The 121,896-nt window shown below is 39.3% G+C and overlaps 2 long non-coding RNA genes across 2 annotated transcripts; both read right to left on the minus strand.

Annotated features, from left to right (window-relative positions):
- Window positions 1-3,853: 3,853 nt before the first annotated feature.
- LOC131537629 (uncharacterized) lies at window positions 3,854-11,070 on the minus strand. The gene is made up of 3 exons (XR_009270352.1): window positions 10,424-11,070; window positions 7,663-7,837; window positions 3,854-4,220 (listed from the first exon to the last, which is right to left on the minus strand). It is a non-coding gene; the product is annotated as an uncharacterized LOC131537629 (long non-coding RNA).
- A 40,971-nt stretch (window positions 11,071-52,041) lies between these two features.
- On the minus strand, window positions 52,042-112,053 carry LOC131537612 (uncharacterized). Its single transcript, XR_009270324.1, has 4 exons — window positions 111,589-112,053; window positions 88,181-88,753; window positions 71,208-71,262; window positions 52,042-52,633 (listed from the first exon to the last, which is right to left on the minus strand). It is a non-coding gene; the product is annotated as an uncharacterized LOC131537612 (long non-coding RNA).
- Window positions 112,054-121,896: the final 9,843 nt, after the last annotated feature.

A 121,896-nucleotide genomic window follows, 5' to 3' on the forward strand; every position in this document is an offset into this window, starting at 1 on the left:
GGGAGAACATGTTTTAAATAACATAAAAAAATCATGATGTGAAACAATAACCCAAAATAGACTATAATTCTTAATAACATTTCTTGCATTTTTCTTCTTATTTTGGGATGAAATATGACCCCGACATTGCTTTAGTCAGATTCACTTTAAAAACCACAAGACTTATTAAACTGAACATATCTAAATGGCTCTAAACAGGACTTGTAGTGATAACAACTGAGTGAGAGGCGAGAAGCATAGTTAACATGATGATATTGTTGGTGGTTTGGTTCAAAGCATACGCTGCTGTACCTCCAGAGTGTTTCTGACTCTGGGAAAAATCAGGCCTGCTCCTGATTGATGACCGGTGCGAAAACACTGAAATTCTCTCCTCAACGTGTCAACAAACATAAACCGCGCTGCTCTGGCTACAGACGCGCTCATGCGCAGAGATATCCACTTTCTGAAGCCCAGACCTACTGTTCAGGACGGCTCCAAGGTTCACCGCTGGAACCGCCAACATTTGGCTGCCAGATTTCTGCCCCCAACCCTCGCAGATGTCTTTAAAACCATCTTTTATTTGTTGTACTACAAATCGGCATGCTAAACCCTGGTTTTGGGTTATCGAGGCTTGCCTCGCAACACCATCAGGACTGTGACATCGAGGGCAAGCTAAACAAACAAGCTGTCACTTCCCTTTTCAGCCACTGTCAGCGAGGGAACGGCCAATAAGCAAAAACAGAGGCAAGGCAGCTCAGAAATCCACTTGTTATGCACTGGTTTCTTGTCAAACATTAGAACACTCCAAACGTTTCCTCATTGTGTCATACGTGCAACGTCTGCGATAGTAAAACTCGTATTTCAAAGCACTCCGAAACATTACCTGAATGTTTACTAGAGTTCTGGACCCGTGAGTCAGCGCCAAGCTGTTTTAAAGGCCAGCCATGAAAACAGAGTCTACAGCCTGCTCCAGGAACACACTGCTGCATATCAATGACGCTGACTGAGAAATAAAAAGAGAGAGGGGGAGCCATGAAAGAAGGGGAAAAAACAAAAACCCACGAATGGCTGTGAAATATGACAGCCCAACAGAAAGGGAGGCAGGGGCGAGGGAGGCCATATTGTAACAATCTTATTCTGCAGTCATTAATCGTATCCTGCTGTTGCTGCCTCCCCGGCAGTGTGTGCGGAGCGTATGTCAAACACATTTCCCCTCTCTCCCCAGGCGTGCGCCGCTGCCGCACAAAGACCACGGCCCCGAGAGCTCGGCTCTCAGACGACGCGCGCTCAATGCCTTTTCCCCTCATTCTCTTCGTCCACAAAGACTTTCGACCATTTTGAAAAGCTCAGGCATGCCATTCTCAGCAGTGTTGGGGAAAGTTACTTTTAAAAGTTATGCATTGCAATATTGCGTTACTCCATAAAAAGTAACTAATTGAGTTACTTTGTTACTTTTTATGGAAAGTAAAGGACTTTGCATCCGAAATTCTCGTCCGAAATTTTCGCACGTTGAAAAATAAATACGACTTCAGGTTGTGTCAATCACGTTTACACACTGCCTCTGAAATGTTCGTCCGTCATAAAAAAAAAATCAGATCAGGTTTTCGCATCCATAGCAAGCATTTTGATAGGAAAGGATGACGAATCCGAAAAAACGAAACAACGCATATGAAAATTTCGGACTCGGTGTGCAAGGACCTTAATGCATTACATTACTTTTGCATTACTTTCTGTTACTTTGTTATGCTTAATAACAAAAAACCCAGTGAATTCAGTGAATAAATGGGATAAAAGTTAAAAGTAAAAAGTAACTGGCGCTACATATTTGAAAAAGTAACTCAAATATTTTGTTCTAAATTTAAAAGTAATGCACTACTTTACTAGGTACTTGAAAAAAGGGTAACAATTTAGTATAGGGAACAATTCTCACTAGTTGTTTATTAGCAGGCCTATTGTTAACATATTGGCTGTTTATCGGTGCTTATAAAGCAAATATTCTGCATGAACACATTTTACATCCCTAATCCTAAACTTAACAACTACCTTACTAACTATTAATAAGCAGCAAATTAGGAGTTTATTTTAACTACTAAAAATAGTAGTTAATAGTGAGAATTGTACCTTAAAATAAAGTGTAACTGAAAAAAGTAATCTGATTACATAATTTACACTACTTATAGTAATGCATTACCCCCAACACTGGTTCCCAGACAGCGTGCTGATCTAGAACCAGCTTACCCTGCCCAAAACATTAACCTTTAAAAGTCACATAACAATGGATTAGGTCAGTGCTAAAGGGAAAGTCTGCTCTGCTTCCAGTGTAAGCAGCCCATGGGAAATACTCAGACCCAATTCCAATGCACATGACATTTGAAAAGTACAGATATGAAGCTTTCCTCCTGGGAATGCAAGGGAAAATACAGGCTCCAGACCAGGTTATAAAATGCTGATTCATTCCAACAAGAGTAGCAGTTCAAAACCTCGAGTAAGTAGAGGGATCTTGAGTTTCAGTTCTGCGCAGCCTTGACATTCCCCCCCTCATGCTTTGAGAAAGCCCTTTCAGTTTTACACTTCTCACAAGATAAAAATCATACCATTTAGAGTTAGTTTGTAGATCCTCAATTCATGAAACACAAGCACATTGTCACAACACAAACCTACAGAAATTGTCACCGTATGAAAGATGGGCAGAGCAAATTTCTATAACACTTTAATTTAGGAACCAATTCTCACTATTAGCTAGTTGCTTATTAGCATGCATATTAGAATATTGGCTGTTTATTAGTACTTATAGATCACATATTAATGCAATACCATATTCTAGATCCTTTAACCCTAAACATAACTACTACAACTACCATACTTACTATTAATAAGCAGCACATTAGGAGTTTACAGAGGGAAAAATATATTAGTTAACAGCGATTATGTGTTCCCTAATCTAATTTCTGTAGAAATCTTAGGCAAATTATTTGTTAAACCGTTCTTAAGTATGATTATTACGTAACCATTATTGCATAAATTGCTGGTTTTACGAATGATTCACTCATAAATCTGTTCTGCTTTTGTTTCACGAATGGGGCCCAGTGAAAATTTGACTGGTAGATCTGACGTTGGGTATAATAATGCACTGTAAAGCTGGCTGAAGTGACTCTCTGAGGGTTTCCTGCGTTTGAGGCAGTGGTCACCTACTGTGGAACTGAAACAATTGCCTTTGCCCTTCGCACGTGATCCAAACTGCCCTGGACGAGCTTAGCTGAGCTGCTCGTGTCGACACATGAGGCCTCTTGTTTATCCACCGCAGCCTTCGCTAGCGATTCCAGGACGCCGCCGCTGGGTTCCTGGACTCGTCATTTGTCATGGTGATTGACGGCTGATGCCTCACGCCGTTGACTGACGAGTAAACACTTTCTCTGGCAGCACACGGAGCGTACATCTTGACTCAATTTGACACAAGTGTTTTCTGAGCTGCTGTTCAGTTTTACTGCGCTCATCTCCAGGAACACGGGCATGGATTCAAGAGTAGGTCAGAAAGAGGAACATTCTTCTTCCTACTGGAACCTTCCACCCATCTGCTCCCAAACGTTTTAATACCTCGCAAATTACACCAAATTTCACTGCCGTGAAACCGAACCCTAACACTTTTAGTTTAGGAGACAGGCCACTTATTGAAAAACGAGAGGGAGAAATCCCAGCGCACATCATGAATGCTGTATGAATGGAAGAGGCGACTTTTCGTTAAAAGAGATACTTAGATTTATTGCCTGGTTGCTACAACAGTCCTTACCCCAGACTATGCATGAGTGTTAGCTTGGCCAACCAGAAAAATGCAGTTTTTTTACTCGGATTTGTATTAAGAAGCAAATCTGTTTTGGTAGATTTTATTGCTCACTTTTGGAGAGTTTGACGCATTCAAGTAGACTGACGTTCACCTCTTGAACCACTCATTTGAAATCAATGCAACAGAAACAAACATGCATAATCTGTAGAACAAACACTTGTTTTTCTAAAGCAGCACTAAATGTAATGTGATTTTCAGCGTGCAGCAGGATCACTGGCCGTAGGAGGCTCCTGACACATCTCTTGACCTGTAGCTCCGTGGAAAGGCTTGGCGGTTGACAGGCTCTGATGGATTGGGTTTCACTGACCAGCACTGAGCTGGACTCATCCATCAGACAGTCATCAGATGGGTGCTATTGTGTGGAGGACACCCGCCGTGCCCGCACTAGGGCCAGACGCTGCTGTAATATCATGGGAAACAAATTCACATCACACATTACACGTCAGATGCGGATGTGATGCATGAATCACATTAGATCAAGGTGTTAGAGCAATGAAATAATGAAATGAGTATGACTGACTATGAGGCACATGAGCTTCATCTCAAACTAGTCATCCATAAGTATTACAGATACAGCAACCCAGATGAGTTTTGGATTATAATAAAAATGTATTGTGTGCATTCAATACATTCATTTTCACATTATTTTTAATGTTAAGTTTGTAACACTTTAGATTAAGGAACACATATTCACTATTAACAAAGAGTTTTCCCTCAATAAACTTCTAATTTGCTGCTTATTAATAAGTTAGTTAAGTTTAGGTATTGGATCGGATTAAGGGATCTGAAATATGGTCATGCACAATAAGGCATTAATAAGCGCTTTATAAGTACTAATAAACAGTCAATATGCTAGTAATATGCATGGTAATAAACATGGCTGTTTATAGTTTAATAGTTAATAGAGAATAGCGTTCCTTAATCCAAAGTTTTATAACATTTGTTCTGTTTTCATGGTTTGTGTCAAACTTTACAGAGTTATACACAATTCATTATCTTTAATATATTGCTATTGCTATGTTCTTTACATAAATACATTTCAGAACTTTGTGTTATTGTTGTACTGTGTTTCTTAGATTTATGTACTGAATAAGAATAAGATATACCTGTATGAAAACAGGCAGAGCTGTATAGTAACTGATTCCAAAAATTAAGTACTTGAAATTAGATTAAATTACATTTTAAAATACTCATAATCAGACTGCGGTTACTTTTTAAAAAAAAATTGATTACATGGTTACATATTACTCACAAAATAGCATTAAATTATTCAGAATTTATTGACTCTTTTTTTTAATTTACCTTTCTAAAATTGATTATATATACATGTATTTATAAAGTCTTCCAGTTTTGTGGACATTCACACAAAATTTGGACTTACAAAAATCATTTAAATTTTAAGAAGTGTTTTCTCAGCATTTCAACATTGGGTTATTTAACTGTGTATTACTATGTCTTTGAAAGACACATTAAAATGCACAAATTCACGTTATTTCTTATTCACATGTAATGCAGGTATTCCCAAACCTTCACCTAATCACTTACTTGAAGTCCCCCTGAGATTTTAAGAAAATAAGTTAATAATTAAGTTAAACATTTGCATGTTCAAGGTTCTCTGACATTGTTAATGATCGCATGGCATGCAGGTAAACAAATAAACCCCAGTTTGAGAAACCTTGCGATAATGTAATGCTTAATTCACTACATGTTATTAATAACAACAAATGGAATATATTTTCTTACTCTTTGTATTTATTTTTTTTTATCAATATGGTACAAGATTATCCTATTTAAATCAATGTGATAAACGAGTTAGGTCAAAAGTAATCTAAAAGTAGTCTGATTATATTACCTAAAATGTGTAATGTAATGGATTACTTTACTAACTACAATTTTTGTCACGTAATTTGGAATCAGTAACGGATTACAAATCGCAAGAAATCTACCCAGCACTGAATACAGGTATTACATCTTTATCCTACAGCTTCGCCAGGATGAGATCAATATCGTGTAAGTTGAGAGACACCTATCAAAGACCTGGGTTAGCGATAAATATGAGAATGGGGGGGGGGTGCTATGCAGATTAATTGACTGCTGCAATAACCACACTTCTGCTTGTGAACTCTTCAAAAAATTGCTATAAACAATCTGATTCTCGTCTCTGGTTATTATTCGCTATCGTCGATGTGGTCGCTATGTCGATTTAACGGTTTGACCTAGTGTGTTGTTCTCTATGAATTCACATTCATTTAGCTGTATATTTCCTGTCAGTCAAACAGCATTACAGTATGTGCATCGTGTTTTTTGCTAGTCAAGCTACTATCAGTCCTCCATTGCCTTAGGTGTTAAAGAGGGCTTGTAGCAGACTAAAGTTTTTAGAGACATGTTAACAATGCTAACATCAGGGTCTGCCACAGTATTTTCAGACTTCAGCCAAAGCTTATTCTGCAGACGGCCAGTATGATGGAGATCTCTGGATATATAATCGTCACTCAGAGTGGCGCATTAGCCCAGCGGCCTGAGCCTGACAGGTGGCGCTGCTTATCACCCGTCCAACACACGCCGTTATAGATCACACCAGTCGTATTTCCATATTAGCTGAAGGCACCTGGACTCATGAGCAAGTCAACACTCCCGCCTGGCAGCAGCTGAAGGCCTGCATTTGTTTCGGACCCCTTTCGCGTCACTTCACTGCCAAACAAGAGTGGAGCATTTCACTCAACTGATCGTCTTTTACTGACACAGTCACACGAATCAGGTTACACTTTATTTTGACGGTCCACTTTAGACATTCTGTTGACTACAAACTACATGTCGACTTCATTGACGAATAATTTTCGTCAATTACATTTTTTTCACTGACGAAAACGAGACGATAACGAACTAAAATTAGTTTTGATTGACAAAAATCTATTGACATTTTCTTCAACGAATAAAAACGAGACGAAAATGTTACGAAGGGACGATTTGGGACGAGATTCGTTCAGAACGAATATGCTGTGTGGTTAAGAGGTCAGTTGCGTACATTCGAACTGTATCATAGCCTATTGATCTATCCTGCGGGACATAAGCTAACTCAATTCACTTCGGTTTTCTGAGTGCAGACACCGAAGCATACACACACAGAAAGCGCGTCTCACGAGTACTCTTTTGCATCGCATGAACGGAGAATTGCACACAAAATTATGTTGAATTGTCCGTTTTGACCAGTATTCACATAAACACAGTCGATTACATCTTAAGTGAACATAAACAGTAGGGAGAACGTGTTTATCAGTACATTGCATCTGTGCATTCGGTTTTAAAGTGATAGCAGCCTAATTTAGTTGCTATTGTCCAAGTCATTAATCAAGTGTGGGAAAATATGCATTTTCAAAACCTTGAAAATTTTCACAATCTTGAAAACCTATTGTGTTTTAGTGGTGTTTGCCAAGGCCAGCATCACTATCAGTCATATTTATGGTTTGGGATTTGAACAAACTTTGGCACGTAACTCATCCCAAGTGAGTGATAAACGGATGAAAAAAGTATGTTTATTTTTTTTTTTTGCCTTAATCATTTTCTTGCTTATAAAACATGTATTCATTCATTTACTAATTTTTGTTTTGTTTTTTTACTCATTGCTTATTGGTTTATTATATACAAGTCATGCCAATAAAGCTCATTTGAATTTGAAAAAAGTAGACTCGCCTTAAAAAAGGGAACTGAGCAAAATCTAGAGGTCAGAATGTCATAGAAATATCAGGCGGGTTATTTTGACTTGGGTCAGTCACAAAGCTCTAGAAACCACCCTAAAAACACCAGAAACAAACAGAAAAACAGGCCAGGGCAGTGAGGTTTACCTGTGCAGGTATTAATAGACAGCTTCAGAAGATTACCGACCATTAAAAACATTTGGAGGAATTCTGCTGGAGGAATGTGGACGGCAGCGTTGGACCGAGCTCTTCTCCAGGGTTTGGGTCTGTGCTGAGATCAGTGAGGGATTCAGATGGGCCATCAAAACCTCCCGAAGAGCATCTGTTTACACACAAAATAACACACACTGGAGGCCAAGTAGCGCAGAGAGCATGGCAATGATTTCATAGCAGCTCTGGAAATAGATATTCTCTTATAATGATAAGTAATCCATTACAGATGCTGAGAGAACAATCGCCGCTAAACACTGCCAGCCTCACAGTACGTCCACAAACAGCACTACTGCACTGCATGATCTGCTGACTATCTAGGGAACATTTAAGGCATTATGAGTGAGCTCCTAAAACGAGCAAACGTGCTTCCAAACAATCTATGAAAAGGATAACTCTTCCGGTTTGATCAGACAAATCATGTGTTTGAGTGTTAATAAAGAGATCAGGCAATCCCAGAATGCATTTCAACAAGCTCAATGGAAAACAAATGCAGTGCTGAAACATACAGATGCAGACCATTCAGTCTAATTAATGTTAAAGTATTAATTGTGTTAGCTCTGTGTTGTTGATGTGCCTTGCTGTGACTCCCTTGTGAAAAAGTACACCTTAAAAAGAGTACTTATTATGGAAATAATATACTTTAATATACTTAAACTGAATGTAATATTTGTCAAGTGCATTTAAATGAAAATGACCCACTTGAGTAGGACATACTTACTATTGTCTTTGAAATTTAAATTTAAGCATTTACGGTAAACTACGTCAAACTTTATTTTAAGGTCCATCTCTCACTATTAAATAACTATTAACTACGACTTTTGCCTCAATAAACTCCTAATTTGCTGCTTATTAAGGTAGTTGTTTAGGGATGTAGAATATGGTTATGCAGAATATGTGCTTTATTAGTGCTAATAAACAGCCGATATGTTAATAATAGGCATGCTAATAAGCAACTAGTTAATAGTGAGAATTGGTCCCTATACTAAAGTGTTACCGGAAAACTAAAATATACTTTAATTTCATTTCCACTGAAAACTTGTATGTCACATATTTAAAATACATTTTGTAATTACATTAATTGTAATAATGGAGCTGCAATTTAGGACACTCAAAATATATTAATTTTAAAAGTAATAACTCACAAATAACACACTTTAGCATGTTATTCAGAATATTTAGATTTTGACATTATTACAAACTTCGCATTTCACATTTGTACTTAGGAAACAGTGATGGAAGTGTGCTCTTTATAAGTATACTAAAGCAGCCGTTTAGTATATTATATTATATATATTAAGTAGTTAATTTCTAAATACATGCTTTTAAATCTGCAAGTACAGTTATTTTAAAAATGTGACCCTGGACCACAAAACCAGTCAATAAGGTTCAATTTTCTGAAATTTAGATTTATAAGTAATCTGAAAGCTGAATAAATAAACTTTCCATTGATGTGTGGTTTGTTATGATTGGACAATGTTTGGCCGAGATACAACTATTTGAAAATCTGGAATCTAAGGGTGCAAAAAAATCAAAATATTGAAAAAATCGCATTTAAAGTTGTCCAAATGAAGTTCTTAGCAATGCATATAACTAACCAAAAATGAAGTTTTGATATATTTATGTTAAGAAAATTACAAAATATCTTCATGGAACATGATCTTTATTTAATATCCTAATGATTTTTAGCATAAAAGAAAAATCAATACATTTGACCCATACAATGTATTTTTGGCTATTGCTACAAATATACCCCAGCGACTTAAGACTGGTTTTGTGATCCAGGGTCACATATTATATATATATTAAGTAGTTCATTTCTAAATACATGCTTTTAAATCTGCAAGTACAGTTATTTTAAAAATGTGACCCTGGACCACAAAACCAGTCAATAAGGGTCAATTTTCTGAAATTGAGATTTATAAGTAATCTGAAAGCTGAATAAATAAACTTTCCATTGGTGTGTGGTTTGTTAGGATCGGACAATATTTGGCTGAGATACAACTATTTGAAAATCTGGAATCTGAGGGTGCAAAAAAATCTAAATATTGAGAAAATCGCATTTAAAGTTGTCCAAATGAAGTTCTTAGCAATGCATATTACTAATCAAAAATGAAGTTTTTATATATTTACAGTAGGAAATTTACAAAATATCTTCATTGAACATGATCTTTATTTAATATCCTAATGATTTTTGGCATGAAAGAAAAATTGATAATTTTAATGTATTTTTGGCTATTGCTACAAATATAGCTGTGCTACTTATGACTGCTTTTGTGCTCCAGGGTCACATATAAACATGTTGGCTTCCTTTACAGGTAAGTTAACTGCTCCAAAGTAACTCTTTTAAGAGAACGTCTCTGACAACATTTGAGTGGTGTCTGTCTGTGTAAAACTTGAGCCACAATGCCAGGTGACTTAATTCTGATGACTTAAAGTAAAGCAGACCTTTTGTCAACAAGCCACATTATTTGAGCAATCATTCATATCTGTCAGGGATTTGTTCAAATCCCTAACCGTAAGTATGAACAAAAGTAATAATTTGAGGTTTGGAGATTACATCTAAAACCACTACGGTGCTTCAGTATGGATAGGAAATGGAGGGAAAGTTTAGAGCTCCACAGAAAGTGAATTCATAATTAAATCAGCTGGTCTGCTACTCACACACACACACACACACACACTAGCAGCCACTGACCCGCTGGACTCTCCACACAAGTGTTGTGCCTCTTCTGCCAGCTCTCTGCTTCTCATCTTCATGCCTTCATCTCTCAGAAGTCGGATGGTGGGATTGAGCAACCCTCAAAAACCATTTCTGAAACATTCATGAAGATCTAAAACTGCCCAGAGCAAACTCATCTTGCTCGGGGTTACATACAACTTAATGCATTTCTCAACATTGTTTATTTCTCAAGAAATAAAACTAAACACAAATGTGACAATTGTTGACATGAGCACAGAGCTAAAACCTTACGTGGACAGCATAGATCATTTGGTCTTTGAAGACCTCCAAAGTCTTAATTTGCTTTCCATTTCATTCCTGAAACAAATGATATATCAAAGAGCTCTCAGCTGTGATGCCGTTCGATTCTGGACATGTGATCATTTCTACATTTAACATTTTAATAGAGCAGATGACATTACATGAGGAAGTGAGATGACAAAAGTCAAGCCCCGCTGATCATCGGTATTAAACATTTCCAGCTGAAGGTTAAACTTCAATTTGACACCAATAATGTCGTTTCAAAATGCGTTCAGTTCCTGATATGGGGGAAATAAGAGCGAGCGATGAGGTAGTGTTGAATATTCATTTCTCCATTAGCATTTCCCTCTGTGTTTCTCACAGTGTTTGGGGTTTGGTGAATTCCCATAACCCCCGTCCCGATGAACCCTCCCACATATGACACTACAAATTAATCAAGACCCCAAAAACCCCTCCAGCCACTCCATCACAATGAGCCTCACCCCCACCGGCCCCGCGCCTGTCTCTACTGGCAATTAAAACTCACAGCAACTATGTGCCAACTCTCTCTCTCTCTCTCTGTGTGTGTGTGTGCATATTTTGTGATATTTTATGAACAAAACTGTCTTCAGAAGTAAGCCATATATCTGACTAAAACAGTCACGACCACTCAAAACTACTCATTCAGTATCACTATTTACATGCTTTTGATTTTAGAATGATAATAAAGTCATTAAAAACTATGAAATAACACAAACGCATGTATGCAAATGATGAGTCTAGACTCCAGCACTCTCCACACTCCCATCAAGAAATGTTTGACTGCAAGTGTGTGTATACATTATTTCTCGCTTATACTACCATTCAAAGGTTTGGGATCAGTAAGATTCCAATGTTAACTTCATTTAATTTGACAGTACATACATTTCTAATGTTACTAATTAAAAATGGCTCTTCACAACATTACTGTTTATAGTGATAAATAAAAGCTAAAAACTAGCGCTGTCAAACGATTAATCGTGATTAATCGCATCCAAAATAAAAGTTTTGTTTACTTAATATATGTGTGTGTGCTGTGTATATTTATTATGCATATATAAATATAAACATATACAAGTATATATTTCAGAAAAATATGTTGTGTTAATATATTCAATATATTTATATAAAATATAATAATGCAAATATATATATATACATGTAAATATTTTCAAAATATATACTGTGTTTGTATTTATATATACATAATAAATAAACACAGTACACACACACATATTATGTAAACAAAAACTTTTATTTTGGATGTGATTAATCGCGATTAATCGTTTGACAGCACTAGTTTTTAGCTTTTATTTATCACTCTAAACAGTAGAGTTGTGAAGAACCATTTTTAATTGAAATACGTTTAGTAATATTAGAAATGTATGTACTGTCACTTTTGACGAATTAAATTAAATTAAAATTGCAATCTTGCTAATCCCAAACTTTTGAATGGTAGTATAAGTGAGAAATAATGTGAGATAATGTATACACACACTTCCAGTCAAACATATATATATGTATATAGTATATACATATATTATGTAAACAAAAACTTTTATTTTGGATTCAATTAATCGCGATGAATCATTTGACAGCACTACTAAAAACATAAAAGACTTCTTTCAAAAAAATATACGGCTCAAAATCTGCATCTTTTTTTGGGAACTTTATTCAAACTTTAATAATAGCCTTAATCTTTTAAACGAGTGAGAAGAAACTACATGTTATAAAAGTCACCTGTCAAGTTAGCGAGAGTGTAATATGCACATTATTTTTTGACAGACATCCATGTCTTGATATTCAAATGACGTGGATTGTATGATAATAACTAATTATTTCTTGGCTGGAAAGTACTCAGTGAAGTGATTAATGTCCATGAGCATGTGTCAGAGTTTATAGTTCTAATAGTTTTTGAAAGACGTGATAACATGCATAAGGGGCAAAAATATGTTTGATTGGAGACATGCTTTTTGCATAGTTCATTATACTTATTTTATGGAATGTAGTTTATTTCATAGCTTAAACAAATGACATGTTACTCAGAGACTGACTTGGCTTGGCTTCGCAAATTCATTGACTTTTGAAAATCAAGTTCATATTTTACCAGGAAAGGAGTTGTTTTGTTTTCTCTTATAGCATAAATCTTTTATTTAAACCCATGAAAATGCAGATCCTCTTGTAAATAATTTTTTTTACTTTTTACATTTTTAAAACGGTTGCCCCATTATTACCTCTTATATATAATTATATCTATATAAATAATTAATATGAATCACTTGTTGTATTCCTTATTTGTAAGCTACTTTTAATAATATAAGTTACTTTTGTATAATAATGTATGTTTGTGTACAGGTTGAGTGAACATGTCCGTGTGTGTTTTTCTGTGTGTGTGTGTGTGTGTGTTATTGTTGGCAGTGAGGGGGGTTGGATCAGCTGTGTGCTGTCGAGTGTGTGCGTGTGTGTGTGTGTGTGGTCATGTGGAGGCTGTGTGTGGGAACCCCGTGCTCCTCTCTTCTCATACATTGTTCCGCTGCTCCTACAAACCGTTAATTCTACAAAAGATGCTCAGGCTATTGTAGAGCGGGACAGCTGAGGAGAGGACGAGGGGGGTGTGAGGGGTCCCCTCCTGCCCCTCTGCACCGGCCTGCACTCAGGCCCTCTCCAGCGGATTTGCTCCGGCTGGATTTTCTCCTACAAATGATGCAAGAGGCTCCCGCCGCTGCAGCTCATCCCAGAGATGTTACATTTTCATTGCAGTCCGGACGGCAAAGAGCTCACTAATGGAGCCCATTGTGATGCAAATGACAATTATTTTTTTAATTAAGACCGGGGAGTGCAGAACTAGAGAGCGAGACGGGTGAAGAGGTGGAGCCGAGAGATATCCACACCATTCCTCTCTTCTCAGAGACTTTAAACTGCAGCTCGTCCAGCTACATTCTACTCAGAATTTGAAGTTAAAAGCTCTAGGAAAAAGTACTGAAACGGTTTCTACCAATGCACAGATGTAGAACAAACACTAATAGAACTTAAATTATAGAACTGAATCAAAAACAAACAAAACAAAAAAGGTAATTTCTATAAGAAATAAGTGATGGCTGAAATGAATCAAAGTGTTTTTTTGAACCAGTTCATTAAAACGAAGCAGGTGAGCGAATTGATTCAGTAAAATGAGCCAGACTTCCAAATGCTGAACTAGTGTGGAAAAAAGAGAAATGTTACCCTAACCCTAAACAGCCACGGATTATTATTTTATTTTATTTTACCTATTGCACAACAATAAAGAGTTGTGATGTACAACTCTTTATTTGAATGTAGCATTATCTCCTACACTAACAAAATGAAATAATAAAATACAGAAATATCATTAAGTTACTAAATAAAGCAGAAATGATTTAGCCTAGCTAGCCTATCCTACATGACAAAAAAAAAAAAGAAGAAAAAGAAAGAAATATAATTTCAGGAAATTAAAGTGGGATTATTATTAAGCTTACTACCAAAATGTATGCTCATTAGGCCAATAGAAACAACATTACCTGTACTTTTATTTCATTCTATTGTTTGCATTATTATTACTCTTATTTTATTCATTTTCGATTCCACAAGAAAAATGTTGTGATCACAAAAAAACAACTGTTGTGTTATATCGAGTATGAGAAAATTAAGATGTGATCATGAGAAAACATGAAAGAAAGAAAAATAATAATCCATGGTCACTTAGGGCTTCCGAAGCATCGCTATTTTTAGTTAGTCACTCCCCCTTCACTACTTTGCTGAATATATATATAAACCTGGTCAGAAGGCTGGTAATGTTTCTCAAACCTGACTGGCTGAAGTATGCAAATGCATTTATTTTTGCCTCTGGTTGTATTTGTGAGCAAACTTTCTATCTATATGCATTTGTTTATTTTTTGAATAACCTCATGCACCTCCCATGAAGAACATTTCAACAACATGCTACTAGCCAGCCATGGTAAACTCTGTAAACACTGGGCAGTTTTTGAAGGGAGGTTGAGCCTGGGTCTGTCGGAATCTAAGGTACCGTGATGATAACGACAGGTTAAACCCTGAGAACTTTCTCTCCCCCAGCACTGCTGTTCGTGGTGTTGCCACCCCTGCCGATTAAGCCTCTGTCTGTTTTTGTCCCCAGCACAAGAGCCTGTGGCATTCCATGGCAGCAAAGCCCTGCGCGCCGTCACATGGTGGAGATTAGCCAAACTAAGACCTCAATAGAATGCTCACTTTACCCCCACCCACACACAAGCGGCAGGAAAAATAATACGTCTGCCTGCGTCCAATGTAGGAGTCTAGACACCAATATGAAGCGATTGCGCAAGATTTGGGTTAATTGTGCCAAATCGTTCATTGTGGCATTGGTGGTGGCACACATGAATATACATCGAGAGCAAACGAGAGGCATGTTTCTCACAGGCGGGAGGGAGGAGACGACATCAATCGTCGATCCTAAATCTGCTGTAACCGAAGATTCAGAAACTGCTGGTGCCGTGACCCGACCCCTCCTCAGTGCCCCATTTGCTAGAGGTTTGGAAAACCATGCTGCATCATGCATCCACAGAAACTGAGAGTTCATGCTAATTGGTTCTCTATAGGGCAGCGCCTCCTGCCCACTTCTGACTTTGGCAGATGAAAGTCCTGAGTCTGAGTTTGACCCAGACATGTAACAGTAGATGATGCATTCATTGCTAAAGATGATAAATGGGGCCATCGAGGTGTATCATTTATTCAAGAAATGACAGACTTTACCTTTAATTCCTGGCAATGTTCCCTTTAAAAAAAAAAAAATTCTTGCTGAACAAAGCTTTTCTCTATTGGGCAAACATTTCGGCCACCTGAGCAAAAACACAAAAAAGTGAGTAACTTTTAACTTTAATGTGCTATTTATATTTGATTTGACCATTGATGTAACTAAATGATGCGCATTTTAGGTTCCCTGAGAAAACTTTTTAAAAATATATATAATTAATATAATATGAAAAAATTGAAACATTCATAAATTCCCTTATTGAGATTATTTATGAGGTTTATAATATAATATAATAATTTATATATAGTATAATAATAATAATATAAATATTTTAAAAAAAGCGTATGTTAATGTTGTTCTTATATAGTTATCTAAACATGCCCATGTAGGAGAGTTTGCACACTACCTGTACTTGAGAATGTAAACGTCTCAGAGTTTTGTTACCGTTCTGTGCCCATCAACTGCTATTTCCAACACTTAATCAAGCCACTCTTCTTTAAAACATGATGACCTTTTGATTCATATGTCATTGCGTTTGCGTTGGCTCTCGTGCTATTTCGTCCGCAACCATTAATGTATTCAATTTCTACAGCGACTGATTTGGCGCACATCATTCCCTTTCTATGAAACCTGTAAACTTCATTCACCGGTTGTAACTCTATAGCGACACCAACTCTATAGTGGTTTATCCGAGAATTGCAATTATTTTGCATTTACTAAAATTCAATCAAATGGCTTTCCCAACTCATTTTTGCTTGTGCATGGCACATTATTTCTTCTGCGCGGTCGCAACCTGTATGTGCACAGCTTAGAGGGAACATTAATTTTGTTTTGTTTCATCTTTGTTTTCCACTAATTTGCCAGCACTACTTGAGTTCCTCTGGTGCCTAACATTAACCCTGTTTATTTTCAACAGCTCTATCTTTCTTGTTTTTTCTTTCCTTCAGTCCCTCCCTCTCCAGCCGCTGGCCGCTCTGTGCGACTGTACCGGCCAAGGCTGCAGCGTCTGGCGCTCTCCAGCACACTGCGTTATGCGTTAAGGTTCAAAAGACACCATGAGAGCCTGCACTGCTCCACCAGCACCAGCTCTGCTGAGCTCACGGGCCAAGCGAGGGCAGCTCTGTGACATCCATAAATCACAGCACTCACATCCACTCCGAGAAAAACAAGCCTTCTCATGGGCACTACTCGCTGTCACCGCAGAAGGTCCCGCTCTCTGCTTTGGCAGCGGTGCACAGTTCTTAAAACCCCTTCATAAGTCATATTTGTGATGTGTGCTTTTGCAATGAGAGCCTATAAAGTCAGGCAGGGCTAATAAAGGTAGATGGATGGCAGCGATTGGCTTGGATCAGGGAGACTGTGGGCGTGTGAAAGGCAGTATTGGGAGTGGACGCGAAGGCTTTGCTCTTTTCTCACATTGAGTGTACGTCTCTTCTCGGCTGTGGCTTTGAACAGACAAGCCTTAATGATCGCTTCTTTGGCAGTTGACCCATTTCTCCCCATCTAAAGGTTGGCTTATCCAGACGAGTCACATATATTGTTTCTGCTTACCATATGGTAATCCTAATTTATTATGTCCTCGGGGAACGAGATTACAAAGCCTGAGCAATTGGCGATTGAATTTACTGGTATTTGAACAACTTCAACTTGCAACCTTGCGGCTGACCTTAAATTACACTATACACGCATGCCTGAAACCTTGGCAGAAACGCAAATGTTTTGCCAGCTCAATTGCACACACATACAGTAGCATAGGAGAGTGTGGTCATGGTACAAACACAAATGGTTGGCCGCTCACACATAACATGGGGTGAAGCCAGGTACCTGACCATAGGAAGTCAGCAACTGATCCAATACACCAATCTGCCCAGTTAACACTGAACAACTAGCATTAACAACTAACTTTGTATTACCTCACCAACTACAGCTACAATGCTGAATTGTTTCCTTAATGAAATGAATTCACCTAACTGTGATTTACCCCACTGGCAAAGCCAAGGGTACAGGCACCATCAGGAGCCGCTGGTGTCTGAGGCCCCTCCCTATGTTTGGGGCTCCTGGATGCAGGACACTGGAGCTCACGATGCATTAGTATGCTTCACACATACCACGCTTTCCTGCCTGTTTGTTATGGGTTGGGTTCTCACCGTAAATCTGCCTTGGGAACCCCCAAACAATCAGAACATTTTAATGTGTCTAAAAACAAGTAAAACAAAACAAAAAAAACCCGACACGCATGCGTTTACTCATGCATATGTATGGACTAAACAAACACAAACAATCTCACAACTGTCAAGTTTGATTATGGCCTAAAAACGGGAAACCCCACCAACCCCCCCACATACACACACACTGGTAGGCACGCTCTAGAGAAATATGGCAAAAACGCACAATTAGTTCTCAAGAACAATTCATTTCCCTTTCTAGGAACTAATAGGAAGATGATATAACCTCTTCTGCTGTCTGTTTTGATAACGCTAGAATCTCTGTCTACTTTGACCTTTAAACCAAGAGGCCGATACGTTCGAATTCTTGGGAAACTTCTCTTTTGATGTGGGAAAATGTCTGTGAAAGACTTTGAGGGGAAAAGCATACAGACACAGATAAAGGGCTCAGACATCCAGACTGGCTGAAGGAATATCCGATACCACATACTAGGCAACTCAAAAACTACGTAGAACAGAAAAGTGAACTTCCAAACCCTCTTCACCTTACGTGACTGACAGATGCATGTGGCAACCAATGGGCTTTCTGCTCTCTAGTGCTTGCCTGGAGGAAAGAAATGCAAGGGACAGGTCTGTTGGGGAAGTGAAAGCTGTCGACACATGCAACACTGCGCTCGCAGGAGCGTGGCGATGATGTCAGAGGCTGCTGATTTGTGAGTGACAGTGGTGAAAGGGATAGTCCTCACGTTGATGCTGCACTGATCTATTGCTTCATTCTTCTAACCCTCTTAGGCAGGATGATATGCTGATATGATATAGACTTATTGGAGTTTATGTGCATTTATGTGTTTTTTGATTCGAATCGATATGAAACAGTCTTTGCATATTTCATGAGACAGTTAATCTCTTGATTTGCATTTGAATTATATTGTTCAGAGAATTTGCTGGAGAGGCTTTGTGCTCTTATTAAAAGCAGATCATTTCATCCAATTACAGATCCAATCACTAATTCCCAGTTCGTTATGGAAGCAGAAAGTAAACAGACAAGAAACAGATGGATGAGGGTTTTTCCTGAAGTACGTTTTCAAAATGGAACTAATTGGTATTCTTGGAAAAGAGCCGCAGAATGCACTTGTGTGAGCATTTAAGCAGACTGTGTGGGTGTATTTATGATTGTCAACATCAATCGCTGATCTCTGCCCAGTCTTGGCTCCCTGAGGCCAGCGTTTCTGGGGCGGGGCTCGAGCTGCTGTCTTCTCAGGCTAAAAACAGCCTTGTCCATTCGCACATTGCGCAATGATCTACATACAGTGTATAGCCCATCCAAACCACTTTCCTATTCAACTGGAAACAACAGAACATACCCAAGAAAACTGAAGCTGGGGTTGGCTTCCAGCTCTCACAGTCGGACAAATTGCGAAGAATGGGATTTGGGAGGTTTGGACTCTGGTTTGGACTGTGTCTTGGGCCCAGGCGGCAGGCTGATTATGGGATCAGGCCTGAGCCCCAATCGAAAAGAAAAACAGAATCACAGGGCTGATGCTGTCAGGTCCGAGTTCCTGTTAAACTTGTTCTCTCCCACGCAGTAGAGCGCTGGATATGGTGATTAGGTACTGTTACCTGACTGTACAAGGAAATATTTAATAACAATACTAAACTATACTGATTACAACTCTGTGCACATTAGAGGTTTGACTAACACTTCACAGAATGCCTTGAGAATGTACATAGGCACACTTGAGATGCACCGTGATATGGACTGGTCTCTGGGCTTTCGTTCACACGTCTCACACAGATACGCCCCCTTGCACCTGGATGGTGCAGCTCAAACCACAGTGCACCAGAACACCCAATATACACAAGTTCCTCTGTGCTTTTATGAGGATGATTTGAAGGCCAGTGGGCAGATTTGGTCAGGATGTTGCAGCCAATGATCTATATACAACATTACCTCACCATAGTTGATTGTTGGGCAAAGGCTTTTCCATTTTTGTGTTGTGATTGCATGCCACAGTAAAAAGAAAAAAAAAAAAAAAAAAAAATATATATATATATATATATATATATATATATATATATATATATATATATATATATATATATATTCACAGGATTGTACACCCTGAAATCGCACACCGATATATAGGGGAATTCATGGCCTGCTGGCGTTACATGTTACATGGGAAATACATGGTTCATAGGGTTACTCCAGCCCAAAATGAAAATTTTGTCACTTACCCCCATATCGTTCCAAACCTGTAAAAGCTTCGTTCGACTTCGGAACACAAGTTAAGATATTTTGGATGAAAACCAGGAGGCTTGTGACTGTCCCATTGACTGCCAAGTAAATACCACACTGTCAAAGCCCAGAAAAGTAGACATTGTCAAAATAGTCCATCTGCCATCAGTGGTTCACCCGTAATTTTACAAAGCTACGAGAATACTTTTGTACGCAAAGAAAAAAACAATAACGACTTTATTCAACGATTTGTCTCCTCTGCGTCAGCATAGCACCATTTTGGAGAATATCCACTGAACGCAAACAGCGTATGCTACTCTGTGTCAGCCGCACCTCACGGATATGTCTTCAACATTTGTTTACACTTTGATTTGAATGAAAACAGCATATGTATGCGGCTGACAGAACAGCGTACGCAGTTTGCGTCCAGCGGATATTCTCCAAAATGGCGCTACGCTGACGCAGAGGAGACGAATAAGCCTATTGTCCTATCAAATAGCTCTGAATGTTGGCGCCAGAAGGCTTGTGGGCAGTGTGCCAATGTATAGTGCCGTTGCGCATCGGGCGTCCCGAGTTCAAACCCCGGCTCACTGACCCTTCCTGATCCCCCCCCCCCATCTTCTCTCTCCCACTTCACTTTCTGTCTACATACTGTCCTATCCTTATAAAAGCAAAATAATAAAAATAAAAAAACACCATTAAATAATTAAAAAAATAGCTCTGAATGTTTTCAGACGAAGCATGACAGCTAATGCAGTTATGTTCAGACTGGTCGTACCTGATGCACACCTGCAATGCCCCATACACCTGCAGGAAATGGAAGTGATTTCCAGATTTGGAAAAGAAACCAGCATTGCATAGAATCATGTATCCTTTGTTTTATGCTTTGAAAACAAAAGCTTGTCAGCTACACTGAGCTAGTGGTGTTATGCAGAGCAGTGCTCTTGACTTCAATTGTAACATCTCCATTCCCATGGTGCCGTTTCACCTGCAGACCACACCTGACAGATGAGGTAGAGCCCTGTCAGACTGTGAGAGAAACCCTCTAGACTCCTTTGGGACAAAGACACAGTTCAGCAGGGCAGAGTGGACTCTGGGATATGGTGTCTTTCCCATAGCGAACAAAAGCATGGAGGAACTGGAGCTAAAGGCACACGGATCGGTTACAGCTTTAATGAGCACCTTAATATGCAGAATTACCCAGCAGTGGCCAATTGACAACACGGAAAAAGGGTTAGATAATGCAGAGATTGTTTGCATCTGAGACAAACATCCGTTTTCTCAGAGAGCAATAAGAGTCCAGATATCTGCATCTGTATATCGAGCACAACAAAGACACAACTTCATGATCTCAGCTCAGAGAAAAAGCCTCAAGAACGCTGGCTCTTTTGTTCTCTGGGCTCTCTGAGGGCCCAGCATGGTCTCAATGCAGAACAATACGGCCCGTCCCGGGCTCTCCGGCCCTCTGTAATATCGGAGAGAGTGATCTAAACCCCTCCTCCTTCGGCTCGCAGATATGCTGAAGAGATAACGCCTTGCCATCTCTTCTGTTAACATTCAACCCAAACATGCAGCTCATCTGTTCTTCCTGTGAGTTCCACTCAGAGGATGTGGAATATGTTGTCAGAAAGACAATGTATTGTGCTCTCAGATGCTCTTGTGTTGTACCCTAAGGGCTTTTTGCGGGACGGTGGTGTATTTGACGGTCACATGTCTCCTCTTAGTAAGACATGGAATGGCGCAGGTATGTGTTTGTGGTACATGTTTCTGTAAGGACGGCTATGCGAAGATGAACTTCACATTCAGCTTTACATATTATTAAAGAAAACATTCCAGTCACCATGGAGATTTGTGCTGCAGGTGATGATGGATCTTTGTCGAGGCAGAATTCCTCTCGACCGAGAACCTGTCTCTCACTCTGTTCATACTTGGCATGCGTTCAATCACTCTCTCTCTCTCTCTTTGCAAATACAGGAAAAAGCAGGTAGTGCAGCCTTGGGTTTCAGGACCCACCCTCACCTCTCACTTCCTGTTGCACGTACGCTTGCTGGCACTGCAGAAAATTCCTCACACTGAACGCAACACGTCCACTGCATTGAAAATCACACAATACTAATGTAACTGCATGTCTGCAAATGGTCTGCAAAAAAATCAAGTTTACCCCATTCTGTGTATCAGTGCAAAAACAAATGAAAGAATATTTTAGTTACCCCGCTGGCAGATAATTTTACTTGTTTTAAGCAAAATGCACTTAATTTAGTTTTTTCCCCTGGAAACAAGACTAAGTATCTTATGTAATTTTGCTTGTAAATCTAGTAAATGCATCTTAATGTAAGAATTTTTAGATATTTAGACTAGAAACAAGACAAAAATACTAAGCAAGATAAGCCTTTTTTTTGCGTGTGTGTGTAGATAGATAAGGCAAAAATCAAACATTCATTTTACATTTTTGTAATCCTGAGAATTATTTACGCTTTAATTATTCATTGTTCATGTTTTAGACTTGTTAAATCAAGAGCATATTTGCAACAAGACTCAACTGGACCAACCTGAAATATACACTTCTTTATTGCTATTAGAGCGTAAGAAACAACATTTATGGGACAGATTTTATTGCTGATATGAAATGTGAAATGTGAGTTTGGTCAGCTGCTTTGAGATTTCGATATTTCCTCATATAAGTATATGAATTTGGTCTTGGTGTTGCCAATATGGCCGCAACTGAACTGACTCTCATGTAGTTCAAGTTCACATAATTTTGTGCTTCAGTTTATCGCTACATTATTGACTATGATTTGATTTTTTAAGAAACGCATATTTTTGCCAATAGTATGTAATACAAATTGTTCAATGATCATTGCTGGTGTACGTTTCTGATCTTGAAAAAAAAAAAAAAAACCTTCGTTAATAAGTGATTTAGTTGACAAATTTAACACTGATTTTGACATTTTGCCAAGAATTCATTCTGGTGAAGCTACTGTATGTGCATGAGAAAAATGATTTTGTAATTGACCAGCATGCGATTAGTTATGTAGAGTATGTACGATAACATCACAAACGCAAGAAATTGTTAGTCCTCACACGCGCAAAGGGCAACAACCCAGTCAGCAAACAAATTTGGCCCAGATTTGGCATGCATCCGGCACAACTGGCATTCATCCGGCAGTGGCATACAGCATGTGGGCCAAACATGGCCCGGGTTTGGCAGAGGTGGTACCGGGTTTAAGACGGCACACAAGACATGGACCAGATGTCAAATGCAGTATTTGGCCCAGATGTCAAATATAGATATGTGGGCCACATAAGTATTGCCGATCTTGATCCACATTTAAAATCCATTTCAAATATTTTTGACTAAAATCCCAATGTTTTCCCATACAGAAAGGTAATATATTCACATATATGTGAAACACTGTTAAATATATTGAAATACATTTTTAAAATATATTTTTAAAATGCATAACATAAAGCTCATATTGTGTGTTTAATTGTTTTTACATGTGAAATTATATTCATGCCTCATATGATATTATATGATATGATATTATATGTTATAGAATAGTATATCCTGTTGTTTTATTTATAACTGACTTCAAACAATGTTTTGCATTCACTGCTTTCATATTCTCATTCAATTTACAGTTTGATGTAGACCTACTAAACAATACATGATGAAATTTCAGGACATTTTATTTGAGCCTGAAAAATACTTAAAGCTTAAAATATTATTTGCACTCTTGAAGACTGTTTACCAAGGACTAAATTTCAGTCCAGCAGAATTTTCTGCACACTTCACCACCGAGGCCAAAATGAGCATTGTGAATGTAAGAGCCTCACACTACATTGTTTGTTTGAATTGTATTTCAGGGCAGTTCGTGAAGACGGATAACCTGGACAGAAGTCGGTTCCAGATCCAGACTTCTCACTCACAAGGATTGCTGTCTACTAGATATTATGTGTACTCTTCAGACTTAGTTTCATGCAGATATTATTCAGGGACATGAACACTTGAATATTACAAAAATAGAGAAACTACCTTATTTAAGAATTTTGTGTTAATTGCGTGAACATTAAACAAATATATATTTATTTTACTGTTTTTTGTTTTGTATTCCAAAGCACCTAAAAGCCAATTCACACTGCCATACTCCAACAGGGTGAACACACTGACCAAGCAAAACAAATAAGCATGTTTTTTTTAATAGTTTTTTATAGTTTTTGTGAAAGTGTGAACTGACAATGCTGTATGTTAGGTGTGAGATTCATTCAACTTGGTTTGCTGATTAAACATGATTAAATATTTGTTCAGAATATTGTCGTTGTTGTGACTATTCATCTGGGAGGGGTGCGTATCAAGTGGCTTGATTATGGTTTTGTTGAGGCTGACATGTGGAACCCATCTGGTCCAGCGTATAGGACCAGAACAGGGCCAGCTATGGTCATACAGAACCTCAGATCCCACATAGCAATTTTTCTCTGGCCCAGCTCTGGCCCACACAATCAGCTTTTGCTTGGCCCACATACCGCAATGACTTACGGTCCTAGTGTGGACCAGGTCTGGATTCCAGACAAGGGCCACACATGGGCCAGAACTGGCCCAATTCAGGGCCAGTTATGGGTAATTAACTTGGCCGAGACTTGGGCCAGTTATGGCCCATGTGTGGCCCTTATCTGGAATCCAGACCTGGTCCACTAGGATCGTAAGTCATTGTCACACCTGAAAATGCTCTTGAATCTGACACTTCAGAGGACACGAGAGCATCTGCACATCCTTGCACTGAGAATGCAGCGCCTGTCAACTAACCAGAGTTGCATGACTCAGAATTTCTGATTAATGTCATGTTTGCATAGATACATCAACACTAGAAACAAACTAGAGCTCATGATGTTATTGAGTTAAATAAAGAGGTCTAAAGCTGCTTCCAGGGGCTGCAGGGTAACACCACGGCACACGTATGCAGGCGTATGCACGTTTGTTTAGAGAAGTGAACGGTGCTGCCGTTGTGCCAGCCAGCACCAGAGAGAAGCCTGTCTCCTCTCCTCTCCCAGAGCCCGACTCACTTCAGTGGAAAAGATTACGTGCGTGGCATAACATGTGGTTACACTTAAGCATGCAAAAAGAGCAGGACTTGAGAAATGAATGTTCGCAGGACGCGATATTAAAAGGCCTGGATTTGGGGCGGCTCCAGGGCTGTTTGTGGCACTCTGTGGACTCTTGTAAAGAGCACTGCTAGGTGTGTGTGAGGTAGAGATCTGCCCTGCCAGCGTCGCAGTGCCAAGCAAAAGAGAACAGGATGTGCTGCGGAATCAGAACAGACTGTTCAGTGTAACAGATAGTGTTCAGCGGCCCAGTTCAGCATTAACACACACTAACGCTTCAGTCATTATCTGTCACGACAGGAATGATGCTTCAAATCACGCAGCCTATCGAGGAGAGGTGTACTGTCAATCCTGATAAATGAGGAAAAACCCATTACTTCAAGAACAACTGAAGGCTGAAATACACTACAGATTTTTGCCACAATTTACAGTCTGAACAACTTGATGTTAGTCATGGAAAGTCAGAGCCAGTAAGTGTGTGATGTCTACTGTTTTAAAATTTCAGCATTGAAGCAAGGGTGACCTGTGTTACACATACCCAAGAGTACAACCCGATCTCATGAAAGTGCGTATAAATAGTACGCCAAATAAAAATTAAAACTTGTGGTATTGATAAATGGACTTTGGCGTGTGTATGCTACGCGATGGGTAGGATTAGGGTTGTGGGGTAGATGCGTATCATATGTACACGAAAACTGCATATCATATGCACGCCAACAAATTTGTTATCATATACACTCGAAAACTGCATTTTATATGCACGCCAAACACGTTCGTATCAGATATACGCCAAAGTCCATTTTTGCGTATCAATACCACGAGTTTTCGTTTTTATTTGGAGTACTATTTATATGCATTTTCATGAGACCGGGCTCAAGAGTAACAGAGTCACCTCGATTGACTTGGGCCAGAAAGCAACCGTGCTCGCGGTGACCCGAGTTCGAATCCTGTCTCGTGGTCCCCTCTCTCCACCCAGTGTTTACCTGTCTGCTCTCTACTGTCCTATGCATTAAAGGCATAAAAGTGCATAGGCATTAAAAAAAAAAAACATTCTTGAATCAAGATGCATTTACTCAAGAAGCAAAGGGTAAGAAAAATAATCTTAAGGTAAAACAAGGTTTTTTTTCTTGTCCAACGATATCAGGTTTTTTGTTTTAAACAAAAACTTAATTAAAAGCAGTTTTTCTTGTTTTAAAGAAACAAAAAAAAAAGAAAATTTTGATGCATCTTGATTCAAGACTGTTTAGATATTTGTACTCACTGCAAAAAATGCTTTTCTTACTTAGATTTTTTGTTTTGTTTCCAGCCAAAATGGGGTAAGAAAAAGAATCTTGTTTTCTGTTTGACACAAGATTATTTTTCTTACCCCATTGGCAGATTATTTTGCTTGTTTTAAGCAAAAACTCACTTAATTTTGACTTTTTTTTTTTTATTCGAGACGATAATTTTTATTTGTCTAGAAAATCCTTTTTGATTTAAGAATTTTTAGATATTTTGGCTGGAAACAAGACAAAATCTAAGTAAGAAAAGCATTTTTTGCAGTGCTGGAAAACAGAATAAAAGCATTAAGTAAGAAAATCCTTTTTTTGCAGTCGATAGCCTTGTTGGCAGCGCGCCGACATACAGTGCTGTTGCGCTATGGGTGTCCCGAGTTCGAATCCCGACTCGAGGACCTTTCCTGATCCAGCCCTCTATCTCTCTCCCACTTCACTTCCTCTCAGCTCTGCCCTATCCTAATAAAGGCAGAACTACAAAAAAATAAATAAACCTTGAAAAATAAAAAAAAAATAAAAAATTGCAGTGCTAGTGCAAAGCCATATTGTTTTGTGTTCTTGTGATATGCATGTCAAGAAATTAATTTTTATTTTAGTTCTTTTTGTCCTAAACTCTCAACAGAGACATGAAATAGATCGGTCACACAAAATGAACAAACAGCCAAAAAAAGATTTGCAAGGCCGCCTCATCGCTACTAAAAATGTCTCTTCGGTCTGGATTTATCTCTGGCTGGCGCTGTAGTGGTGGAACAGGAGCAGCCAAAAACTCTCTCAGGAGCGGCTTGGAGCAGCGGCCTGCGCTCTCTCCGCCGCGATCCTATCTGACATGGCAGCGTCCCAGCGCTCATTGCCGCCCGCCGCAGTGCAGATCAGTGTGGATGCCGAGGGATTTGCTGCCACCGAGAACGTAAGCTGGATTTATGAATCATTTTTCCACCGACGTGAAATCATCAGTTGAAGAGGAGGAAGCCAGCTGATCCAAGCCAACGGCGCTCATCTAAATCTCTCCTTAGCCCTTCATTTGAGACTTCTGCTGTGAGGCAGCGCTGGAAAGACTGAAATCCGAGGACAGATTTATAGAGATTTTAGGAAGAGGCCTTTTATGAAGCCCACAATAAAATTGTTACATTCTCTCGTCTGCAGTGTGGAAATGCATCAGTTAACGACTGTCAATCTCACTGAGATGAGCAGCGTTAATGACGCAAACTGAGCATGCATGCAGACTTCATGATACGATCATGTCGCACACAAACCGAGCTTTATGTTTGGTGGCAGAACTAACTCTCACAAACGAGTCTCGGCAGCACGTCTGAAAACCCTCTTATTAACACATGGCCTCCGGCGGCAGGCGGGACAGGTAGGAGCTCGCTAGAAGAAACCAGCCTGGTGGCACCAAGTCTAAACGCATCTCTGCGTATATATAAAGACGTCCAGATTGAAGATATTCTGGAAACATCTTCCTGAATTAGACACTCCATGCACACATTACAGGAAATGATGAGTTGAGCTGCCAGAAACCATCTGACAAACATTGGCCGTAACATGCCACGCATTTATGCTTTCCATTTCTAGAAGCACAAATGGTAGTCTGCTACAGTTTCACCTTAAATAAGAAACATATTAGGGCTTTAATGAAGTTTGCAGAGATGGAATAGAAAATGCAGGAGGCTTGTTTCACACCACACGCAAAAGCAAGGCCGGTTTTTACGTATTTAGCTCGCTAAACGCCTTGAAAGTACATTATGAATCTTTTGAAATAATGACGTAATGAGAAAGCATTGTTTAAAAATGGCATCTGTAAAGCATGATACAAACACGGCATTTCTGTTCAGTAAGCATGACTGAATCTACATGACTTAAAGTGCCCCTATTATGGATTTTTGAAAAGTACCTTTCATGCAGTGTTTAACACAGCTCTAAGTGAATGAAAACATACTGCAAAGTTTTAAATCTGAAAGTGCACCGTGTATAAAGTTATTGTCTCTCAAAAGAAAGAGTCGACTCTGAATCATTGAAACGAGTCGTTTTTAAAACGAATCCCAAGCCGTTTCATGTTCACGTCAACATGAAACATTAGCATATTGCCTGCCCACTTGTTGGTCTTTTTGCGTTGGTCTGAATGAAAATGCAAATTCATTCTTTGCCACTAGGTGCCGCTTTTGAAGCAGTAAAAATAGCTGTTTCCCCGATAAGGCTGTACACAAAGCAGCACTGCGCTCACAAACGCTGCATTATAAGGCATTACAGGCGAGATGAAATGAAAATGAGACCAATCGACCAATCACCGCAGATTAGCGTCACGTAAAGGAGGGGTTTGGAAAAATGAATTGTTGAGCGAATCGTTTGGGAGTCGTTGAGCAAATAAGGTAAAATTAAATGCATATTATAAGACAATGAAAGTGTTTTTTGACCTTGCATGCATGTCATCCTGTTATTGGGGACTCCCAAAAACAAAATATGAACCTTTCATTACCCCTAATAGGGGCACTTTAAGCAGTTTATAGCTACACTTTGGGCTTTTAGTTCTATTCAGGCGCAGACCTGTAAATTAGATACTGTAATGCTAAGGTTTGCGATAATTCTCAGTGGCCGAATCCTTATAACCATTTTGTAATTTATGTCAGTTATGAAATATTCATCATAGTAACTCTGAGCTACATGTGCCGAATAAAACAGGCCTTTACGACGTTTATCATGGCAAAAAATATCCCAGCAGGCTTTGCTCAGCTGCACGAATTCCCTGAACTGCTGCCTTGACTGCACAGGTATGAAACTCAAGATGGCATGAACATGCTTATCTCTTTCAGAAGCTGATGTGGTGACACTCCGCAATACCGGGCTGCTTCACTGGCAAGCGCTCAGATATCGCCAGGACAGCATCTATATAAACGTGTCCTCCATTTGAACCGCGATCTTCAAATCAGAGCGAGGGGAAAACAGCCCTCATGGCACCAGGACAGTTCAACACATCCACAGACAAGAGACTGTTTGTTCCAGACTGAAACATGACACTTCATATGCAGAAAGAATGTCTTACTGTCTGTCTGTCTCTCTGTCTGTCCTTTCCTGAAAAGATTTGCAAACACAAAGGAAGCAAACACAGGCTCCTTCGTGTCTGAGAGGTGTTGTGAGTGCTGTGAGGTGATTGACAGCTACAGTTTGAAGCGAGTGTACAGTACGGTACAGTATATGTGATTTAATTCCTTCCTTTGTGCTCATCGGAGCACCGTTTGTTTGTCCAGCAAATAGGAGCCAGTGTTTTATACAAGTACAAAGCATTTTATGGAAACTTGGAATCTCTGTAGTGCAACTGGAAGATCACCATCAATATTCCCTCTTCTGACAGAAATAATGAAAAAAAAGTATGACAAAAGACAAATGAAGTAGGTTTAGGCTTATATATATATCTAGTTATATATGCATATATAGTTACAGGCTCAATTCAAACAAGCCTACAAGTCTCTATGCTACTCTGGTCTCTAGATATGTATGGAGTCCCTTTTCAATGTAAGTCTAAGGGATTTTTTGCCTTTAAGTCTGACCGCTTAGAAAAGCAATAGTAAACCTCTCCACAATGAGGCACATGATTTGAGCGATAATTCATGTGTACTGCTGGGGACTGTTCCAGTCGCTAACCCTAAATATGGCTAATAATAACACCGATGTTTGCTTTAGCAAGCACCACAAATAATGTTTATCAGATTGCTTGGAAACCTGGATTGGGAAAAAGAGCAAAAAAAAAAAAGCATGTGTCTGCGATCTGAATTAAATTACTGTCTCATGACCCCCGTATGGGAGAAACATCCGTACAGGTGAATAATGATGTAAAGAGTGATGGTACAGCAGCTAATGGTCCGTCGTTATACTGCATGGATCCCATATGTGAGGCCCGTCCCATGCTGAGAGGATGAGAGACGTTGAGGTGTTGTAAGCTGGCGGTGTCTTACAGTAGGGAAAGATGGTTCCCATACATCACTGTCCCGGACAAGGAGGTCAGCTGAGGCGATACGAGAGTGTGCTCTCACACTCATTTGAGACGCCTCAAGACTATGTCTTCTGAAACTCTGAAATAAGACAAACAGGCTGAACGATGGCAGCAAAGGTCAGATTCAGCATTTGGGTTGGATGAGTAGATTGTCAGCCAAGCTCAAGTGCTATAGACACATGTTTGACACATCAGCTTAAAATCTTGGTTATGTTTGGGCCATAACTGTGTCTTTGTATGGAAGCCCATTTCCGCCACTGAATAAAAAATTAAAAAGGTAATTGCGACTTTTTAACTCACAATTCTGACTTTTTTTCTCAGAATTTGCGTGATATAAACTCGCAATTGCGAGTTAAAAAGTCTTATTTGTGAGAAATAAAGTCAGAATTGCGTGATATAAACTCGCAATTGCGAGACAAAGTCGCAATTCTGAGAAACAAAGTCAGAACTGCGAGATATAAATTCACAATTCTGACTTTTTTTCTCGCAATTCTGACTTTTTTTCTCACAATTCTGACTTTATTTCTCACAATCGTGAGATATAAACACGCAATTCTGAGAACATTTTTCTTGCAAAGTCACATTTATAAAGTCACAATTGCGTGACACAAACTCGCAATTCTGACTTTTTATCGCAATTGCAAGTTTATATCTCACAATTTTGAGAGAATTGCGAGAAACAAGGTCAGATTTGCGAGATATAAACTCGCAATTGCGAGAAAAAGTCAGAATTGTGAGGTTTTTATCACGCAATTGTGAGTTTATAAATCATAATTCTGACTTTATAACTCGCAATTGTGAGTTTATATCACGCAATTCTGAGAAAAAAAGTCCGAATTGTGAGTTTTTATCTTGCAATTCTGACTTTATAACTCGCAATTAAAAGTCGCAATAACCTTTTTTTTTATTATTCAGTGGCAGAAACGGGCTTCCATATCTTTGTGAAAACTTACCTTCAGCAGATTCTTTACAGTATTTAGCAGCACACTTGTTTCAATGCAGCCAAAACATATACCAGCGGCTCCAAGTGAAGTTATTAATGTCATTTCGGGAGGAGTACACCCATCTAATCTTCCAATTAATATCCAAGTATAATTACAGCCTCTTACCACTTCCGTTGTTAGTTCTTTCGGCATCCCTCCTCCTCCCCATCTCCTCCTTTTATGCATATTTATTTGTTTATCTTTCTGTCTATAGGGGGCTATCGGAGCTCGAGTAGAATAGTCTCTCTGAGCCCTCCATTTCAGAGATCAAGCCAAATCTGTTTACCACTAATGCTAAGATTATATGGGCACACAAACTCGTGAATGTGCTCTTCTTCCAGCCAGTGCTGCAAAATATTTAATAACTTTTGGATTCTTCAGAACCTGTCAGATTTTTCCCCTTTTGGCCTGTTTGGTTCTGCAAAACCAGTACTAATTGAGTTCATCTTGATAGCTCATGTAACATTAACCGCAGAAGGAGAGCAAGTGTGTGGGGTGATGGGGTGAGAGATCTTTCTGTTTGCACTCCTTAAAACTTCACACAAAGGGAATTGCACAACGTTCTTTGCCAACCGGTTGGACAGTCAATAATGGATTAGAGGAGAGAAGACATGAAAACAAACAGGCTTATTCAGAGTTATTAATCTCTTGAAATCCATTCAGTCAGCATTAGATGAGATTCGCTGCTATTGTAATCTGGTGGAGATCAAACGAACAAGTACACACTGGGCTACAGAGGCATAATTTGTAGCTCTTTGCTATCATGAAAAAACTAAGTTAAAATCCACCGTGTACGCAATGGAAACATGTTGTCATGCGTTATCACTCTGTCAGAGTCTTTCAGCTCGTTCTCAGAGACGTCGTGAATGCATCAGGTGACATGCATGTTGAGCATGTGCCAGTGGATGGACGAGGGGAATATAATGAGGGTGGCTGCACACGTGGGCAGGTGAGGGAGGGACGGGGTGGCTACGTGCTCCTGGAGAAATAGCAGAGGGGCCTAGAATGGGGCTGATGGAGAGGAGCACAGGGCTATGAAGACCTCACAAGGGTCTGTTTACATAGTAAACGCACTACCGTAGCCCAGCACTTCATGCCTCAGGGAAGCAGGATTTTAAAAAAAAAACAAATCCACACAAGAATTGGGGCGAATCCCCTCAGTGCATAGGGAAGAAAACTGACAAGGGAATATCTCAAAATATCTCTTACTTCTCAGATGTTCCTCTGAGACAAACTGTCAAAACCTGCAGTCAAAAGTCAGAGATCTCAATATGAAATTAATGAATTCTTCACTTATTCCAACTTAATGTCTGAGCCATGGCAGCCACATTAGTTTTGTAGCTGTTACTGCATGTCAACAATCGTCTCATTTGTGTCTACCACTATGTCTCCAAAGATGTTTTAGAAGAAACATGAAATCGATGAATATATGGTAACTATAATAGTTTGTTTCCGAACTATTTATCTCACAATTGTCAGAGGTTCTTTCTCGCAATTTGAGTTATAAACTTGCAATGTTGAGTTAACATCTTGCAGTTCTATTTTTTTTTTCCTCAGAATTATGACTTTGTATTTTGCAATTATGACTTGCAAACTCACAATTGCATGTTTATATCTCGCGACAGCAAGAATTGCGAGAAAGACTATTAACTCGCAACTGCAATAAATAGTCGCAATTCTGATAAAAGAAGAAGTCAGAATTGCAAGATATAAACTTACAATTCTGAGAAGAATAGTCTGAATTTTGAGATATAAACTTGCAATCCTGACTTTGTCACAGTTCTGACTTTATTTCATAATTCTGACTTTTTGTCTCATAGTTCTGATTTATCTCACAATTCTATTATTATCTCACAATTCTAACTTTCTATCACACAGTTCCGACTTTTTTAATTTCACAATTCTGACTATCTCATAATTCTGAATATTGATCTCATAATTCTGACTTTTTTAAATCTCAAAATTCTGACTTTTATCTCACAATTCTATTTTTATTTCACAATTCTGACTTTATCTCATAATTTGGAATTTTATCTCAAAATTCTGAATTTTTATCTCAGTTTAATCACACAGAGCACGTCTTAGAGCGCTGACTGTTTCTATAGCAACCGGCACTTCTAACGCCAGCTGCAGTGACGCACTGAATTTACCAAGTAGGCTCTAATCAAATTACAATTCTGCATCCTGTTTTCTACCTCAATTCCTTGTACCTCAATTTCATTGTGAATGGTGCACAATGCTGAAAATATTCAGATATATAGAAAAACCCCACAAAACTGCAAATTTGAGAGTGTGGGAAGTCATTTCCATAGTAACAGCAACTTTTCTGATTGGATGATCCCTCTTTAGGACGATGTGTAGGTGTAGTATTTCACTAGGAATCTGACAATTAAAACGGATTTACTGACCCATTCCCTTTTCATCTTTGCATATTTTAATTTCTGAATAGGTACCTATTCAGCACTCAGCACACAGTCTCAGTATTTTGACGTAATGAAGCCATGCCCACACGCTTTCCAAACTGGTAAGTTTGGCTCTTTTACTCAGAACGGCGGGGCTTCCTGCAATAGAGTGGCCATATTGAGCGTTGCATTTTTCTCCATTCAAAACTACACAAGAGACACGTCTTGGGTATTCTATAGTCTTTGGTCTACTTTACACACTGCGGGAAGACACATCAGAGCCCTTGCCCTTAATCACCCCACCAGCACCAGACTGCCTTCTGCACCCCTCAATGACATCACTCTTTCCACAGCCACTATCACTATCATTACCCACAACCCTTTGCGGCAGCATGATTATCTAGGCAGGAATAATGCCTATGATTACCTGCGAGCAATTTGCTCGCTCACAAGTTTATACAGCATACAGGAAGCTGGAGAAGGCCCTGTACGGACATGCCCGTGTGCAGGGCTGCCATCATAGCCCACTTGGCAAGAACGGTCCCGTCACATCTACACCCAGAGTGCTGAGGCAGAAAACACCTCTGGGTCCCGTCACTGCGAAAAAAGACCAAATCAAACTGGCACAACACAGGCAATCTCACGTATCGGCCAAACACACACACACACACACACACACACTTAATGCCACAGTCATGCTGTAATGTCAAATGCACAGCCATGAGTCATTTTCCGCCCCAGACAGACCCTTATCAGCACATCTTACAGTCCGATCAAACGCTGATTTATCTAGACCTCCGTCCTTTCCCGTTCTGTTATTATTGTTTAGCATGATGTGTGAAGTCTTCCTGACTGGGTTCTTTGGTTACTGAAGCAGCAACCAGTTTATTTAGTTGAGTGTTGCCACATAGAAAGCAGATTCTTGTCTGCACAGGTGGATGACATCATGACAGCCGAGCGCCCGGGGCAGACGAGTGAGGAAACGAGAGGATCGCAGCTGGAGGCCTTTGCTGACAAACTCAAGTGTGAGATTTGAACTATTAAAACACTAAAGCGACTGCAAACACATAGACTCATCAGACTAACCTTTGTGAATGAAAGTACACTTTAGCACACTTTTATCCCGGAAATAATATACCGAAGTGTGAACTGAATGTATGTACTGTATGTTTTCAGATGCATTCTATTTGCTAATAAATGAAAAATATAACATAGTTCACATTTATATTAAAATGCAGTTAGATGAACTTCACAGTGCTTTTTTTTTTTGACGCACTTAAGTAGGGTTTCAGTACATAGTCTAAATATGTTTAAATGTAATATCACATAACGCACTACAGTTAATATTTAGTATGTTAGTCAACACGCATCAAAATAAGTGTACTTCTTTAAAGTGCAACAAAATATTAAAACATGATTTGTAATGAACATTAAAGTTGAACTTTTACAACTTGTATTATTACAAACTGCACATTTCAAAAGTGTACTTAACTGTGTTAAAGGGACAGTTCATCTAAAAATGAATATGCTGTCATCATTTACTCACGCTCATGTTGTTTCAAACCTGTATGAGTTTCTTTCAGCTGTTGAGCAAGATGTTTTGAAGAATGTTGGTAGCCAAATAGTTGACAGTAGTCATTGACTTCCATACTGTGGAAAAAATACTGTGGAAGTCAATGGCTACCAGTAAATGATAACATTTTACTATCCCTTTAAGAAACATGGCAATGAAAGCATTTTAAGTACACAAGGTGTGTCCCAATTTGCATATTTCATTATGCTATGCCTTTTTTTTTAATAAGTAGTGTGATTAGTGTGTTCACACAGAAAAATCCCCAAAAGAAAAGTGCACCTCAAATACCTGGATGATGCACTTGATAGTTCCAGAAGTAAAACCTTTTTATTTTAAGGATTAACTTCTAAACCTTTAAAGACTTGAAAACTGCATTACCCATGATTTTGCACAGAAAATTCAACCAGTCAGATAGTTGCATCAAGCAAATTACACCAAAAGAGCTAGTAGGTAATGCCCACTATTATGAACCACTGCAAATAATGTAACTGACATTACTGACTTCATCCAAAATCGCATACTTCCCTACTATATAGTAGGCGAAAAACAGTATGTGACAAAAGTAGTATTTCTGAATTCACAGTACTCATAAAACTAGACAAAAAGTACCGGATGACCTACTACTTCTGAAGTATGCATACGGTGAACACTTTACTATCCCATGAGGCCATGGGAGAGGGTTGATGAATGGCAGTGATGTGACGCAACTGACACTGGTAGTAGGTCACGTGATGGATGTAGTACATCCAGATTACATTCATACTATGTAGAACATACTCTTTTTGCAGTCGTGAAGTAATTACTTTTTCCAAAAAGTATATACTCAAGAGAGCATGTGACTATGCTGACAAAATACGTTATATTTGTATATGTACGCATGTTTTGCAAAAAGCTTAAAATGCATTGTTTCTCTAAATATAGTCTACATCCTAAATTGAATTATATTTCTACGTTATTTTTAGTTTGAATGTCATTTGCAATGCTTCATGGGATTGTAGGTCTTTTCTTCATTAAAGCCATTGAGTACATCGTCTCATACCTTTGTCTTCTTGTCTGTTTTCTCCTTTTTTTAAGTTGATCAGCCTGACTTATTTTGCTACCCTAAAGACTGCATGGTAATTTGCTCTTTTCTCTCATATTGTGATCCGCTGTAGCACAGTATCATGTCATTAGCTTAGCAACATGCTAATGTTACAGGAATCAAAAATGTACTGTCATTGAATGGTTTGATACCATGGGAGTAAAGATGGTTACTATGTTCATGTTGTACTTTAAGACACTTCAAATAATAAACCTAGCTTATCCAAAAAATCTTTTGGCTCCTTTCTATTAGACAGACATGAATGAACATTTATTGTGTTGAAGTGATAACGAAGAATCAGATTTGGAGATCAGCGTCAGAACGATGAACTGAGTAATATCGGAGGCTTTGTTTGTGAGTCTTCAGAGCTCGAGTGTGTTTGCAGACAGGGCTGAGATGCACAAGAATGAAACAAAACATGAAAAACGAGAAACCTCACCTCTTTAACCTTAAAAAAAACATCCATGCAAACTTCCTCTCGTACCTTTAGCAAACACATTGATCTTGGGCGTAGAGACTTCTGCTCAGTTCAAAGGGTGCATGTGTGTGTTTAAGTCTTAGCATGTGTGCGCGCGCATGAGTTAGCATGCTCATAAATTACTGATCCAATGCCACCATGTGTGTGGCTCTAGAAGTCTGCATTATACATCTAACCCCAAAAGAGTAACTGTGTGTGGGTTTAGTAAAATAGTAAATACTTGTTTTTGTGAGATATAAAAATAGCAATATTGTGAAAGCTCCCAATGGTCCATCATAAAATTGCTGTGTAAGGGCTCTGTAAGGGTTAGGGTACAGCAAATATATGATAACTGGTCCATAAAATGTGTGTGTGTGTGTGAGCAGGGTCCAGGTGCAGGGCTGCTGGGAGGTGGAAGTGCAGGCAGATTATCTGGGGCTTTAGCTGTAAGCTGGTGGCGTGGCGGGCGGCTCAGCAGCGGTGGGTGGGTGCTGGTGTTAGCCTGTGACAGCCTCCAGACCGCAGCACACACCACCTGACCTGTTTGGCAGTGGCCTTCATCCACGTCAGGCCACACAAGGAAACCTGTGCTCTTCTGCAGGCTAAATTAAACAATACTGCTCCACGGTGCAAACTGGGGCAGAATCATAATCTATACAAGCTCACAAATACAGGCGAGAATCTGGCCGATGGTGCTGCATGCGTGAGGCCCTGTGGAAATACTTAAAGGGACAGTTCACACAAAAATAATTTATTTTAAGGTCTAATTCTCGCTATTAACAAACAATTAACTACGACTTTTGCCTCAAACTCCTAAATTGCTGCTTATTAATAGTTAGTGCGGTAGTTTAGGATTAGGGATGTAGAATATGATCATGCAGAATATTTGCTTTATAAGTACTAATAAACAGCCAATATGTTAATGCTTTTAAGCAAGAACTGGTCCGTATACTAAAGTGTTACCGCCATGTCAAATGGACGGAGCACAACAGAGAAAGGTGGTGCAATTTTCACTAAAATATACATACTGAATACATATTTTTTTTTGTCAGTCAACAACAAACAGATTTGTTGAATTTGTTGCGGAGGAGAAAATTGACCTTTGGGATAATTCCATTTAAACAATCCAGATTGTGTCATTTATTTTGATTCATGCAGAATTATATTATATATAGCCAGAGGAGAACTGGCCTCCTGGTGTAACCTGGTTTCTTTCCAGGTTTTTTCTCTTCTCCATTATCCAACATCAAATAGAGTTTTTCATTCCTTGCCACAGTTGCCTTTGGCTTGCACACTACGGGACAAAAAATATGTTCTATTATGTACAAGCATTATGGGACTGCTTTCAATTAACTTAACAGTTGGTGATTAACCACAGTCTTAATATGCATCATTTTAATCATGGCACTGATGGCACGGTTATCAGGATTATAGGTCATACTTCATTTTAAGGTCCAATTCTCGCTATTAATTAACTAGTAACTATGAATTTTACATCAAACTCCTAATTACTGCTTAGTAAGGTAGTTGTTAAGTTTAGGTATTGGGTGGGATTAGGGATGGAGAATATGGTCATGCAGAATATGTGCTTTATAAGCACTAATAAACAGCCAATATGCTAGTAATAGGCATGCTAATAAGCAACTAGTTAATAGTGAGAATTGGTCCCTAAACTAAAGTGTTACTGGGTTATAATCCTCAATATCACTGCAAAACGAACTAGTAACTTCAAATAAAACTATTATATCTATACCCAACTTTACTCAGATACTTATAGGGGTCATCGGATGCCCAAGTTGATATGATTCTTTAGGGTCTTAATTAAAAGTCTATAACATACTTTGGTTAAAATTTCTCAATGGTAGTGTAAAAAACACCTTTTTAAACCTGTCAAAATCAGCTCTGTTTTTAGCAAGCCATTATAGTCCGTGTTGCTTTAAATGCTAATGAGCTCTGCTGACCCCGCCCCTCTCTTCCGTGGGGTGATGAGCAGACTGTAAACTTCAGCCCAAAACTGGCTAACTAGCACATTATTAGGAAAGGCGATTTGCAAAGATTCATAAAAAATACTTTTTTTTTACGAGGCGCATTCCCTTCAAAACAAAAGTAACATTAATCCTCTGCGTCTTCAGCGGCTCAGATGTCGGGAGTAAATGATGACTGCTATATTCATTATAACATCCAACAACAAAACACCTCAATCGCTTACTCGGAGACATCTTGTCTTCCCCTGCACCGGAGTTGACACAATGGCGGACAGCTCTCAGCTCACTCAAGGTGGGTCTAAGGTAAGACGGGCTTGTCAATCAACTCTTGTGGGAGCGGTCTGTACAGAACTACGTCATTCTGACAGGAATCTCAGAACAGCCTGATTTGAGAAAGGGATTTTTAAAACCACTGGGTGGATTTTTATCATTATAGGATGGATCTGTACACACACTTCTAACACACATTTATGTTCAAACAACTTGAAAAGTGAATTTTGCATCCGATGACCCCTTTAAAAATATATACTCACATACTAATCTCATTTGGTTGATTGTTTATATCATCTCCAAATGTAAACTATACTATTGCCCAGCTCTAAACATCATACTAATAAACAGCCAATATTACTAGTAATATGCATGCTAATAAACAACTAGTTAACAGTGACAATTGGTCCCTAAACTAAAGCTACCAAAATCAATTATTTGACTTATTTGGGAATTACTACGGAGATCAACACTTAACAGTGAACAAGCTCAAAGATGAGTTTGAAATGGGTGGTTCTTGGCTTGAATTCAAAAGTGGATTTGAAAATTGAAGTTCAAAGTGGACCAGACGGTTGTAATGCAAAAGTCTGGCTCTGTGAGACTAGCCTCAGTTAGTGTCCTAAGAACTATTTTGTACATTCAAACTACACTCAGAGAAAACACAGACAGGTGTCTGTCAGCCTGCGCTCATCTGTACCAGACGGTTTGGAGAGCACATGCAGCAGGTTCCAGCAAACAAGCGAGATGTTTAAACCTAGCAGATACTGGAATGTCAAACGTTATTAAAGACTCTGGACTGAGACCATTTGGCAAGTGCAGCTTGACTGCTGCGCATTTCTCATAAAAATGATCATTGCCTCTCTATAACTCCCAAAGCGTCATTATGGCTGTTGCTGGTTTGCTAATGATCTGATATGCAGAGCGCTGGAGCTCTCTCAAACCCCATGATTTCACACTCATGGTCAGAGCAACCGCTGCTGCAGATCAAGTCAGCGACAGTGCTGATGTAAACACAAACAAGCCCCGACACCGCTAGCACTGCTGTCACATCTCAGATGATGCATGGATCGCTTCCCGGTTTTACTGGTCCAGTGTGTCCCGGTACACAACCCCTCATCTCTCTGAACCTCTGATCTGTGGGTGAGAGCTGAGGAAATACTCATGAAACATTCCTCATTGGAGGAGCCTCAGAGTGTGATGAAGAGACTTTTAGAGGGATATTCCAACTTATCAAAGTGCAGCTGAGGCCACTTCATGGGACTATACTGTAGCGGTTTTCACACTTGGTTTGATTGCTCGGTCCAAACATTTCGCATATCGTCCGCACACCTGATTCCCTCATGAGCTCGTTAGTAGAGGGCTCCATGCACTAAATGAGCCGTGTCAGATTAGTGAGATACTCAAAATGTGCAGCGTAGGAATAGATTGAGAAACCCTGGTCTAGCGTAACAAAGGAGTTGTGTAAGAGGGGTTTATAAAAAGGATCTCCATAAATGGAGAAAATCCTCAGTGCAGACATTAAAAACAGCCAGTTGGTGTTTTTACACGGTGACACGTTCTAATGACGCTCATCCCGTTCCCATATCTCATTCTGCGCCCATATCACAATAGAAAAGAGCTTGACCCCAAAAAGCCAATGAACTCTCACCAAGATGTGGTCATAAGTGTACTCCTTTGCACCACATGAATTGACAGAATTACCAATATTCCAAAACAATGTTTACATGCAGGGTGGTCAGTGGCTCAGTCTAGTCTGGGGTGTTCAATCCTGCTCCTGGAGGGCCAGTGTCCAGTTTAGCTCCAATCAGCTCCAACACACTTCCCTGGAAGTTTCTAGTGAGTCTGATTACCTTGATTAGTTGGTTTTTGTGTGAATAATTAGGATTGGAGCTAAACCTGCAGGACAGTGGCCCTCCAGGAAAGAGTTTGGACTCCCCTGGTCTAGTACTTTTTCAAGAGACCCGTGTGCAGTCCCATTCTGGTCTGATCCATCTTATAGGTCAGGGGCGTCCAAACCTGCTCCGGGTTACCTGGAATTTCCTAGTAATGCTGAAGAGCCTGATTAGCTGGTTCAGGTGTGTTTAACTTTGGTTGGAGCTGAACTCAGGACAGTTGCCCTCCAGGAGCAAGAGTGGACACCCCTGGTTTAGGTGATTGGACCCAATGTGCCTCTTCCAACACAAGGACCCAGGAAGTGAGCATAGTATTTTGACACAACTAAACCGTCCCATTAAATTGAGCAAGCAGGGCCAATCTAGTTTTTGCTCATTTTCATATGAGGGGTTTCAATGAGCACAGGCTTTAACATTTAACACTCAAAACACACCTTTCAATTGTGACATTAAGCAAAAGATGACAGAAAGATAACTAAAAAGAAAGCACACACTCATCACATGTTAGAAGTGCTATTGATGTTTTTATGTTCTGGGAATTTTTCACCGATGGGGCTTATTTTCATTATATTGCTGAAGGTCCCACAAACCCACAAGCTGGGCCTGGTCCTGCTCTATGGAAAATCACGCAGGCTGTCAAACTCAGTCATTGCAAGCCACCCACTCTCCTCCACCATTTAACGTCCCAATTTAACATGTCCCTATAGCCCTCTCTGATCGGAACATGTTTCTGCATACAGACAGCTAAAAAAACACATTCATATTCATAGCAGCAGTCTTCTGGGTGAATGAAATCTTTATTACGGAGAGCCATTTTGTCAATCCCAACTGGCATGCCACACCATGGGCTAGTGGACTTCCTGGCTACTTAGTTTGCGTCATGTACGGCACATCTGTGAGGATACACCTCTGCCATTCAACGCCACACGTCTCCCCAGCGTCTGGACAATATCCACAGCAATGCATCTCCCCCTCCAAATCAAACCGCCTATATTAAGCGAATATTTGTGTCTGCGCAGAGGAAATCATCCCTGGAGAGCAGGTTAGCGCAATTATACTGTTATTTTAGCAAATGGATTTGCTGAGTCGTGTCCAGCGAGGCTCAGAGACTCACGTTATGTTAATGGACTCTAATGGAGTGGGTTAAAAAATGATTCATAATGTCGAGTTTAGCTAAATTAGTCTGCTTAGGTTATATTCCATGAAAGTGCCACATTTGTAAAAAAAAAAAAAATCTAATTTCACACACAGATTCGTCTCTCCTCTAGGGCCAGTTTCCCATCTGAATGGATCTCTGGCAGAGGATGGAAATTGTGTCTGGTCCAGAATCCATTCCCATGGTGCTTTTGTAGGTTTAGCGCAAAGAGGCATTTTACTTGTAATGCTCTGAACGCTACTGGACATGCAATAATGATTTCTGAAAAGACAACCTGAGCAAAATGCATCTTAGTTTTTATGGACATGCTGTATCTCAGTTTGCAAGAATAAAAATAAAACCTAAAATTACAATGAAAGGTTATCAACACCATTGCAAATAAACATTCAAAATATGACTAAATATGAAAATCTCACAGTTCTAAAAGTGAAATAACTAGATTTGTTATATATAACCATTAGGGGTGTGACGAGACGCTTACTCCACGAGACGAGATGAGACACGAGATTGGGTTCACGAGAACGAGACGAGACAAGATTTTTACACTATTTTTAAGAAATCCTCAATGATGAAATATATGAATGGAAAATAGTATTTTATTCAAATGAAAATCACAAAATGCAAAACAATTTAGGTGCATTTTGAAACCAACTTGTAATTAATGTTATTTTACTTGTATTTTAATGAATTCTATGCAGTAAAGAACATGCAAACACTGCAAAATGTTTTGCTATAAACTCTACCGACTGGCTTCTCCCCTTTACGATTTCACATGACGGTGGAAGAGATGCAAAGGCATTTAGAGTTGTTTGCCCTTTTAATTTTTCGTCACAGGTGCAGCTGGTTTTAGTAGAGAGCTGTGGTAGTTCTGTATGTGTCTTTGCATAGTGCTCGTGTTAGCCATGTGTACGGCATTGTTTTCTTACAATGTTTACATATTGTGTTCGTCTTATCTGTCACTCTTTCGCCGTTTCTTATTTCCACTGGAAAACCAAAATGTTGCCACTAGTGTTGTCACGGTACCAAAATTTCAGTATTCGCACCGATACCAGTCAAAATCCACGGTTCTCGGTACCATTTTGGTACCACATGCTAATTAAAAAACACACTATTTTTAATAAAGTCAAACAAAAATAAAAATGTACAAAAATCAATGCCATTCTTTATACTTTATTTAAATTGTGTTTCAAGTTTTTCCACAAGTAATAAAAGTATGAAAAACATTAAACAAGTTTCACCCAAATTTAATTAGTCTTTTAATTAATTAAATTTAAACACATTGTATTGTTTTGGTAAATAAAGGGGATTTACTATTAAAATTAAACTATGGAAGAAATATTGTGACTTCTTTAAAAAGATAAAAAATAAATTAAAAAAAATTATATATATGTAAAATTATATTTCTGGCACAATGTCTTTAAGATGAACTTTTATTTTGACGGGTTGCCGTGAATACCTTTACATTTCTGTGTAGCTATATGATATGACGCTGGTTTTACTCAATGAAACGGTAAAAAAACCGTTACTTAAAAAAACCTGGTACCGTGACGTTTTCACTTTTTTAGTACCGACTTGGTACCGAAGTACCGGGTCTTTTGACAACACTAGTTGCCACACAAATGATTTAAAAGTGGCAGGGGGATCTTCAATACTAATTTCACCCTCAAGCTCCATCATGCTGACATCACAATTTACGAGACAACTTTTCACCTCGACGAGAAATCTCGTCGCGTTTTAATCTCGCGAGATCTCGTAACACGAGATCTTGTCACACCCCTAATAACCATATATATTTTTACCTTGCTTTGATAAGGTTAGTGCTGAATCCTAATATAATCATATTTTCAAAACTCGATTCCAAAGTATAAAGATCATAAACACCACAGATGCAGTTTTAAGGATTAACATTTGACGGGTTCTAAAACCATTACTCGCAATCATTTACTAGGTTGCAGCTTTGAAAAAGGTCAATATTGTAACTAACTTCATAAATTCTTTCCAATTCACATACTATACAGTGTAGTAGTCAACACTTGAAGTGGATCATCAAAGTTGTCCTGCATTTTTGTTTTAGGACAAATTTGATGAAAGGTTTTGATCCACTTCAAATGTTGACTAGTGTATAACTGTTGTATTATGAATAATTTATGAATAAATCACAAACATTGTTTGCAATTACTTGGCAAACATCATTATTTTGATCACTATGATTTTTTCCCTATAACAGTTTTCAAACTGTTGAGCATGACAGAAATGATGTTGAAATGAAAGAGAGTTGAAACAGAATCGGAATGGTCCAGGAATATGAACACCCACTTGTTTTAGTGTATGTATAAAATTAGCATACAGTAAAATTTCACTTTTTCACATCTCACTTTCATTTCTCTTTGAACTGTCACTACAGAGAGGATGTGTTTCCTTCCTGTATTTCAGGAGCTGTTCTGAGGCCAAAACAACTTCAATTAATTATACATAAGCACACTGAATACACACACACACACGCTAAAACAGAGGGCAGGCTAGATTAACAGTGGCACAGAGCCATGCATTGTGTTCCAGACCTGCCCATCTTCATAATGAGCTGTCAGAGAAGCAATATCCGTTTCAAGCTGTCATTCTCATATCATTTGATATGAGGTGGAATTTATTTTTACACAGGGATGAAATGAGATTAAAAACAAAAGAGCAGAATAAAGATGATGAAACATGCAGCATATCTCAGATTTCTAATAAGAAGCAAGTGGTTTAAATTACAAGAGAGGGGATATAAACAGGGTGATTTTAGGGCCTGCTGATAACAATCGGGCAGCATCAACTTTCTGGGCAAAATTTCAAGTAGGTTGCACTGAAGGACAAAGATGTCTTTGAACATGAGTAGAGAGAGAAAAATCCCTTAGTCGTCATTATTTTAATCAGCCTGCGCTCCCAGATTAAACATCAAATTGGGACAGATCTGAAAGTACAAGGCAGGATGCACAGCAGTACACAGATATTTTTGATTATTATAGAAATAAGTGGGTCATGTTTGGGGACTAGTTCTCACTACTAACTATTAACTTTGACTTTTGCCTCAATAAACTCCTAATTGCTGCTTATTAATAGTTAGCAAGGTAGTTGTTAAATTCAGTTATGGGGTCGGGTTAAGGGATCTAAAGTATGGTCATGCGGAATAAGGCATTATGTGTTTTATAAGTAGTTATAAACAGCCAATATGCTAGTAATATGCAAGCAACTAGTTAAAAGCTCTCATTCACTTACTGTATATGTGAGCAAAACCTGATGACTCAATCTGATTCATCAATAATAAAAACCTCTTTATTTGAAGCGTAAATGTTTGTAATTGTTTTTAGACCAATATAAATTGTGCCCATGTATTCAATTCTTTACCTTTTTCTTTTTTTTTGGGGGGTGGAGTGGATGTGTTGGAGTGAATAGAGAATGAAAAACAGCCAACATATCTAGAAATTCCATAAATATGGTTTAAAGACCTTCCCAGAATGCACCTCATGATGTTATCTGAGAGAAGCCCAGTGTGTGCAGAGCAGGAATGGGTAACTATCACGAAAAAAACTAAGCTAACATGTAAGAATGCCTTGGAAAATGCAGGAAAAAAAATAGTTCCATTTCTATAAAGACATTGGGTTCTAATAAAGAATACATATGTGTGGCACTTGTAGATGTTTTCATCAAAATCTACCAGACACAGGCTACAAGTTTAATGTGCACTTCCTGCATCTGACCATGAATTGCAGGTAATGTCACTTGAAAGTCAACATTCCTTTGCATGCAATCATGCCTAAAAACACCAAGCATAGCTCTGAGCCATTAGCACATGCTTTTCTTCCAGCGCATGACCTGATGGCTCAGTTCAATATGTGTGAAAAAGAAGGAAAAACAGCTCAATCAGGCGTCCATCACCATCTGCAAACATGACCGCTGCTTACCCAGATAAGAGGATGGCTATCGACCCGCTGGCTGACCCTGACACCGTTTATCAGGGCACAGGGAGCTACCGTGGGAGCCAGAGAGCGTCCCCACGACCCCTGGAGAAGAGAAGCGGAGCACAGCATCCGTGTCCTTAACCTGGCTAGCGTGTCACCTAGCTGTCCCTGCTTGATAGATGGTTTCCTCACCTCCCCGTCAGCCCTCCACACCGCCTGATGAAATTCAAGTGCTGCCTGTAAAAAAGACCTGAGAGTGTCTCGGGGTCAGTAGGTCAGAGAGTTCCCCATGACCGGCAGCTTCTTTAGAAGCACTGAACAGACCTGAAACTGCTAGCCTGACACGTACACCAGCCTCGCTGCGTAATCCATTCACTCAAAAACATGACCGGCCTGATAGCATCTGTCAGATACCAGCATACACGCTAAAAACAATCCCTCATGCATGGCCTCGTTCATTCTTTCAGCTCCAGCCTGCAGCTCAGGTGAAATGGTTTGTATCTGAAGTAGACGCAGGTTGTTAGATACTTCATCAGAGCGGGCCTGAGCTCAACAATAATCACAAACCACACCTGAATGGAGTGAAACCACCTTTCTAATCTACAGCAGAAAAGGCAAAGGTGAGTCAGAACACTCGCACAAATTACATAAAATATCGCATGTGCTATGAGACTATGAGACAGTTCAGGAATAATCATGCAGCGTTGTTACATTTTTGAAAATATGCAGATCTGTGACAATTGTTCATAGCCTCCCAACTGAACCTATATTATATCAAGACACTGATTCAACTTCCTGGACCATAAACAGCCTTTGACCTCAAGAGGTTCTTCCTCAGACAAAAAAATAAAGGTTCTTTATTTGGCATCTATAGTTCCATGAAGAACATCCACGGAACCACAAAATGTTCTTTATAGTGGAAAAAGGTAAGAAAAGCGGTCCTTTATGAACTGAAAGGTTCTTTGGGGAACCTAAAATGGATCTATTATGGAACATCTCCACACAAAAAAAACTCCTTTTGGAACCTTTAAGGCCATTGCACACTGAGTCCGAAATTTTCATCCAAAAATTTTGCACGTTGAAAAATAAATACGACCTTGCGTTGTGTCAATCACGTTTACACACTGCCTCCGAAACTTTCGTCCGTCATTAAAAATTCGGATCAGGTTCGGATTTTCTGCGCTTTTCGCAACCGTAGCAAGCATTTTGAGAGGTGTTTTGACAGTTCAGAGCCACCGTACAAGCTTCGCCAAAATCCAGAATGGCAATTGTCAAGTTCATCCACTTCGTCTCGCAGCACAAAGCACCGTAAAGATCCTTGTGTTCACAGAAATTGGTGGTCTTCTTTTTAATATGTGGCTCTAGTCTCACTAGCAAAGCATCAAACTGAGCCACTGACATCCTGAAGTAAACTTTGAATCACCCGTGATAATCCCGCTGCTTCTTAATAAGGAGGGGGAACTCTTCTTCCTCTCTTTATCTCAGTATTGGATGGACCCAATATTTCCTTTCTTTTTCTCTTTTTATGAAGCGAGAGGACAACAAAATCATCCTCACTGCTTGAAGACTCCATTTAGTACTGTTTTGCTAATTTTTTCGCAACAGATTAATTAATACGCATCGGACTCAGTGTGCAAGGTTTCTGTGCGTGATGAATTTTTAGGATGGCGAATATGAAAAAACGCATACGAAAATTTCGCACTCAGTGTGCAAGGACCTTTACGTTTATGAAAATGCCACTGAATTACAGGTCAGTTCTTCTGACTTCAAAAGAATACTTTTAGTAACAGAGATGTGAAACTGGATCACTAAATGGTTTAAATTTAAATCAAATTTAAGCTCAAAATACTTGGAATCTTCTTTGATTGGAAAAGCAGATAAAAGACAAAGAAACATGGTAAGATCACTCTTGATATCTTTCTGTTGTGTCCAGAGCTGCAGAAAAGGAGGGACAACCGGACCGTCCATCCTGGGCCCAGGCATTGGGGGGACTGGACTGGATCAAGGAGGATTTGTACCAAGCTTATGTGGCTCTCTGCTTGCGGCCTCATGTCTATTAGCCAATCGCAGATGTGCTCTCAATAATCATGAAGAGTGCCTGCACTCCTAGCGGCACCAAACGGGAGTGCCATCTTTGAGTCTGAGCACCCAGATTTAAGGTTTCAGTTCCTCTGTCTTCCAAGTTTCCCCTGCCTCCATTGGTCCTCCCAAAGCTCCCTCCTCCTCCTCCCCTTCTCGTTGTATTGATGGAGATAATTACTGCTGAATGGAATTCCAGATTCCCATGGATGTCAGTCTAGCCGCTGGCCGCCACACTGCATCCCCCCACCCTACCCTACCCCGCCTCCCTTGCTGTGAATGAGAACGAAACAGAAAGCATGGGACGAGTTTTAAACATCCAACTCCAACGCATCTCTTCTGGCAGGTTTTTGCTGCTTAGCTTTGAGCAATTATGTAATAAACGCCATCTATACGGTCTTTCAGTTGGTCATTATCGCCAAGTAAAGCCAGACAGGGTGATCAGGATATATTTACCAAATAAATAAAAGACTTCAGTCAAAATGAACAGTGGTTTCACGTCAATACCAAGTACTTTAGCCAGACCGGAAAGTTGTACTGATCGGGGCCCCGGACCGCATCTGTTTTATGAAGAATAAGTGCACAGTGACGAAGCAAGAGATTTCTATTAAAGGTCAGCAGATTGAGGGACTGCTTTGGAAAGTTCTCATGCTCGCAGAGAGAGAGCGATCCAGCTCAGCAGTGTGGTTCATATTCCCGTACACCCACACACCCTCCACCAGCCAGCAGTAACCGATACATGTGCGGCCCATCCAAACTGGCAGGCCTCCGCCCGCTGCGGCCCAGCCCAACGCTTGCGGCCCGCGCTGCCAAATGCCCAGAGCCACACAGCGACACGGAGATCAGCACTCTCCTGACAAGCAAGAAGTCTTGGCTAACGTCTGCCCTGGGCGTTAGTAATGAGTCCACTTAATAAGCCTATTAAAAGGAATAAATCACCAGAGCATACACATGTGAAAAGAGTGCTGGCTGAACATCCGTCGCAGTGGCACCAGGAGATGTGTCCAAGGTGTCTTGCGTCCTTGGTTCAGGTATCGGATGAAAGACGGGAAAGTGCTAATGAATGGTGGAATGTCTTCAACAGTCCGTCTCTGGGCATATCTGTGAGGTCACAGGAATATTGTACAGTCATGAAATAAAGCTTCAACTGGCGCTGGGACCGCGCCAGTGGCCGAGGAGTAATTGTGGACTTTTTTTCTATTCTGCTGTCATTCTTTGTGAGGCGGGAGCGTTTTGAGGAAATGGTTTGGATGGAGCTTAAAGCGTGCTGTGCGAGCATTCACATGCAGCGGGGTTTGGCACCGGGCCCCGTTTAAGCTTCAGCCTCATTAATGGCTCCTCCAAGGGGAAATGGCCATTTGTATGTGTGTGATACTTGTACCTACGAGGCTGTTGGGGTTTTGGAGCTCCACCAATGAGAAAAATACATTTCATTGCACGAGGTCAGAGGTCCCCAGCTGGAAAACCCACGGATAGGTTTTGGCCAATAGAGCCTCCGAAGGCCTGGAAGGCTATTGCAGAAGAAAAAATGGGAATTTAGACATTGACGTCACATGCTTCTGACAGCGAGACAAACAGCTCATAATCAAGGTCTCCTTACGTAACTGGTGTAAAGTGATTAACCAGCAACCTTTGTCACACTGAATCGGTTTCAACTGCTTCCTCACGCCACTTCAAACCCGTGGAGCAGACTGAAACTCAAGTTGTTATCCGTGGAAATGCTCAAATCCCATGCTGGTGCACTGTGATCGATCATAACACATGTGAAAACCGAAAATGTTTGGCATCTAGTCGTGCTATTTGAACCGAAAGTAGGCTCTGTGAATTGGAGAGCTGCAGAAGGGAAGATTTCAGTCTGTTCCACACAAAGCTTTCATAAAGTGCTTTAGTGTAACTTTAATGGTACTTTTAAGAAGTTCTTTTGCAGATTGGCAGCTTTACGGAAAAGAGCGAAAGCAAGTAACGCAGATTTTGAACGACGGGGTCAGTACATGATGACAGCTCTTTCATATTTGGACGGACTGTCCCTTTAAATGGCAAGACAGGAAAAAAAAAAAAAGATCTCGCCGAAAAGGGGAGCTGCAGTTGAGCGAGGGCTGGAGATTTACGGGTGTGACTTAGGGATTTAATTCCTGTCATGCGATTGGACGGAGTCATGAGGAAACAAAGAAACACAGGGAGGTGGTGCTGGAGGACTGAGAAAATCCCCTTTGGCACAAGCTTCTGTAATTAATTCAGGAAAAATTCATCACAGCAGGCTTCTCCCAACACACAGCTCCTTTAATCACTTCATATCCTCCAAGAGACACGCACCAACCCCCCGTCCGCTGACCGACGGCCACTTCCATTTATTTATTCGCCTCCTCAGAAGTTGAATGCTACACATTCGTAGCAGACTAGGAAGTGTGAAGCACCGTACAAATGTGTTCATGTGGACGTCCCATGTGAAAGTTCCTGCAGCAGCGGGGGTGTAGGGGGGTCGGATGTGCCCTCCCTCACTGTTTCCCAGGACTGTTTACCACAAAACGCCGCCATCTCTGCCCGCACTCATTAACACCAGCCAAACGGGCCGATGCCAAATCCTGCCCACCGTAACCCTGACGATCCAGCATCCAGCAGAGGGGGGGGGCATGATGTCATTGTGGGGCACGCTGGGGGCCAATCAAAGCCTGAGAAAATTATGTCAACCTTTGTTGAGTTTGTCCATTCAACGCTATAGAAGTGCAGTGAATTGAGATTGGCGGAGAGGTCATTTTCTCTGCGTGTGAGAAAAAAAGAGAAAAAAGAAAGGCGAGCGAGAAGGGGAAAGCATTGTGGTCATGCTAATGGTGCCGAGCGGAGATAGCGCCATAAAGATGTCATGAAATTTAATTGCCAAAACATCAGCATGGCCATTGTTCAGAAACCCACGGCAGGAGCTTTTACTGGCTACGCAGGAAAACTTTGATGAACTTCGCGAAGGTGAAAATGTCGAAATGCTTCTGTATGTGCGATCTCGTGAAACGACTTCAACAAATACAACTCTCAAATAATATTTCTTGCCCTGTGGCACCCCGCTGGGCTCGTAACTTCAGCAGACGGGTGTTATTGAGCTCTGCTTCTGGCCGACGTTGAACGACACTTGAATAGGAAATTATCATGGAGGGAATCCATAAGATTTGACTGGATACACAATATGTAATCCATCTCTGTCTGGCACATACGCAAAAACACACTGCAAAGCTGAATCTCACAAAGAAAGGCCATGTTGAATCATTTAAGAAGGCTGTATTATAATTTTTACATCCTTTTCGATGAGTTTGAAGAATATTTGTCTTTAAATAAGATAATTATGGTAATATTTTTGTAATATCCAATTGTTTTCTTCAAGTTTTCACCCATAAACACATGGAAAATGAGACATTTATTCATGACGCAGTAGGGTTGTTCCCTTGAAATTCAGTCAAGGGCAATTCATGAGTGTCTTTCCTCAGAATTTTCGATCTGTGCAAAAAGAAATGACAGATAAACTCAATTCCAGCCTAACAGGTACTGAGCACTTCCGCCACATGACCGGGAAGAAATGCTAGCTCTGCTGTCGCTGCTCACCAGTGAAATCATGTGCAGATACGACATGACTTGTTTAAGGTTAATGAAGCTCAATAAATCTGCAGCAGACAGCGGGTAAACAGGATGTCTGCCACACACACATATATTGATTGTAGTAAGTCAATGTCAGATAAGACTAACATTACTAATTAGTCAATGTTTATACATCGTGAGCCGGTTTTGAGCTGCTGTTTGCATGTAAAGATGTTAGTAGTCTTGAGAACAGTATTCTGGGGGAATTTCCAACTGGGATGTTATTACAAATGTATAATAAATATAATTATAAAAAGTCTGTGTTTTTATTTATTTTGAATATTGTGTGCATGTCACCACCCGTTTTTGAGTTTTTCAACATCATGACATGATAGATTTTGCTTCAATCCACTTTTTTTTATTTAAGCAAAAATTCAGGACAATTTAAAAAAATATATCAATTATACATGCAAGTAAAAAAATATTTATATATTAAAAAGGAAGGAATATTGTACAAGAGGACGCGTTAGATTGTGACAACATCTCTTATCTCTTATCTGCCTTATCTCTTTATAAAACAACACTGCTATATTATTGAAATATTAGCACAATTTATGTTAAAACAATATTTTATTAGATAGCTAGAAGATCTAGTCCCTGGCATATAAACTTTAGTTAAAAAAAAGGAAAAAAAAGTTTAACAGTGGGTGCAGTGAACAAGAGTTTCAACATCATAACTACTGTTTATGTGTATTGTATATTTTAGCATGACTGGAACAGTGTACTGACCAAGCAGTAGAAAACAAATGACGGAAAGGTAGAAAATAGTCTGAGTAATCCAGTATCTGCAGTCAAAGCATGGTAAACGGAAACAGCAGATGCTGTGAGATGCAGTCCACACAACTGAAATCCACTTATGAAATGAGCACCTCCAGATATCAATCCATGATGTGGAGAAATCAGCTGTCACACTCATCCATAAGTCTGCTCAGACCCTACCTGTAAAAACAAGCAAAAAACATTTCAGTGTTTCAGATGTTCAGCCTCATTAGCAGCTTGAAGAGTCTCAGAGATTAATGAATAAAGAGCATAACAAATAAAGAGAGAGAACTGAATCAAAGGTAAAAACTGAGTTCAAACGAGGACTTTTTGTATTCATTCAGGAAACACTTCGAAATCCAAATTCTTTGACTCCACCTAGAAATATGTATTTGCTGGGAATAGAAATCATCTCCTCCATGTTGTAAGTGCTATACTTTATACCAGTTCACATACAGAAACAGTTAATTCAAACATAAATTAAGACATCAAAACACAGTTTAGAGTCAATGGGATTACCTATGTAAAAGAATGTACAAAACCTTTCAAGATTAAGAGTTCAGATATTTCAAATAAATAAATAAATACAAATCGTTTATTGAAAGCAGAGCTTGGACGCATGTAAAACCCACAGACGAAACTCCGTGGGACTCACTGACATACAGGAAACAGCCACTGGCGTTATGAGCCTGTTAATGCTACAGTACGATTTTACACTGCCCACTATAGATGCTACAGATATTTTTTTTTTTTTTTGCTCACATGCGACTCAGATCTGTTTTTCTCATGACAGTGTGAACAGCACAAACCACATGGAATCTGATCTTTTAAATTTCCGATTTGCACCACTTCCATATGTGGTACTAAATCCGATACAGGTCAGATGTTTTGCAATGCAACGCAGTGTGAACAGTCATATCGGAATTCATGTGACTTACGTCACTTTAGATCGACATTCATCACGATTTTGCGCTCATGGGAGTCACTTCGAAGATTTTACATACCCAAAGATATCCAGACAGTTGCGAAAGGTAGTCAGTGGAAGTACAGCGATGCGTCAGAGCTCACATTACAGTAACAACAATATATACAAGCAAAACATGAGGGTTTGTATCAAAGTTTCAAAATTCAATTTTTACTAATATATAACAGCGTGCTATGCAAGTTCATAGTTTTCACTCGGAATTGGGCTACTTTTTCACTGTTTCCACGGGTTGTTTTTCAATGCGATACAGGCATTTACCCCCGGAATGCGGATAGTTTTGGACTAGTTTTGAGAAGCAATTTGGCCGATTTTGTTGTGAAAACCTGGCAAACCTGTTTGTATGATGCTTTTGCGTATGCGGGTCAGTTCAGAACCATCTGATATTGGCCGCATTTAAAACAACAATGTAGGGCACTATGAAATCGCAAATTCCATTTTTTTCCAAATTCGTTTGAATTTTTCTGGATTCCGTTTTTTTTTCCTTCTGTTTTCTTGACCCTGTTTTAATGGTTAATTAAATTTTATTAATAAAAAAAGCATGTCTAATGAATTCAAATGATGAAGCTTACAATTAAACAATAATGAAAGTTTAAAAATGTAAATTTTTAAGGCCCTATGAAATATGTTTTTTTTTTAGCTGTATTTTTTTACCAAATTAACTAAACAAACTTTTATTTTGACAGGTTGTTGTAAAGAGCCGTTAGGTTTCTCTGTTTATATGATATGACAATCGTTTTTTCTCAAAAGAAACGATCAAATGCTCATGAAGTGACTCTCAGAGCAGTTCTAGAAATCATGTTCATGTGTTCACTCGTATATTGAGGCAGCAGAACCTGAAAACACAGCGAGCTTCACATGTGCTTCAGTATGTGTAGTAAACGAAACTACGCATCTGCGCCATTCATTCATACAGAGATGCGCAAAACATGCAGGATTCATATTTAAATAATATTTTTAGTGGCTTAATATTAACAGACACTTTCTATATCGCAGTTTGATTTAAGTGTAATGACCTACTTTTGATTTATTCATCCAAAATGTGTCAAATTCCATGACATTCAGTGTTATACAGTAAATTCCATTTTTATTACTAGATTCCGCGATTCTGTCTGTGTTTTCCGCATCGCGGAAATCATATGCTGCATCCCAGTTCACCTACTTATACTATGCCCTACAAGTATGTACTCTTTTTGTGAAGAATAAGTACATACTTTTGAGTAGGCAAGCTTTGGGACACACTACTTCGTCATAACGGTGTCTTTAATGGACGCTCTGTTGCTTAGTTACGTGCATTCTGTCACTGTTTAAACTGCCCTTTCAATCATCTTGTCAAAGTTAACAAAACCGTTTAATTTAATTTCCTATCGTATTGGAGAGAAATGAAGAGGCACATTGCGGGTCTTTCATGCCGAGAACTCTCTTCATATGTTTGCATAATGATGCATTTAAAAGTTAATGACCAAACGTATCATTATAAAAGTTCACAATGTTGCTGCAGATGAAATATAACGCGCATAATATTAAATAAATATTTTTTAATCAGGTTAGACATTGATTATCACTGAAACCCCTTTCTATGCCTGTCCGTTGGTCTCGCATATCCGCCATGTTCGTAGTTTTTAAACACCTTTTATGTGTGTTTGTAGTTCTAATCGAATCCTCGTCCACCGCGCAATGTGTTGTGGGCAATATTAGCCATTAGAGCCATCGATCTGCACTTCAAATTTTAATCTCAAGTAGTAGACAATCCGGGACTCTTTGGCATACACTTTTCAACATACTATGATTTGGGACATACTAATTATATTTTCGAATACTATTTAGGACGGATAGTATGCAAATTGGGACGCAGCAATAGTGAACACAACAATGTGAACAGCTATAAAAAAATCAGGATTGAGCACTAAGGCTCGCAGTGTGAACGTAGCCTCAGAAGTTGTCACAGCCTCAGACGTCACGCCCACAGACAGTTGGCTGAACGTCTGATGCATGTGGCACACAAAAGTGGAAACACTTCAGGAGTGTCGAAGTCGTTGTCAGATTGGTTGAATTATACAGGATTTCCGGGAGACGCGTGTCTCGCGTTCTTAAACGTTCCGCCTAGAAACAAAGATGCCGTGACGCCAAACCCCTCACGAAAGAAAGCCGTCGTGTTTACAACTGTGACGACAAACGCTTATCAGGATCAAATAAACTCTAGATTTTCAAAAGTATGTGAAATATTTAAAGTTCGCGGCATAGAATCTTTAAAATACATCTGAGAGTTTTACACTGTTTTTGTGGCGACATTTACATGTCGGTCAAATGGCCTCATGGGCGGGCCTTGGCCAATGAAAGCTGCCATGGATTCCAGATCTTCAGCCTTCAATCTGAAGGACTGGCTACGTGAGACTACCTTAGAGGAAGCTCTGATGTCAGCTGGCCCTGCATGAGGTGACTTCATCGCTTGTGTTTGAGGTGGCAACCCCAAACAAAAACACCTCCGCCATGACATCACTGTTGTTTCTGCGCTGCTTGCGTTGCCATAGAGGTGATGCGCGAGGGTCTGTCGGCCTCGCTGGTGGCGGTGTGCTGTCTGCGCAGACCTGCCAGGAGTCACGTTCCACCTCTGCCTGTCTGGGCCTCGTGCCTGAAGCTCTACCCGCACGGCAGAACCAGGCTCAAACCTGCCTGCCTGTCTGTCTGCCTGCCTGGGGCCAGGGCTTATCAGTCCATCAGATCCTCCGTCTGTCTCCTGGCAGTCTGCCCCGCGTCCACATACTTCACTCCACAGCTCACGGCCAGACCCTCAGCGACACCCATCACAAATACTGTGTGAACAAATACTCTCGTTTTTTTTTTTTGCTCTCTATCGTCAACGTCTCATAATCAAGCTCTCCATCAGGCCACACAGCTGGGCAATCACAGCATATCCGCTTACCATCTGATATCTGTGTCTCAGTGGCGGCTTGCCTTACGTAAATCAATGTGAAAGCTCTGTGTTACATGTGCATGTCGAACACGTCTAACCTCAGCGACTGACAACATGTCCGGCTTATGTTACGCTCCGAGAAATCAAAAGAAAATCCGACCTGTTTTTAGGGTCATTAGGCATTGTGCATAATAGCACAATGCACATAATATCAGATTCACCTGATTTTACCTGACGGGCAATTCTGAATTCCCAGCTCTTCATTTGGTGGTGTGTTTAATTCTATTGCGTACACTATATTAAAACACTCGTCTGGTCTAGTCTGGACACGCAAGCTTCCCGTTTAACTGACTCAGGTTACTAACTGTGTTGTTGCACAACAGCTCAAGTTCACTGTTTCCCACACATCTGTAGTACGAGGATCATACGCTGCGTTATTACAACTCTGGTCTTCAGAAATAAGCATACACAGCCTGACAGTGTCAGAACTTGCACAGTCACATAATTCCACTGCTAATGTTTCTGTAAAATATGCTCAAATTGTTCTGGGATGTTTTGATTCGATCGTTCCTGAAGACTGTATGAACTTTCCTGACCTACAATTAGTTGTGACACCAGTCTCTCTCTCTCTCTCTCTCTCTCTTTCCGCCCTGGGGTCCATTCATACTACGCTGCATTTACAGTTGATCTACTCTCAGTGTGGAGGGTTGAAAACATCAGAAATTTTAGCGTAGCCAAAAGATGAAAAAGAGTAGGGCACTATGATTTCTGCGATGCGGAAAATGTGGGCGATATCGTGGAATCAAGTCATAAAAATGGAATTTACTGTATAATGTGATATAGAAAGTGTCTGTGAATATTAAGCCACAAAAATACAATTTAAATATGAATCCTGCATGTTCTGCGCATTTCTGTGTGAATGAATGGCGCAGACGCGCGGTTTCGTTTACTACGCACGTGTGAAGCTCGCAGTGTTTTCAGCCTTTGCCGCCTCAATATATGAGCGAACACATGAACATGATCTCCAGAACTGCTCTGAGAGTCACTTCATGAGCATTTGACCATTTCTTTTGAGAAAAAACTATCGTCATATAATATACAAACAGAAACTTATAAGGCATTCACAGCAACCTGTAAAAATAAAAGTTTGGTTTAACTTGACAGAAATATATTACCTCATGTAACTGTAGTACTACTACTAATAAAAATATTATTAAAACATTATTTTTAAGGAATATCTACCAGAAAAATTATTTACCCTAATGTTTTTACCAAAAAACTGTAAATACACAACAGTATTTCAGAAAAAAAAATAAAAAATAATAATAATAATAATTCTTAATTAAATCTAATTTACCTTAATAAAAGACATGATATTGATTATTAAAATGTAATGAAACCATTCAAAACCATTGAATCCAGAAAATTAATGGAAAACAGATTTCACAGAATTTGGTAAAAATTAAACTGAATTTGAAAAAAAGTAATAAAAGGTATTTCATAGGGCCTTAAAATGTAATTTACTTTGAATAAATCTCATGATTTCAATTAATTAGACAGGTTTCTTTTTTTATTAATATTTTTAATTTAACCATTAAAAGAGTCTAAGAAAAATTAAAGTGGAAAAAAAACGGAATTCAGAAAAAAAAAAAAAGAAATTGAATTTGGGACAAATAAAACGGATTCCATAGGGCCCTAAAAGAGAGCTCTGGGAGAGACTCTTTTATTCCATACGTACACAGAATGATCATTTTCACTTTTAGGCTTTTCTCTCCTATAACTTTCATAACTGCATTATCTTAATTAACTGATTATATTCAAAACCTGTAATACTCCACAGCTATATATAAATAAAGACAGCAGAATGTGAGCCACACACACTCATACAGTCAGTTACACCCCTCAGTTGACTGCTGTACAATGAAACTAACATGACATACGTGTATATAAAGAATTAAAGAAGGACCAGAGCTTCTCCAACCTGCTTAACATCAACACACTAGCAGAACAGAGGCATATGGACGAGGGCCCGCTCTACAAAGTGTATGATTTCAATGATTTCATATCATTTCTGATGGTCCAATAGTTCAAAATAAGGCTCTTGTGAAGAGAGACGCATAAACAAAAAGATGCAGTGCACAGAAAGCCAGAGTAAAATCCAGCTGCTGTTTTAAACCACTGCTGCGTCGTTTCAGTCAAAGCTGTTCTGAGAGAAAGCACTGCAGAGGGTCAGTTAGTTCATTTTAACACTAAAGGTGCTTGCACACTGAGTCAGATTTTTTCGTATGCGTCTTTCGTACTTTTCGTATTCGTCGTACTTTTCGTATTCGTCGTCCTTTCCTATCAAAATGCTTGCTACGGATGCGAAAACGCAGAAAATCAAACCTGGTCCGATTTTTTTTATAACGGACGGACAAAAGTTTCGAAGGCAGTGTGTAAACGTGATTGACACAACGTGAGGTCGTATTTATTTTTCAACGTTTCTTACACCTCTTTCTGTCTAAGTCAGTTTAATCACTCACAGCACCTAATCATGTCTTAGCAAACACTTTTAATAACAAGTATTGGTAACTGTGACTATGTGCTAAATATACTGCAGCACAACTAAACAAAATATATGTTGTTTAAAACTTCAAATGCCAAAATATATTAGAAAATGTATTTTCAAGGGCAAGACATTTTTTTAATATAATTTGGACAAAATAATTTACTTTTTCTTTTTTTTTTTTTAACAATCTGAAAATATATGATTAAATAAATATATGTAAATATATAAATGCCCTATGATCATTAGCAGCGACTTTTGTACGGACAAGCACTTGCAAGCAAGCACACAAAAATCTAGTGAAATAATCTAATAGCAGTTTTAATTCTGAAAGCCAGCCATAAGCAACTGATTATTCAGATTTTGTGAGTAAACAGGATGTGATTTCCTGCCATATCTGATGTGGGGTTTTGTCCCAGAGCACCAGATTAGAATATGAACGGTTTAGATTTCGTTAGACTTTCATAAAAGTACATGATGTCAACCGCCAATCCGTCTGGCATCATGTGACACGTTTCCTGATTTCCGGTGTGTGTGCATGTGTGTGTGACTCAGTCCTGATTTGATCTTTAGTGGCGGTGGATGTTTGAAACCATCTTCTCTCCTGCAGGCCGGTTGAACTCGATGTGCAGGAGGACATGCTGGTGGAAGCGTGCTAATCACACACAGACACTGGAAACAAAACCACAGACCTGCGGGCGACTTCATTAAACCCACTCTGATTAACAACCAATAGAGAGACTCAGTCAGAGCCTGTGGCGCAAACACGATAACATCAGCTTGATCCGAATCACCTACGATTTACTTGCTAATCTAAGAAGCAAATCAAAGTCCATTTTTTACTCTCTGTATTACTACACACTGTTAAAAACAAAGCTTGCATACAGTAAAGCACAGAGAGTTCCCAATACATTGTGATCTAAGGTTAGGTTAAGTAATGACCAAAATGTTAATTCAAGCTGTAGCCAGGCACACAGGCTCAGTGGGATAAGTGTAATGACAGTAAGGTCAGAGGGTCATGGGTCGGTCACAGAGACAGCTCTGAACGCAGCGTGACCCTCAGCAGGAGACAGTGAGAGCGAGATATGTGAGCGGTCGTCTCTCTGATAAGACCCCTGTCAATGACAGAGCGCCGGAAAGGAAAAGTGAGCCGGAGCCCCTCTGTCAGCCCTGTCCAACCTCAGCTGAAAGAAGCAACATCTAAGAGGTCCTGTTCACCAGGTTTGTGCTATGCTGTGAATACAGCCACTGCTAAAGGGTTTTTTAGATAGCCTTTTTCTATTATAAAATGGTTATTACATGCTAAATACTCGGTTACGTACACAGTTAAATACTTTAATGAAGGACACTGAATTTTCATTAAGATCTCCTCATGAAAACTAAGGTTAATAGTTGGCTTTTTTAGGTGCTGCGCAGTTATATACGCAGTGGCTTTGGTGAACTAGTGTTTCATAGGGATGTAACGATGAACCACGAGCCAGTTGGAAATCGATTCAAATCGGTTGAGATGCCAAACAAATCGCAATACAATTGGAGTAGGAATTTATATGAATGTATCTCTGAGGGGAACTGACTGTCTTTAGAAAATGTATGCAGCATCTTTGTTTGGATCATGATTATAATGTGTGGTTACCTCCAATTTTAAAATGGAAAGAGCACAGACAAAGCCTTAGTTTGTTTATATAAAGCGATTTCTTTATTTGTGTAACCATCAACAGGGTCCAGTACAGTTTCCATTAAAACCAATACAAGTCTCATTATAACCAGTAAAACCATTTGTGATGGTGTCTATTGTTTTTTTCAGCAGGGCTTTTTTTTGGATGATGATTAAAATGCAGTGGTTGCCTCTAATTTTAAATGGAAAGAGCACAAACAAAGCCTTAGTTTGTTTATATAAAGAGATTTCTTTATTTGTGTAACTTGTTTGATTTGAGGTTTGTTTTAAAATTTCACTTTAGTTTTGTTATATTTCAAATTTCACAAAGAAACGTGCAGCAATAGCCTAATAAAAGAACACCTTTTCATTTACTATAATGTCTTCAATCTCATTTTGTTAAAACAATCGTGAGAAAATAGAATAGTGAAATTAAAATCGTGAATCGAATCGTGAATTGAGTGAATTGTTACATCCCTAGTGTTTCATGTCGAAAACATTGACAAGAACGCCGTGTTGACCAATTATCATCCAGGACTGCAACTATCTGCTAGAGGAATGCATTATAACAATAAAAAAAGTTAGCCTAGTGGGCAGTGCGCTGACATATTACGCCGTTGCGTTATGGGCGTCCCGAGTTCGAAACCCGGGTCAAAGACCTTTCCTGATCCCTCTCCCACTTCACTTCCTGTCTACTCTACACTACACTATCTTATCTTAAAGGCAAAATGCCAAAAATGAATCTTTAAAAAAAGTCAATGGACCCTTTTCACAAGATGGTTAGGACGTGTTTAACGGTCATCAATGGTCTCGCTCAATTTTTTTCCTTTGATTGAAAACCGTGAAAACAGTATCGTGGAGATTTTCTTTTGTTTTTTGAGCAAATGGGAAAGTGAAGAAAATATATTTGTGGTACTCTCCCATTGACTGCTCTTCAAGTTAACCCAACTATGACGACTTCCGCTGCTGAGAAACACGGAAATGTGAAAAAGGTCCATGATAGATGATATCATTAATCAAGCGAGAGCAGAATTTATAGAGCATGCCTGTGGTCTAATAATGTTGTGACCTGTAACAAAACATTTTTACAATTTTTATTTCTGAATCATAAATCTTATACTACTAGTTTGGCCATGCAGTTTGTTCTGGACCAGAAAAGGCTAAGCCAGTAAATCCTTCTCATCTGGAGTGTGTTTCCTGTTGGCTGGATGTCGAACACCCCGCTGGTAATCTCTTACATGCTTCAATCATTTTCAGATGACTGTACACTTGAACACAAACATTAAACAACATAGAAGCAAGAAAGCGACCTTTCAGACTGACAGACTACAGGAGAAGAAGACAAGAGGAGCAAGTGGTCTGCAGAGATACGTGATCCCCTATCACACATGGAGCAATATTTCAGTTTCCCCAAAGCCAGTGCTTTCATTGTCATCAATCATCGGTGGCCACCCATTAAAGGGTTAGATGAACATTTGCATCTTGATTATTTGAATGGATTCAAAGATATATTAGTTACGGTAGAATATAACCTGATGACTAATAAATTAAACTTCGTAAAATTTGGGTCAGTTTCTCACACAAAGTTATCGTATGTCTTCAAATTTCAATATGAAGGTCAGCACTTATAGCCTCATGGTTAGTGCGTTGACATATGGCGCAACTGCACTCACAACGACCCGAGTTCGAATCCTGTCCCGAGGTCCTTTGCCGCTCCCATCTCTCTCCAATCAATGCTTTCCTGTCTGCTCTCTACTGTCCTGTGCCAATGAAGGCATAAAAAGCCCCAAAATATAACTTAAAACAAATTCAATATGAAGAACTCATATTAATATTGTTGACTTTTAGAATGCTTTCTATGTGCTTTTTGGAGCCTGAATTATCATTCGCTTTCATTTGGCAAAGAACAGCTTGAACATGCTGCAGATTTTCTCCTTTTGTGTTCAACAGAAAAAAAGGGTTTAGAACTGTTCCTTTCATAAAAGTTGCAGCAGAGATGTTTTCATTAAACTGTAAAAGACTAGGCTATATTAAACAGGAAATATATTTCTGCCATACTTCAGATTGGGTCATGGCGTGGTTACATAACATGGCCACAACCGTCTTTCTTCACATAGATGATGAAAACAAAAGGACATCTTGCACTGGACGCACAAGCCACGCCATGCTGTTTTACTGGGATTAGAAACAGCTTCTTCCATGGTGGGCTCCAATCCCACAAAATGCGAGCACATGGTTCCCATTGTGGTTTAAAGCAGACCAGGAGGGTTATGCTGCTGTTCCTGGCCTCATGGTGTGAAGTGAATGCCTTCAGGTCCAGGGGAATACTGCTGATCTGAGCTGAGGTCCAGGGGAAGGAGGTCAGGAGGGACAGCGGAGCTGCTCGGAGGCAGCAGACGTGCTCCTGTGTTGATGGAGTGGCCTGACACAAACAGTTGGTAGGTGAGGGGATATGAAACGGCGTTGAAATGCAGCGGATTTGAGTTTTCAGAGCCCACCTGACATTGCTGAGACACCAGAGAAGGGAATACCTTTGAAGAGGGTATCATGGAAACGGGAGAAAGTTAAAGATGACAGGAGGACTGCTGAAAGAGAGCGGGATGGTGGGAAATGAGAAGACCGAGGGCGGGGCAAGTGTGTGTAAACACTTGTAAAATGGTTGGCTGTGTTCTTTGACAAACACACACAACAGCACAGCAGGTAAAGGGTTTAGTCACTCATGCAGATGGTTCAGGGTTCTTCAGGACTGATTCTTGTGTTCTCGTGACAAAGAAGGTGCAATGTTTGACTGCCCGAGTCATATGGCAGCAACAATTACAGGGTAGGTTTTAAAAGTTCACAGAATGGGGTCTCCTATAAGGACATGCACAGTGAAGCATATCTAGTCCCATTCAGTAAACCAATTAAATTCCCCCAGAACCCCAGAGAGACCCACTAACTGTGCGATGCATTCAGTGTCTAAGTGAGCTACGGAAATTTACCGACATGAAATAAAAAGTACACTTGGCATCTGCAGAGAGGCCATTTATCTGCAATGTTGTGAAGGTTACTTTGGAAATGTAATAGGTTACAGACTACAAGTTACCCTATTTAAAATGTAATAAGTAGTGTAACTATTTCAATTACTTTATTAATGTGACTGATTACATTTGATTACTTTTAGATTATCAATCTAAATATCTAATGGGTTACACTTTTAAGGTGTCCTTGTTACAGACTAATTATACATTTAAGTACTGAGTAATATTAAATAACTACATGTGCTTACTATATGGTTAGGGTTAGGATTCAGGTTTGGCTTAGGGTTACTTGCACTTCACTTCACTCACTTTAATGTTTTCAACTGTTAATCATTTTCAAATATGTAAAATAGGCAGGGTTGACCTTACAGTTGTACACAACACTGATTACTGTCACACTTATGGAATCCTTCATCACTTGAATTAAGGTTATAATAATTTAATTTCAAAGCACAGCCACCAAAAAAAAAAAAAATCAGACTTTAGTAAAATCAGACTTTTATCGTTCTGCGGTTAAAATCATAAGACCTAGTTTAATAGCTGTGATACTGTTTTGAAATCAAATCTTTTCCCAGCTATGACAGGAAACACTGGCATCTAAAAATGCCTTGGAAAAAAAACTGTTAATCTTAAAAAAAAAAAAGTAAAGCATATGCATACACCCAAATAGGAAATAAAAGTCAGTTAAGTCGTGACGTATTGTCAAGTATGGTGACCCATACTCGAAATTGGTGCCCTGCATTTAACCCATCCAAGTGCACACACATAGCAGTGAGTAGTGATCAAATGCACACACACACTGCCCAGGGGAGCAGTGCCTTGCTCAAGGGCACCTTAGTCATGGTATCGAAGGTGGAGAGAGTGCTGTTCATTCACAATCCCCACCTTCAATTCCTGCCGGTGCGAGAATCGAACCGGCAACCTTCAGGTTACAAGCCCGACTCCCTAACCATTAGGCCACGACTACCCCAAAACGGTTATTAAATAAGCATGTGTCCTATTCTTGGTCCTAAACTCCTGAAACATTGGTGTCTCATATTTTAGAGAGGTCAATGCAATTTGGAAATCAATCAAATATGTATGTGTGTGAAAATATTCAGATGCAACCCCCTTTGGAATTAAGTTACTTATGAAAATGTGAACAATTTATTTACACATTTTTCTCAGTATCTGTAACAGATTACAGTTACATTTATTTTGTCATTTAATTACGTAATGCCATTACTAGATACTCCCCAACACTGTTTATCTATAACAAGTTATTTGAGGACAGATTCTAAAGCAAGCTGCATTATCACTGGTCATTCATAAGGTTAACCACAAGCCAAAGTATTAGCCTAGACTTCGACACACAACTCATTGTGCTACAGTCGTTTGTGCTAGACATGAATGACACAAAGATATGGCCTGTTGAAAGAAGTGCAGTTGATAAAATGAGTGAAAAGCATCCCAGTGACTTAAGTTGAAGAGCCATATATTAAAGAGACCTCGGGGTGGGCACTTTTGACCATCCAGAACACAATAGCAACATGCCAACATTCAAAACATCCTAATAACTGCATAGCAATGTCCTGGAAACCACATACAACACCGTACGTGGTATTATGGAGGCAAATGTTATGGGCAATTGCTATTTACATTTTCTCCAGGAAATGCCAAAACCCTTTCTCTTTCTTCTGGTGGAGATGTCTTAATTGACATTTTGGGCTTAAAGGTCAAGCAGGAGGCAGCCCCGTTCTGACCTTGTGTTTCCAGAGGTCAAACAGGTCACTTGACCCCCACCAGCACTCTGTTACCTCTATTGACCATTTCCGTTCATTACTGCCCTCTTTCTCCCCTTTTCCACCAAGCGTGATGTCATGTTTTCCCCTTTTGCTTAGATAGGAGAGAGAAGGAGGCAATGGCTTTAATTAAATGCCTCCTGAAGGGCTTCTGCTATTTTCCGTTCAAGAAGCGCTTACATAAAACTTGAGTCATTAAGTCCCAACACTCTTCCAACCACTGAACCATGTGCTGAGAGGCTGGCCGAGCACCAGAAGCACCTCACGAGTGTCTTCGACAGTCTGCTTAGCAATGCTGGATCAGCAGTTTTCTTTCGACAGTCATACTGATGATTACGGTATTCCCGTCTTCAAATCCAACACAAACACTCTGCTTCTTCCAACGAGGGTCAGTCAAGAGAGATGATTTGGCTTTAGTCCCAGCAAGGACTTAATCTGACCAAATGTCACCCATAAACAAGTGATTCAAAGGTCTGGTCTAGGCGGTACGATACCCCCTCCAGGCCAACAAGCAACTACATCAGTGTCTGCTTCCAATTTGCCCTGTTTATCATTGCGAATGGAGTCAGCCACTCTTAGTCCTTGTCAGAAAAATAAACCTTGGCCACACTTAGAGCATATCGCTCCAAAACACTTAGCTTTCATAAACACTATTAGACTTTATCCAGGTCTTGTCTGCATGTCTGAGGACAGATCATAAAACCATGGAGTAGGTATTATGAATAAACACTGCGGGGCGAATTCTAAACTTTTAGCAACTAAACCCAATGTTTTATTTACAAACCACTCGTAGACCAATTTAACCAAGCACTTTGTGAAGTCATTAGGACTTCTTTCGATAGAATAAGCCAAGTTGATGAACATCAGCAACATGTGCCAATCACGTGTATCGTGGTTCTATTACTGCCAAAAGCAAGCTCTTAAGTCCAGTGTTATTTAAAATGGATGTCTGTGTACATTTTTTTAGTGATTATGGAGAAGAGCATTATAACAGAACACATCCAGTCAACTTTAGACATTTTGTTGACTAAGTAACTTTGCAACTATGGCTGAGTTACACTGGCACAAAAAAATCAGATTTTTTGCTCACATCTAACACGGATCGGAATTTGTTGCAAACGTGTAAACACAAAAATCCACGAGATCCGATTTTTTTAATCCGATCTGGGCCACTTCCAAATGTGGATTTTAATTGGATACATATCTGATATCTGGACATCCGACCTATATCTAAACACACATGTCCAATTCCCCTCTGAACTCCAAGCCACCACAATGCGAGGGCGACATCAGCGTATATGCACTTGCATTTTATTGAGGCAGGAACATTATGTAAGAAATTGCAAAATTGCAAAGAGCAATAAGGTTTTTGTAATTAAACCAACAAACTTTACTATTAGGCTACTCGCTAATGCATTCTCTCCCTATCGTTAATTCATTCAAATAAATATAATCTTACAGCACTACTTTTTTACTTCAGAATTCTCCATCTAACGAGCTGTAGATAAAATAAAGGAAAATTAAAAAAATTTGTCCGTTTAGTCAGATTTTGTGCTGGAAAACATTCATGAAGGCTGATGTCCATGCTCACAAATAATAGTTTCCACTCGACGTGAATTATATAAATAATTTTAATAGCACAGCCATTCAAAACCTGAGGGCCTACTACCATGTGCATAGTAAAGAGATCACTAATGGGCGGGAATTAATGTAAACACATATCGGATACCAGTCGTGTCTAAAGTGAATGTAAACAGGCGGGCCAAAAAAAAATCAGATACGGTCAAATAATCGGATCTGTGCATTAAGACATGTCAATTAATTCTCATTAGAGTATTGGCAGACTGTTGGGTTTACGGTTAAGATTAGCAGAATAAGTTGACATGTAGTTGCAAAGTTATGTATAGTTAGTAGAATGTCTAAAGGGGGCCATCAAACTAAAGTGTTACAGTGTTAAATTTAATTTCGTAGACACATTTGGTATATCGAGCATTAAGATGCATGTACGAACAAACCACGCTACCAGCAGGTGCAAGTGATTGTGAGCGAATTCCCTCCTCACCGTTTGGGCCTCTTCGCCATGGGGTTTAGTCACAGGACGATGAAGTGTCCCGATGATCAAGTAATTAAAAGGGTGCATCTTCACAAAGCCACACAGATCAAAAGAAGACTTCTGCTCAACGTGGGATAACGCGATTTCTATAGAAAGACCAGCGCAGCAACATTCTTCTGAGACTTTGCGCATCGGGTGTCCCCATGTCCAGCAAAAATGCTTGGACTGACAAGGCTTAAGTGATGTCTCAAACAGCTGAGGGGGTCTGGATATGTGCGAGCGGGCAAGCCGAGAGCCGGCTAAAGCTAATCCATCCTTTCTCTTCTCCTGAGTTTTCCTAGGGTGTGTAAAAGCTGAAGCTGACACTTTTTCCTCTGGTTGCCCTTATGCCCATCTTTGAGAAGAGGGACAATACCCGACCAGCTGAGCTTTGAGAGCAACTCGGTCCCGTGGAAGTCTAGGTGCAGACAAAGGCAACATGTGGAGAGGCCGAGAGACTGGAGCCATCGGCCATGAGGAGTTGTTTTAATGCGAGCTGACTGTCTGTACCTCCTCCTCCTCCTCCTCCTATCTGTCCTTCTTAATCCTCAACTTCATGAAAGCCCCACACGCCAGAGCTGACTGCCAAAACCTCAGCCAACCTTTGTAGGAAACAAAAAAGCAAAAGTTGCCGAGGTCGCAGCAGGCCTGGACCACCTGCTCGGAGAACTCAATTGCACTCGGCAACAGTGAAAGAAAGTAAGTTGCGGTCGCTCTTATGATCCTGCTGTACAAAGGAACAAATTGCGTTCCTCAGGCCTGTCCTCCGCGGGTCAGGAATCAGGGTGAGAGCCTGTGATTGGCGCTCTCAGGAAGTCTATTTGTTTGGCGAGCATGTTTGTAGCCCGAGTTCCATTCATATCTCCTTTCATCTCCTGCTTTTCTATTCTTCTGCCGTGCATTTGTTGAGGCACTTCTCTCTAAATTGAATGTTATTATTCCAAACAGTCCCGATGGCACCGTCTTATCTTTTATTTATTGTTGAGTGGCAAGAGGCGAGCGGGTGGGCGAGAGCATCTGCTGTCCTTCTGTAGCCTAGATTAAAGGGACGGACCGAGTCGGAGAGAGACATAGTGCTTCATCATCATCATCATCTTAATTGCATGGCTGAAGTTCTGATCGTTGCTAGCTTTAATCTACAGGCTCATGTAAACAACGACCAACAGGAAGGCTCCTGGAGAACATATATGACCATTCGTGAGGGGCCCATTCACAGACCAGCGTTAGATGAACGTTGAGTCGGGTGTAAAGCGTGTTACCTGATGTGAAAACTCATCCATAATGAAGCATGCATGAGCAATGAGAGTCTGACTTTACAATGCTACATTCATCATGTGTCAGAGCGCTGGTGTAGATAGCTGGAAGCTAGTTCAGCGGTGACATGCAGGTGTGACTGTGTGGTGGTTAAGCAGAACTGGACTATGATGCATGTGCTGGAGAATTACAGTCTCGCCGGCCCGGGACGACCACCCAACATGTGGCACACAACAGTCATACGGCAAACTGCAAGACACAAACATGTCTGCTCTACACGCACAAGGTTACATAAAAATAATATTGTACTCCCCTCCCATGTAAAATATAAATTTTAACTAGTCACCCTGGTTGCACAAGTACATCAAAAATAAGCAAGCAGAGACTTTTGGTAGCTGAACTGTGACTAAGAATAAAAACCGACAGAAATGTTGATTAGCACCATTCAGCTGCTAATTCTTGATCTCCTCTCTCAAAGCCTGTCAGCATACTGAAAACCTAACTCATCTTTCAAACAATACTTTTTCTTTTAAAGCTTAAAGGGATAGTTCAGCCAAAAATGAATGAATTCTGTAATTTATTCATCCTTATGTTGTTCCAAACCCATAAGACTTTCGTTCACCTTAGAACCACAATGTAAGACATTTGTAACAAAACCAGACAGATTTCTGTTTTTCCACTGAGAAGTCCAGGCAACCAAAACTCTGATGCTTCAAAACATTCATAAAGCGGTCGTAAAATAAATCCATATGAAGTCTTCTGAAGAACACAACCACTTTTTATGATGAACAGGTTTAATTTAGGCTTTTATTCACATAAAAACTTTGATCAATGCACATACGAAGGCGTCATTAAATATATTAAGCTCAAATGCGCTGCTTGATATTTTGGTTGTGTGGACTTTCTGTGCAGGGACAGAAATCTCCAGGTTTCATTAAAAATATCCTTGTTTGGGGTTGAAGATGAATAAAAGTCTGATGGGTTTGGAACTACATGAGGATGAGTGAATGATGACAGAATTTTCTCTTTTTGGGGGGTGAACTAACTTTAATACAGTTTAATATCTTGCGCGATCAAAAAAATAATAAAACTGTTCGGAATAGGAAATAAAACAAATATTGGGCTACTGAGCTACAATGAATGATACAGATTTGTTGAGATTGGAAGACAATCAATCATTATTTCCTATACAACACACATCTTTCACATTTCCAAACATCTTGTCTTTAGCATACCATGTGTTTGATTGGATGTGATATAACTGCGATTGTATGAAAGTTGTGAGAGGTTGGCATGAGTATTGAGGGGAAACAAACTGCTTTGCCCACGTTTTTATAATGTTTCCCATCTTGCTTCTTGAATTTGTTGTTTCTCTCAGAAATACATCACATTACGGCAGTGCAATGAGTCGCAAATACTGTACCAAAGTTTAGGACTATATTACAAATAAGAAAACAAAGCAAAGCAAAATACAAGATAAACTTAATACAATAGATAAATAATACAAATAGTAAATCTATGGGGAATCTACCCATACATATCTATGAGTACAACAATGAGCATGATGTTATCGTTTACACCGTCGACAAGCATACGCAGAGCGAATGTGGGCAGCCACGCCATCGTTTTCAAAAGTCTCCGTTTTGGTCCGTTTACACTGAAACACAGCCCCAGAGTTTTCAAACTAAAATGGGGTCAGTTTTAGAGGGTCAAAAACGCCTGAGTAGTGTAAATGACAGGCGTAACTGTAGCAAAAGTTAAGCGTTTAAAAACGAAAATGCACTAGTGTAAACAGGGCCTATGTCCGTCAAAGAAACATGTTCCCTGACATATTGCTTGAAAGGGCCCCAAGCTTCATTAAACTGTTTAGCTTGATTTCTCCAACTTTACAAAGAGAGGAAATCACGAATCTAGTTATTGTTACAGGGCCTACTAACAGTTATTCTAGTACATGGTAGGATGTTTGATGAAGCTCCTTTCATCTGTGTTTCGGGGTATTTAATGTCCCACAGCAATTAGCCTGTAGAAGTATTACAGCACCGCAGTATGAACTTCAGGTATACTTCAGATTTTACAAACCTATATGTGATTATCCAATCACACTGTACCATCTCCCATGAGTAATACTACTTCAAAGAAAAACAACAACGACGGTCAACTGTCTTATTACCATATCAATAAACTATTGTGAATCAGGCTAAATGGTTGATAGTGCTCTGGTTAAAAAAAGGCAGCCATATGAAATGCAGCAGTGGATTTTGTTTAATAGGCCTAAACTAGAGAAACATTTGAGACCAGCTACAGCTCTGCTCTTGAACATGATCAGAACCACACTCCCACGGTTTACTGATCCCAACAACCATCACAACAAAATTACATTAGCATGGGTTGAGGGGTCTCCAAGGAATCAACAAGAGCCGGTCTCTTCTGGCTGAGTTTGGAGGAGCACGCTGTGTTCACACAAACCTGATCGAACAACACAAGCTACAGAAACCAGATTAAAAATTCTCACCGTGAAAATCTGTGTGAAGCTTTACATCTGACATCCTGGTATCCACCTCGCCCAGCTTCAAAGGAAAGAAGAAAAACAAATACAGCGTTAGTTCCTATAATGACAACCCTGCTAAAACAAAACAATAGAAACCATCACAGAAATTCCAATGGTTTCCATTAAAATACCATTATAAACCATTAGCTTTTTCCAGTAAAACCATTACAAAATTCCTTTTTGTAGTGTGTTTTGGGCATTTTTCCAACAGGATTTAACATCCCACCAATAGAATCCATCACATACCAGTAGACACCATTATAGTTTCCATTAAAACCAATACAATTCCCATTATAACCATTAAAACCATTACATTTTCTATTGTGTTTTGGGCAGGGTTCTATTGTTTTTTTCAACATTTAAATACTGAAATGACCCGAGTAGTGGTCAAACAGTGGACATTTTTATGACCAATATGGTCACAAGAAGTCAATATCATCAATATGGAATAATGGGCTAAAACAATTAGATAACAACTGAGAAGAACACCAACAGTACACAGCATTCAAAATAAATACTCAAAATTTGGAAAATGTGAATACTTCGTAAAGTTGCCAGACAGTGGCCGGTAAATTACATGGTTTAAACTCAGTTTTCAAATTGATAGTGTGCCTCTCACCAATGTAGGCATTTCAAATCAAAGATGAAGGCGGCAACCGTCTGTAATGACTCATGCAACTTCAAATGACGTTTAAGCTATTGGAAAATTTACCATCAGAGGTTTAACTAGGACGTCTGTACATGTGGTGACATATACAATAAATGGATATTCCCGGATGAATAGACTTAATGATTATCTAGCCTAATGTTATATATGAGCAATGGGAGAGTGCTCACTTTCTCGACTGTGTTTGGGTACTTGTGGTCTATAGCATATCTTTGGCCTAAGACTTTATTAGAGTTATGTAACACACCAGCACTGATCAGTATCTGCAACAGCTTCCCAAAAACTGTGTATACCACCATTGACACCAGGCCCCTACTGACCATTGAAACTCATCCTCACTGACAACAAACAGCAGGCAAGCTCAGACAGAGAGATGAACTATAATCTGGACGGAAGCGGGGTATCTTGCGTCCAGCGTGTGTCATTCAGGGATTTGGGGAGTAACTCACAGCTCAAGCCAGAGTCTATTTCTAGAAGATTTCCTAAAATAAAGTACTGAGCTCTCAATCTGGCAGTAGAGAGCAAACCCTCATGCAGCCAGCAGCATGAAGTCAGCGGTGCCGTCACGTCACTGCTGACGAAACACTGATCTCGTAAAGAAGGTCAACAGACCTCCAGCGAGAACCACTGCAACGGCTTCAGCCTGTAACACGGGCCAGAACAGAGTCATTCGATCGGCAAACCTGATCCACACTAACGCAACACAGCAAAACCACCGAGGACAAGATGGGTTACTAACACATGTTTATTAAGCGAGTTCAACCAAAAATCGCGTACTCATCTTTATGTTGTTCCAAAACGACATGACTTTCTTTTTTCCACAAAATGAGTAGAATGACTGCACTGGTCTTTTCCGAAATATTAAGTGACCAAGAGCTGCCAATTTTTCAAAAACATTACCACTGAGGTATTATAAAAGTAGTCCATAAGACTCACGCACTGAAGTCAAACAATAACTTTGCCTAAGGAACAGACTAAAAATACACCATTCACTAAAATGATTCCCCTCTACACAAGAGCAACGCAAATATTCTGCTAAAAGTCACCTTTTGTGTTCCACAAAAAAAGTCTGCTCCTGTGGACTCCTGTATTTCTGTTGTTTCATAAGCGCCACCTACTGACAGAGAAAGAATTAGTATTTTCATTCAGCTGGTCTGCAATGAAAATCGGACCGTGTCCAGTATGAAGGGCACTGCCACTGACAGAACAAGTGAACGTCACTTCACAGGAAATGGAAAGGGAAATTTACCCACGAGCCATTGCGCATTATTCTCAGTTCTACTTGAACTTTGGCTAAAATAAACAATGAGGCAATTCTCCGGTATTTTTATGAAGTGTAATTTGATGTTGTTTTCAGTTTTCAGCTGGCTAAAAATGCGTTGGTGGACACACAGCCTTAGGTTTTTTGCAATGACCAATTGTATTAGTTAAATTTTAAATAATTTTTTTTTTTTTTTTATTTACATTGGCCATATGGTCATTTATATTTGTGTGCACAAGTATATAGTGTCACCACATCTCAAACTTCTCTAATATTCTTCTCTAATCTTCTACATTGCTGTTTGTGGCTCAGTTTGGATGTGACGTTTAGAAGGATACCTGTGTGGAAACAGTCATTGTTTTTGCATTACCTTGTGATGCTGCAAATGCACACAGCAAACAGAAATCACACACCGCAACTTTAAAAAAAATGTCAGGAACTCATCAAACTCTTCCACAAGACCAGAATAGATGATCTGAGCTGCTACCTACAATTACTTTATAGCGCCATAGTCTTGCTGTCTGTCAGCAACACCCTCATTTTACTTTCTCCTTATGGAGATGAATTTGAGTCCATGTTGGTACTTCAGTGGATCATAACTGAGAGCGATCTGTTATCAAACACTCGCTGTACGTCAGGTGCTTATGGAGACGCCAGGACTACTGCTTGACACCAGTTAATCATGCTGAGTGACATGGAAATGTTTTCTGGGAAATCGTACGCAGGTCGACAGGAGAGCTGCCAAAGAGCGGCTGCACCTTCAGGTGTGGCAAGTTGAAGTAACATGCTCGATATTCGATACGGATGAGAATGCTGAATGTGTTTACTGTCTGTCATTTCAAGCATCTGTGCTGATGTGCACATAATTGAACCTGCACTAGGGGTGTGCGATATATCTCATCTGCGATAACATTGTAATTGTTGTTTTAACGATGTGCGATTTTATATTATCGAGTATTTTTCAAAAACCATTCAGTGCGCACGCATACATTAAGAGAAGTTTAGACTAGTGCGAGAGTGTTCTTTCACTGCATGATTCAGTCTATTAAAATACATTTAGAATGATCGCAAAATTCAATATATGGGAGCAGAAAATTCATTTTACAAACCATTTTATATAGTTAATCAATTTCACACGAAGAATATAGTTTTTTCTCCAAATATTACCATGATTATAAATGTGATTGATTTTTTATTTTTTAAACAACAGTTCAATGAACAAGTAGTTAATTGTGACTTGCATTTTAAACACCGTATTGCCCGTTTTTGTTCTATTTTGACAACAAAAATAATTATTAAACACAGCCACAGCACTGTTTTTCCATCTCTGAGCAACACGACAGTTTTTTGTTCCTGAATTGATCAACCGTTTAAATGATTCGGTTCATTCACAATGACTCACTTATTAACAGTGACTTGCTGCCACCTGCTGGCGGTTTTAATTTCACATTTAAAGTATCTTTTTATTATTTAAATCATTTCAAATATCAGTATTCAACGTTTTATGTTTAATTTATGAAAATATTGTTCATGCATTTGTAATCGCAGGTTAATGCATTCTGCACTAAACAGTGTGTAAACGTCTAAATGCCACTTCAGATGCAGCTTCTGGGTTTCCTTTTGCATTTTTTTGATACTGATTTAATTTGCTTGGTAACAGCCCAAATGTCTTATTATTCTAATTCACTGATTAAATGTGAGATTTTGACTCAAAAGATAATGGACACTTTCAGAAAAAAAAAATGGCTTTATAAAAGGTAACATTTCCCATAAAATGTAAAAATCAATTTAAACTTATTGGAAAAGATTCATTTCTATCACTGCTTTGAACTGACCACACAGAATATAAATATCAAAAACTTTAGGAGTTAGCTGTCCACAGCAGTCTTTAAGATACCAGCACAATAACACACTCCGCAAAATATCGTCTAATTATCGTTATCGGTAAAATCCCAGAAAATATCGAGATATCATTTTTTGTGTCAATAAACACCCCTAATCTGCACCATATTATTAGGCTTTTTGCGTGTCTGGCTTGTTAAAGAAGCTTAACTTCCTCGTTCAGTCTACGACAGAGTTTGTCACTGTAAAGCATGACTGTTTGAATAGTGAAGTGGTATGACAGTAAAAACAGGACATAGCACACTTGTGTTTACTCTAGAACACAACAGCAGATCTCTAGACAGCATTCAAATACCGGACCGCACCTGTAAAGAAAGCCACCGTCGCTGGCTATGGAATCGGTGTCGGAGAGCGTGCCATTATGGATGCTGGACATTTGCAAAAGGGATTTCAGTCTGCCACATGATGTCAAATACATACAATGACGCATAATCGCTGCTTTACACTTCTGATAGAGAAGGTCTCGAATACAAAACAATAGGGTCAAACACTGGCTGTCTTACTAATAAACAAAAAATTAATGCAACTAAAAATTAATAAATGCTTCAGTTCACAACATTGCTTATATGGCCTACAGCTGTTGAGTTTTACCTTTAAAGCCGCTTCATACCCAGTACACCCCATTACAAAATGTTAGACAGGTATATTTACCCTTGTTCCTTCTACATTTTGACGTCTTTATTTGGAAAAAATAGGACTAAGAGATTACAAACTGTATATTTATATTTTTTAAGGATATTAAATGGATTGAGAATGCATAGTAAGGCATCCTGTTTAAATTAAATACAAGAATATAATTTAGAATGGATTAAAATAGTTAATTAATAAATAAATAAATAAATAATTGTATGGTTAGATGAATAAGAAATGAATGACTTTCGTTCCCCCCCCCATTTTAGTTACTATTCTATATATTTTGCAATCTATGTAGAGTGGGCTATACAAGTTATGAAATATAGGTCACATTTTATTTTAAGTCCAATTGTCCCTATTAACAAACCGTTAACTATGACTTGCCTCAATAAACTCATAATTTGCTGCTTATTAATAGTTAGTTGTTAAATTTAGGATTAGGGATGTAGAATATGGTCACGCAGAATGTGCGCGTTATAAGTACTAATAAACAGCCAATAAGTTAATAATAGGCTTGCTAATAAGCAACTAGTTAATAGTAAGAATTGGTCCCTATACTAAAGTGTTACCAAAATATATAATAATTGTACAAATGTATAATATCTTATATACTGTATTATGCAGTGTCACACTATACTACCTATTTTGTCAATGTTACGTGCTTGAATTTTGTTGCACTTTATATTTTTCTGCGAACCATTTTAGTTGGCCATGTTTATGACTGCATGAGACCGGTACGTGTAGAAATGCACATTGCGTGTTTTTCAAGCGCTGCCCTTTACAAGTGTAACACAATAAGTGCGTTCTATTGACATGAACAATGTTGTCAGAATGTATCAGATGATCAGATGATGATGCAACCTGACAGATAAAACTGCGAAACACATGCCCATCACCGATGGCAAAATGTCTGTGAGAAACCAGACTGTGTCAACACAGAGCAAGCCAAACCACAGAACAATCCGGTTCCACCTGAAGAAACGGTGACTTTCGCTAATGCGCATGTGGGGGCCGTGGAGGCAGACGTGGACGGTGGTCGGCGAGCAGGAGGCCCCTGTGCACCACGATCACGACCCATTGTTGGCAAGGAGGAACCAGAGGCTGCGTCTGGAACAGACACACTCGACCGCACCTTCCCGTTCCCAGGTGCCCTGCCACTCTCGCTTTCAGGCAGGACTGGAACGTCGCACGCCAAGAACAGACTCCTGAGACGCAGCGTGTGACACCAGCACAAGCCATCGATCGATCGCGCCGTCAATACAGCAAAGAAGCCACCAATCACACAATCACACACAGACATGCATTGCTAAGAACTTCATTTGACAACTTTAAAGGCGATTTTCTCAATATTTAGATTTTTTTGCACCCTCAGATTCCAGATTTTCAAATAGTTGTATCTCAGCCAAATATTGTCCGATCCTAATAAACCATACATCAATGTATAAATCTCAATTTAAAAAAAATAGACCCTTATGACAGGTTTTGACAGGGTCACAAATCTGATGACACTAAATTAATTCGCACTAAACAGCTGCGCTTAGGGACACAGGGCCCCTGAAGGGCTCTACAGGAAGGGGCCCCTACAAACAAAACTTAATAAATTCATGAAGAGCCCTTCTCACCATTAGTGAAGCATACATACAATGTTTACTCTGAAGTCAAAATCTTAGATTACTCTTATTGACATATATTGTTTGTTAGATAAGAAATAAAGCAAGATTTACTTGAAAAGCTTGATTTGTTACAATAATCCTAACATTTTGCTGCTGTATCATTAAATTAACATTAAGATTTAAGACACAGTTGTGGATTTAGTTGAATGTCTTTGCATTACAGATCAAAACATCTAAACAAGTTGCATTTATTTTAGGGAAATATCACATTTTTCAATTAAAACATTTCACAAAATGAATTTTGCTGGGCTTTAAAAATACGTAGCAAAATACATATTGTTCAAAATGAAGACGTCTGGCTTCCAGAGCATTTTTATAAATAAATGTGATGAACCAGGCTACACCAGCAGTTTAAATCCATAAATAGTGACTTCCACACCAATTGGCTAATAACGAATGGCTAAATAATGACTAATTATAAGTGGCTCTGAAAAGTTCAAGACAAAAGCTCTAGCATAATTGGCTTGCTGATGCCGTTTGGTTTGATATTTTGTATCTAATGCAGTGAAAACCAGACCAAACGTGCGCATGAGACAGTAACGTCCTGCACCCTTCAAAGTGTTCAAGCCCTCAGAATGAGTAATACTCCCTTTAAAGTGGAATTTGCGTTGAATCTGCCAGCTAGAAGTACTTTACACAGATGCATGACATGGGAAGCCTTCAGAGCTTTACTTTCACACATATCCACTTATTCCCATACACCTACTATAAACAAAGTCCCAAAAACCATTTGAGAGCAGGTTAAATATTAGATGTGTGGGTGATGGCACCAGTGTTAAATGAGCTGTTGACTTGGAGACATAAGCCCTGGAATACGTCACATAACTCAGGACCGCAGAAAACAGCGATGGGGTGTGTGTGTGTTTGCTGATATTATCTGAGTAATCTCATTAATGAAGCCATCCATTCCTTCCATTACAGCTCGCATATCAGCACAATAACATGACGCTCTGGAATGCGATCGCACACTATAATTATGAGTCAATCAACCTAGAATACTTCCTGTTCAAATAGAGTATGTATCAAGTTTAAACTGCATCATAACGAATGAGCTTAAGGTTTGGTGAACTTTATGACCCAAGTGATGATAAATGTTGCCTAATACCAAACCTATTAATAGGACTAAAAAATTTTTTCATACAAACCTGATTCTGAGGTGTTGTTTTATTCAGGTTTTTTTCAGTTTCCTCTTTGAATGATCAGTCCTTTCTGTGTCCGTTAAGTTTGGCTGGTTATTAGGGCTGTCAAAAAAATTTGAATTTCAAATATTTGTCGAATTTAAATAAAAAGCCGCATTCGAATGCAAAAACGTTGCATTCAAATTTTAGGTGTGCATCAGACAGCCTTATCAGTGGCACACAAGATGCGATGACGATGTGTCGTTGCATTTTAATGTTTTTTTTTTTTAGCCTATCCAGTTGAACCCACTGGATGCGGTGCTATGTTGTTCATTCAAAATATTGCGGAAAAAGAGAACATCAATGCTGATGAGATGATGTTGTTTACATCAAAACTGACGACATATTTATCGCATTTTCTAGAGGGACATCTATCAATGTTGCACTCGCGTCTCGCACAAGAGAGCCGCACATTTAGAAAGCCATGTAAAATTAATGTAAGTTCAACTTTTAAAAAACGTGTTTCGAGACTTGGCGGTTTTTCCCAAATCCTACTGCATCTCATGTTTTTAAATGAAGAAAGTACTTAGTGATTGGTTTTCGGTCCTTTGTGTTAAACTATACATACATGCATGATGCTGTTTTGTTTCTAATTGTTTAAGCAACTTAATTAATTATATATGGTTTATAAACATTATTTTAAACATTATGCACTTTTTTCAAAGATAGTCGTGTTATTTTATTGCTTTGAAGAAACGGTCATTAGTAATATTTTGCTCGATGCGCCCTTTTGTGACCTCAGGAGAGAAGCCAAAAGCTTTTCCCCCTAACTAAAATTATGCCTTTTAAATTTCGAATATGATTCTAATATTGATATTTAAGAATTTAGTTGTTCAGCCATTTTGACAGCCCTACTGGTTATAGTCTTAACATTAGACTTTGTGGACGCTCTTTCTGCAGAAAGTTCTAGAGCTGAGAAAGTTGATTCATGCGATCAAGTCTCGGTCAAACCGGTTAATGTCCTGTCAGTCATCTCTGTGATGGACTGTTCTCATGGAGACATTTCTGTGTTGTTGTTTTGAGCCGTGTTCATTTTTAACAACGCATGTTTGGTTAAGCATTGCAGAGGTTTCATAAGCTAGAGATGATAATGGAAAGCACCAGGCCGTTGGTCTGGGAACTGTGTCGGAACAAGAACAAAAGATGACTTCACAAACCAAGAATCTGGAGAATGTGAACGAGACACACTCATTTAGTGAGCATTAATGCACACCTACTGTAGATCCAAGACACCTGCAAGGAGCGGTGGACTGAAAACCAGTGTGGCGTCAGCCGGGAAAAACCCTCACCGCCCACACCCACAATGCACTGCACAAGACAACAGCTCACTCTGCCTCATATTGATGCCCAGCTGTAGGGACAATAGATGATAAACCCTAAACAGCGGGGCAGTCTCCGCTGAGGCACTACATCTCACAGTGTTTCTGCTGTGGCTCTATACAGAAAATAAAGAGATTTGTGGGTTACACCGAGAATTTCCTTTGCAATCAATCATAAAACAATTAAATGTAATATCTAATAACACACTACAGTTAAAATTATCATCAAGTGCTTTACACGTGCTTCAGTATGTTAGTCAACACATCAAAAACAATTTACTTATGTAAATCATGACAAAATATATCATTTAAAGTCAAAATTTTAATTTGACCATTACAAATAGCACTTTTAAAAGTGTGTTAAGAAACATTCATGAAACTACTCTCTCTTTAGGTACACTTAAGTGGAATTTATTTCATTAATATTAGGTACTTTTTTGATGCACTATTACACCAGAAAAAAGGTCCCTGGACCACAAAACCAGTCTTAACTGTAAATTTTTCAAAATTGAGATTTATACATCAATGGAAAACTTATCTATTCAGCTTTCAGATGATGTATGGTTTGTTAGGATCGGACAATATTTGACTGAGATACAACTATTTGAAAATCTGGAATCTGAGGGTGCAAAAAAATCTAAATATTGAGAAAATCGCCTTTAAAGTTGTCCAAATGTATTCTTAGCAATGCATATTACTAATCAAAAGTAATTTTGTGGTCCAGGGTCACATATGTGCACTTTAGGTAGTAATATGTACTCTTAAAATACTAATATGCATCTTTTAGGAGTAAGTAAGGTACAGAAGTATACCTTTTAGTGACAACTTTTGTACCTTGTTTTCGGAGTGTGTTCATGTGCACATTTAGTACAATTAACAGCATTTCTTTTTCACAATGGCAGATTCGAAATCCTAAAATATTCACTATATATGGCTTAAATGACCTATATGCTAGATGTCAGATTTACTAAATCAAATGTTTCTGTGTCTGCGTATAGAGCTGGTATCAAGCTTGTCTACTAGTGAACTACTCACTTATGTTGCTTCAAAAAAAGTCTATACTTTTTCAGCAGACTGAACACTGAAACTACTGATGCTTCTGAAGCGAGAGATGGGCGGTAAGACGTACGTGATATACTGCTCATATACGAATGTGGTTTACAAGTAACATGATTTATAAAATTGAACACTCCAGCAGGAAACTGTAAAATGATAATTATATTGTATAAAATTCCTTTGATTAGAATTTGCTTTGATTTGGATGTATAGCGACCCAGCGCTTGCGGCCAGTCCGACTGTAGTCTGTTACTGCGGGCTCTGAAACGAAACGGATCTGAGACTGAGCACTCATTAACCGCTGCTCATCCGTGTCAACAGGACGGAAAGACCCGCTCGGCGGTGGCATGACTGTGTCTTACTTCTTTTTTCGCAAGTGTTTTTGTTGACACCTGTGTGGACAGAGGGCTCGAGAGAGACAATGGGCCAAGTGTTGATGCTCCGACAGAGAACCACATGGGGTAGAAGCGCTCTGACAGAACAGGGAAACGAGTGCGCAGGCGGCCGGTGTGGTGAGCCCACAATGGGATCCAGAGCCCCGTCTTCCACCTTTATTGTGTGTGTCGGTTCACCACAAGCCCGGTTTTCCTTCCCTGAGACTGACAGCTCAGACAATCACAGTCATTGTGCTGTTTCCGAACACCCTCCGGGCACCAGAGCTGCGTACACCGTACTGCAGCGTCGTAGCCATCATTGCAGAAGAGAGTGGGACAGAAATGTTACTTTTTTGTAATTTTTTTTAAATTGAAAAAATAAAAGTTTTATTTTTCTCTTATTTCTTACTTTTACTTGGCTAAGACTCAAACACACTGCTGGACAATAACCAATAATTTGTATTCTATAATATTTTTCTAATGATATTTTTATGATTTGTTTATATATTACAAATACTTTTTTCCCATTTTCATCACAGAACAAGGCAGAATATATTTACTACCAGGAGATGACTTGAAAAATCACACATAAACCATATATTGTTTAATATCTTACAGGTTTGGAACAACATGAGGGCGAGTAATTAATGACAGAATTTTCATTTTTGGGTGAACTATCCCTTTAAAGACCTTCGTTCATCTTCAGAACACAAATTATGGTATTTCTGATGGAATCTGAGAGCTCTCTGACCCTCCATAGACAGCAATGTAACTACCACGATCAACACACAGAAACATAGGAAGGACATCGTTAAAATAATCCATGTGACATCATCAGCTACGAGAATACTTTTTGAGCGCAAAGACAATAAAAATAATGACTTTATTCAACAATTTGTCTCCTCCGCGTCACCCTGGCGCCATTTTGGGGAGTATCCACTGAACACAAGACGAATTGTTGAATAAAGTTCTTTTTTGTTTTCTTTGCATGCAAAAAGTATTCTCATAACTTCGTAAAATTACGGTTGAACCCCTGATGTCACATGGATTATTTTTCCGATATCTTTGCTACATTTCTGAGCCTTGATCGTGGTAATATCATTGCTGTCTATGGAGGGTCAGAGAGCTCTCGGATTTCATCAAAAATATCTTAATTTGTGTTCTGAAGATGAACGAAGGTCTTACAGGTTTGGAACGACATGAGAGTGAGTAATTAATGACAGAATTTACATTTTTGGGTGAACAATCCCTTTAACGTTTCATCAGTCCAAACGTTTCTGCATTTTATTCAGCTAAACAACTGGATGCTTTTGTCCATATTAGGAATTTCCTATCACATCAGAAGTTGTTACTTCTACGAGTCAGTTATGGACTTTCTGTGCAAGAGCGCCCTCTGGCTTTGAGTATGAATGAAACACACACTGTCTGACAGTGTTGAGTGCTCCGTGATGTTCATAATACGAATTAAATATCATGTTATGCACAGACTATCCTGTCTCTTTGAATTTAAATCTAGATTTATTCACACTGGCACTTGAAAACCTCAAAGTGAACACATTTGCCCGAAAAAAGTACCCCACGTAATCTACGCCCATGTCACACTGTACACTGTGCAGAGTTGGGGAAAGTTACTTTTAAAAGTTATGCATTACTCCACAAAAAAGTAACTAATTGCATTACTTAGTTACTTTTTATGGAAAGTAATATTTTTGGCGACTGTAAAGGCCCATTCACACCAAGAGTGAAATTAATAAGCCACAGGCTGAAGATAATTCCCAATTTCTCTCAACACAGGGACAGGAAAGGTGTCAGTGAATAAATAGGAAAGCAAAGTAACTTGCGTTACTTATTTGAAAAAGCAACTAAGCAACAAATTTTCTTTTTAATTTAAAAGTAATGCATTACTTTACTAGTTACTTGAAAAAAGTAATCGGATTACGTAACTTGTAATGCGTTATCCCCAACGCTGGCAGTACGCAAACAGGACTGTGTGCGCATCTAATAGACTGAAAACCATTGGCTTCTCCTGCAAATGCTTGCGTCGCGAGGCAGATTCTTGATTTATCGCTCATTGTTGTGTGTGCGTCTGCGGAGCCGCCACATGCCCGCGGACCACTGCGCAGTCATGTCCTCACCCGCAGCAGCCTATCATTACAGCCGTCACGCAGCAATCCCACAAGCCCCGACAGAGACCAACACACACCTGGAGGCCCAAACATCCTGTTCCCAGCGCGGCCGCCCGCCGCACACAAACATGGCAACCCATTCACAGGCGGTTATTCAAGACCTCTCTCTCCTGGCAAACCGCAAATGTTTTTCTGCTTTTGCATTTGTGCTCATTGTTGCTGTGCTTCATGTCTGTGCAGTGCCACGGTTGGAGGGCTCTAGGTGCCAGCTACCACAGGTGCTGCTCCCGTGGGCTAGAGCGAGCGAGAGAGAGAGAGCGAGCAAGCGAATATTGACACTGCCTTGTGTAAACATTTAACGCCTAAAGACTTCAGAACACAATCTGAATCTTCCTGTATTATTCACTGCGGATGACAGATTTACAGCTTTTCATCTTTAAGAAAACATGCTTGTTGTGGGTGTCTCATGACTACACCCAGCCTTACTGCACATCCATTTAAGACTGTGAATGCTTGAGATTCCTTGTCTTGGGAATGGAAACGGCACGCTGTAGTCAGGCAGCCAAACGCATGTGGACATCCCTGCTAATCGATGGCTGATCTGGTCATTTCTAATCTGATCTGGAATATCTTAATGCAAGAATCGTGTGTTTCAGCTGTTTCTGCTGGGCCATTTCTATTCCAGCACAACAGTCCGATATGTTGTCAAACCTTCACTTATCCCGACATGAGTGGTTGTCAAGAAAGCATATTCTGCAATGCTCAAAAGCACCAAAAAACACCAAAAGTATCCAGAAATCATAAAAGCCTCACAACCATTTTTTTGTTCTGCTATTGGAAATTGAAAGTCAACGTCATAATGAATTGTTCTCAAATACACACTGAGAAAAAAACAAACAAAAAAACTTTGAAACAATTTTCACTTGTTAGTAAATTTCAAGTAACACGTTGAATTAAACATAAAATCTCTAAGTAGAAAGAATGAAATAGTATTTTCTTTTAAAATGTACTCCAGAAATCTTTGTTTTACTTATAATAAAAATAAAAAAAGTGTATATATGTACATACACACATACATACGTGTATATATATATCTATATATATATATATACATACATACATATACACACACACACACACATATATACAAACATACACATACACACACACATCTGCTTGTTAAATTTACTTAATTTAAATGAATTAAAGCAACACATTGTTTAAGATTTTTCTTTTACTTAATTTAATTGTGTCCAATCTACTTAAATACATCGAACTGAAGTTTACTTAACCTAAAATCATTTTTGTAGAATTAACTGAAACTGGACAGATGATTTTTAATTCCTAGCATGCTTTGTGTAGGACTGGATCAGGAAAAGTGATGTTGAAATTAAGTGTTATTTTATGTTTTTGGAAAAAGACAAAGGCCTGTTTGTGTATAATGTTCAGTTATGTTGGATATTTCAAAGAGTTTCTGTTTTGTTTCTGTGGTGAAGAGTAGAGCCGTGGTTAGGCTGTGGTGATAATGTGCATCACTTAATGACAATAGCCGTGCTAACATTAGTAAAAAGGCAAAGTGAAGTTTTGAGAATTTTCGTTTTGAGTGAACGTCTTCCTGTGGATCTCTGTCAAAGCTTCTCCACGTACTCCAGTATCCAGAGCTTTGCAGGGCCTTTTTCCAGCCGAGAGCCAACATTTAAACAGAGCAAGTACGGTGCGCAATCCCACCCTGCTGCGTTCAGCACCATAACACACTTTAACAAGCAAACCTGCCTTTGATGCATGTGTGCTAACTGCTTCACCTGACCTCAGTGTTTAAAACCACCCACCAAATCCTGAACAATGTGTGTGTTGATGCAGAACTTCATCCACGTGGATTCTGGGACACAGGGCTCCTGCCATCACGGCTTGGATAAAGTGTAGCGGGTCTCACACGTATCAGCTGTCATATGAAGCAGTGATGTGTCTAACACAGAGGAAGCATCAGCAGCTGTGGAGCAGGAGTGATAGCTGCAGTTTGAAATCAGTGCCGTTGAGTGTGTCATCAGTGACGTGCTGTTCTCTAACACACACTCAGCTGCGTCACACACATGCTCTAGTCAATCACTTTTCTCCAGTTTGCTATCAGTTCCAGTGAAACAACAAATCAAAATGCTAAGAGAGGTGCAGTGCAGTGCTGATTTATTCATAGTTATCCTGGGATGGATTAGATCACAGACTCTCTCTGTATTTAAATCAGAACAACTTTACTTCTAGATCAAATTCGGTAACACTTTAATTTAAGGTATCTTAACTAGTTGCTTATTAGCAAGCATATTAGCCATTTACTAGTAGTAATTAAGCACATATTAATGCTTTATTCTACATCCCTAATCCTACCCAATACCTAAACTTAACAACTACCGCACTAACTATTAATAAGCAGCATATTAGGAATTTATTGAGGTGGAAAGTCGTAGTTAACAGTGAATAAGTGTTCCCTATTCTAAAATGTGACCCCGAATTCTTCTACTGCTGGTCCAGTTATTCATCCACAGACTTTTGTGCACCTGAATTGGTCACAAAAATAACAGCTCCCTCGAATCAGTGAAATGAGAACATACTTTCATGTCGAGAAATAGCTGATTTAGAATTTAGTCTATTACAGAACTGATCTTTGGATCAAAACATCATCCTATTGTAACACATCCAAGTGAAAAAGCTTCTATAATGATATTGTTAAATATTATGAGGGCACATGAATTAAAACAAAATAATAATCCAGTGCTAAGATTATTTATTATAAACTGCACTATTCCGTGGAAAAAGCAAGAATTGCCCATTTTGACTTATGTTAACTTTTAACTCGTGATTCTATGCATGCGTTTTTAATACATTATCTAAAAGCCAAAAAGAAGTACAATGATAAAGCAGCATCATTTTGCTGTCTACTGTCTGAAACAGCCTTCAGGTGTGAAATGTTGCTTAGGTAGGCACCTCCTATCTGGAACTAATATCAGTTTTTATGCATCCACCCCGCACTTGGGGATTTTTTGTGACAGGTAAGGAGAAATTCGAAGCCTTGAGGGCAGAAGCGCTCTCGATGTACAATGGCCTGGCTGTTTTTGTCTTTCCCATACTGTACGGCAGGAATGAGTACAGTAATCCGCGCAGGGACATACCGCGGTCAAGGCGTCTGACTGTTATGAGAGGAATGCCGAGCTGAGGGATCAGAGGAGCGCTGGGATGCGGAGGGGGTTAGGCATGATCAAACATGGCACACAGGTACGCCAGCGCTTCTCAGATAAAAGCAGCCCTGTCTTCCCACATAATCCCTGCACATTTACTCAGAGTGTCTCCATTAAAAGCTTTCCATCATGACACACCTCCCTCCACATAAAGCTACGAGACACATCTGTGTGTGAACAAGACACCCGATCTGCTAACGAGAGACCGAGACACAATGACGTGGACGCCATCAGCAAGAAAGACACACAACTGAGGTTTAGAGACAATTTTAGTCTGCCTCTCATAACACACCACTGCAACAAGTCTACACGATCTGCTGAAGAAATGAGGAAGTGAAACGGAGACAGAGGCCACAGGTCAGACTGGTTCAATGTAGCGGCGTGTCTTTCAGAGAAGACGTGTGTGCCAGGACAGATGACAGGCATTTACACATACCTGTCTGTCACAAACTCAGTCACCCAGATTCAGCAGGTTTTATTTTTGGCTATCATAACAAATGACTGTCATAATTTAACAGGTTCTATGCATGGAAAGATATGAGCAGCTTTAAGCAGTAACCCTCTCAGTGTATCTCACAAACATATGTAGTCTCCTATGATTTGAATTAACCTCATGAGCCATTTGCTAATGCTAATTCCTGCCTTTTGTCACTAAGAAATGCTATTTAAGATAAAAGTTGTTGTTTTTTTACTTTAGGGACTAAACTCTAAATAGTCTATGATATGTACTTGTACAGATAGATAGATAGATAGATGGGTGTTTCACCCATTCCTTGCTCTCAAATCGTCCATCACCCTCCCTCGATACACAGAGCTATCATAAAGTACAAGTAACTAACATGACCTTCCGTTAAACAGGAACAAAAACATAATTTGCTTTCATGAACAAAGTTTGTCTGAGCGGACACCAGCAGTAAGAGTGAGAAAGCTTCTTGACGTATTCATATTGTGCTATCATTTCCTAGTAAAGTTCTTATCTAGTCCTTGTTCCCTTATAGCAGGTTCCTCAAAGGTTTAGCTCAAACCCTGATCAAACTCCCCTACCTGTATTTTTGTAATAACTCCAAAGAGCTTGACTGGCTTGCTCAGGTGTGTTTGGTTAGGACTGGAGCTAAACTCTGCAGGGCCAGATTTGAGAAACCCTGCCTTGCTCTCAAGGCCAGGTCATTACGCTGTCCATGGTGCTTAGCCGAAGGGTCATATTCCACGAAGATTGAAGGCTGTCCATTTAACAGGCCTCAAAATGGTCGTAAAAGCAAAATACGTACTCCGTGTTAAATCCGTCAACTTCTTCCCTCCCTTTTTTCTCCCAAAGAATACATAAATATACACATTTCAAGTGGTGACAGATCAGAATTTCAGCAGGCAGCAAATATTTCCCCCTCCCAACTATATGGCACATTAGTTCTGCATATTTAAGCAAAAAAACACATTCAGCCCCTTCACATATTTAACACATCTTTAAGCAGAGATCTGAAGAGGAAGTGACCTTTGACCCTTGAGGTGGGCTACTGTACTCACCCCATAACATGAGCCCGAGCTTGAAACTCACACAGGGGCCCTCGGAGGATAACAGCCACCTTCGGAGACCGGACATGGGAAAGTTCCAGCCTATTAAGCCAGGAGTCCCACGGAGAGACTCATTTGGGGCTGGGAGAATGAGAACGCAGCACGGGAGAGGGCCAGTGAAATGGATCCGTCCAGACCGCTAATGCTAGAGGTGGGCAAAAGCAGCTAACCGGGTGCGAGGACACATGGTTTGAATTTGGTCCCGTGTCGTAACAGGAGGAGAGAGCCGACTGGCAGCAGGAACCCTCCGACGCTCGTTTCCTACTTCTGGAGAAAGACGATCCTTCCCTGCAAAGCCTACTGTAGAGTTTCCCTATCCCTCCCCATCTCCTGAGTCCGCCGCTCAAGATTATATCCAATCGGCTCGTCGTCAGGCTGAAACAGAGCGGCCTTTGAGTGTCTGAAGAGGGACCGAGCGAAGACATTCGGCCTCCATCACGCAGCCCCGGCCGTCAGCTCAGGTGACAAGCACATCAGGGCTTTTCCTTTCTTCAGGAAGCGCGACGCGAAGTCAGGGTGGACCCACTGTGGCAAGGGCAGAAACAGAAGGGATACATTACTAACCCCTTTAGAAATTGAATCTGGCAGAGTCATATACGTTTGGGTAAATGACAGATCTGTTGTGGAGAGATGGTCAAAAGTCTCAATAGACATTTAGTGAAATATTCCAAATTCCAGCTTCAGTGCTGCAGCCATTGAAGCTGGTAGCCCAAGACAGTGGTTTCCAAAGCACTTTTTGCATGTCTCCTTGATCAAACACACCTGATTCAAGTCATCAGCTCATTAGTACAGACTCCAAGACCTGAAATGGATGGGTCAGATAAGGGAGACATACAAAATGCATACTACTGGGGAGGGGTCCTCCAGGAATAGGGTTGGGAAACACTGACCTGCAGAGATGGAGCAGTTCTTTTTAGTGTTGTCAAAAGTAATGACTTTGGTACTGAAATTTAAAAAATGTGGTGATTCCCAGCACTTCCCGTGCGGTTGGGCAGATTCTTAAACACCTCTGATTGGCCATTGTGTTCACGCACTCAACAGATATGTCTGTGGTTGGCTACAATGATCATTGCTTCACGCTCTTCACAGAGCGCTCACATGGGAGAGTTTGAAAGCCGCACCTATCAGAGGATCCATCTAGAAGCAGATATATTAGGGATTCACTGACGGATCCGCTGATAGATGCGGCTTTCAAACACCACTGTCCTGCAGAGTTTAGCCCTATCCCTAATCAAACACACCTGCCTCTAATTTTCTAGGGAGGACTTGGGTTAGATTTATCAGGTGTGTTTGATGAAGCTAAATCCTGCTGGACAGCAGCCCTATAGGACTGGACTTGCCCATCTCTGGTGAAGCAGTTAGTGCAGCTCCAACCCTAATCCCACTCAACTGAGCTTTGCGCAGACGTAAACAAGCAATATGGCGAAAGCAGCGAGTAAAAAAACCCGTTTTCAAAATTATGCGTTTTCAGTACCCAAAACGCTGTTGTCGTGTAAACGAACATGCAAAACGTATACAAAGTTTACCGTTTTTGGCTGAAAACGTTGTTGTGTAAATGGCCCCTCAAACGTTTTGTTTTCCACAAAAATATTCTTGTGTTACTAAGACTTTATCAGTATTAAGATCAGGGCTCGCAAAATCGCTAGCCAGATGTCCCGGGGCGATTGTGTTTTCCAGTCGGGCTACCAAAATGTATCACCGCCTGCCCGACGCCTACCTTAAATACAGATCTCCCGCGGGTCCTTAAAAACTCTGAAAGTGAGTTGTATCAAAATTAAGGCCATAAAAAGTTTTAAATACGTTAAATGGTATAAGAAATGTCTTAATTATAATTTCAAGAGGTCTTACAGTTGGGGACGGAAAGACAAGAGTCGCGATACGGCAGGATTAAACTTCAAAAGGCAATGATGTCATTGAATAAATAATGAGCGCTGCACCTTTCAAGTCAAAACGCGGCGCGGATGTCTTTATGTGAATGTATCTGAAGAAAACTGACTGTCCTCAGAAACGTGTCGTTGGCATTTTACTTTCATTTTACCTATAATTCCTGATAAAGCAGCATTTATGAGCGCAGAGCTGCTTTGTGTACAGCGTTTCCGGGGAAAGCGCAATATTTCAAAGCTCCTAAAGCGCCACCTTGTGGCAGAGAATGAATTTGCATTTCCAATAAGCTTTTCTTGCTGTTTATGGTCAGATCAATGCAAATATTAACTCATGTTTTTACGCAGCAGAAAGAAGTTGATGTGCCTTCTAAAAATCTAAACAATTAAGACAGTAATACTTATACGTTTTGAATTAACAATTTGTATGCTTGATTGATCCATTTTCATAAAAACAGTCTATAGCCTGAAATGCTGTTGTATAAGATTTTTGTTTTTGTGAAAACCTGTATCTGAACTGTAAATCATGTAATTTTATGGCTCAAAACTGTGTTACCATAGACATTGTCCAACCCCGCTCATTCTGTGTTCATTTTACTTGTGCAGCTCTTAAAATGGGTCATAAATTGCCTTAAATATATTTTTAAAAATTCTGCAGATACCCTGTAAATAGTGAAATAAAATTCCTTCCTTCAAATTTGCTGATATGTGTGTATTGAAAATATTTTTGATTGACATTTAAACTCCTATCTGATTTTCTATATTTAAAAATAAATAAATAAATAATAAAATAAAATAGTAATTTTTAATTCGGGCTAGTTAAATTAATTTTTGGGCTACCAAAATCTACCTGCCTGAAGGGCTACCAGGGATTTTGAAATTTTGCAAGCCCTGAAGATTATAGGAAATATCAAAGACTTTTTACTCCTGAAGCCATGTTAGTTTTAAGTCTTGCAGGAGAAAGGAGGAGGAGCTTTCAGAAAATTGGCAGCAAGGTGAGGTGGTCATTGAGTTAAAATGAAGCATTACCACAGTGGGAGGAGGGCGGGTGGCTGAGGAATGTACTAGTTAAATTCACACACACACCATACAGTACAGTAGAGAGCTAAACACTGATCAACTGTTAGGAACATACACACATGAACACATCTAAGTACTTCTGCAAACCATCAGTGCCAAGTCAAATCCGTTCCTGGCCTGATCCTAAACCGGGCTGAACTGGATCCTGGCACCGCAGAATCTTCACCCTTGTCTCAGTTACACTGTCTCTTTGCTTTGCATGTTGAACAAGATGCAGCACGCTCATTCTGAGCTTATGAAGCGGTGGAGAGATTAACTTTATTTTGAATTCCTTCCTCTTAATATAGCAATTACCCCCCTCGCCCCACCTCACCGCAGCACCGGGCCTGTTCCCAACATTGAGAGTATTTGTTGTGTACACAGAAAGCATTTCATGCTACTCTCCAAAAATCCTAAACTGCAGAGCAGCACGGCTCTACTCATTTCTGACGACTGCTGCACAAAACGCAAGTCATCTCCAAAGTACAGCGTAAGAATGTGCTCTAGTCCAGTTCTCAAGGAATAAATCATTGTGTGTCTCTTTTTAAGTTCTTCTTCCTCGTTGTGATTAATTTCTACTGAAGTGTGGATCTAGATCAAATCAGCACAGCTCTGGTTTGACCTTTAAATCGTAATGTGAGAGATCACTTGATAGAAACTCCACTTACGGAAAGAAATGTCTATTTGTTGTATTTCTCAAAATATCTCAACGTCATGAGTGGGAGTCAGGGCTGGAGTGGAGCCCATTTCGAGCGCAGGAGTTTAATGCCCAAGGACAGCTCCTGTTACACCCTCTATCCCACCGCTTCCCATTTTCTAAGCGGTAGAAGAATTTGGATAAATGAAAATTATCCTGTTATATAAGAACCTAAATAACAAATAATTCTGCAGTCAATCATATGAACAGGATGCACTGCACAAATGAAAATGACTGTAAATATAAATTAAAAGTCAAATTCAAATGACTGAGAGCATAATATATGTTGTGGCACCCAAGTGGTGGGAGTTTGGGTGTAAGAGCACCAACTGATACTGTCCGTCATTGAAATCAAACTAGACACTTACTCTTGCTGTGCCCTGAGTGAAACTGCCTTTATGTCAAAGTGGCACCAATTTATGGACGACCCACCAGGAATTCTCCTGATTAGCCACTCTGGGCCTGTGGGGGGGGTAAAGACTACAGGATTTTTATATTTGGCTGAACTATTCCTTTAAGTATTTCTACATAGAGCCTAAACAAGAAATGCAGAAAGAAAATGTAACATTGTGGCCACAAATCAAGGATTTGTTCCCTTGACTTATTAATTTGTGGCCACATTTTATTCATCCGTTCCCTTATTTTAGTTCAATTGTGGCCAAGCTGTTCTTATAATTTATTTGAATCAGTGGCCATATCATGTGTGAGGTTCCGTATTTCAGCACTCGACTCTACTCGCGTCCCAACCTGCCTGATAAATACTAAAACTTTCTTGGGAGAGGAAGTTATTCTGATACCCGGTTTTGCTTTTACAAATTTGCATGCTTGACCCCAAATCTTCTCCAGCCAAAACGAGTCTCAATTCAATCGCTTACATTAATGAAAGTCCAAGAAAATCAACCAAACAAAAAGGAAACGAATTCTTAAATACAGCTGGCTACTTCCTGTCAACTGGGTAAAAATATCTCTTAGAAGTGAAGTGAAGGGAGCGAGAGTCTCTGCGATTGCGCCAACACAAACCCTGTGTTATCTGGCACTATCGAGGTACTGATCCCTTGGGTCGGTCGCAGGAAGAACCCCGCAGCGGGGATGCTGAACTTCCTCTAGCTCTCTCTCTCACACACACACATAGCCGTCTTCCCATTTATCCATGTGGTTTTTAATATTAACACTATTCTGCTGTGCACACTAAGTATAAATACAAATTTTGGTGACATCTCTAAAAAGGAAAGGGCACTAAACAATGACACAGGAAGCAGGGCCGCCCACAGTCTCTCAAGCAAGACGGGTGAAAAGTTGAAGCTTGTGAATGTCTTGATTTACAGGTGTGCTCCGGATCAGCTTACAGATTTTGTTGTGTGCACATTAGTTGTAATGCAAGATGTAAAATGTTCAGACGCATGGCAGTGATCTAGACTTTGTAACTGAATGCGTTTTCTCTTCCACGCTAATTTTCAGGAAAAAAGGCAGCATTTCTCACCACCCCTTAATTTTTTTTTTAAAGCTTCTAACTGTCATTTTTACATGGTCTCAGATTTGAACTAATTTGATTATGTCGGATCTTTCCCGTGGTCCTTCCCTCTCTTCTTTTTTTGTCTGACTCTCGGATGATTTGCTCGTCACAAACACTAAACAATGGGCTCATTAAGCAGTGCGGCCGCAGAGACGCGTAATTAGTTAAAAGCAAAGTGGAAACTCCGGTTCCAGGGAAAGTCCAGAGTTGTTGGTTGGTGCGACTGTCAAATGAAAACTGAGCTGCATCCATTTTTGACAGATTGGTACAGACGGGGTAATGCAACACAGTTTTTTGTCCCTGCTTTCCATGTGCACATATCATATTCAGAAGTGCAAGCATCAGAAGAAAAGGCCCTTTCCGTTCACAACAATGACAGAACTGTTCTCAGGCTTTATGTAATACAAAGGCCTCTACGGGGGGGTGCAGGGAGAAGCACTTTAATGTGCCACTGCCTTTCTCTTCCTTCCAGCACGGAGAACACACACTTACTGCAACATCTGACTCACCGCCGCCACACAACACCTGCACGAGGAGAAGAAGATATAAACCAGTAGCTTCAGTGATTTCATCCCTTCTGTACGCCAAGTCATTTGCATTTCAGTAAACGAGCTGAAAGGTTTACAGTTCAGTTATGAATTAGAAAAGCTAATTCAGTCTGCAGTGTAAACGAGAGAAACAGCGAATCGGCCGTTTACCAACACAACAGCACTAATGGCTGAGAAATAAACACGCTTTATTAGAGACGTCGAGAGCGTTTAATGTCAAAATACAACAAACTGTAAATCGAATGAAGATGGGCGACCCGGGACGCTTTATTCTTCACACATTTGTGCAGCAGATGTCTCCAGCACAGCAAATCATGGTTTGATTTTTGCCCAACAGCAAGATGGATCACGTGTTTTTATGACAGTTCATACATGGATAGAAACAAACAGCCGTCCTCTGGGAGAAAAAAAAAAAAAAACACGTGGAGGATCTGTGCCTTTTAGACACTGCGACTGCTCGTTTTTAACTAGATGGGGATCCATTATATATCGAATATATCGTTCTATTGAATTTTATGGTATAACAAAAATAATTTAAATAGGCTTACGGTCCAGTTTGTCATATTCATGCAAAACAACTACGCTAAATAACTAGCAGGCAAAAATTACAATGATTATGCTTAACGAATCAAGTGAAGCAAAAGCCATGCAGCCCTACTTTTCATAATTGATTTTGAAGCCGTTTTGACACAATCTGTACTGCATAAGGCATAAAACAAAGGTGACCTAACTGACTGGACAAGACAAGAAGATCTGATCTCAGTGTGGGCGACGTACAAGTTACAAAAGCAACCTTTTATTATCTTTTCACATGTTTTTGAAAGAAGTCTCTGCATTTATGTAATCAAAAATAGAATAAAGATATTAGAAAATAGCCTATTATTACTAAAGGCTTAGCTGTTTTCTGTGTGAATACCTGTTAAACTGTAATTGATTCCTGTGATGCAAAGCTGAATTTTCAGCATCATTACTCCAGTCTTCAGTGTCACATGAACCTTCAGAAATCATTCTGCTCAAGAAACAAAAATACACTAAAATTGCTGTATATGACTATAAAATAGGGAAAATTTTCTTCTTGCCTCTGTATAATGTATATTAAAGTAGAATTCATAACCGCAGCGCTGCTTTGTTTACAGCAGAAAACAAGGAAACGCTATATTGCTGCTGTTCCATAAGCGCCACCTGCTGGCAGAGTTCGTTTGAAAATTTCATTTAGTTGTTTTTGCAGCATTTTGTCCAATCAATAACGAAAGGATGCTTTTTCATTCATAATTTGACCTAAATCTCATTTTGTTAAAAAAATCGTGAGAAAATTGTATCATGAATCATATCGCATTGAAAGTGGAGTGAATCATTACATCCCTGCTACTTAAGTGATTCACGCACAGAGTAGTAAATGCTCTTCTTTTCATGTTAATACAGGTTCTTTGATTAACATTTACACTGCAATGCGGTTCTCTCCAAAGAGCACACATATGCAAATACCCCAAAAAACAGCAGCATCTGTCTGTCAGTACTGATGGGAGTCGATACTCTGCTCTCCTGACACTGCAGAAAGACTGGTATTGTTACATTTTAGTACTAAAGTACTAGTATTTTTGACATTCTTAAGACCTACAGGTCGTGTGTCAGTACACCTGTCAGTAAGTGTTCATTTGTTGTAATAGCCAGACTCCCATTTGGAAATAAAGCCAAACATCACTCCTGTCTGCTTGGATAGGCACACTTCAGATGGAAACATTAACAGACACACCAATAAAGCCAAAAAGCACAATCTCTATCTTCTCTGAACAGTGTGCACTGTTTCGACGCTCATGGAGGAGATTAGCCAGCCAAACAGAGAGACTGAACGTCTTGATGATGAGTTTAGAAGCTCAAACACAGACTCACGGTCTGAAAGTGGCCACGGACACATATTGAGTCCAGCTGAGGTGAGAGGGACGTCCCATGGACCGAGGGCCTCCAACATAAACATACAGGAGCCAGTGCAGGGTTTATTTATGAACATGAGTCTGTGCCAACACTACAAACACACACAAATACATTACCATGCAAGGTACCGACAGTTCCCTTGATTTTAGATCAAAAACTGAAAACAACACAGATATGAATTGTTTCTGTAGCTCAAACAGTAGCACTTCATTTATACAATGCACAGATCGTTAGATTTGAACCCTAAATTGCATGAAATGCAATTAACAGCCAGTTGCAATGTGCCAAACACACCTTTTGGAACGAGGATGCACAGAAGAGGTGTATTCAAGGAACTATATGCCTGAAATGCAACTTATATATACTTATATATATTATACACACACACACACACATACACATATATATATATGTATAAACATTTAGCGCTTTGAGTACCCAGAAAAGCGCTTTTTTTATAAATGTAACGAATTATAAACAAAATATTATTTAAAGGTGGTCAATAATGCATCTTTTAGTGATTATGAAAAGTTAATCACTTAGTAATGAGTTGAACAAATTTAGAAAAAATAAATAAATAAAATGCAGGAAATGCTTACTTTCTCATTCTGTGCACGTCTTTATAAATGAAGGCCCTGCACACATCATGATAACACCCTGATTTACAGTCTCTGAGATACAGTGTCTCATCTGACCTTCTTCTGCTGAGCAATACGAGAGATACGCTGATGGCTTTATGGTTGCGCAAATATCCAGTCGTCTCAAAGTGCCGCTTTTGCGGCTTCGCTTTTATGTTGAGGCCAAATGTGTCATTTTATGATCGCTAGACTAGACCACTGGGAATTTACCGTCTACAATATTAAACCAGGTTTGAAGCGGTAGATGTAAGACAAATGACTTGAGATAACCTGCAAGACACAAACACAACGGCTTGTTTTCAGAGCTAAACCCGTTGTACCGTGATGGCAGAGCTGTATGAAATTGACCCAACCATCACGCGCACAAGTAAAGATACCTTGACGGAGATTAACTCGAGTAAGTGTTAAAGTGATAGTTCACACACAAATGATAATTCTGTCTTCATTTACTCACCCTCGAGTCATTCCAAACCAATTAAGACCTTGGTTAATCTTCTATATTTTTATATGAAACCTGAACGATTTCTCTCCCTCCATAGAAAGCCCAGGTAACCAAAACTTTGAAGCTCCAAAATGGTCATAAAGGCATTGTAAAACAGTCTTGTGAAGCGATTAGATCGCTTTATATGATGAACTAATTGAATTTAGCCTTTTAAAATCACATATAAACAACAATACACATTTGGTAACAGAAGCTCATGCACAATAAATGCACTGATATTAAATGTACCTCAAGAGCACCAAAAGTACAAATAAATATCCTGGTACAGAGACCCAGTGGTGCACAAAACAAAAGAAACCCTCCCCCCCACAAAAATAGCCCACAGCTACAGTGCAATTAACAGAAAAATGCCTTGATGATACACTCACATGTAAACAATGTCCTAAATGTTGCCTGTTTGTGCTACAGATGTGAACGGAACTTCAAATCATGCCGCTTTTGAGGAAAGGTATGCTATTACCTTTCTAAATGATCTGACCTTTGCCCGGAAAGCAGGCAAATGAATCCCATGATCTCCTCTGACAATTTCCGATTTAAAGTTGATCAATTAGATTTGAGCCCTACATTTTCGAAGTGGTCTTGGAGATTTCGCTCAATCATGTCCACCATGCAGGACTGTTTTTCTACATCAGGGCTCCAGACTGTGAGCATTTTTTCTGCCGGTGCGACTAAATTTTATGAGCGGTCGCACTGGTGCGACCACCGCGTTGCCCAACTCATAAGCGCTGCCATTTCTGTTGCATATGAAAAACATCAAACGGCAAACTAAACAAAAGCATGACGAAACCGCAGCGTGGACCGTTTATCAGCTCGGACCAATAATTGAGCACAGCACAAGCAAACTGGTCCGAGCTCGGAAGAGCTTTACTCGGGAACCGATGCTGATCTCGGGACTTTCAAGTATTTCACAACTATTTCCAGCACTTTAAAGCTCTAAAAATTATCCAATTCAAATGTTGTTTTTAATGGGATGACCAAAATAAACGTTGTGGTAAATACACACTTCTTTAAAATTTAAAGACATCAAATGACCACTATAGCCAGTAGATGGCAGCAGAGAGGCACTTAATGGCTTATTAATCATTCATTTCCACTTTTTTTGCTTTATATTTTGATATTATAAAATCACTATTATAAAATATCAAATCATCGAGAAATCAAATTGTGTCAAAGTTTTGCACTTTTCACGTGCATGAAGTAAAAAAAGTCACAAAGTGCATTTAAAAACAAACTTTTGTTCAATTGGGAACTGAATAACTCAAAGTAAAGAGCGTTCTTTTGAAAATCGCTGAAACTGTTGGTCAATATAATAGGCTACTATAAAGAATAATGGTACAGTTAATGAGAGTAGAATATATATTCTTTTTTCATTAAAAAATATATATTTTCTCATTACTGTTTTGAATAAAAGTAAATTTTGTACGCTTCCCAACTCAAGCTCAGTGCTTTACTGTCAATTGTGCACTACTTGCTAATGCAAAACAATAGTATTTTTATGATTAAATTATCTTTGTTTCTAATAACCCTACATATCACCCCCCAGCGCTACCAAATCTGCTTCTTGCGCCACCATCTGTAAAACTTACTAAATGTTAGTCTGGAGCCCTGTACATGCATACATATGATCTCACCAGGTTTCGTAGAGTTTGTGTGTAGAAACAGCCATGTTACCCATGTACCCTGATGAAGAACATGCATTGTGACGCTAAACTGAACTCAAAAAACACTCTGGAGCATTACAATGCATTTACTTTCTCTAAGAGACTGGCATTTAGAGGATACTGCAGCTTCCGACACAATTAATTGCTAACCAGACAAACATATAATGTTTTGAGTTATTTGGCAAGCAAGCGTGTAATAAGCAGGATGTACATATACAGCCGGTCTGACATTTTCTCAATATAAAGCACTTCAGGATGACAGTGAGACGCGATCACGGTCGCAATCACACATCACAGCTCCATCTGATCTCTCCATCACAACCATGTGGCCTTTATTAGCCTTCTGTTTCCAGCCCGGCTCAGCTGGAAAGGGCCCGTGGCGACTGATGACTGCTTACGTGGACAGGCTGGCAGGGCCGAGAGCGAAGCGTCAGTAACTCTAATTCCACCATCTCAGAGCCCTTTCCCACACCAGCAGCAGCCAGGGCCTGTCCAGACCGCGGCGCCAGGCTTCTGCAGATCCACCTGAGGGACCGCCGGCCCAGATACAGCGGCCAGGACTCGCCGGACGGTGCCGTTTGGACTCTGCGCAGGTGCCAGCGAGGAGGTGCAGTTACATCACGACATTTCCTCAGGCTCAGCTTTAATAAAGCAGCCAGAGCAGAGGCAGAGATAATGGGTAAGATTTATTACAAAAGTCCCCCTGTGGTGGACAACTTTCAACGTTGTTTACATGTCTGTCTAAAGACATGTAAACTCACCCTCATGTCGTTCCAAACCCGACCTTCGTTCATCTTCGGAACACAAATTAAGATATTTTCGACAGCATAGGACATAGACAGCAAGGATACTACCACGATCAACGTCCAGAAACGGTAAAATAGTCCATGTGTCATCAGTGGAGAAGGAATGGTTGAATAAATAATAGTTATTTTAGTTTTCTTTTCACACAAAGTATTCTCGTAGCTTCGTAAAATTATGGTTGAACCACTAATGGACTATTTTACAGATTTCCGTACTACGTTTCTGGACGTTGATCGTGGTAGTATCTTTGCTGTCTATGGAGGGTCGGAGAGCTCTCGGATTTCATCGAAAATATCTTAATTTGTGTTCTGAAGATGAACAAAGGTCTTACGGGTTTGGAATGACATGAGGGCGAGTAATTAATTAAACAATTTTCATTTTTGGGTGAACTATCCCTTTAAGACAAAACCATGTGTAAATTCATCAGTCTGTACCACTGCAGAGCATTTTCTCCTTAAAACTGCAGTGTATCAAAAACACAGTTTGAAATGGCCTCTGATTTCTCCCGTCACAAACATGAACCAATCCCATCAACCTACAGGGCGGGGCTTTTCATCCACTGCTCATAGGTTTCTATTTACTGTACAGCGTGTTTTTGCAGTGTTGACCAGTGCAGCCAATCACAGACAGATCTGTCAATTTCTTGAACGCAACAGCCAATCAGAGGTGTTTCAGTTAGAATCCACTCACCGCTCAAATCACTGGAGTTTTGTTCGGTGCGGTTACACAAGCTCGCGAATCCTCTCATTATAACGAACAAAGTGCAGACGCCGTTTAGAGCTTCAATTATTATAACCGAACTTTGTGAGACTTGACGAACTAAGACGAGTGACAGCTTTTCAGTGATTATAAGGGGAGCACCCTTTGTGCGTTTAGTACTTCAGTTAACTGAGTGGAAGTGGAGCAGGTCTGAGCTAGAGTGATTGAGTGGAGGCGGGGCTAATTAGCATATTCATTGTCTGCGCATTCTTAATGAGGTAAGAGTGTAGAGTTACATTCAAGCAATTTTAAGACAAAGACGTTATTTACATGGGAAAATAAAATGTTTAAATATGTCATTTTGATTATTAAAGATGGGTTTTAATTAGGGCCGGGTGATATGGCCAAAAATTGAATTTCCAAAAATTGAAAATCTGAATTTCTTTCAAGTTTAAAGGCAGATTTTTGCTCCCAATTGAAAGTTGTATAAAGCAGACCATTAATTGTGGTTTTAAACTATAGGCTACTTTATGGTCAGAACATCACAAACACTTCACGGTGTTACTTTCTCAAATGACAAATGACTCATATTAATCAGTCAATCAAACAAATTCACACATCAGCCTCAGAGCCAATCAGACTCGCTTATCTTATTTTTTCCCAAAATGTCTCATTTTAAATGAACTGGGAACCATTGCAGGTTTCTGAGACTGAATTCAGTGTTTTGGTACTGAATAAATATCTACATTTATAAGTAGTTATTTTAGCAAGTCATTTGGTTCCTGGATGCTTCATTCAAGTAATTCTTCTGAGGACTGGAGCCCTGGCTGTGTGAGGGCTGGGTCAGATTGTGTGTGTGTGTGTGTGTGTGTGTGATAATCCTATTAAAACTGCCTGACTGCTACAGCAGCACCTGCTTAAAAATTCCCAAGAAAACTCCTGCCACCCAATGAACACTGTCAGCATGTGTCTGTGCTCACTTCACTACAGAAAACTTTCCAGAGAAGGGAGCTAAAACAGACAAAACCTTGCTTTCTGAAGTGTAAAAATCATGAATAAATAAATAAATCAAGTTTGAATTAACATTAGGGTTTTAGGTTGTAGGGTTAGTCTGTACTAGGGATGGGCAATACAAGTTTTTCAGCTTATTGATGACAAAATATATTTTGCTAGCAAAATCAATGTGCATATATGCTGAATAATTGATTTAAAGCCCAGATCCAGTCCAAAATCAATATAATTAGCTTTAAATGTTTTAATAAATCGTTTCCTTGAAGACAGATTTAAAAGGTAACTAATTAAGAAAAAAAGTTTTAAGACATACTGTCTAAAATATAACTGGTGCACCATGTGTAGCCTATATGGAGCAAAATGTCTTAAACATTAGCTAACAATATGGAGGACAAAACACCTACTTGAGCTTTGACCTACAGTAACTTAACCACACCTCAACACACACACACACACGAAGCAGCAGAAGCTTCACTCACATGCAGCAACTACTGAAGCTGTATTGTTTTGTTTTTGCTCGTCACTGAGAAACCAAAGAGTCCAATCTAGAGAAGAACTACATGAGGAATAAAGTCAATAATCTGAAAGTATAGTATTTGCTTTCGGACACGCGATAAGCTTTGATTGAGCGGTGCAAACGTGCTGGCGCCGGTCCACACACTGACCGCCCTCATCTGACTCTGTGCCACGCTCTGATTGGCAGCCGGCCATTCGGCCACTGGATTCTGCGCTGCGATTGGTCAACAGTGCAGACGGACACAGTGCACAGCAAAGTCTGCTGAGAACTTCAGCCCTCTCGTTTGGTTTCTCGTAATCCCTGAAGGCTGGAACCTGCGTAACGAAGCATTTTAAATCACACCAAATCTGATTTGTTGAAAGCAAATTTGGGCAAGGTTCAAGTATGTGGCGCTCCGAGCTTCTTTTCAGATTTACTTACAACGGCCTCCTGAATAGAGCTCAGAGAAACTCATATGATAGTCAGGATTAAAGTATCACAGCTTCTGTGCTTTACAGCTGAATGTGAAAAAGTGCTCCAATGGAGCGGTATTGGCAAGACGGGATTCGAACTCGGGTCGCCGCAACTGCACTCACGGGGACCGAAGTTCGAATCCCGTCTCCAGGTCCTTTGCCGATCCCACGCCCCTCTCTCCACCCAATGCTGTCCTGTCTGCTTAACCTGGAATCACGGAATCCAAGCATAAAAATGGAATTTACTGTATCACGGAATTTGCCAAAATTTGGATGAATATATCAAAGGTCGGTCATTACACTTGAATCAAAACGCGATATGGACTAGTGTCTGTGAATATCAAGCCACAAAAAATATTCTTTAAATATGAATCCTGTGTTCTGTGCGTCTCTGTGTGAATGAATGACGCAGACGCACGATTTGGTTTACATACGCACACATACTGAAGCTCGCGGTGTTTTCAGCTTCTGATCTCTACAGCTGCTCTGAGAGTCACTTCATGAGCATTTGACCATTTCTTTTGAGAAAAAACTATCATTATATCATATAAACAGAGAAACTTAAAGGTCTTCATAGCAACCTGTAATGATAGTACTACTACTGCTAATAAAAATATGAATAATATTAAAATATTATTTTAAGGAACATTTACCTGAATTTATTTATCAGAAAAATGTAAACACACAACCCAGTATTTCTGAAAACTACGTTAATTGAGAAAAAAAAAAAAACATTTCATTGGGCCTTAATTTGATTTTTGTTTCAATAAATTGTTGTTAAATTGTGTAATTGTGTAAATGCTTTTTGATTAATAATAGTTAATTTAACCAAAGTCTAGAAAAATTTAAACGGAAAAAAAAAAAACAGAATTCGGGAAAAAATAAAACTGATTTCATAGGGCCCCATCTACTTTATGCTGTCCTGTTCAAATAAAGGCATAAAAAGCCCATTACTAAATATTTTTAAAAAGTTGCTCCAGTTTAGCTGAAGCTACTAATCAGCGCACATGTAGAGCAGAGCATTGATCACGATGACAGTGTGAAAAACAGAGGATGCTTTTATAGTGCTGCTATTACTGTCACCCAATCACGATCCGGCCCACCTGCATGACGAGTGTGTCACTTCACAGAGATCTGGCCACGGACCAACTGAGAGCTTGGCTACACACACACACACACACACACACACACACACACACATACAGTATCCTGGATTTCACCAAACCGGCCGTTCCAGCTGCCTGTCAAGCTAAACAAATGCCTGTCCAAATGATTAACTGTGCATTGTACAAACTGTGAAGTTTAACCTTTCACACCAACATGACTAACCCAAGTTCACATGACTTGAAAAGATTCCTGCAAAAGGCCCGAGACGTAAGCGGCGAGAAAGAAAGAGCAGCAGAAGATCCTCTTTATTGAGGCGGAGGTGGACGTTGTTATCTCTGCCGCGCGCGAGCTTTGATCTTCAATATGAGGGTCAATAAGACGGGAGAGTAATCTGGCTCGAACGACACTGAAGCGCTGCAGGATCACATGCGTGTGGTTTCTGCAGGATCACAGTGCCATCTACTGCTCACCGCTGGGATTCACACATAACTCCACCCACAGCAAAGGCTCGCTGGGAAAACAATGCTAAATATAATTGTGCAGTGTCAAGATAAAAAACTGATTGATTAGGTATTAAAAGAGAACCTGTAACCTTTGATGTTAAGGGCTGTGAGTCATATCAAACTCATTTGTCACTATAAAGCACATAATTTGTTGCTATAAAGCAGTAAGAAATGAAACGGATGCAAACATGAACAATGACAAGCCCTCACAAGCCACGAAACACAAGAACATGACCTAGATATACGAGTTCAGTTGCAGCAAGAATACATATGAATGCATGCACTCAAAACAAGTATCATGGCATAATTTCATTGATTTAAATAAAATGCTTTTATTCAATTTACTTAAAATCAGCAGAAATCTGTTCATTATGAAAACAACTCCGCTGAATCAGGTCAAATGCATGAACATTGTTTAAATATGTGACCCTGGACCACAAAACCAGTCTTAAGTCGCTGGGGTATATTTGTAGCAATAGCCAACAATACATTGTATGGGTCAATATTATTGATTTTTCTTTTATGCCAAAAATCATTAGTATATTAAGTAAATAGCATGTTCTATTAAGATATTTTGTAAATTTCCTACCGTGAATATATCAAATCTTCATTTTCGATTAGTAATATGCATTGCTAAGAACTTCATTTGGACAACTTTAAAATCGATTTTCTCAATATTTTGATTTTTTTTGCACCCTCAGATTCCAGATTTTCAAATAGTTGTATCTCGGGCAAATATTGTCCTATCAGTGGAAAGTTTATTTATTCAGCTTTCAGATGATGCATAAATCTCAATTTTTAAAAAAATGACCCTTATGACTGGTTTTGTGGTCCAGGGTCACATATAATTCTGCAACAATCAAGATTCAATTAGTTTAAAAAGTACAAGATTGAAACAAACTGGATTTATTGACTATAAATATATAAACCTGGTTATTGTGCATTTAAAACACACTCGGTTCATTAGTACTATTACATAAATCTTATTCTTACTTGTATTTGTATGCATCACATTAAGTTTATAATATTCAAATATGTGACCCAGGAGCACAAAACCAGTCATAAGGGTAATTTTTTTTTTTACTGAAACTGAATAAATAAGTTTTCCATTGATGTATGGTTTGTTATGATAGGACAATATTTGGACGAGATACAACTATTTGAAAAGCTGGAATCTGAGGGTGCAAAAAAATCTAAATATTGAGAAAATTGCCTTTAAAGTTGTCCAAATAAAGTTCTTAGCAATGCATATTACTAATCAAAAATTAGGTTTTGCTATATTTACAGTAGGACATTTACAAAATATCTTCATGGAACATGATCTTTACTTAATATCCTAATGATTTTTAGCATAAAAGAAAAATCTATAATTTTGACCCATACAGTGTATTTTTGGCTATTGCTACAAATATATCCGTGCTACTTATGACTGGTTTTGTGCTCCAGTGTCACATATATAAATATGAACTAATATAACATCAGGCCTGAATATTTTTGGAGTATAACAACATTTAGAAACCAAAAACTCAAGCTATAACAGTTTTCTATATTATGTCCTGTGCAGTGTTTGATTTGAAAGATTCACACTTCTACTTTTATTTGTCACTATTTAATATCTAATTTAAAACCACCTGAAAAATTGGTTGAGAACCACTGCACTTAAACTACACTTGGATAGATAAGATTCTTCAGATACAGGACAAACGTTTCACTCGTAAGATTTGATAGTCTGGCAGATTAATTCTTCAAGATTAAATGCTACTTTTAGGAATGTAAAAACGGAATAAGGACCAAATGTTAAATGAATATATCTCAACATGTTTAACAGATTATTCCAAATTAATTTATGACACTACAGGACTGAAAAAAAAAATGAGTTTATGAGTGCTTGGGTCAGCCTTAGGAATACATCCGTGTAAAATCAATAAGTACTAATAAACAGCCAATACACTAGTAACATGCATGCTAATAAACAACTAGCTAATAGAGATAATTGGTCCCTAAACTTAAGTGTTACCTCAAGTCAAATAAAGCCTCATGAATGTGGATTTTAAGCCAGTTTTCTTAAGTTTTATTCAGCTAAAGCAGTGGTTTTCAACTCAGCTGGAGTGATCAATATATTAAAAAGTCTCTGCACTGCTGCTATTTCTCCAGCAGGCGGCAGCACAGAGAAGACCACGCTCACTTACACACTTATAACGTCTCCACCACTACAGCTCCACATAAATGCAGCTCATTAGTGCAGCTTTACACACACCCGTCCTACAATCACTGCTTCCGTAGAGATTAGAGACTCATTTCAGCTCAAACCTCATCAGCAGAGGGCGCACTGTATCTGAGAAATGCATTTCGCAAAAAATCTTGTTTAACCTTTGGATTGAGATTAATCTTTTTTTCTTTAGCAGATATTTTTGCTTGTTTTAAGCAAAACTAACAAAATTTGGATTTTTCTTAAGTCTATTTTACTTGTCAAGTAAACGCAACCTGATATTTATACTATAAAACAACAACAAAAAAATACTAAGCAAGAAAATCATTTTTTTGCAGTGCACTATCAAGCACAAATATGTGTATTGCAAACACACTGTGACAGCGTCTGTGTCTCAAAACCTAGTGGGCTGCCTATCTAGACAGCATTTTAGGCCCACCTGTGGACAAATGACAGATATTTACCGCAAACACATTTTCCAACATATGTTTTTGAAAGAAACTGATTCTTATGGTAAGCAATGCTCATCTGCAGCTAAAGTGTCACTAAGTCTAGTCAACTGCTAGTCAGTTAACACTTCTTTCACACACTACTGTCTTGGAAGAAAGTAAAGTTCAACCCGACCAGAAGTCGAGTGTTAATTTCCAGCTTCAGGAATCAGTTACAAAACTGTACTTCAATAAAAACAAGCGTCCTCCAATGGCGCCCTTGGTGGTTTGCTGAGGCTCCTAGTTTTGAATGACTCTCACCGGCCAGCAGGAGGCGCCACAAACTAAATAATTCAAGCACAGAATACTCTCCACAAACTGTGTGTGTCAGTGTCACATTTCTGCTAGACTTCAGAGACGGAAATCTGCATTAGAGACAGAGCACCAGCGTTTTGTAACTCCAAACACACAATTCAGCTTCAAAGAGATGAGAAAAACATTAAAACTATCTCAAAATGGAAAGGAAATGGCTTCGGAGTGACTTCGTTTGAAATGAGAAGCATGTGTCTGGGCTGCAATAGCTCGTGTGTCATTTAAAGACTGACAGAGACGACCACAGACTTCAGCATACATGGATGTTCATAAAGCAACATTCAATTTCAGTGTGTGCTAAAGCCACGTTCAATCAGGTTAATCACGTCCAAAATAGCACCCCGCACTTCACCCCGTCAACAAGACTACATCTCAGAAACCAAAACCACAAACCAGACCCTGACGCACATGTTGGACCCCGCAAGACCTCCATTCTTTAGCATAAAAACTGGTTCCCAAGGTGGAGCACAAAAGCAGTCATATTTGTAACAATAGCCAACAATACATTGTATGGGTCAAATTATCCATTTTTCTTTCATGCCAAAAATCATTAGGATATTAAGTAAAGATCATGTTCCATGAAGATATTTTGTAAATTTCCTACTGTAAATATATCAAAACTTAATTGCATTGCTAAGAACTTCATTTGGACCACTTTAAAGGTGATTTTCTCAATATTTTGATTGTTTTGCACCCTCAGATTCCAGATTTTCAAACAGTTGCATCTCAGCCAAATATTGTCCTATCAGTGGAAAGCTTATTTATTCAGCTTTCAGATGATGCATAAATCTCAATTTCCAAAACACTGACCCTTATGACTGGTTTTGTGGTCCTGGGTCACAAATGTGTGTGTCAGACAAAGCAGATGTGCAGCAATGTCGAGGCTCCAGGAAAAGAGCTGCTGGGTTAAAAAACTGAAACTAGACAGTCAGCAGTTAATACGTCCAGACAGAGAAAACCCCAACGGAGACTCATCACACCTTCAGCGTTTCCTAGCCAAAACCCGCTGGCTCTCTGTGCAGGAATCAAGGCGGTTTCAGTGTTTTCAAGTTCTCTGACCTTTCATCCGGCCATTTGGTTTTCTCAGCCTCCTCCACTCATAGACACATTCGCATTCCCACACACACAGCAGCATAAACACACACACACACCTCTGAACAAAGCTCCCATTTTGCTAAGGAAGGGTCAGCAGGTCCTCCATCAGACAGACGCTTGTTCTTGGTCGGCGGCGGGCCGATCCCAGACCCCCTCTCTCCAGCATCACCGCCCCAGAGACAAGCTGCCCATTGTTCCCGCAGCGCTAACAAATGACAGAGCACGCTAAACACACACACGGAGAGACACGGAGAGTGTACGGCGCTCAGAGATGGACTGTGTGTGTGGTGCAGAGCGCTGGACTCAATGTGTTACAACTGCAGTAAAGCACATGCAAACAAAGATCAGCGCTAATTATATGTGACCCTGCACAACAAAACCAGTCTTAAGTCGCTGGGGTATATTTGTAGCAATAGCCAAAAATACACTGTATGGGTCAAAATGATAAATTTGTCTTTTATGCCAAAAATCATTAGGATATTATGTAAAGATCATGTTCCATGAAGATATTTTGTACATTTCCTACTGTAAATATATAAAAACTTCATTTTTGATTAGTAATATGCATTGCTAAGAACTTAATTTGGACAACTTCAAAGGTGATTTTCTCAATATTTAGATTTTTTTGCACCCTCAGATTCCAGATTTTCCAAATATTGTCCTATCATAACAAACCATACATCAATGGAAAGCTTATTTATTCAGCTTTCAGATAATGCATGAATCTCAATTTTTTTTAAATTGACCGTTAGGACTGGTTTTGTGGTCCAGGGTCACATAAGATCTCACTGTGCTGCGATCAGGTTCGTGTGTAAAACAGTGGAGACGCACAATGTAGATGTGAGATCTGGGTCTGTCACCTGTGTTACGTTCCCACACACTCTCACGTCACATGCTGGGACACTGAACCCATCAGTGCTAATTCACTCCTGAACTGTTTTAATGTTACCCTGATGACAACTCTCAGTTCTCTGACAAATATCATAATTCATTACTGCATTAATTCAATGCTATACACAAGTGAAGAACACAGAAAGAGCAGCAGGTAACACTGGCTTTAAGAAAAATGACGTATCAAACTAAAAGTTGTAGTTTTGACATTTGCTGTACCCAGAAGTACAACTAAATGACATGAACTCTCCTTTATTCCCCGTGCTCTAAAACTATTGTATAGATAACTTACAGGTGCTTGATTAGGATGCTTTTTCTGTGCATCAGTCTTATTTATATGCATATATTTTAGTTTTTTTTTTAGTCTTTTATTCTGCTTGTATATCAACTATTTTTATACTAGGTAAATGATTGCCTTGTACGTTTGACACATTTCACAGTTTTGTGCTGCAATATCCTGCCTTGTCAAACTTTAAAGTGCCCCTTTACAGACAATATTGTGTCAACAATCAAAACGTACGAAATGTAAGTTGACCTAAGTAGTAGCGATGGCGCTTTCGAAGCACTGCTTCGTGAAGCTTCGAAACTTTTGTGAATCATTTGATTCGAAACTGTAGTTCGGGGCGCGAATCAAACTGCCAAAGTCGCGTGATTTCAGTAAACGAGGCTTCATTACGTCATAACGGTTTCAAAATGTCAATGGTTTGCCAGTGGGGGGGGGTGATCTCTGTGAACCGGCGAATCACGCGAGTTCATTGAGATCGCCCCCTAGCGGTGAACCATTGAACCAGCGCCAGTTTCATCAATTCGTAAGACATTTTTAACGAGACGTGTGTAATTAAAAAGATGAAAAGTAGTCAATAGTCTCTTACTGGCCTCTATAGCTCTCCAAAAAACAAACAAAACAAGTCCTGCAAAAATCACATATTATACAGACACTTCGTATTTAATGGTATTTCATTATTTTTATTGCATTTAATGTGTTAACATTTGCTATTGGCTTTTAAAAGCTGTTTTTATGCATGTTTTAGCCTGAATTTTTGTTGCATTTACACACTTTTGACCAGCAGGCGTCACTAGCGTGCAGTGTTTCGAGCGCTTCGAAACAGTGAATCATTTTGCGAAGAATTGGTTCAATTGATTCGAAGCTTCGAAAATGGGAAGTTTCTCCCATTACTACTAAGCAAGTAGGTCTTGGCTAGGATGGGTGCTTTAAATGCGTTAACAAATTTTAATGCGTTATTTTTCATAACTAATTCATTAATTTAAGATTTTAAATTTGACAGCCCTACATTTTGCTAACACCTGGTTTAAAGGCACACACACTGTACGGTAATGGTTTTTAAAGTAAAAGTGTGGTCATTTTAACTGAACGTTACAGTTTATGGCTTTCCTGACAGATGTGCACACACACACTGCCTGACGGCGCATGTACGTTTCTCTTGTGGTTTACCACAGATGTGTTGGATGACAGCGCAGTAAACACCTGCAGCGCTACTGGCGCACACACACACACACCTCCTCAGCCCTGTTAACGACAACAACACACACAGCCAAACATTCAGCAGCACCGGGTGACCAAAGGGTCAAATTAACCCTGGTCTGAAACGAGCCCAAACCCAACACTCCTTGGTTCACTCGAGTAGTTCGTTTGCGAGAAGAGTTGCTTCTTTTGAGCACAACACGAACACGTGCTTCCTGCCACTCGTTTAAGATAACAGGAGGAGGAAGAGGAGTGAAGAGGAGATCCTAGGGTTTAGTCAAGGGCCCCCAGCTGACACAAAGTGTTTCTTTGTCCCTCTCCGGACGGGATAGAGAAGCATTCCTGTGCATCGGGGGCTCCGAACAACTTTATTGACACTTCAGCCTCTTTTGTGCAGGGAGCGTCCCGCCGTCAATGCCGGCCCTGAGAGTCACTTGCTGTGGGACATAGGGTCCCTCTCCAGAGGAGAAAGGAGGGCTTGTTTGGGGAGGATGTGCTGGAGAGAGGGGGACGCTGGGGGGGACTCTGGGTATAGTGGATCTCTGTCCAGAGCCCAACAATAGAGCCAATTCTGCTCGGGACGAAGAACACGTCCACTGTCTAAACACAACTCAAAAACACGCTGAATGTAACGGAGAAACGAGAAAATCACGAGAGAGAGGATGCTGCATGGCATCTAGAGGACACGGCGGAAAATACCGCTTTTACCCCACAGATGCATCAGTGAAGGGTTATATATTCTACCAGAGCTGATTCTGTGCCAACATAATGAAACGAATAATATCTGTTTCAATTACCAGAACTATGAGATGATTTACTTCAGGATCAGTACGATGAGAGCTGTCAGTGTCAATGTAACCTGCTTGAAATACTCTTATTTCACCACAAATTACAGTTATATATGAAGAGTTCAGATGCAAAAGCCTAGAAGTGCTGTTTGAAATTTTCTTCTAAAAGGAGCAATTTTAATCATACTCCTGTGTAGGTTCAGTAATTTCACTTTAACGGCAAAGAATAGGTGCTTTTCATTGACATTAAAGAGAAATAACTGAACATAAACATAGGAGTCTGAGAAAAATGCTCATTGTAGAAGAAAATTTCAGACGGCACTTAGAGGCACTTGTATGTGTGTGTGTGTGTGTGTGTGTGTGTGTGTATATATATATATGACAAAATAAATAATAATTAGAATCAGAATAACTGACAAACAGGTTAAGTGCACACGACTTCAAAACCTTATAATTACTTTCATTAACAACTGTTTATAGGCATTATAGAGATGGTCAACAAACCATATACATCCAAATGTGTAATATATATATATATATATATCAATGAATGGAATATTAACGTGCTTACTGTTGCAGAAGAAAACTGTAATGAAGTATCTCCACTGACAATATAACGTTACATGAGAACACAGGGAGCATTGGTTCCTGCTGTTTCTTCTGTCAGTCCTGGAAAGCGAGTTTATTCCACAAGTTATGTTACTCCAGAAGTCATATACAGCTCCACTGGACTGAAACCCAGTCTCCAGCATGATCTGCTCACAGAGCTCCCATCTGAGCCTTCAGCGTCCAAACACACTGGAGCCAGACCAATCCACATACATCCAGAGAGTCTCCTCGAGAGAAGCCGTCGATCCGAGCCCATGAAGATCCACAGACAGAGACACAGACAGAGAGAGAGAGAGAGAGAGAGAGAGAGACGCACGCGCACACGCACACACACACCTGCCGTGAAGGCGACAGACTCTGCTGAACACACGCTCGCTTTGACTGCAGTGTGTGAGCAGCTCTTCACTCTCACGCACACAAACATCACATGACACACACCCACCGCACTGCACTGTGGGAAATAGAGTCTGCTTGTTCTGATTAGTTTACATAGCATCTTTAACTACTATGAACTAACATTTAAATCAAGGCAGCGGCTATTTGCAGTATTTTTTAACGATATGCTATTCACACTAAGTGCAAATAGCTAGATTCTATACTATGTTAAAATAGCAAGATTTTCTGCTATTTATACTACTTATTGCAAATAGTGGCAATTATCTGCACCTCAGTATTGTAGTACATTATAAAACAGTACGCAATAATAACGTATTGAGTGTAAATTATCATTTTAATTCAAATTATTAAATGGATGCCACCTTATTGGGACAATAAAGCCCTCCCTACACCTACCCTAACCCTACCCGATACTTTATTTTTACATTTTTTATTATTTCCTTCATTTTTATTGAAAATAAATGCCTTTCCGATGTGATATAAGATTTGAAACGAGCACACGCCCATCTACGCCACTTAAACTGATGTTTATTGAGCGTCTTTCTTCAGTATTGACTGTCCCAATCACACATTGGTGGGCGGAGTTGGTGTAAATAGCCTCTGCCAACAAAGCGGCTGTTTGCACTTAGTGTAAATAGTGTGGGATTACAAATTTATTTAAATGTTTAATTTAGATTCCAATGTAATAGTGTACAAACTGAAGAAGTTATATACCTTGTATTTAGCATTTAAGGTGAAAAATGGTGACATGAGTCAGATCACTACATCAGATGCAAGAGGTCCCTGCCAGTTCCTGTTCTCCTATTGTAAGTGAAATGAGCCAAATGAGCCAGACTCGAATCTTTTGTTCTGCAAATGGCTTTCGGAGCCCCCTGGCCCAGACATGAATCGTTAGACTGATTGGATTATCAATGCAATCGAGTGTTGTTGATTGGGTCTGTCTTTCTCATTTGCATGCTTTGTTTAAAGTCGTCACCCAGGTGCTTGGTCTCCATTCCTAAGCACTGCCCCCTAAATGTATTTAAAACTACAATGTATCACTGCTTTAGTTAGACTTGGATGACTACAGCGACGCGCAGCGAGTTCTCAATAAAGAGTAACTTCTGGATGAAAGATATCCCAACGTCTCCTGGTCTCTGCTTCGTAGAAGATAAAAGTTCACAACAATAGACACTCTGTTAAATGAATAGTTTGATACAATGCAGGTATAGTGTACAAATTTGTGTTTTTAATCTTCTGCTTATGCTTAAAAATACCTGCATGAAATCACATCTGTAATTATTTTTCTGTTATTACATCTATAAGTTGACCCCCAGCCATAAACCTAACCAGATCATCACACCTGCCTCTAACTTTACCAATATCACACCTCAATAGCAGCAAAGTGTTTTGAAATCAAATAAATACCAAACAAGTATTAATCAGCTTTTCCTTTATGTCCCTCATATTGATTTTATGTATCATTTTAACTAATTTATTTTTTTTTTTTTTTTCAGTTTTTACTTCTTCTATTTCTTATGAAACCTATGATTACTGCTTTTGATCTCTTTTTATGGAAATCACTTTGAATTACCCGTGTATGAAATGCGCTATATAATAAACTTGCCTTGCCTTTCCTTGCCTTATTATAATTATTGACATAGTACTTAGTAGTTAAAATTACACATTTATTTAATTGTTTTGAAGAGCTTAATGACCAGCAATATCACACAAGCAACTGTGCTGTTATTATGAATGTCTGCACATCTGTGGCAAATTATATTCAAAATTACAGAACGAATGTCCATCCAAATTAGCATGAATGTGATCTTGCTTCATGCTGCACTGGGAAGTAGAGTTGGGCATTCGTTTTTTCGGACATGTCAGTGTGCCATAATATTTTTTTTACTTTGGACAATTATTCACTGCCAATCACAACAGACTTGTTTAACTTTGACACACCCGCTCAAACATCACAACTCAGCCTGTGCTTAAGACTGTATTGTGTATTTCATTGTGTTTAATGCATGCCAGAATAAAAACAGTCTTGCGTGTCCAATATAGATGAATTGTGAATAGCCGTCTGTCTGAGCATCTTCTCGGATGCATGTGTTGGTTTTGGAGTGTGTGTTAATGACAGCATCGCGTGTGAGCAGCAGAGCGTGAGTAAGATAAGATCTGCTGTCGTCACACCACACAAAAGAGTGAATCATGGTTTCATTAATGTTCTTCCGTCAGCTCCAGACACGCTTTCAATTCCCACCTTTACAACCAACTGCTAAACTGAGGAGTGGATTTGGGAAGAGGGATCAGTCGGTTATGAAAATCACTACTATTAATAGTGCCTACTTAAAATTCACTAAAAATAATTGATATTGAAGATGTGCATTATTCAATGACAACACTGTACAGTTTAGAGCACTAGGCTAAATTACATTATCTGTTAAGTGGCCAAATAAGGCAGTTATCAGACAATGCTAATAATCCCAAAAACGTCAATTATTAAATGCAATATCAGTTATTCATCACTTATTGAAACCCCAGCAAGTTTGATCCACAAACACACTTCATTCATGAACAAGTAAGCTGAGATGATTGCAGTCACTGTCCCCATAATTGTAATGTAAGTTGCATTGGATAGAGGCTAAATATCTGGTAGTGGTGCAGTGCAATCAGTTCAAAAGTCCCAATCCACCACTCGCTTTAACAGCAACAGCTCTTCTGGCAGGAGCCCAGCTCAAGCCAAGGGTACCTGAGCTGCACGCAATGCTGTCAATTACAGACGAGTGCAGAGGAGCTGCTGCAGGTTTGCGTGACTAGAGCCCTGAATGAAAACACAAAGACATTGTGTTCAGTCAAACCCCCTTCATGGTAACTCAACGGCATTCCTGTCTCGCATTCCTGAGTCACCGGCACTCTGATAATTTCTCGGTTTTTTTCCTTCTGCTTTTCTGTGAAGGAGTGATGCACATTACATGCCATTCAATAGCCTGCAGCGTTCACAATAAATACGAGAACAAATCCATACATAATGAGTACAGAACAAATAAATAGATTGATTGCATTAATAATAGGACTATCATAGGTTTATTGTCACTATTAGAGGCTGTTATCAAGAAAAGATGACTCAAATAATGCATAGTATAAGACACAAGTGAAGTTTTGTCTTGAAGACTTTTTTTATTATTTATTATTTGGCAATTTTACCTTTTTATTATGACAAGACCTTATTTATACAGAAAGTGAAGTGGGAGAAAGAAGGAAGAGGGAAGGTCCTCGATCCAGGACTCGAACTTGGGACAACCAAGACACAATGTCGCTACATATCGGCACGCTGCCCACGAGGCTATAGGTGCCAACAACATATTTTTTACTTATCCAGCCAATAAATATGCCCAGCGATGCCCAAGCCTCGGTTTTTCTCAAATCCATGCCTATTGAGGGCATATTACATTCATATTAAATATTATGTTCCATCCATTTGCACTTACAACTTTTTTTTTTAGAGTTATTAAGCACCTATCTTTATTGAACTCACATTTACTGAGGGAATTTTTGTACTTTCAGCAGCAGCACCTAAATATGCAGTTATTTACATCTTAACCTGAAATCATGCTATTGCCAATTTAAAGGTGACATATTATGAAAATCTGACTTTTTCTGTTTAAGTGCTATAATCAGGTCCCCGGTGCATCTACCAACCCAGAAAATGTGAAAAAGAACAACCCAGAAAATTTTTTTGGTAAGCCTTACTCTGAAAGATTATGAAGAAACGAGCCACTCACATTTCGCTCCCCTGTGACGTGGTAAAGGGATCTTATCATAATATCACCGCCCCTTTATCTGCAAGTTTCCAACGACTGTACGTCATTGTGTTTTCACAAGCGACAACGGTGTTGTGTGTATTTGACAGTTTAAGCGCAATAAGATATGAAAGAGAGCTTAGTTTAGTACTCACATGCCTTGTGAAAGCTGCTTTCTGTATGCGTGCTTCAGATGTGTGCCCTCATATCAGAAGTTTAAACTGATGTGGCTTTAAAACGCATAATTTCAGCATAGTAGACATGAAAATCAAAACCAAACAGATGTTTTTTAGCAGAATGTCTGAGATAGGAGCTGTAAAGGCACAGCCCTATTCTGGAAAAGAGAGCGGGGAGTAGCATTTCATTTGCATTTAAAGAGACATGCACAACCCTTAGCACAAACCTTCCTTATATAGGCTCAATAACAAGCCTGTATCACTGGAAAGTACATGAATGGGTATTAATCAGACTCATGTATTTACAGGGTTGTGAGGAAACAGAAAGCCGAAAGTAAAGATAATCTGTGTGTTTCCTACTAAAGTCCATTAGATAATTACACTAAATATGTGCATTTTTCCCAATGATGAGCCAGGATTTTCCCTCAGCTTCTTTTTGTTTTTCTTTCATTCATCTAGCATTAATTTTCTAAACATCAGCCAGAAAGCTTCAATTTGTTTTGGTGTGTTGGCAGATCATGTGTAACGCCAACCTATCGACCTTAGCTCTTTCCATCCATTTGCTGGAAGCTCATGAAATAGAAGTGTTGTATTAAATATACGCTTGTACTGTACTTCAAAAGTAAATAAAAAAACTGTACTTGCAGATAATATAATATGAATAAAAAAGGCCACAAGTCTACTTAAATAGAGACACTTACTTGACTGTTTCTTAACAAACTTAAGTAGACTTTAAAAAGTGCAATTTGTAATAATGACAAATTAAAAGTTCTAAAACGCATTTTATTATCATGTTTTAAAGAAGTACACTAATTTAAATGTGTTGAATACTATCTAAATACTAAAGCACATGTAAAGTACTTGTTTATAATTTTAAATGTAGTGTTATTTGAGATTACATATATTTTCAGTTTACTGAAATATTTCATCTGTCAGTCCTGTCTTCCTGTGTCTTGTGTTTCCCCTCCTCTCGTGCCCATATTTGGTTTGTTCCTGTCATTATTAGTTGATTAGTCCCGATCCGTGTTTGATTGTTCCCCACCTGTTTCTGTTCTCCTGGTTTGATTTCCTTGTGTTTATAAGCCCTGTATTTCCCTGTCTCCACGTCGGTTGTTAATTGTCGTTTGGTGTCCTGCCTTCCTGTGTTCAAATAAAGTCGGTGTTTTGAAGAAACTCCTGGTCCCCGTGTTTCCCTGGCTCCAGTAGGACCGTGACATCATCATTACAAACGTGTAATTGCAATATATTTAATTAGGTGTTTTACAAGTTTCAGATGAAACGACGAGGTATATTTTAGTTTATCATAAATGCATGTCTGTACATTCGGCAGTACACTATAAGACAACATAATGTGATTGTGAAATTACACATAAAGATGTACTTTAGTCCTACTTAAGTGGGTCAAAAAGCACTCAAGTTCATCTAACTGCATTTAATATGAATGTAATTAACATGAAATTAAAGGGTCTGAAAACATTTAATTCAGTTCACACTTAAGTATATATTTTTTTAAAGTGTATTATTTTCATAATAAGTACTTTAACAGTTTAAGTGCACTTCTTTTTCGCAAGAGAGCAAAGATAAAAGAGCTCAGATCTTTAGTTAGACAGCACATAAATAGAATGAGAACAAACTGATCTGTAATAGCATAGCGTATTTGTCTTGGTAACATGCTAACGTCAAGCTTTATTGGAATAAACTGTAAGTTGCCTCTTTTGTGTGCTTTATGAGGGAAGCACTCTTCGTGTGATTCGTGTCACTATATAAATATGGGAAAAGCAGTCACCTGTGAGAGTCCATTGAGTTAGAATGCTGCCTATGTAGGCAGTGTACAGTAAAGCAGACTACAGCTGGCAGAATGCCACACCACATCTAATCACCATACAGCCAAACGATCACTTGCACATTCAATAAAGTGTTGTCCATAAGTTTGAGTTTTGGTATATTAAAAACAGTACAACAGTGCAAGCAGAAAGATTAGAAAGCGCAGTGTATTAGGGGTCAATCGATTATTGGCCTGACCGATTATTGGTGCCGATATTAAGCATTTTCAAAAGCGATTTGACAAAAAAAATATTTAAAAGCATTTAAAGATTTTGTCAGAGCCCTTGTTATTCTTATATTTTGACATTAATTTTCATTTTTAGTTTAGTTTAGTTTAGTCACTTTATTGTCCACAAGTGGAAATTTGTATTTGGCTTCACCACACAAATACATTGAACATCATCACACAATCTACAAAAAACACAATCACCCCATCTCACACTCAGATCCCAGCATTTAAAATTCTAACAGCAGTTGGCACAAATGACATTTGAACTGGCAATAGTCCATACCACATAGTCATATTAAAACATACAACACTCTCAACAAGATTCTTATAAACCATCTCTAAAATATGTTGACTCACTCCAAAATGTTGTAACCTCCTAATAAGATATAATCTCTGCATTGCTTTTTTAAAAACATACTCCACATTACCAGCAAATGTCAATTTACTGTCTATGAATGTTCCTAAATATTTAAAACTTCCAACCTTCTCTATTCGATGTCCATCAAGTATCAGAGATTCTAACCCTTCAATAAAATCTGATTTATTCCTACTAATGACCAATTCCTTGGTTTTGTTTACATTTATCTCCAATGAACTCAATTTACACCAATTTTGAAGCAAATTTATATAACTATAATACCGCATCTCTCCCTCTATTCCAGCTTTACACAACCGGCCAACAAGTGCCATATCATCCGCATATTTTAATAAATTAAAATCTGAATCCTGTATCTTAAATTCATTTTTACACCAGACATACAGTATTGTTCAAAATAATAGCAGTACAATGTGACTAACCAGAATAATCAAGGTTTTTAGTATATTTTTTATTGCTACGTGGCAAACAAGTTACCAGTAGGTGCAGTAGATTCTCAGAAAACAAACAAGACCCAGCATTCATGATATGCACGCTCTTAAGGCTGTGCAATTGGGCAATTAGTTGAAAGGGGTGTGTTCAAAAAAATAGCAGTGTCTGCCTTTGACTGTACAAACTCAAAACTATTTTGTACAAACGTTTTTGTTTCTAGGATTTAGCAATCCTGTGAATCACTAAACTAATATTTAGTTGTATGACCACAGTTTTTAAAACTGCTTCACATCTGTGTGGCATGGAGTCAACCAACTTGTGGCACCTCTCAGCTGTTATTCCACTCCATGATTCTTTAACAACATTCCACAATTCATTCACATTTCTTGGTTTTGCTTCAGAAACAGCATTTTTGATATCACCCCACAAGTTCTCGATTGGATTAAGGTCCGGAGATTGGGCTGGCCACTCCATAACATTAATTTTGTTGGTTTGGAACCAAGACTTTGCTCGTTTACTAGTGTGTTTGGGGTCATTGTCTTGTTGAAACAACCATTTCAAGGGCATGTCCTCTTCAGCATAGGGCAACATGACCTCTTCAAGTATTTTAACATATGCAAACTGATCCATGATCCCTGGTATGCGATAAATAGGCCCAACACCATAGTAGGAGAAACATGCCCATATCATGATGCTTGCACCACCATGCTTCACTGTCTTCACTGTGTACTGTGGCTTGAATTCAGAGTTTGGGGTCATCTCACAAACTGCCTGTGGCCCTTGGACCCAAAAGAACAATTTTACTCTCATCAGTCCACAAAATGTTCCTCCATTTCTCTTTAGGCCAGTTGATGTGTTCTTTGGCAAATTGTAACCTCTTCTGCACATGCCTTTTTTAACAGAGGGACTTTATGGGGATTCTTGAAAATAGATTAGCTTCACACAGACGTCTTCTAACTGTCACAGTACTTACAGGTAACTCCAGACTGTCTTTGATCATCCTGAGGTGATCATTGGCTGAGCCTTTGCCATTCTGGTTATTCTTCGATCCATTTTGATGGTTGTCTTCCGTTTTCTTCCACGTTTCTCTGGTTTTGCTCTCCATTTTAAGGCATTGGAGATCATTTTAGCTGAACAGCCTATAAGTTTTGCACCTCTTTATAGGTTTTCCCTCTCCAATCAACTTTTTAATCAAAGTACGCTGTTCTTCTGAACAATGTCTTGAACGACCCATTTTCCTCAGGCTTTCAAATGCATGTTTAGCAAGTGCTGGCTTCATCCTTAAATAGGGGCCACCTGATTCACACCTGTTTCTTCACAAAATTGATGACCTCAGTGATTGAATGCCACACTGCTATTTTTTTGAACACACCCCTTTCAACTAATTCAACTAATTGCCCAATTGCACAGCCTTAAGAGGGTCCATATCATGAATGCTGGGTCTTGTTTGTTTTCTGAGAATCTACTGCACCTACTGGTAACTTGTTTGCCACGTAGCAATAAAAATATACTAAAAACCTTGATTATTCTGGTTAGTCACATTGTACTGCTATTATTTTGAACAATACTGTATATATCATTTCAAAATATCGGTTATCTGTCCAGCCTAGTGATCTGTAATAACTGGTATAGGCATTGGCCCTGAAAAACACATATCGGTTGTCCCCTACAGCATATATTATACTATTTTCCTATATGTAGCATAAATTTAATGCAAGCAGTCAAAACACAAAACATAAGCTCATTACTAAGGTGTTCATCTTCCATCCTAGGGTGAAGTCAATATGTACATTAACAATGACCTGAGAAAAATACTGTGTAATGTAATTTAATGGAAGTCAATGTGAGTGGTGTGGCATAATGCTGAGCAGATGTGGGCGTACACACATAGAAAACAATATGTTTGATTCATCCATGCATCAGATCAGTCCAGTGTGTTTTGAAACACAGCTTATGCCGTATAGAAATAATTTATCCAAAAACCACATCCTGTATCAAGAACAGGGCCCAGACTGAGATGCTCAGACAAACAATGCTTGTCAATGACTAAGTGTGGGTGTAGTACAGCTTTATGCACACACATTTGTGTAAAACAACATCTTGCCAGGACCAAACACAGTTTTATAAAGAAGGATGTTCATTATTTATAAACCAGTCATCTACTACTGGCTAAACGTCAACTCTACGTTCATGTTTTCCAACCTGCTGAACAGACTACAGCTCTTCCCACCTAATGCTGCTGTGATTTCCCTTAATCAATATCACAGCATGTTCATTCATTCAGACCAGAGGAGATCTGGTCCCCCAAATTAACCTGGTTTCTCCTGAGGTGTTTTTTTCCTCCATTTCTGTCACCTGATGGAGTTTGGGTTCCTTGCCACAGTCATCTTTTGGCTTGTATGGTTGGGGACTAAAAGACACTTAACTTTCAGTAACTGATCAATCTAACCACACTGACTGACACCATCAGATGAGAACAAAACTTGGACTGAATTAATCTGGATGATGGGACTATCGTCTTTTGTAGTGCTGCTTTACAGCTGAATCACATCTTGCAACACCGAAACTGTTACTGAGCTGAACTCAACCAATACTGAACTGACTCAAGCTGAATAACCAACTAAATTCGGCTGAATTGGTGAACTTCACAATAGCTATGTTTCCATCCAAAGTTGCGAATTTAACTCATGCACAAAACTGTAATATTGCATAGAACATTTGCAAATAAAGCACCGTTTCCATCCAATGAGCCAAAGAGAACAAAATCATCACTTCCTGATAAACTGGCACTAAATATCCCTAAGAAAAGTCAGAGAAGCCACTGAATATAATGATTTTAAAATATGTGACTCTGGACCACAAAACCAGTCTTAACGGTCAATTTTCTGAAATTGGGATTTATACATCATCTGGAAGCTGAATAAATAAGCTTTCCATTGTGTCACTTCGTTATTTGGCTGAGATACAACTATTCGAAAATCTGGAATCTGAGGATGCAAAACAATCAACGCAGATAATTATACAGAAATACTTTGACGAGAGACTTTGCTCAGGC

Source organism: Onychostoma macrolepis, chromosome 03 (genome assembly GCF_012432095.1).
Source record: "Onychostoma macrolepis isolate SWU-2019 chromosome 03, ASM1243209v1, whole genome shotgun sequence".
Classification (NCBI taxonomy): Eukaryota; Metazoa; Chordata; class Actinopteri; order Cypriniformes; family Cyprinidae; genus Onychostoma; species Onychostoma macrolepis.